The sequence below is a fragment of the Mixophyes fleayi genome, chromosome 4 (genome assembly GCF_038048845.1).
Source record: "Mixophyes fleayi isolate aMixFle1 chromosome 4, aMixFle1.hap1, whole genome shotgun sequence".
In the NCBI taxonomy this organism is placed as follows: domain Eukaryota; kingdom Metazoa; phylum Chordata; class Amphibia; order Anura; family Limnodynastidae; genus Mixophyes; species Mixophyes fleayi.
The window spans coordinates 136,997,802-137,141,980 of record NC_134405.1 but is presented as its reverse complement, the minus strand read 5'-3'; the positions used below and the strand labels follow the sequence as shown (position 1 = coordinate 137,141,980).

The window sequence follows — 144,179 nt, the reverse complement described above, 5'->3', positions numbered from 1 at the left end:
GCCCCCGGGTGTCACTCGCCGCAGAGGTACTCACAGTCGCCGCGGCTCGCTTCCTGTCAAGGCAACGGCCGGACGCCTCTTCAGCGCCGCGTCCCGGCAGCCGGGTGCGCACGCGCATGGGGACAGGTAATTAGATTCAGCCTGTGGCTGAATTAGCAGGCATTAGCCTGCAAGTGTGACTCCAGGGCTAAACCCTGATTGGTGGTTTTAATATCTAGCAATTAGGCTGCAAGTGTGCTCTGTCTAGGGGGCAGGTTCTGATTGGCTGTTGGCTGTATTTAAGGCAATGAGGTCTGCTGCCTCATTGCCGGTTATAGCTTCTGTTTGCCAGTCTGCTGACCTGCTCTGTGCCTTGTTCCTGTCTCTTGGAAATTCTATTGACTACCCGTGTATGACCCCTTGCCTAGATTTGGACCCTGCCTGTGTTTCTCGTGACCTTGACGTCTGGCTTGAATACCGACCACCCTGTCTGCTCGTGACCCCTGACCTCGGCTTGTTTATCGGATCTGCTATCTGCTGCCGGCCCTTGACCTCTGCTTGGACTCCACTCCGCTTGCCTGGGTTCTCACCAGCCGGTACACACTTCACGACCCTCTGGAAGTCTGCAGCCCAGCCTGTCCCCACCATCAGGGGCTCCAGTGAACACCTGACTGGCAGAGTAGATTCCGGGTTGTGTTGTGCCGGCTGGAGGAGTTCCTAACACCGGGCAAAGCAGTGCACCGGGGCCCCTAGATATAGATATAGATATATAGATGTATACAGACACAGATATAGATATAGATATATAGAGATAGAGATAGATAGATGTACTTGCTCAGTGACCCTTGAAGGTTTTTTTGCAGGTTTTTTTCTTTTGCAGGATTATTTATTCTTATTAAGAGCCGTGCCTATGGGGCCCCCTTGCCCATAGGGCCCCTGGGCAGCTGCCCATCATGCCCAATGGAAAAGATGGCCCTGCACTGTGCACTCCCTCCTTCCTCTGTGTGACTCCTTTGAGAGCAACCTTTTTAATGTTGCCCTTCACTGAAGTAATTGATGTTTAACAACACCCCTTGTATTAATTAGTTAATTCTGCTAAGAAAAATGGAGTAGCAAGTTCAGAGCCTTTTCTACCAGGTACAGATAGTTGGAGAGTATGAATCAGGTATTGGCTTTTATTAGTCCGATAAAAGCTATTTAGGGGAATAACCAAAGAGCCCTATTGCCGACAAAAAGCATTTATCACTACAAATATCCCTAAGATTCACCAACTTTCATTGTGTTGGCTTCCCCATTTTCTTGCATGGGGAATCCTATTTAAGTACTGCCACAATACTTTTTCTTTTATTGTCATCTAATGATGACTGTAACAAATCAAAATTATTAAAAAATGAGGATGAAGCATTTTATTTAGAATTCAGAAATATTTTAAAATGTTTGTTTTAACTGTTAAAATAAGTTACATAATTTTTTAGACTTTTTTTGTTTAGTTAAGCATCACCAGGTCAGCTGAGTAATATATTTTTGTTAAGTTAAAGCCATAACTGATTTATCAGTGACGTTATAAGGATTGGTTCCTGTGGTTTGTTACACATTTACATTACGGCAGTTAAATAATGACCAGATTATTCTTAGACAACATACAGAAACAGACTAAAACAAGAGGAATCAACAAATATGAGATCATAGTTTCAGAAGATTACTGGAGTAAAGATTTACAATGTGTCTCTCAACTACTTGGTTGGAGGGACCAGTTTTCCCCAGTCACATTTACACCGATCAGCCACAACATTAAAGCCATTGACAAGTGCAGTGAATAACATTGATTATTTCTATGTAAAGGGGTGGGATATATTAGGAAGCAAATGAAAAGCCAATTCTTGAAGGTGATGTGTTGGAAGCAGGAAAAATGGGCAAGCATAAGGATCTGAGCGACATTGACAAGGACCAAATTGTGATGGCTAGATGGCTGGTTCAGAGCATCTCTAAAATGACTGGTCTTGTGGGGTGTGACTGGATCACTGATAAATAACTTCTGGTATACATTTATTTAATGGAAATATCACAGGGCGCTTATTTATATAATTGCACATGCACTTATTTTTGATATTGTGTATATTTTGGTAAGGGAAATCTTTAATTTCTGAGACCAGGGAAAGAAATTAATTTCTTGTTTAACCTTGCTAGAGGAGATGCATTATTTCTTAAGGTATATATCTGATACAATAAGCCTTTGTGAATGGAAGTGTTTTATGTGTTGTGATGTGGGGAAGTACCTTCCCTACAGCTTGGTTGGTAGTTTGTACCTTGTTTGGGGTTTGCACCTTTCTTTGGGAATGTGTATTCTGGACTGTCTGTAGAAGGGCCCCATGCTAATTAGATCTTTTGATGTGTGAAGGTCCAACATTGAAGGCAGGAACTTTTAATTAATAGACTGGCTCCTAAATTCTCTGCATTTGAAAACCAGATGCAGGACATCACAGCATCTCTAGAATTTCATAGATAAGTGTAAATATTGTTGGCTTTGCACTGCATGTAAATCCATGTTTGTGTAAACACATTGTATCCCGATTCTAAAAATAGTTTGTGTCCAAATCAGTATAAAAAGCACTGTCTTGTACACTGAAATGCTCTTCTTGTTTCATCTGACTTGATCACTGGTACCTTCAACCAGTGTAAGAGCAAATAAACATCACTTGCTTCAAAGACCTGCTTGAAAACATCGTCAATATTGCTGTATTCCTGTGACCTGCAGATTAGTCCCTAAATCTAATCCATTGTCTGGCTTTTTCTGAGGTTGGACCCAACTTTTTCGGTACCACTGCTCTGCCTGCTGCACTGCGGCTCTGGTCAGTGTGATAGGCCAGGGGGGATCCATCCACAGCAAACCTGATCCATAGTAAGAGGTCCAGAGTACCAGCCCAGGTACACCAGCAAGGGGGTACACTCCCAGCATCAGTTACCCAGACGAAACCCGGTACTGGGTGCTGGTAAGGAGTCCAGTGGTGGCAGCATTTATAAGCCCCTACTACTGCGGCAAAAGGGCGCATTTGGGATAACGAAAGGGAACGGTGGCAAAGTAAGCCTAGCCGAATCCCAGCAGCAACAGACAGGGTGGTGTAGGTGGTCCATCCTGTCACATGGGGTGTTCCCGCTATGCAGTGGTTAGTACCTAACAAAAGTGGTCCAAGGAAGAACAACTGGTGAACCAGCGACAGGGTCATAGACGCCCAAGGCTCATTGATGCATGTGGGAAGCGAAGGCTAGTCAGTCTGGTCCAATCCCACAGAAGAACTACTGTAGCACAAATTATTGAAAAAGTTAATGGTGGCTATGATAGAAAGGTACAAAAGTGGAAGCTGCTCAAATCAATTTATAGGCCATAACAGGTGCTTGAAAGGGTGGGGTTATCCTGCAAGGAACATACACATGGGGCCAGTGTGCTGGGGGAAAAAATGTTGTATGATAGAAAGGTGTCAGAACACATAGTGTATCACAGGTTGCTGAGGATGGGGCTGTGTAGCCGCAAACCAGTCAAAGTGCCCATGCTATGCTAAATCCTGTTCACCGAAGGCGCTCACAATGGGCACGTGAGTGCCAGAACTTGACCATGGAACAATGAAAGAAGGTGGCCTGGTCTCATGAATTATGAATCCTTTTATATTACATGGACGGCCAGGTACGTTGTGTGTTGTTTACCTGGGAAAAAGATGGTACCAGGATGCCCTATGGGCAGAAGACAAGCCAGCAGAAGACGTGTGATGCTCTGGGCAAAGTTTTGCTGGGAAACCTTGGGTTCTGGCATTCATGTAGAATTAACTTTGACACGCACCACCTACCTATACATTGTTGCAGAGCAAGTACACCCCTTCATGGCAACAGTATTCCCTGATGACAGTGGCCTCTTTCAGCTGGATAATGTGCCTTGCCACACTGCAAAAATTATTCAGGAATGGTTTGAGGAACATGACAAGGTGTTGACTTGGCCTCCAAATTCCCCCAGATATCAATCCAATCGAGCATCTGTGGGATGTGCTGGAAATATGTCCGAGACAGTACTTAAAGGATTTGCTGCTAACGTCTTGGTGCCAGATACCCCAGGACACTTTCAGAGGTATTGTGGAGTCCATGCCTCGACAGGTCCGAGCTGTTTTGGCGGCAGAAAAGGGACTTACACAATATTAAGCAGGTGGTTTTAATGTTGTGGCTGATTGGTGCATATAAAATTAGACATCCAAATGAGATGGAACGTCACAAATGAGAAATATAAAATGAATGACTCTATGCTTTTATATCTTTTAATTGACCCTTTGTGTCCTTGATTCAGGCATTACTGTTATTACCAAATAACATGAAGTCATGTGTTATTTTTTTATCCACTAGAACCTGGTTTTATCCACCACTACCTCTACAAAGTACATCAGACACATAAGTTCAAGTAGATAAATAGCTGTGACTCAGCACTTCACCGAATGACTCTGGGACACATTTCCCAACATCCATCCCTCCAGCTGGACATGTTTAATAATTTCCTCACATGAGCACACAGTTGAGAGGTAATCACTGTTTTTTTTTTTTTACATTTTTTTATTTTGAAAGAGCAATAACAGATACAAGCTACAAAATACCTTTTAAATATAAATCTTTCAAATTTATAATAATATTAAATTCACCATATAAAATGATTGTGACGAAAGCTGATGAATTATGTTTTACCACACATGAGCACCAAACCAATAATATAATTAGTTAAAAATTAACTAATTTGAGTCAGAAACTAATCAAAGTAGAACTCCAGTTTGTTGTTGAGGAATCTAACCACACATGATGATTTATAACCAAGACTTTATAAAACAAAAAATGGTTACCAGTATGTGTGATAAGAATAGCCAGTAAACTAAGGTGCTGGTAACACATTTAATTTAGACAGGAAAAGTGAATGATTAAGCAGACATCACTGTTGTGCTGTTGTTAGTCACAAGTATGACATGACAGTTTCACATAAGTACAAGTACCCCAACATTAATAAGCAACAAGGATACTACAAAATTTGACACAGTTATAGGGCTTTAAGTCGTGTATCTTAGATTAATATTTTGTTTTTCCCTTATTGTACCCATGTTCACAAGTTCTTCAATTGGAAGAAGATGGGATGGGGCCAGGAATAGGAAACTATAGGGGTGATGGAGCAACTTGGTGGGTTCTGGGGCAACATTCTTTCAGTGTGACATTCGAACATTTTTGCAAGGGGGTGTTACGCTGCCGGTCAGATAACGAACCTGCAGAACTGTAGGCGGAGGTCTTCACCTATAGCAACTGCCTTTCCCGTAGAGCCCTCCCTGCCTATTATACTGAAATCAGCCAATCAGAGCCTAGCTCTGAAATCACCCTCAGTCCCTGCCTAATTAACAAATAAGGACTTAGTTAGCCCGCAGGCTTGCTGAATCTACCGCGCACTCGCCCGGCTGCCCTATAGTGCCGGGACGCAGCACTGGAAGGCTTAGCGTCCGGCTGTTGCCTTAGCAACGGTGGGGCCGGACCCGGAAGTGACGTCCCGGTCGTCAAGAAGAGGGCCGGGACGCCAGGCAGAGCAGAGAGCGAGCCGCGTCGGTAATGGGCACCGCCGCGGCTCGTAACAGGGGGCATGACATTCAAAATGCAAGAGTGTCACACACAGTATGTGACACACTCTAAGGGCTAGATTTACTAAGCTGCGGGTTTGAAAAAGTGGGGATGTTGCCTACAGCAACCAATCAGATTCTAGCTGTCATTTTGTAGAAGGTACTAAATAAATGAAAGCTAGAATCTGATTGGTTGCTATAGGCAACAGCCCCACTTTTATAAACCCGCAGCTTAGTAAATCTAGCCCTAAATATGATGGGTAAAGGACCTAGCAAAGGAAGAAAAAAAAATTATGGTTTTTTTTTATTTTATTTACATTTATATTTTGTCTCCTTTTTATTATTATTATTATTATTTTTTTAACTATTTCATTATTTATCTGCTAACACTTTAGAGAGGAGAATACAGTTGATTTTTGACAAAATATGACTGGCGGGCAGGAATCATAGTGGACCTTCTACAAAGTGCATGCTGGACCAGATCAAATTCACATACCTTAATGACATCTGTCAGTCACATTGCACAAACCACATTGTCAATTACATTATGCAGCACTCACTAAATAGACCACCTATCAGACAGACCCTCTTTATATATATATATCTACTATATAAATGCCTAGTGGCGTGCGTGAAAAAAAAAACCAAGCTGCAGCGCCACCTGCTGGGCAGAGTTATACACTGACCTATATATTTCTTGAAGGAGAAGTGACAGTTGGGAGTGGTTGGTGGTTGCCGGGGGTGACAGTGGGGAGTTTTTAACACCTTAACTAGCTTGATGAAGGATGTGGCGATGAAGATGAAGGATGAGGTGATGCAGAAAAATGATGAGGTGGTGACATGTGGACAAAACCACGTTAAAAAAGGGCGCTTGCGTCGGGAAGTAACGCTCTTCCCCTGAGGAGACCTGGGCTAGGCCCAAATGCATGACAAGAACCTTTTTAACACCTTAAGTAGCTTGATTTGACTAGAATGCATGAGTATCATGCACGGGTTAACTTGTATATATATATATATATATATATATATACATATATATCATACTTGCCTACTTTTGGCAAGTTGTATCCGGGAGAGGGTCGTGTCTAGAGGGCGGGGCACGGTGAATCACTTCATTTTGGCCAATATGCCATTTTTTGCGGGGGGCGGGGCCAAAATGACGCGATTCACCACGAATCACGTCATTTTAGCCCCGCAATTGCGAGAGTTTTGCCAGCTCTCCCGGGAGTCCATAAAACCGACACGAATTTCGGGAGTCTCCCGAACATTCCGGGAGAGTTTGCAAGTATGATATATATATATATATATATATATATATATATATATATATATATATATTTTACTAATTTTCATTTACTAAGCCCCCTTCCCCAACGCAATTAAAGGGGAAACATCTTTGGGGTTTGCCGTGTTGGGTTTCATTACATACACTAAGTGGGTTTGCTCACAAAGTGTTAGGTAATTAAGTTAAACAACACCGTTAAACAAGCACTGAACATCTGAAGAGATCTAGAAATACTCAACATCTACTACAACCTGACTGCACTTCTTCTCTAACTGCACTGGCAATTGCAACTAGGTATTTTCTGCATTTTCTAAGTTTATTTACCACAGTTTCTTGCCCTTTATTCTTAAATCACAGTGTTTAACAAATTGTTTTTCTTATGGCATTATCTTTAGTACTTTATCATCCCTCATCCTCCCTGCAACCCACCCATTTGTCCTCATTGCCTGCCCCCACACAACTCCACTCTCCTCTAATTAACACCGTCATGAACTTTATTCTTGTTTGTATTCATTAACTGTAATATCCTCTCATTGTCACTAGAAAAAAGGGCACACATCTTACAATCATCTTTTCTATCTTTTTCGCTTTCTATTTCTAATAGTTGGTGATATATCAACAAATCCAGGTCCCCCACATCTCCATACACGTATATATCTCACTCAGAACACTACCGAAATCCAGCTAACCTCAAACACATCACCTGTCTCCCATCCCATAAATGTCATGTACCGTGCTCTGGACATTTTCTAGCACCTTATAAATAAAAGGTAATAATTATAACATGGAGCATGTTATGTCATATGTAAATGAATTGAGTCTGTATAGCTATTAGGAGATAAAGAACATGCACCAACATACTAATACAAACATAAGTGCTAAGGGCTATATCTGAGTGGGGCAGTAAAGCAATACAGTATACATGTTGTGGTGCTCAAAACCTCAATACTTTACATTTTACCTTCTCAAAACATTCAATCTCAGAGAAATGGTTTTGCAGGAGATAAACATAGGAAGTTACTGTTACAACCATTGTGAAGTACTGGTCAGTGGGTAGCTCAACTCTATTTCAGACAGCACATGTACCTGCATGTGCTTTAGAGCATTCCCTAAAATAATGTAGGTCTGAAAGAGGACTGATACTTTAGGGTCTGAAAATTCACATCTCAGGTTAACCCTGAGACCATTCTGGGAAAGGTGTTTTTCTTGCTTAGTTGCAATCTTGGGGGTAAATTTATCAAGTTGCGGGTCTGAAAAAGTGGAGATGTTGCCTATAGCAACCAATCAGATCATGGCTATCATTTTGTAGAATGTACTAAATAAATAACTAGAATCTGATTGGTTGCTACAGACAACATCTCCACTTTTTCAAACCCGCAGCTTGATAAATTTACCCCATAGAGTTGATGTGGGTGCACGTTTACTGGTAAAGCCTAACATGTGCAGCAGGTCAGCAAGTTCTTAATGACATGCATATGTCCTTAGTGTGAGACCACAAGCTGAAAGGGAAACCCCCATTTGTTGCGATTGAATTTCTGGCTTCCAGCACTGCATTACTAGAAGCCAGATCTTGTAAGATTAGCAAATTTGCTCTAAGATATGGGACTACTGGTATATTTCTTGGCACAGCCAGGATATTATCTTTAGTGATGAAATAGTAAAGATCTAACAAAAATCCTATGCTAGCTGGCCTGCTGCAGTCTTGGGGCATAATGGCTGATTTGTGTGGTCTGGCAAGAGGCATTCCATGGTAACATCTGGTACAAGCCACTTTAAGAGGCCTTCTTAATAACAGAAGATGGCTGCAGCTTCCACTGATTCTGGTAAATTCTTAATCCGAAGATTGTTTATTCTGGAGTTGTTCTCAAGCTCCTCTACATGATATTTTAGAGACTCAAGTTCTGACCAGAGGTCAGATAGTTCCTGATCTGTGGGGTCTTGAAATTTGCAAATCTCATCTGTTTTGCGTTTCAAGAACTTGGTTAGTCTACAATCATAGTGACTTTAGGTTTAAATTCGTCATTGAGTGCCACTTGTATTTCCATTTGAATTGTGATATCCACTGCCAAGGGGTGTGTTCCAGAGACAGTGGAATGTGATTCTGGGTCTGGTGAGTTGGAGAGGTCTGTGGTGAGCCAGGAGCCGATTTCTCCTTTTTCTTGAAGAAGGATCCATTGTCTTCCTGGACAGATTTTTCGATTTCTCAGACATTTTGAAGACACAGTAGATGCCCTGGTGGAAGAATTTAGGCTGCAATTGAGTTTTGAATATGGTTTTAGAGTAGAACTGCTTAAATAGTGCTTACACTATGTCCACTTGTATGTGTATGTGCACTCAACATCCGTGAACTATCTTTTGAACATTTCAATATCTAGAAGGGGAGGTAGTTAGGAGTGCCAGGGTGAAGCTTATGTCTGTTACCATAAGTTTAATGAGTCCTAAGAAAGCATTTGCCCTTTTCTTTTCATATTGTTGCCTCCATGGGATGGATGATGGTGAAGGGGGGTCTAGGTGGTGATCTCCGGAGAACCTGCTAGAGTTATGATGAGACTGAAAAAATAAGCTGTTCCTATAAGCCTACCATCCATCCACCTAACCCTCTCTCCATGCTCGTTCTCATCACCTCTCTCTTCCCTGCCCCCTTACACGGTCCTCTTGCGCTAGATCCCCTCCACTGACTCCCCATTGTGCCTGCTGTCTGTTTGCCCTCCCTTTAGGATGTAAGCTCTTAAGAGCAGGGCCCTTTTCCCTTCAGTCTCTATACCTACTCTTCTGCTCTAACTTCCCTGTACCAGCTATACTTGGAGCTTTTGGACTCTTGGTATTATTTGTTTATTGTATTGTACAGTTTTACCCTGTATAGCCTGCTGTTTGTATTATCTACGGTGCTCCAGAAATCTTGTGCCACCCTATAAATAAAGGATAATAATAATAATAATAAAAAAGTGTTCATACTGGCTCTAATATTGAAGGGGTGGAAAGGATCAGTGGCTGGGGAACACTCTGCCTACTTGAAGATAGTGTAGCCATCAGCAGTGTCATTTTGTTGGACCTAACATTGTCAATACATGTGGGTAAAGTCTGTTGTGGGAATGGGCCTTGTGGAATGGGGTGGGTCATTCCTGGTCACAGAGACTGTTCCCACAGGTAGGTGGTTTCTCAGGGAAGGTACAAGGTACACTACATTGAGGCTATTGTTATTAATGTAATAGGATGTTTGCCGTTGGGCAGAACAGAAGTCACTTGTCAAGAACCTTGCTGGCAAAATCAAGTCTTTAGATGTAATATTTTCCAGTGCAAATTTTCTGCTCATGTCAAATAGAAGTGATCATGACGCATAGGCAATGTCTTCCTACAGAAAGTATTTCTGCATGAGCTAGGATTCCCTGTGAGGTGTTCAAGATTCTGAGCAGGACCAATGTTTTCCATACTAATTTTTTGCACACATCAGCCAGTGACCAGTCCTTTCTAGAAAAGATACTGTCAATTTATTGAGCTTCGTTTCACTAAACCAGCAGTTTTGAAATTCATTTTTCGACTGATTCTTCATGTTTGACCATCGAATTGGTTGATGATTCTTGTGGTTCCTATCCATTTGCATTGACTGATTAATCTTTTGGTTCTCAATTTATAACTCCTTTTCGGACTATTGTTTTATCTAATGTAAATAAAAATAACTGAAAACTACTCCTGTGGATACAGATACTGTAATTGTTGATTCAAGTATTTCACTTTATATATGCTCCTATTGGAATCTACGGGTCTATACTATCTATCTGCTACAGTCCCATACCCACTCTGAGTTCCACTAGTTCCTATTGTCTCAGCATTGCCCTCTCCCTCTAGAGTGTAAGCTCTCATGAGCAGGGCCCTCTCTACCCTGCACCTCTTTATCAAACTCATATGAAATTGTTCTGTTTTTATGTGTGATTTATATTTCTGTATGATATGTAAATGACCATCCGGCACTGCAGAGTTTTGTGGCGCCTTCCAAAATTAACGTTGATGATGATTGTCAGATTGATACAAGTTGATGAGGACCTTATATCACTGATACCAGTTTCTGGGGAGCTCAGACACTTATGACTGGGAATTTGTACTTCCGGTTCTCTCTTTGTTAATGTTTAACATATCTTGATTGATTAATCACTTGCACCTGCAGCTCTCTTCTGACCAATCAAGAGTGTGGTCAACATGTATAAACTCAACAGATTCTATCAGGTTATGTCTGTATAATAGGTTTCCTTGCGGTGAAAATTGAGCAAAATTTTTTTTCCTAGCATGTCTTTGACTACTGCCCGCTTTTGACGTTACCACTACTGCCTGTCTCTGAACACTGGCTTGTTTTAAAATTCCATACTTTGTATAGTTTTTGTTTTTTTAAAAGACTTTATTTATTAAGTTTCGTCACATAAAAAATAGAGATGTTCACTGACCCCCGTGTTCTGGTTTTGATTTTGGATCTATTTTAACTTCATGTTTTGGTTTTGGTTTTGGCAAAACTGCCCATGCGTGTTTTAGTTTTGGATCCGTATTTTTTTTCTAAAATCCCTATTTTTTTTGCTAAAATCACATAATTTAGCTTCCCCCCCCCCCTACATTAGTATTAACCTCAATAACACTAATTTCAAGTCATTTGCAGTCACTTTTGACCACCTCACAGGTCACAATATTATTTTCATACACTTTCAAACAAAGACTGCAGCAGTTCTTGCCAGTGATAAGAAGAAGGCCATTGTCATGCCTGGGCATAAGACCAAAAAATCCACCTCTTATGTGTGGAATTATTTTACCCAAATCCTGACAACAGTTGTCTAGCCATTTGTAGCATTGTAAAGTCACAGTCAGTAGAGGTAGGGACCTTAACCATCTAGGAACCTCATCCATGTTACGCCATTTGAAGCGAGTTCATGGAAAGCTTTTGTGAGAATCAGAAACTTATGCTAAAAAATAACAACAAGCAGTCCAGAATCAGTTACCTCCCTTCTCTCAGCTAGATCCCAGCACCTGCAATCTGCACCCCCAACACCTTCATCATCAATATCCTCACAAGTGATCGGAGTTAGTCCTGCATTCAAGTTTCTAAGGCGAGATGACTCCTACCCAGGGGCGGATTGGGAACTTAAAGTGGCCCTGGAAAAAATTCTTGAAGTGGCCTCATGTGGGCGGGTCCAAATCAACTGTGGGTGGGGCCAACACAAAAGTAGGCGGGATTTAAAACTACTAGAATTCGGTTGTAGTAACATTTAGGAAAACCTATATGTGATGACTTAAGACACAGTGGGTCATTTCTAAAGCAAAGCAGGGAAAAAGCTGCCAGTCCTGTGCTATAAAAATACATGAAATCTTTTACATTATCTGAGACTGATTTATGCCCCTGTGCTCAAACTTCTTTAGTTGCCTACTAACACATTCTTCCAAAATTCCCTTCATAGAAACATATCTGACTTTGTTTAACAAGTTTAACTATTACGAAACATGTTGGCAGAATCCTATTTGATCAGTCTGCCAGAGCAGCATATGAGCACCGCACCGCACTGTTGCATCTTTCCCTGACATCATGAGCTGTAACTACCAGCCAAATCTCTCTCTTTAATATTTAAAAATGTGTACTGTGTGTTTCAAAAAAATGCATCAAAAATAATCCTTATAATAAATGGCTATCAAGTGCGATCACCAGAAAAGTAAAATGCTTCAAGCATCTGCAAGAAAACACTTCTTTGGTAACAATTATGTATGAGCCCTAAATGTGCCCTGTGATTGGTGGTGTTTTGATTTAATAACAGTGCAGGGAGGGTTGGCAGACAATGGCATAAGTGAAGGGGAGAGCTATTCCACGGGTTTGCTGGTGATATAGTAAGTTTAAAGGAGGCAGGATTAATTATATTGTCAGTACAATGGGGACTGGCCATATGTTCAGCAAAGTAATCTGAGAATGGGACCAATGCAAGGTAGAAGGAGGCAATGGAATCAAGGCGAGAACCACTAAAGTATCGCTAGAGCTGGAATAAGGCTCTGGGGGGCCCGGGGCACTTAAGACAGGGGGGGTTATTATATATGACAAATAAACAGGCAAAACTGTGTGCACTACTGTTAGGTACACGCAGCTCTGCCTTCACAAGTAGTACAGTGTGAAGCGGGGCATACCTCCCAACTGTCCTTTCAGTAGGACCAAATCCTAAGCGAGACGGTCACCGAAATTCTGGACTGTCCCACCAAATTCAGGACAGTTGGCAGACTGTCCTCCTCTCTCCTACCTGTTCTTGTCACTGTCACCACCTGTGGCTGTTGGATCATTTGCTGCTTGTCTGGATTCTGGAATGTTGGCGGCCCTACATGGAAAAAAAAATGGGTACACGAAATTTAGAAAACTCCAACCATCCCTGGCATTTAATCAATAGCACCCACATTTAATAATTAGGCCTGTTTCCCTCTCTCCAAACAGCCCCAGCAATAAATTAATAGCATTTACATTTAATATAACCATTTTCCAAAAACATCACGGCATTACATAATTAATATTCACATTTAAATAATAAATAGCTCTCCTTCCCAAACTCAGCCCTACATTCAATTAATAGCCCCAAACCATCCCAGCATTAAATTAAAGGTCCCTTCACTCCATATTAATTTAATAGGCCCAGTATTAAATGAAATTATCCCACCAATAAATTAAATTGCCCCACCATCACCCCACAAATATTAGCACCCATTAAATAATTAGACCCAACATAAACTCCGCCATTAAATTAATACCCTATCTCCCACCCATGAACTATTAAGACAGCCCCCTCCCTTCCCTCTTATCACACAATATATTAAGACCCTCCCATTCCAACCTTTAGCAGCCCCCACTCCTATCCTAAACACCCTTTAGTAGCCCCCACTCCTATCCTACATACCCTGTAGCAGCCCTCACTCCTATCCTAAACACCCTTTAGTATCCCCCCTCCTATCCTACACACCCTTTAGTAGCCCCCCCCCTCCTATCCTAGATACCCTGTAGCAGCCCTCACTCCTATCCTACATACCCTTTAGTAGCCCCCCTCCTCTCCGACATACTCTTTAGTAGCCCACACACACACACACTTTAGCAGAGTGACACACACACACTTTAGCAGTGATACACATACACACTTTAGCAGACACACACACACACACACACTTTAGCAGAGAGACACACACTTTAGCAGTGACACACACACTTTAGCAGTGACATACACTTTAGCAGAGAGAGAGACACATACACACTTTATAGCAGAGACACACACACTTTAACAGTAACACACACACACTTTAGCAGAGAGACACATTTTAGCAGAGAGACACATACACACTTTATAGCAGAGACACACACACTTTAGCAGTAACACACACACACACTTTAGCAGAGAGACACATTTTAGCAGAGAGAGAGACACATACACACTTTATAGCAGAGACACACACACTTTAGCAGTGACACACACTTTAGCAGAGAGAGAGACACATACATACACACACACACACTTTATAGCAGAGACATACACTTTAGCAGACATACACTTACCTTGTTCCTTCTGCAGACTCCCCTCACTGCACACATGGGACGGCAGCTGTCATGTGACACGTCCCATGTGACCTGTGTAGGAGACTGCAGCCACAGAGGGGGGGAGAGGGGAGAGACCATTCTCCGCGGCCACATTAAGGTAGGTGGCTGGTTCTGGAGGAGGGGCCAGCTACCTAGTACCACACTGCCTTTCCCCCTCCCCTGCTGTTCGGGGGGGCACTAAACATAATTATTTTTTTTTAAAAAAAGACACTAATCGGCCTCCTGAGGTCGTCGGCCTCCCGGTAGGTTACATTGCCAATCCGCCCCTGCTCCTACCCTATTCAGAAGAATCCTTGAGCGTTAGGCCCACTGATGCTGCACTAGCTTCTGGGGGTGGATCTTCAACCCAGAAGCAGACCAAGAAGAAGACTACTAGTAGCTTACAATAATTGACTGTTAAACAATCCTTTGCAAGAGCAAGCAAGTATGAAAGCTGTCACCCAGTCGCAAAGCGGATGACAGACGCCATAGCGACTATGCTAGTATCAGATCTGCATCCAATATCCACTATTAATGCAGCTGGTTTTAGACAGTTACTTGAGGTCTTCTGTCCCTGTTACCAAATTCCATCACAACACCATTTTACTAGAAAAGCTATTCCTCACCTTTACCAGAAGGTTAGTAAAAATGTAATTATTGGGCTACAAAATGCTATTCTACCCACTGTACACTTAACTAAGGATATGTGGACAAGCAGAACTGGGCAAACTAAAGATATATGATTGTGAAAGCCCACTGGGTTGATGATTCGCCTTCACCAGCAGGGACAGCAGCAGCATGTACCCAAGAATGTCGCATTTTTCAGAGGCAGGCTACTCTGTGTATCATCTGCTTCACTAAGAAGCATATTATTATTATTATTTATTATTATAGTAGATTTGTAAAGCACCACAGTGCTCCACAGTGCCGTACAGTAGGGCAGACAAGGACATACATAAAACAAAGCATACGTAAAACCAGAACAGACAAAATGAATGCAGACATGAAAACAAAGGGTATGGAGGACCCTGCTCATTAGAGAGCTTACATTCTAAAGGGAAGAGGGCACAGCTGAAACAAGAGGAGCGAGTGTGCCTCAGAGTGGAGATTGGGATAGTTGTGAGGGTGCATTAGTGTGAATAGTGTTTTCGAGGATAAGGTCACCTCTAAAAAAGAGATGGGTTTTTAAAGAGCATCTGCCCTCTCTGGATGTCTTTTTTTTTTTTTTTTTCATCAATCGTTTTTATTGAGATTTGTTAGGTAAATGGGGGTACAGAAAGAAAAAAAAAAGGGGGGGGGGTGGAGTTTGAACACACCAATACAGCATTTGCAGGTTACAGACAGTATACAATATACAGTATTCAGTCTACTGTGGAACTTTAAACTAACTCACCAGACCTGGTCTAGGTCTTGGAGGACCCTCTGGGTGTCTTTTAAGCCCAGAAATGACCTCATCGGCAATTCCAGGACAGGCCTGATTGGTCCTTTTAGTGTGTTTACCTTTTCACAGGTAAACATACAGATAAGGAGATAGCAGAGTAGTCACTCCTGATTTAAATAGGAACAGGTATGGTTATGTGACAGCCGAGTTTGCGTAAACAGGAAAGACCACACTCCAGACACACTTACATTTGAATCCCCAATTCCATCCTCTGTAATTAAACATAGAGCTCTGTCTGTGGACCCTTTTCCTATGCTTGCACATACAGATAAAAGCTAAAGGAAGACAGGAGAACCCCTGGCGTGAAGTACATTCATACAGGACTAGTGGACAATAAACCTTTTGGCCTAGACTGAAACAATGGACTAGTCTGCATGCTAACGATACAAGCTGGCAGTTATTTTAACTACTTTCAAAATAGAATATACACAAGCTTAAATATGACTAACAAACATGGGGGAACAAGAGGGCTAGAAAAAGTACTGTATATACTCGAGTATAAGTCGACCCGAATATAAGCCGAGGCACCTAATTTTACCACCAAAAATTGGGAAAACGTATTGACTCGAGTATAAGCCTAGGGTGGGAAATGCAGCAGCTACTGGTAAATGCACAGCCTAATGTCAGCATCTGTAATCCAGGTGACAGAAGTAACAAAGGCCAGGAGACACTTACAGAATGATTTACTGCCACCCAATGAGGTTATCTTCTGTCAGTAAGAAAGCTTCTGTCTAGCTAGAAAGAGGTGCAGGTGCAGTTACTTCCTGTTATTTGTTGTTCAACAACAGCAGAGAGGCACAAATGGCGAACCTCTGAAATAAATCCTTTTCCCTACTACGGCCTACATACTGCATGAGAGTAGATATTTTTTTATTTAACAGTTTTTATGAGAGAGAGAGAGAGATTACATTTTTTAGTGAAGGTGAAAGCTTTCAGTGTAAATCCTACACTATTACTTGTAGAGATACTTTCACCATGGTGGCCACTGGATAGGAGTGTGCTATCTTAGCATGCAATAGCTGTATGCAAAAGTCTGGCTGAATTACTACCGCATTATAGCAAAGCTAAGCGTCAAATGTTTAAAAGTTCACTGCTTCTCCGTCCAGATAAACACTGTAGACCGGCTGCTGTTGAAAAGGCTCACACATCAGATACCATTAACAATGGGAGAAAGGGCAATTTGTTTTTTTTGTTTTTTTGCACAGTAAACCACGTCTTTGTACTCTAGCAGCTAAATGGGGATAAAAGACAATACTCCAGCAGCTTACTTGAAGTAGTTGGTCTCCAGCCAATAGTCTTCCATCTCTGACAATGTTTATTAAAGGAGTCTCGCTACCGCCAACGATGCTGATCCCCAGCTTGATGTAGGGGTTGGAGCGGTGAATTTCAATCGTAGCATTGGTTCAGTGAGAGAGATATTTCACCCTTGTACTTAACCCCGCAGTGGAACGCATGTGCGTTCCACTGACAGGAAGTTCGGCATTTGCGGAACTTCCTGTCTGTGGAACGCACATGCGTTCCACTGCGGAAGTTAAGAGCTGAGGGACCGCAGACCAGGTAAGTTCACCCGTGTATAAGCCGAGGGGGGCTTTTTCAGCATAAAAAAATGTGCTGAAAAACTCGGCTTATACACGAGTATATACGGTATATGTTTTATAGTCTGCAGTCGCCTCCTTTCTCCACAATCACATTCCCTGTTTTGCTCACACAATCAACTTGGTTTTACAGAACTTTTTAAAAAATGACAATGACATGCAGAGGATGCTGTCTGTGTCCCGAAATATTTAGGGTAATTTTCAGGATTTTGCAACAGCATGTAGGAGAATGCAGCAGTTGCAATAAGAATAGAATTTAGGGAGAATGTACTTTAGTCCAGCGCAGTGGAGAATACTTTTCGTGTTGTGCAAGGTGCTGCCTGAAACCATTTGAAGTAGTCACCTGTGAAGAGAGTGTAGACACTATTAGCTTGAGTCAAGTGATTCCCCTAATTAGACTTTTTGAAAAGCAGCAAGAGAAATTGAAGACGGAAATGAAACAAAGCAATTCCGCTAATTATGTTGGACTTGTAGATTAAGTACTTTATTTGCTTTGCCAGGATCCAAGAGTTATCAACATCTTGAAATCGGATAATTATATTTTGGCAGCTGTGCTTAATACGAGGTTTAAGAGCTATGTCTTTTCTTTCTTTCCAACTGACCCAGATCTCAAGAGAAGCAATGAGCTCCTGGTCAGCAAGCTTACAGCTCAAGTGGTACATGACACAATGACGTCTCCTCCTTTAGTTTCTCTGGAAATTGCTGCTAGGAAAAAACTTAGCTAACCAAAACACCCAGAGGTGATGCAGATGTCACGGTCCTATTAAGGAATACAGTTAGGAAGCACGAATATGGTGAAAAACACTCAATTTTTATTTGCTGAATAGTACAAACAGAAGGTAATCATGAGCTTGCAGTAAAGACCAGGTACATGGCTGATGCAGGTAAGCAGGAGGTAATATGAGCTTGCAGTAAATACCAGGTACACGGCTGATGCAGGAACGCAGGAGGTATGGAGAGATCCCAAGCAGCAAGTAAACCAGAAGGAAGCAACAACAAAGTAACAACAATAACCAGCAAAGTGTGCTGGGAGTGGCAGATATAAAAAGGGATACACCCAGGTGCAAGGGAATAATTAATGAGCAGGTTAACCCCTAATACACACAAGGAAGGCACAACAGCAGCACCTCTGGTGAATAGAGGTACTGTCACAATATATATATATATATATATATATATATATATATATATATATATATATATATATTCTTTATTATATCACAATAATAAAGTTCAAAAGGCAGGAGCAGCCAGGCAAAGCAGCATGCAATGCAAGGCTTGCAGGCAGATCCTGACAGCAGATGAGTCTGCACAACATTTTGACATTTGGTCTGGTCTAAATGAATTGGCCAAAAATCATGATAGCACTTCCGTAAAATGAACTACAAATTCCATGAGGAAGGCCATTTACCGGCAATTACATCAAAGTACACAGACTTCTGTGATGGTGGATTCCAGCAGGATGAAATAGTATTGTTTGAGGATGATATATACACTGATGAGGGTGAATATGATGACAGTGTAGATTGCAGGCACTGAGATCTAGCTGAGAGAAGGGAGCAAGCTGATGCTGGTATGCTTGGTAATATTTTGGGTAGAATGGCATGTTGGCAATTTTATGTTTTTCTACAGTAAACTTTCACCTTTATTACAGAGGTGTTTTTTTCTTAACAAGGGTACAAGCTTTTTATTTACATTTTTGTTTCCCTGCCATAAAATCACTATGCACTTAAACATATACTTTAGCACATGTGGTAGAGGGATTAGTAGCATCATGACTGAGACTGGAGAGTGACAAGAACAATGCCACCCCTCCTGTTTCTGTATGAGCTATGGTACAGTAAAAATGTAACTGCAGATTTAGACCAAGCCTGCCAGACCAATTATTTCTATTTCAGCAATGACAATTAGCAATGGAGCTCTCCTCTTTGTGTTTTACCTATATAACACATTACAATGTGACTGAAGATTTAGAAGACCAAGCCTGCTAGACCTATTATTTCTATTTCAGCAATGACAATTAGCAATGGAGCAATGGAGCTCTCCTGAATGTCACTGGAGACTTTGAAGAACACTGCTACCCCTCCTTTTTCTTTTCTACCTATGACGCTGCCCAACTGCAGTAGAGATTGCCAAGAACTGTGCTATCCCTTCTGTGTCCCTCTGTGAAATGGTGCTGGATCGCCGTGGAGGGCAGTACTTATAGAATCCAAAACTCGCGAGATCCGATAACGTAACAATGACGTTTTGCCTCGTTTTCAATTCCAAGGGCGTGCAAAAACACCGAACCGGCTCGGCTCGGTACTCGGATCTGCTAAGTACGGGTGTGTTCGGTTATTGGGGAACCGAGCCGGATCATCTCTAATAAAAATACCAAAAACTGACATGATCAAAAAGTAGTAGAAATAAATGATACCTTACAGTATAGGCAAGAATAGAAGACCAAATTCGTTTAGGATATTTGCATAATATAAACATATATACTGGGTATAGTAGCACAGAATTGGAAAAAGGCCTTGAAGAAGAGTATAGAAGTGTGACAATGCATAAAGTGGGTAGGGAAGAGGTAGAAAGGAGAAAGGGGGGAGGAGGAATTGAGACCGAATCCAGGACCCCCGAAGGCCGATTAACCTCCTAAATATCAATGATCGGATGAGGGCTGAGATACTCTCAGGAAGGTAAGGTGGTTGGGCAGGATCAGAAGTATCATTATAACGGAACCTGTCACTTCAGATTTGGGACAATTTGTGAGTTTTTTTGTTTAGATATGCAGAGATTTTTTCCATAGATGCCAGTTATCAAATTTTGTTAATTAATTGTTGTCTAGAGGGAGGATCCGGATTTTTCCAATGCTTCGCAACTAGATATCTGGCAGTGTTGAGGATCTGAATAGACAATTTGTCTGCATGTTTATCTAGAACCTCAATAGGAGAGCCGAGGAGAAATGACCATGGACATTTGGAGACCTGGACGGTAATGACGTCGCTAATGAGAGTAGCAACATCATCTCAGAAAGAAGCAACCTGTGGGCAGGACCACCAGACATGGAAAAAGGATCCTCGTTTCCCACAACCCCTCCAACATAAGTGAGAGGTGGAACCATAGAATCTTTTCAGCCTGGTGGGGACAAGATACCATCGGTAATATATTTTATAGGCATTTTCCTAAACAATGGGTGAGATGGATGTCCTAGAGGCTCTCTCTCTAATTGTTGTCCAAGTGTCCTCATCTGGTGGCCTGCCCAAATCAGACTCCCACTTGAGTTCATGGATGGGGGTGTTGGTTTGCTTGAAAGAGATAAGGAGATTATAGCATGGAAATAATCCCCCTTTGCAGAGGCGAGTGTACACACAAGAATTCCGGGGGAGTTAAAGATCTTGTGCAGCATGGTGGCTTAGTGGTTAGCACTGCTGCCTCACAGCAATGGGGTCATGAGTTCAATTCCCGACCATGGTCTTATCTGTGAGGAGTTTGTATGTTCTACATGTGTTTGCATGGGTTTCCTCCGTGTGCTCCGGTTTCCTCCCACACTCCACAAAACATACTGCTAGGTTAATTGGCTGCTATTAAATTGACCCTAGTCTGTGTGTCTGTCTGTCTGTGTGTGTGTATGTTAGGGAATTTAGACTGTAAGCTCCAATGGGGCAGGGACTGATGTGAGTGACTTCTCTGTACAGCGCTGCAGAATCAGTGGTGCTATATAAATAAAAGGTGATGGTGATGGTGATGATCTTGTTATATCAGGTTTAGGAAGAGAGTCAACATAGTGTCTCACTTGGAGATAAGCAAATGGGCTAACATTTGGAAAGTCAAATTTCTCCCGCAGCATCGGTAGTGAAATACATTGGTTGGCTTGTAAGATGGCACCCACCATTCTGATGTCCCTTTCCTGCCAGGCTCTGAAACAGAGAAAGCATTGTCCTGGGGTGAAGCCGGAATTGTCCCAGACAGGTGTTATGGGAGAATGAATGGATGTGATCTCGAAATGGAGCTTGCAATAATCCCAAGTTTGACAGGTGAAAAGGGTCACAGGGTGTGATCTCAACCAATGGGATCTGGCACCCTTTGGGACCCCCAAAGCCGAGCCCAAGGACACCCCTGACGAGTGCCATTGGTGATTGATATCGGGCAGGATATCACCCCATTTACTGAAATCCTAGCAGAGGGTTTCGAGCATAAAGCTTGGATGCCTTGAAGAAAAGCGCCATCAAAACCAAATGCACTAAGTGTTTTTAGCATGAAGGGCCAGCAAATTCGGTCGAAGGCCTTCTCTGCGTCCAGAGAAAGCAGTACAGCCGGGGTTTTAACAGAGTTTGTATAATGAATGAGGCTAACAATTCTTCTGGTGTTATCATGCCTGAAGGCCTGGTATAAAGCCCACCTGGTCTTTGTGGAGCAGATGGGGTAATATGGCATTAAGGTGATCAGCAAGGACTTTCGCATAAATCTTGATGTCTGTGTTCAAGAGTGAAATAGGTCTATAATGGGCACAGTCCGACGGATCTTTGCCCTCTTTTGGGATGACAATAATACGTGTCTCAAGAGCTTCCTTAGAAAAGCAGCCTCCCTGTAACACACTGTTAAACAAGTCAGTAAGATAAGGCGAAAGAAACTTATTATATGTTTTATAATATATAGCTGTGAAACCGTCAGGACTTGGCGCTTTGTTTGATTTCAAATTTTTGAGAACACCAGAGATATCCTGAACTGTAAAGTCTGACCCTAATTGTTGGATCACGGCCGGCAGGAGTCTGGGCAGACGGCATTGGGAAAGGAAATGCTTAGAGGCCTCCGCCGAGGTCAGAGAGGGACCACGTGAAAGTGAAATTTTATAAAGTTTACTATAAAACCTCCTAAATTCTTCTGTTATTTGGTTTGGATCTTGAGTAATACCACCTGACTGAGAATTGATACGGACTACATTGCTTTGGGAAAATTTAGATCGCAGCCTAGACACCAATAATATATCCGCTTTGTCACCTTTTTCGTAAAAGGTTTGATATACACATTTAAGGGAATTCTCTGCCCTAGTAGAGAGCAAACGTTTGGGTATAATTTTTTAATATCAGCAATCTCTTGATTAAACTCCTTTGGAAGTAACCTGTGGTCTCCTGGCAGCGTAGTACAAGTTTCCTCATGGGGACCTCCGGGCCCAAAGGAGCCAGTGCAAGTTATCAGAAGCACAGAAGGTCTACATGATTACCCTGTCCTTATTGTTTGTACAGGCCATGGACCCTACTGACATATCACTACCTCCCACAAGTCTACTGGATCTATCTGTCAGGATCAAATAATAGATTTCTTTAAAGGACTCATGAGTGTCTATTCTACTTAGAATAATTTTAATAAACTACAAATGGGTGTTTTACATAAGAAACAAATTCTCTATATTCAAATTTATAAATCATGTAACCCACTACTTCTTTTCTTGCCATGTCTTCAGAAGCATACCCCTGTCTTGTACATTCTGTCCTGGGAGTCATCTTGCTTCACCTCTTGCCTTTAGAAAGTTGTTCCAAATTCCCCTGTCTGTGTCACGGACTTACCTGATCCCCGCCGCTCCGTCCAGCCGCACTTCCGCATTCAGGACCATGTGACCGCACCCGGAGGCGGTCACATGACCACAACCCTAGAGGCGGGAATTTTGAATCCCCTTCAGTATAAAAACCTCATTCTGACACTCAGCGAGTGTCAGAGCAACACTTACCTGTTCCTGGCTCCTGCTCTTCGTGGATTGCAGTGTCTTCCAGTTTCCTGTGTCTTCCTGTGTGCTGATCTCTGCCTGTTTGACTTCCCTGGCTCTCCTATCCCTGTGTACCGACCCGGCTTGCTGACCATTCTCCTATTCTTGTGACCCGTGTACCGAACCTGGCTTGTTGACTCCGAGTTGCCTTCTGATTCTGCCTGACTCCATTCCTGTGTACCGAACTGTGGCCTATGTGATTTCGTTATTGTCCGGTCAAGCCTTAGCATGGGCTTCCCCCTTATGGGAGAGGGACGACCCCATTCTACATAACTTCAACCTCTTCTTGTCCACCTTCAAGAAAATATTTGATGAGCCAGGAAGGGTGTTCAATGCCGCTTCCGGCTTACTACGTCTCCGCCAGGGAAACCAGTCTGTGGGGCAGTATGCGGTCCACTTCAGAACTATGGCCTCTGAACTTCGCTGGAACGATGAGGCCCTAGTAGCTACATTCTGGCAGGGCCTTTCAGACCGAATCAAAGACGAGTTGGTATCCCAGGAACTCCCTACGTCTTTGGACGACATTATCTCCCTCTGTGTCAAAGTTGACTTGCGTTTCAAGGAACGTAATTCCGAGAAGGAACAGTCGCGGCGTAGTATGATTCGCTTGGCCCCCAACTTCCAAACCCCTGTTCTTCCCCCTGAAGAGATCATGCAACTTGGGAGGACCCGCCTATCAGCCGAAGAAAGGGAGAGGAGATTTGGAACAAGTTGTGTTTATATTGTGGAGAGAGCGGCCATCTTCTGAGTTCTTGTCCCAAACGCTCGGGAAACGACAGGGCCTAGCGAGTTCTGGAGCTGTATCGGTGGGCCTCTTTTCTCAGTGTCAGTCAGTTCCCAATAGTAATGATTGCCTGTCTATTCCCATTTCCCTTCAGTTAGGACAAAAGACCTTCCCGCAGTCGGCTCTTCTAGATTCCGGAGCCGCAGGAAATTTCATTTCTGCCACAGTAGTTAAACAATTCGCTATTCCCACACAAGCTTTGGAACAACCCATCTCTCTGATGGCCATTGATGGGGGAAGAATTCCTGAGGGGTCCATTCTGGTACGCACTATTCCTCTTCTGCTTCAGATAGGAGCACTTCATCGGGAGAAGATTTCTTTTCTAGTAATACAGAGATCTACCAACCCAGTCATCCTAGGACTTCCATGGCTTCGTGTCCACTCTCCCACCTTGGACTGGAAATCTGGTCACATATTGTCCTGGGGACAGTCCTGCTTCTCTCGCTGCCTACAGAGAGTGGTTCCTCCGAATAGTCCCAGACGTTCCCAAGAATTTCCTGTGACTCTCCTGCCTGAACCATACCAAACTTTCTCTGATGTTTTTTGTCAACAAGAGGCCACTAGACTTCCCCCTCACAGAATCTGGGACTGTGGCATTGATCTGATACCTGGTAAACCCATTCCCAGGGGCTGTGTTTACCCCCTTTCCCTCCCGGAGTCTAAGGCTATGGAGGAGTACATCCAAGAAAATCTAAACAGGGGCTTCATCCACAAGTCTGCCTCCCCAGCTGGGGCTGGCTTCTTCTTCATAAAAAAGAAAGATGGGGGCCTCCGCCCTTGCATTGATTACAGAGGCCTGAATGCCATTACCGTTAAAAATCGGTATCCACTGCCACTGATTTCTGAATTATTTGACCGGATTAAAGGTGCCACCATCTTTTCTAAACTTGACCTCAGAGGAGCGTATAACCTTATACGCATTAAGGAGGGGGATGAATGGAAGACGGCGTTTAACACCCGAGACGGCCACTTTGAATATCTGGTCATGCCTTTCGGGCTATGCAATGCCCCAGCCATATTTCAGAGCTTTATGAATGAGCTGTTTCAAGACCTCTTGTACCAATCTGTAGTCATCTACTTGGACGACATCCTCATCTTTTCTCAAGATCTAGCATCTCATCGTACTCATGTATTGGAGGTCCTCTCTCGTATCCGAAAAAATCAGTTATTTTGCAAATTGGAGAAATGCACCTTCGAGCAGAGACAAATTCCCTTCCTGGGATATATTATTTCGGGCACCGGTCTACAGATGGATCCCACAAAATTGAAAGCCATACTGACTGGCCCCAACCTTCGGGCCTTAAGGCCACTCAACGTTTCCTAGGATTCTCCAACTATTACCGTCAATTAATCAAGGGGTACTCCTCTCTCGTGGTTCCCATCACAGCATTGACCCGCAAATCTGCTGATGCTGGTATTTGGTCCACTGAGGCTATCCAAGCCTTTATATTATTAAAGTCTCTCTTTTCATCTGCACCCATTCTTCAACAGCCAGATTGTTCTCGTCCTTTTGTCCTGGAGGTAGATGCCTCTTCTGTTGGCACAGGAGCCGTACTATCACAGGGAGGTCCTTCTGGAAAACTTCATCCCTGCGGATTCTTTTCCCGTCGCTTTTTACCTGCTGAGAGGAATTATGGGATTGGCGACAAAGAGCTCCTGGCCATCAAGTTGGCTCTCTCCGAATGGAGACATTTACTAGAAGGAGCGCAATTTCCTATCACCATATATACCGACCATAAGAATTTGCTTTACTTACGCACTGCTCGATGTCTAAACCCTCGACAAGCAAGGTGGTCCTTATTCTTCTCACGCTTTGATTTCAACATCACTTTTCACTCGGGATCTAAGAATACGAAGGCAGAAGCCTTATCTCGCTCTTTTGATCCAGCTGACATGGAATCCTCGGAAGATAATAAATTCATTGTAAATCCATGTCAAGTATTGGCAGCTACACACCTGAAAAAGGGTTGTCCTCCAGGCAAAACATTCATCTTGCCACATCTACGCACCCGGCTCCTTCACTGGGCTCATCACTCACTCTTCTCTGGGCATGCCGGCATTCGCAAGACCTGGGACTTATTGTCCCGAAGCTACTGGTGGCCTTCCTTGCTGGAGGATGTGAAGAGATTTGTTGCTGCTTGTTCCAAATGTGCTCAACACAAGACCTCTAGGAAGAAGCCTTATGGATGCTTGCTCCCATTACCCATTCCTGATTACCCATGGTCACAGATCTCCATGGATTTTATCACGGACCTTCCCCCTTCCAAATCCTGTACTGTAGTGCTTGTGGTCACGGATCGCTTCTCTAAAACAGCTCACTTTATTGCTCTCAAAGGCCTTCCTTCTTCCTCCTCCTTAGCCGATATTTTTATTAAAGAAATATTTTGCCTCCACGGCTGCCCTCAACATATTGTCTCCGATAGCGGATCACAATTCATATCAAAATTTTGGCGGTCTTTTTGCAATAAATCCGGGATTAAGCTTGACTTTTCTTCCGCATATCATCCCCAGTCCAATGGGGCTACTGAGAGAACCAACCAAGAATTAGAGAAGTTTCTAAGAATATTTATCTCTAGTAACCAAGACAACTGGGTGGACCTTCTCCCTTGGGCCGAGTTCGCCCATAACAACCATTTCCATGAGGCCATCTCTAACTCCCCCTTTTTTGTTCTGTATGGCTGCCATCCTAGACTACCCACCTTCTCTCAAGTCTCATCTTCTGAAGTTCCAGCAGTGGACTCTCTGTTTCGTAACTTCTCTGATATTTGGGAACAAACCAAGACAAATTTAAAGCAAGCAACTACTCGTTCCAAAAAATTCTACGATAAAAGGAGAAGAATGACTCCAAGTTTTGCAGTTGGTGACAGGGTATGGCTATCCACCCAGAACATTCGTTTAAAGGTTCCCAGTAAAAAATTTGCTCCCAAGTTTATTGGCCCATTCGCTATATCTGAGATTATTAATCCCGTAGCCTTTAGATTGAGTCTGCCTCCCTCTTTACGCATACCCAATGTCTTCCATGTCTCCTTGTTAAAACCGATGGTAACCAACAGATTCTCCACCTCATCCAGAACTCCTCCTCCTGCTGTGGATCTGGATCAAGTCGAATACGAGATTAAAACTATCCTAGATTCTCGTAAAGTTCAAGGTGCCATACAGTTCTTGGTAGATTGGAAGGGTTACGGCCCTGAGGAGCGCTCATGGGTAAGAGCCATTGATCTACATGCTCCCCGTCTACTTAAATCCTTCCATAAAAAATTTCCTTTGAAACCCTATTAGGTGTTCGGAGTCCACCTTTATGGCAGGGGGTACTGTCACGGACTTACCTGATCCCCGCCGCTCCGTCCAGCCAAACTTCCGCATTCAGGACCATGTGACCGCACCCGGAGGCGGTCACATGACCACAACCTTAGAGGCGGGGATTTTGAATCCCCTTCAGTATAAAAACCTCACTCTGACACTCGCTGAGTGTCAGAGCAACACTTACCTGTTCCTGGCTCCTGCTCTTCGTGGATTGCAGTGTCTTCCAGTTTCCTGTGTCTTCCTGTGTGCTGATCTCTGCCTGTTTGACTTCCCTGGCTCTCCTATCCCTGTGTACCGACCCGGCTTGCTGACCATTCTCCTATTCTTGTGACCCGTGTACCGAACCTGGCTTGATGACTCCGAGTTGCCTTCTGATTCTGCCTGACTCCATTCCTGTGTACCGAACCGGCTTGTTTGACTCCGCTACCACCGCTTCACTCCGCTGTACTACATCTTGAGGCGAACCTGGGGACCGCGACCTGCGACTCCTGGCAGCGAAGCCCACCCCGCCTTGCGGTGGTTCTTGGTGAACACTGGGGAGATCGTTAGACTCCGCACCTCAGGTAAGCCAGTGCTAATCAAGATTAGTAATATAGTATCCAGATCTGTTACAGTCTGTAGTATTTATGGAAATATTTCAGGTTCTCATTATTCCCCTTACCAAGATGTTTTTACCAAATACAATACAGATATACTGCAAATTGGCCATCCTTAAGATTGTGTTGTCAAGCTCGTGCCAGGTGCCTCTTTACCTTAAAGCCAATTATATACATTTTCCATTCTCAAAACCAAGGATGACAGTCAAATATATTGCAGAGAATCTGGAAGTAGGTTTAAACTGAAATACGTTCTCTCCTGCTGGTGCTGGCTACTTCTGAAGGAGAAGAAAGACCACTCTCCCAGAAACTGCATCGACTTAACAAAATCACAATCAATCCTTTTCCTTTGATGTCTGCCCTATTTGAGCCCATTTTGGAGCTATAGTGCTTACTAAATCCAATTTTATTTGGATCTTAGACTTTAAACAAGATAAAGGAAAGAGATGATTGGAAAACAACTTTTTATATTTGGGATGGACACTATGAATACTGGCCTCTAATACACTAAAATTTTGTTAGCAAAATGTTTTGTGATCTTTGTCATCCTATGCTTACCTAATTTAATTTTCTCTTCAGATTTGTCCTCTCATCAGAAACATGTCAAGACAGTTCTTTCACATCTGTCAAAGTTTGTTATGAAAAATTACAAAAAAATATCTTTGAACAGTTCTCAGCCCATAAGTGTAAAGGCCATTGAAAGATTCATTCAGCTTCACCAATTATTGTAGCTAACTCCTTTTGACATTTCCTATTAGAGTTAGAGGTCTTCCTCAGTTACAGTAGGAGCAGTGTCAACATAACAATATTGGAGAAAAATAATCCTTGTTGCCAAAAAAGCTCATATTAGTAGAACGGAGGCACTTCCTACAAGCAATATTTTTACAACCACAAAAATCTGCAATATATCCAAAATTCCAAATCATATGAATCTGAACCTAACAAGCTTGCTGGGCACTGAGACTGAGATCTGCTAACATTCAATCCTTTATCCAGTGTTAGAACAGAAGCTCACTCATTTAACAGAATGACACTGAATCACAGAATTAACTCTCCTACAATGGGTTTCAGATTTTCTTCCATAAAGATTTCCCCAGGCAAAACCTTTGTTGTTGAAGAACCTTGGGTTTAACTACTAACTTAGGCCCACAACTCTAAGCTTGCTGGACATCCAGGGATAAAGAATTGAAAATTATTAGTCATTGGTGGGCAGGTATTCAGTAGATATTGTAGAATAATTTACAGCTTTTCCATCTGTGCACAAAACAAGGTGTCTCATCCTATAGGACCTCCTATTCACCTCCTCTTCTAAGAAAATCCTGGATACACATTTTGATGGACTTTATCACTGATTTATGAATTTCTAAAGGCTTTTCAGTTATTTAGTTCATAGAAGATCATTTTTCCAAAATGTCACATTTTGTCCCTATGCCAACATGTTTAGCAAGAAAATGCTTCATTTAAATGGGCTCCCAAAGAAAATTGTTTCAGATTGTGGGGTACAAAGTGTGAATAAGTTCCGGGGAGCATTGTATATGAATTTAGGAGATGCATTTGATGTTCTTCTTATATTTGATTTGTTGTGATGCCCTGAGGAGTCACCTCTCCTCTACTTCTTTCCACCTTTTCTCCTCCCTTCACTTCTCTTTTCCTTCTCCTACTACCTTGAAATTTGTTTGTATGTTTGAAATCCATTTTTTTTGTTTTTTATTGTTAGAATTGTTTAAAATTTGAGGATGGATTGGATTATTTGTTTCAGATTTCATGGTTGTGCTCTGTTCCATCTGCTGAATTTTCTCAATAAAAACAGATTACACAAAAAATAGAAATTAAGGGTCAAACTGAAATGTTCTTTCATGCACTATTGAAATTCCTGTCAAAAGCAAGCAGGAACAAATGCTGACCTGCCCCTCAACTAAGACCAGGAGACAAAGCTTTGGTTTCTATAAAGTATATCAAACTAAAAGTTCATTCTTTTTGTCCTTTTCAAATTCTTTGCCAAGTGAATCCAATAACTATTATCGTCTTTGAAAATACCTATTGTCTTCCACATTCCCTCATCTGATATGCCTTCTGCATGCAACTGGAAAAATCTCACACTACACCTCTATTCTTGGGGAGCTAAACCTGTCCCATTTTGTACAATCTCTTTCAATCAACTGTTTCTCTGTTATATACACATGGATGTTCCAACACTACTTAAATCTCAACACGTCCAAAACAGAGCTTATCTTCTCTCCTCCCAGAGTTACCACCTCCTCCAAAATCTCCTACACCGACAATAACACCACAATTTCCTCAGTCTCCCAAACCCGTTGCCTTGGTATTACACCTGACACCACTCTCAGCTTTATTCCTCAAATCCAGTCTTTCTCCCAGTCTTGTCATCTCCACATTAGAAATATCTTGTCATCCCGACCTCACACTTACTTACAAACCCCTCAACAACACAACCCCTTCCTACATCTCAAATCTCTACCACCTCTCACTCCTGACTACAAGACTTCTCCCATTCTGCTACCCACTTATTGCAACGGCTCTCACTGACACTGGATAAATTCTTAGAACAAAGGAATACTGAAGTTTTCACCTACAGTAAGCCATCTTTAACGTATAGAGCAATATTCTCACAACTGCTTGGATGCCCCCAGCACTTGAGCTCAGAGTAGTAAGAACTTATCGCGGATGCCAGGTAGCATGGAGACTAGCAGTAGTTGGCAAGCAGAGCAGTAACGCCCAGAGGTAACAAGAGCTATCTGGGGAAATGCAAATGGTTGACGCATGCAGCAAAAAAGGATTCCAGAGACAAGCCAAGGTCAAGGCAGGCAGCAAGCAAGAGAGGTCCGATAAACAAAGTCAATGGTCAAGACAGGCAGCAGACAAGGATATCACGGGACAAGCAGGGTTAGGTAACAGGTATTCAATCAGCAGGTAAAGGAAACAGCAACACAGCAGGCTTCAGGGCAAAGATGCTTACCGGCAGGGAAGCTAAGCTTTAGTACTATTGACAGCTTTAAACTGTTTGGGTATGATGCTTCTTGTAGAACTACAAGTACCAGCATATCCATGGCCATGGTTGCCAGAGCAACCATTTAGAACCATAGAATTACAAGCATGCCCTCTGCTGGGACCTGAAGTGTTGCAGGAAAAGAAATATATGAACATACCGTGAAAATATAATTTATTTTTATTTATTTAAAAAATAAAAAAAAAAGATCCCCACACATCCACTTTTTGCAACGCAGGGCGGTGTGTCAACTTCTATTCAATACAGATCATCTTCACTCTGATTGGTCAGAGGGGGAAAACTGGTCTGTATTGGTTAGAAATAGTTACAACCCAAATTGCATATAACATGACTTGTCCAGACAGAAAGGTAAGAAGGTTCTGCCCACAAGCTCCTAATCTATGGGATATATGCAATGTAAGCTAGTTTTCTTCCGAGTCTCCTCACCCAGAGGTTAACACCACTGGTGGCATAAAATTAAATCCACAGTCCTAGTGGTCAAAAGAATGAGGCTCTGCTTGGTGTACTTGTCATCATACGAAGCACAATATACTGGCAATCAGATGGGACACTGAATAGTTTATCAGACATGTGAAGGGGCTCAGCATTGTATACTGTGCATCAGATGGAATTCTCATTATAGCCATGTGATGTGTATAGGAGGACTATGTGTAATATATTCAGGAGCTGTGTATTCAGCCTCACTGCCAGTTTAGGAAAAGATGACATCACAAAGCAGAAAAATGCATCATAATAGCCACAGCCAACAATGCAGCCCCCAGCCACCTGTATAAAAAGGTCACTCCTGCTGTTGGTTTAGACATTGATCAGAAAGATGTCTCAGCCAGAGACTGAGATCAAACCCAAGACCAAGTTCAGAAAGCTAGGGGACATGTTGACCATGAACCGGATTCTTCCGGCTGCAGTACCCAGAACCAAAAGCATAGTGTGGCGGGCTAAACGAGCCACCGGAGTATCAACCTTAGGGATCTGCTCCCAGCGAACAAGATGCTCTTCCTGAAGTGGGTAAAGGGAGAGGAACCTCTTAGGGATCGTAAACTTCGGGTCCAGCTGTTTCCAGGCTCCCTCTGCGATATCTCTTAATTGCACAGATGGTGGAAAACGCATAGCACGTTTTCTAACCTTTTTGAAAAGACATTGATTGAAAGATTTAGGTTCATCCAGATCCGTAAGGTCCAAGGCTTGCCTCACTGCTAGAACCAGATCATCAATACCGATTTTTAGAGGATTCCTCCGGGTCTGTGATCTGAGCAGAGTCTGAGTCAAAAATGGGTTTGCCTTCCTCTTCTGAATACCCCTCAGAATCAGAGGGGGATAAAAGAGGATTTGTGGACCGAAGCCTCTTATTTCTTGAAAATCCAGATTTTGGAGATTCAAACACTACTGGAAGGGCCGTTTGTTCTGAAACAGCTGGATTAACAGCAGAGGCTACTATTAACTCCGTGGACTAGGTAAGAGGCTGGGCCAGGGAAGTAACCGTCTGCGTCAAGAAAGTTACCCATGCCGGTTCCTCCGGTATCAGAACATCAATAGACTGGGCCTGCGTAGTGAGTGACCTCGCGACACAATCAGTACAAAGTGCCCCCAGGTCCTTTTGTCCAGAAGGCAATCTAACCTTGCATGATGAACAATATTTTGTAAGAGGTGTTTTTCCCTTTTCTGACATATTTGATAAGAGAAAAACCACGCACAATGCAACAGGATCAGTCACACAAGATATAGTCTGACTAAATACAAGTATAGCAACTAGTCTATAACAGTAAAAGTTGTAACTTGTAACCAGTTAAAGATGGCTAAGTAGAATACAAAATGATTTCCTTTATTACTACTTGCACCATATAACAATAGCCTTCTATCTAATATGATTAGAAAGGTAAATAAAAAGAATAATGGTACTTAGCCTTCCAGCTAAGCACGCTATGCAGGAGAGGAGTCAGTCAGCAGTGTCCCTTCTGGCTGAGGAAGCTGTTCCCAGGCTTCCTTTGGCACGCAGATCGGGCTCACCCATGTCTATGTCAGGGGTGGGGGAGCTCTATATTCATTAGTTCCTTTCTCCCGACTCTGTCCTGCTGCTGCTCTGAATCGGTACTGTACTTATGCAGACACCACATTATGTGAACTGTTTCTTGCTTCCTGATCGTGCAGCCCGACCAAAATTCCCCACTCCTATCTCTGAAGAGGGAACTTGGTATGCCCCGGCAAGATGGCGGCCGCCACTGCTCCGAGAACCAGCACTCTAGCGCCGGTTGTCGGGAAGCTTTCAGAGTGACCGGTTTGAATAAACCGCCTGTCACTCTGTTAAGAAAGACACTGTCCGCTCTGTTAGTGAGAGCCGTTCGGCTCTCTCTCCAACAGAGCAGTGCCGCAGCAGCCACAAAGGAGTGTGTTCTCTATATATAGATCACACTCCACCGATCCACTTAAAAATAAAAACACTATTAGCATGTAAAGATAAGCCCAACTTCTTGGGCACTTAGTTTTAAACTGAGGCTATAGGGGTTTGTAGAGGGGAGGGGTCTGTCAGCATACATTTAACAATGTTAACTAGCTAAGTTCCAACTCCCCAAGCTCCCCTCCACAACCCATGGTAGCAGTGTCCCCCAGATAGGATGATAGAGAAATTAATGTTTTTGTTAATTGATGAGTTATTTGTGATTCAGAGTTGTTTGATTGTTATGTCAATTTACTTCTGCTTGATCAGATGATGCAGATCAGATGATGTGACTCTAAAATTTAAAAATTACATCATTTACATTAAAATTATCACTGAAAAATATACCCACAATTTGACAACAGTCCCCCACAACTTGGTACCCACTGGTGCCATCATCAACAATTATTTATAGAGCCTTAGCAAATTCCGTAGCTCTTTAAAACGGTAATAAAATAATACTATGTAATACAGATATTGATATAAATATATTAATGAACTCCCGAGACTGCCGCCACCAGCCAAGGCTGTGGGCACTAGTGCTGGTAGCATTTTGGAAATAGGGGTGATGTTTTTTTTAAAAAAAATTATATCTTTTTAAACCAGTTATCATTGAAGTGCCAGTCAACTAGTTAATGATGATGACTGTCATCTCTCTACAGCATATGCTTAAAGTGTATCATATGCTTTATATGAATCTTCATGTATGTGCAGCTCAGCATACAGACATGATTGCGTCTTATTTTTTGGGACGCGATTTTGAAGTATAAATTGTCCAACTCTACGACGAGGCCCAAAGTGTGAGCACCTGATATTTCTATGTAAACTGACTGTGTGCAAGTATTTGGATGAGAATAAACGTGCACCTGTTTTACAAGATATCTTCTAACCTAGTGCCTTTTAACCACTGTACCCTGGTGTGTAACTGACAGTGCACAGGGTTGCCTTAAATTAAGACAATGAATCTAAGGCTATCTTTCTTTGTGGGTTGTATAATTGACTACTACAGAATTATGAAGTAAAACAAATGCAAACGTAAAGTTTACGATTATTTTCTTTCTTTAGTTTGTGCCATCCATGATTGGTTTTCGTCATTGATTTGTTAGCCTACCAGGGAGATGTAATGAATCGCTTTCTCATTTTACTGTAATCACAGAAATTTTAACAGTAGCTTGCCTTTTAACTTAGTATGGACAAGCTAGAGATCAAAAAAGAGGATTTTTGTACTTACGTTAAATCTCTTTCTCCGAGTCCATCTAAGGGACACTGCTACCTTGGGGTTGTCTGAGGGCGTTGGAGTTGGCACTTAAACAGTTAAGAACTAAACTTTCTGTTGACTCCTCCCCTCAGCAAGCCCACAAACTTCAGTAATACTAAAGTCGAGAATATAGGAGAATTCAATTGATAGTAGACATCAACTGAAAAGAGTAGTATATGGGGCACTCCTGTCCATAGAAATAGAATAAAATCAACTTTATTAGTAATTATAATTAAAAATTCGGACAAATATCCAATGTCAGACTAGGCGAATTATTAAAAATATAGAAGTGAGAAAGATTAGAAAAAGTGTAATGAGAATAATAAAATAGACCCCTAGGAAGAGCCGGTTTAAATTATTATTAATCAATTACTTCATATATTGGCTGAAGTGGTAATTGATTTCTTCTGATTTATCAGTTAACAGAATCGTGCACTGTGAACCAAGATTGGTTCATGTATTCCTTCAATATATGCAAATACTATTATGTCAATTAGGGATCACTTCCCACCGATCTAAATATCAGTGTATGTGCATATATAAGGTTCATTCGTATTAATTATTATTTTTTATATTTTTATTATTACTTCCTTCATTGGATAGAGAGAAAGGATAGGCTTGTTGATATTAAGACAGGGTGCAAGATTAAAAGTTGTTAAATAGTGTTCAATTAGGGTATGATTACCCTTGGGTATGTTATCGGTTTATTACACAGATATTTTATTGTTCTGTCACACATAACATAAAAGACACGAATTATAACTAATTAACACTAAGATTCCCCTGTCACATGAAGGTATATCTGCAGTGTGTAATCTCCGTTATTGATAGGAGTATAGGGAAACACCAGCTATTAATCACTATGATATTGAAAGGTGTATCCTTGCTATTTATATAATTGTAGCAAGAGGTACTGGTAACCTTATCCCTATTTTGCGATTCCAATATGAATACAGTGTCCCACCTTAGTCTGATTAACACATATACACTATGCGGAACTCCCTATGAAATTCGCCGGGGTTTGACCGGCATGTAGCCTATCGTTCCTATCATCTAACAGGATTATAGCATTTTCAAATGAACCTACTAAATATGGTTTGTAAAGGACTTGGTCCACGGCACGATCGCAGGACAATCCTGCTGACCGGCTCCCTAGTTCCGGGTCTGTGACGTAAACACGTCACGCTACCCGACGTACGTTTCGCCCTATCGGCTTAGTCATGGGAATTACTTGTCTGTTGCAGATTGGGGGTTTATAAACTAACAGCGACCAATGGTCAGCTGATATACATGATTGACAATCATAACGACCAATAGCGGGGTGTGTCATACTAGTTCCATAATACACCTCTCCGCTCGTGAGTTGAATAAATATTGAAAGATAATATTATAAGACCAGATAAATAATCAGGGTAAGTATATGTGGAATATGGTATGGTTATCCTTAAATATTATATATCAAAATTACTACAAATCTGTACGCTGTCAAAATTGCTATGCATAGGGGGACTATATTACTATAGAGTAATGTAAAGAAAAATAGTTAAAATATGATAATAAGCAAAAAGAAAAAGTGTTAAAAATAAAAAAGGGTACAAAATATAATAATGATTATGAACTTGGTGTGCTAAGACCATGTTTTATTCATGGATGGTAATAAGTGACATGATGCTATTAAAATAAAAATAACAATAACAAAAGCAAGGACACTTTCGGTCCCTGTGACAAGATGCGTGAAAATACCAATATATTAATAGTATTAAAGTGGTAATAGTATCGTGTGTCAGATACCCCAAAAAAAATTTTGGGGGTCTGATCATATTCAATATAAAAATAGACATTGGTGAAATATGTGCAAAGTGATGTGTAAAGGTGAGATTGAATTACTCATGATTAAGTCCAAATGGGAAATACATCTGTAGTATTGAGTATGAATATGTTAAGAATAAAAGTTATCATAAAAATGATATTATTAAGGTCATATATGACTGTGAGTTTATTCACAGATATCCAGATGTCCAATAGAATATTTTATAATATTTAATAATTCAATACATAGAATCTAAACTTTTATTCAAATATCTAAGGTGTCAAGATATTAATGTAACTGGAATTAATAAGCATTGATAAAGATTCCGTCCAAAGGTACTACAAGGGATGGACATGTCAGTATTCATATCCCTAGTGTATATACATGGAATAATTTATCATGGATGTAATAGGCCTTATAGAAAGCTAGAGTAATTAATATTTTCATTGAGACCATATGGTATGAGGGAATGGAGTAAGAAAATCCATCTACTTTCTCTTTGGAGTAGTGTTCTCATAACATCCCCTCCCCTTATGCCCATGGATATTTTTTCTATCCCAAAAGCACATAAATCGTCAGACCTTCCTCCATGAATTTGTAAGAAATGGCGTGCTACAGAAGTAAGTGGTTTGAAACGTTGTTGGTCCATAGCAGCATTTCTAATACTTCCTACATGTTCAAGGACTCGTTGTTTTAGAGGTCGACTAGTCATACCTACATAGATCTTATTACAGGTACATTTTAAGACATAAATAACTCCTTTAGTATTACAATTAATAAAACTGTTAATAGTGTGTTTTTGCCCATATCTATCATGTATTTCGGTGGTTTTAACCATCACTGAGCATGCCTTACATGACCCACATTTATGTGAGCCCTTTACAGTTAATGTTTGTTTTCTTGGGTTATAATGGCTTTGTACCAATTTGTCTCGTAGGTTGGGTGCGCACCTCCAGCTGAAATTAACTTTCTCATCCAGTGACCTAGCCAATTGTTGATCTGACATAAGTATAGGCCAATGTCTTTGTACAATTGATTTAATTTGTTTCCATTGCTGGCAAAAGTCTCCAACGAAACGGATTTTATTATCTGGTTCCCTCTTCTTTTTGGGGTATATCAGATCTACACGGTCTACCTGTTCAATTGAATTGATGGCTTTCTTAATAGATCTCTTACTGTACCCCCGTTGAATCAGTCTTATACTGAGTTCTTTAGAGCGTTTTTGATAGTCCTCTGTGTTAGAACAATTCCGTTTAAGTCGGAGAAACTCCCCCTTGGGTATATTTTTGATAACTGATGGGAAGTGTGAACTGTCATTATGAAGGACACTATTGGTCGCTGTTTTCTTCCTATAAAGATCTGTTTCTACTCGACCCTCTGTTTTTCTGATGGTAATATCCAAGAAATTAATTTGGTTCTTGTCCATCTCATAAGTTAACCTGAGGTTATTGTCATTGTTATTGAGAATCTGAATGAATTTCTTAAATAATTCTTGGTCTCCCTGCCATAGAATAAGGATGTCATCGATGTAACGCATCCATGTTATTACCTTATCTGTATATTGTGACAGATTTTCATGGAAGACAATGTCTCTCTCCCATTGCCCCAAATACAAATTTGCAAAAGTCGGGGCACAAGCAGCCCCCATTGCTGTGCCCCGTATCTGCAAATAGAATTGGTTCTCAAAAACAAAGAAGTTCTTCTTGAGAATAAATCTCAAAAGATCTACAATGAAAGCTCCGAATTCAGAATTTTTATTACTCCGTAGAAAAAATTCAATGGCTCCAATACCAATATCATGTTTAATACTTGTATACAAGGACTCAACGTCACATGTAATCAGCCATATGTCCTCATCTAGGGTTACTCCATCCAAAAGTTTTAAGATGTCCATGGTGTCTCTCACATATGACGGTAGTGATGTGACATATTCTCTCAGGTGGGTGTCAACAAATATGCTAGCCTGTTCCGTTAGGCTGCCCATCCCTGAGACTATTGGTCTTCCCGGCGGTGATTTCGCATTTTTGTGTATCTTCGGTAGCAAGTATATAGTTGCTACTTTAGGATAGTCAACTTGTAAAAAGTTAAATTCAGTATTAGTAATGGTTCCTTCATCAAGAGCTTTCTGTATAAGTTTATCATATGCTAGTTTGAAATCCTCCATTGGATTCCCAAATAAAGGTTTGTAGCAGTTGGTGTCTTTTAATTGTTTATACATCTCTGTCTTATACATAGAGATGGGCCAGATCACCACATTACCCCCTTTATCAGAACTCTTAATAACCACTTCTTCCCATGAATGTATGTCTTTTAGTGCCTTCCTCTCATCTTTTGTTAGGTTATCAAATTTGTTATATCTAGGTTTAATTCTTAGCTTGTCCAGATCTTGTGATACCATATATTCAAAGGTTTTGATTTGTGGACATATTATGTCCTTGGGAAAGAAGGAAGATTTCTTCCGACATATAGACCTTCCCTGTGAGATCCCAGGATTGATGTTTGTCTGTTCCAAATTTAATTCCTCCAAAATATTGAGTGTGTCAAGATCATCAAAATCCAATTCTACATGAGAAGGATTGTCTTGAGTATCTGGGTTAATTATTGGAATTGTTGTTTCCTTATTATCAAAGAGCTTGGTGAGTTTAAGTTTCCTTGTAAAGAGATTTAAATCTCTTTCCCAGGAGAATCGGTTGAAATCACACATAGGAGAAAAAGATAAACCTCTACTGAGCAGTTTAATATGTGATGTGGACAGGGTTTGCCCAGACAAATTAATAATTTGTAACGCTTGTTCTTCATGTATTTGTCTTATTGTGTCTTGATGATACATTGATTGTTCATTTATCTGCCCCTCCGTTGTTTTTTCTTTACATTACTCTATAGTAATATAGTCCCCCTATGCATAGCAATTTTGACAGCATACAGATTTGTAGTAATTTTGATATATAATATTTAAGGATAACCATACCATATTCCACATATACTTACCCTGATTATTTATCTGGTCTTATAATATTATCTTTCAATATTTATTCAACTCACGAGCGGAGAGGTGTATTATGGAACTAGTATGACACACCCCGCTATTGGTCGTTATGATTGTCAATCATGTATATCAGCTGACCATTGGTCGCTGTTAGTTTATAAACCCCCAATCTGCAACAGACAAGTAATTCCCATGACTAAGCCGATAGGGCGAAACGTACGTCGGGTAGCGTGATGTGTTTACGTCACAGACCCGGAACTAGGGAGCCGGTCAGCAGGATTGTCCTGCGATCGTGCCGTGGACCAAGTCCTTTACAAACCATATTTAGTAGGTTCATTTGAAAATGCTATAATCCTGTTAGATGATAGGAACGATAGGCTACATGCCGGTCAAACCCCGGCGAATTTCATAGGGAGTTCCGCATAGTGTATATGTGTTAATCAGACTAAGGTGGGACACTGTATTCATATTGGAATCGCAAAATAGGGATAAGGTTACCAGTACCTCTTGCTACAATTATATAAATAGCAAGGATACACCTTTCAATATCATAGTGATTAATAGCTGGTGTTTCCCTATACTCCTATCAATAACGGAGATTACACACTGCAGATATACCTTCATGTGACAGGGGAATCTTAGTGTTAATTAGTTATAATTCGTGTCTTTTATGTTATGTGTGACAGAACAATAAAATATCTGTGTAATAAACCGATAACATACCCAAGGGTAATCATACCCTAATTGAACACTATTTAACAACTTTTAATCTTGCACCCTGTCTTAATATCAACAAGCCTATCCTTTCTCTCTATCCAATGAAGGAAGTAATAATAAAAATATAAAAAATAATAATTAATACGAATGAACCTTATATATGCACATACACTGATATTTAGATCGGTGGGAAGTGATCCCTAATTGACATAATAGTATTTGCATATATTGAAGGAATACATGAACCAATCTTGGTTCACAGTGCACGATTCTGTTAACTGATAAATCAGAAGAAATCAATTACCACTTCAGCCAATATATGAAGTAATTGATTAATAATAATTTAAACCGGCTCTTCCTAGGGGTCTATTTTATTATTCTCATTACACTTTTTCTAATCTTTCTCACTTCTATATTTTTAATAATTCGCCTAGTCTGACATTGGATATTTGTCCGAATTTTTAATTATAATTACTAATAAAGTTGATTTTATTCTATTTCTATGGACAGGAGTGCCCCATATACTACTCTTTTCAGTTGATGTCTACTATCAATTGAATTCTCCTATATTCTAGATTCGTCTAGTTCTGGGAGCACCCCCTCACAATATATATAATATTCAACGAGGTTTGTCCTTACCTTAGAGCGGATTGGTAATCTCCTTCTTTTTCGTAATACTAAAGTCCCAAGAAATGGGCACAACAATGTAACTAAACTAACAGCTAAAGGGAGGGAACGCAGTGTCCCCCAGATGGACTCGGAGAAAGAGATTTAACGTAAGTACCAAAATCCTCTTTTCTCCATCATCCATTCTGGGGGACACTGCTACCTTGGGAACCTTCTAAAGTAGCCCCTCTAAGGGTGGGAATTAATTGGTCTACCTGCTTGTAATACATTTTTGCCAAAATTGGCTTCCGAAGAGGCAAAAATGTTGAATTTGTAAAACCGAGTAAAAGTATGGACAGAAGACCAGGTAGCTGCCCTACACAGTTGATCTGCAGAAGCCCCATGATGAGCACCCCAAGATGTCCCCACCGCACGGGTAGAGTGTGGCGTGACAACTCTAGGCACAGACCGGTTCACACTCATATAGGCATGCCTAATGACAGACTTAATCCAGTGAGCAATTGTCTGTTTGGAAGCTGGCCATCCTCTCCTTGAGGAGTCGTAAAGCACGAAAAGAGAATCAGTTCTTTGATAAACAGAGGTCCTTTCCACGTATACTTTTAAAGCTCTGACCACATCCAGACCTATTGACAAAGTTGGAGAAGAGGACCCAGGAGAGGACTCTTCTTCCTTAAAAGCTGGAACCACTATTTTTTGATTCATATGGAAACTTGAAACCACCCTTGGCAAAAAAGACGGAATTGTCCTGAGGACCGCTATGTCCTCATGGAAAATTAAGTAAGGAACTCTACAAGATAAGGCTCCTAATTCAGATACTCTTCTAGCTGAAACGATGGCTAAGAGAAAAACAACTTTCCATGTCGCAAATCTGATGTCAGCCGATTCCAGAGGCTCAAAAGGAGCATGTTATAGAACATTCAGAACTAAATTTAAATCCCATGGGGCCAACGGAGGAGTATGGGGAGGCTACACATGCAGAACCCCCTGAAGAAAAGTATGAATATCTGACATGGAGGCCAAATGGCACTGAAAGAAAATAGACAGTGCAGAGACCTGAACTTTCAGGGAGCTTAATCTAGGACCCTTCTCTAACCCATCCAGGAGAAACGCCATAAACCGAGTTAGACTAAAAGACACAGGATCATGACTATTACTTTCACACCATTGTACGTAAATCTTCCATATTCTATGGTAAATTGCTGATACTGATTTACGAGCTTTCATCAGGGTATCCACTACGCTAGATGAGAAACCTCTGGAGCTCCAGAGTTTGGCTTCAATAGCCACGCCATTAAAGCCAAACGAGTTAAGTCCAGATAATAAAATGGACCTTGAATTAGCAGATCGGATCTGAGGGGAAGAGCCCAACCCTGACCTTCTGCAAACTTCAAGATGTCTGTAAACCAAACTCATTTTGGCCCATTTGGTGCTACTAGAAATACTGGATGCACTCCCATTCTTACTCTTCGCAGAACTCGTGAAATCATCGGAATTGGGGGATAAAGATATCCCAGTTTGAAATCCCAATTCATTGACATTACCTCCACTGCCACTGCTAAAGGATCTCTGGTTCTTGCGCAAAATCTTGGAACCTGATGATTGAATCTCGATGCCATCAAATCCAGATCTGGAAGACCCCACCTTTGAACTAGTTGCAAAAACACCTGTGGATGTAGAGACCATTCCCCCGGAAGGATTGCATGCCTGCTCAGATAATCCACTTCCCAGTTTTCCACTCCTGGAATGAAGACTGCGGAAATCGCTGGAACCCAGATCTCTGCGCAAGACAAGATCTGTTCCGCCACATGCTTTGCTCCTGCACTTTTTGTTCCTCCCTGACGATTTACATATGCCACTGCCGTGGCATTGTCCGACTGTAGACGGACCGGTTTTCCTTGAAGGAAGGATTGCGCTCCTTGCAGGCCCAGTAACATGGCTCGTAATTCCAGAATGTTGATTGGAAGATGAGCCTCCCTGCTGGACCAAAGTCCTTGTAGTCGGAGATGGAGAACTACTGCTCCCCATCTTTGCAGACTTGCATCTGTAGTCACTATGACCCAGTTTAAAAGAACAAAGGATCTGCCTATCCTTAGATGATCCCGAACAAGCCACCAACCCAGAGAATCGCGAATCTTTTTGGAAAGATGAATTCTCTGAGATTCCAGATGTAAGTGTGATCCTGACCACTGACCAAAAAGATTCCACTGGAAGGCCCGAGAGTAGAATCGACCGTAGGGAAGAGTTTCGAATGCTGACACCATCAATCGTAGAATCCGCATGCCCAATTTCATTGAAGGGCGAGGATGGTTCAGGAGTAGCTGAACAGAGTTCTGAATTGAGCAAATCTTTTGCTCTGGAAGAAAAACCTTTTGAAGAGACGTGTCCATCAAAAGTCCCAGGAAGACCATTCTCTGAGAGGGCTGTAGATGAGACTTTTGATAATTGATTATCCATCCGTGTCGTTGCAGAAAAGTCAGGGACAAGGTAAGATGTTGAGACGGGAGCTGATGCGATGGAGCCTTTATTAGCAAATCGTCCAGATATGGGATTATGTTTATTCCTTGAGCACGTAACCCCGCTGCCATTACTGACATAATTTTTGTGAAAATCCTGGGGGCGGTGGAAAGACCGTAGGGAAGAACCCGAAATTGAAAATGAGAGCTACCTATCGAAAAACGAAGAAGAGACTGATGTCCCTCCCAAATAGGGACATGTAGGTATGCATCTTAAATGTCTATCGATGCAAGAAACTCCAGAGGTTCCAAACCGTTTATCACCGAGCGGATTGATTCCATACAGAATTTGGTTACCTGAAGATTTAGATTTTTGAGGTTCAGAATTGGTCGAAACGACCAAGAATAGGTTTGAGTAAAACCCCTTGCCTGTTTGACTTTCCAGAACCTTGCAAATAACGCCGGCGGAAAGAAGAGAAGCGATCGATTGTAACATTGCATTTCTCTTGATGCAATCTTGAGTCTGGAAAAAACGTTGGGGGGTAGGGCAAATAAAGTCTAGAAAATAACCTCTGGAAATTATTCCCAATATCCAAACATCCTTGGTGGAAGCTGTCCACTGATCTTTGAATAATTGAAGTCGACCCCCCCACCCCCGCAGCCACTAGGAGAGGGGGAATGACTTCATGCGGAAGGCTTATCTGATGTCTTGGACGATGGACGCCTCTTAGAGCAAGAACCCCTTCATTTCTGAGATTGACCTCTAAGAGCGAATGACTTACCCCTAATGGAGGACTGTCCTCTTGAAATTGAGCTACCACGAAAGGACTGCCAAAAGAAACTGAACCGTGGAATTCTGGGTTTAGAAGAATTAACTGGTAGTAAAGTACTTTTACCTCCAGTAGTCTGACTGATCATATCATCTAATTAGAACCGAATAGGACGGACCCTGAAAAAGGTAACGCCTCCCAAGATCTTTTAGATTCCAAGTCCGCATTCCATGAACAAAGCCAAATCGTTCTTCTCGTAGCCACTGCTGAAGCAGAGACAGTGGAAGAAATTGAAGCCGCATTCTGGGCTGCCTCATAGACCAGAAGCCTCTTTTAAATGAAGGGCTAAAGGAATTAATTCCATATCCTGTAAACCTGCTACTAATTGGTCAGCCCATGACTCCATAACTCTAGCCACCCATGCGGATGCAAACAAGGGTCTAAAAGAAGAGCCTGCCCCAAGAAAAATATTTTTTAGGAACCCTTCCAATCTACGATCAGTAGAATCCTGGAGAACCGCTGCGCCTGGAACTTGCAAGGTGGTATGACATGCCAGCCGAGCCACCGGAGTGTCTACCTTGGGTAGCTGTTCCCAGCTAGATACATCCTATTCCTCTAGAGAATTAAGCATAGCATATCTACTAGGGACTGAAAACTTCTTATCTGGATGTTTCCAGGCAGATTCAGCAATTTCCGTAAGTTCAGGGGAAGTAGGAAAGCAGATAGTTTTAGGTCTACTGAGCTAAATAAACCCTGGACGGGATGAACTAAATCCTCTTCCATGCGATCAAGGGACTGACGCACCGCTAACACCAAATCCTGAATCCCCTGGTTTCTGGAATTTTCATCCCAGTCACCTAATTGTACAGAATCTGAATCCTTTCCTACCTCGCCTTCCTCTCCAGATGAACCGTCAGAAAGTAACAAAGGATGAGAATGGCGAGGGCGCTTTGCTCTGGGAGCTAAACATGTAGAAGAGACTAAGAAACTATTCAATCTGTCCAAACGCTTCCCCAAGGTGTATGACCATGTGGGTTCAGATTGAGATGTAGAGGGCTGTAACTGAGACAAGTCATGCATCAAATCGCCTGAGGTCCCAGTCTTAATTATTTCGCTAGAATTTGCAGAAGCAGAATCCACTCCAATTACAGTGGAATTTGTCTCTGCCTATTGATAAGCTGGATGAGCATAGAAACAGATTGCGCCAAAGAGGAAATCCATACCGGTTCCTCCACTATGGGGGAAGGGCCACCCCGGGTCTGCCCGCCCTGTGCTCCCGAATCACACTTTGCACACACAGCCCCTTTGTCCACTTGACCTACTGGTAGTTTAGCAGAACATTTAGAACAAGAAAAATATTTAACGCTAACATTCTTTCCTTTGTCAGACATTTTATATATATAATTCCCCTCACAAATTAAATATAAATTTCCTGTGCTTTCTTTTTTTTTTACTTTAGAAAAAAAATAGCTTTTAGCAAATATATTTAACTTGTGCACGCTAAAAAAAATAGGTTACCAGCCCTTATTTCAATAGGGTAAGGGTGGGAATAGGGGAACAGGTTGTGAACTCAAAAAATATACATATATATATATATAGAGAGAGAGAGACTATACTACATATATATAAAAACATGTATATGTATATATATATATATATATATATATATATATATATATATATATCCCCTATGGGGTACTTAGCATTTTTAACAACAGAGGACTCTGAAGAGGATCCTGAGGGGAGAAGTCAGCAGAGCCCTGACAAGCAGACTGTGTCTAAACGAGTCGCTGCCCAGTCCTGTCAGGTAGAAAAGGGCGGGAAGATCTCCCTCCTCGGGATCTTCCACTGAGCTGCCGGCAGTCTTAAAGTACCTCCGACTGTCTTCTTTGTCATAAATAAAACCTCGGACAGTTCAGTCCTGTGAGCATATATTGTACCTCTCCTATTGCTCACTCGGGACTCCTTCCGCATCCACAACACCTCCTGCGGCTATAGAGATTCAAGCCCCCCCCCCCCCCCTCCGCCTCAGCGGGGGACTTGGTATCTCCCAACCTGTCCGGTCCTCAGACAGAGTGCAACACTCTCTGCCTTATGGCAGTGTCGGACCCGCCGGGACAGAGTGATGACAGGCGCTTAGCGCTGCCACCGCTCACTAAATACCACATAAATCGTGTAGTTTCTTTTTTAAAACCTTTTTGCTTCTTAAAGGAACGGAACTTTGTTCCATTATACATATCTATGAGGAAAAAAATGTTAATAACATTAAAACCTCACCTACACTCATTTGAAAACTAATAAAAAAATAATAAAATCTAACACTAAACAGCAGGTACTGCTAAGCATTCCCAAACGCAGCCCAACTCCTTGGGCCCTTAGACATAACTGAAGTTTGTGGGTTTGCTGAGAGGAGTCAGCAGCAAGTTTAGTTGTTAACTGTTTAAGTGACAACTCCAACGCCCTCAGACAACCCCAAGGTAGCAGTGTCCCCCAGAATGGATGATGGAGAAAGAGAAAACATGAAGATGACTGTGGTGAGGATGAAAAGGAAGACAAAGATGGAAATATGAGTGAAAAAGAAATAACAGCTCCCATTTACAGTAAAAGTGATGTGATTAGATGACAAAAAAGTTGTCTCTATTTGAACAGTTATTCAGATCTGGATTTTTCTGTGCTCACAAACATAAAAACTAACAAGAGGGAAAAGCTACAATTGGTCGAGGAAGAAATTAGGGTATGTCTGTCCAATATTTCACCTACTACCAAAAGGATCTGCCAATCACACTGAGCTCCAAATATCTCACTAAATAGTTACAGGAGACAAGTTAATTTCTGTTTATTTTATTGTGATCTATAATGCTTGTGCAAGTACACACTAGCAGGCTTGTATATTTTATATTTTGTATGTGTGTTTCAAGCACTTGTATGTTTTTAGTACTCTTGAGAAGTGGTTCTAATGGAAACTTGACTAGGGATGCCGCAGAATCAGATATATGTCTTCGGGGTGCCATGACCGAAAAATGGTTGAAAACCACTGCTCTAACCATTTCAAATTTGAAGCTATAAAATGTCATTGTACATCCCTTATTTTTGGGCAGGGGCAGGCTGGGCTGGTGGGCATCTGCCCCCACTGCTGGTCCCATAATGGACTACCTTGGTCTGGGTCACCTGCATTTTTTTCCATTAAAATTGGCTGCTGAGTCGGGTCTTGCCCCCAGGACTGAAATTTGCCAGCCCTCCCCTGTTTTGGGGTCATGTGTGTGATTCTTATTTTCTGTTTTCATGTATGCTCTAGCAAAAATGACTAAAAAAACCCCACATATATTCCTTTTTTTAACATGTAATGGCCAAATAATGTGACAATTAATGAGAACTTCATTCAAAAGGAATTGTGCATTTGATCAATATTGAAAATGAATGAGTTACAAGAACAAACATTTCCAGAGACACATCTTTTAAGCCTCTGCATGATTCTGGACAGTAGAGACAGTTGGCAAGAATGCTACACATGAAATTGCCCCGTCGGTACAGACAGAAGCTTAATAATGTTCTTGTGTTTCCTATCTATATTAGTATGTACTGATAGATCACCCCGGATCCCATAAACAGATTGATCGTTTTGAAGCAGATGCCGCTAACGACCATCTCTCGCGCGCTCTCGTCCACTGTCATATGACGGAATGACAACCGGCAGTCGGCAGATGATCTCAACTAATTGTACACTATAGCCCACATCCAAGATGGCGGCACCTGCACATATATCATAAGGTCCACTATACAATGACCTGAGGTGAACTAAGCGGCACGCTGGCATGTCACCTTGGTATACGTAGGACACGTGATACCCTGCGCATCCTCTCATTGGTCGGGAAAGCTGATCATATGGTGTGTACTCAGTAGAAGCTCTGTGGCGGAGTCGTGGTTTCCAAGGAGACATTTGGAGAGAAAGTGGAGGAGGAGCGGGTCCGTTATATTGTGGGGGGAGAATGACAAGCGAAAGGCAATGTTGTGGGGCTCTAGTAGAGGAGGGGTGCTGGGGCAGTGATTTGGTGTGGGATATCCGAAGTACTGTTTAGGCGTAATTGCTATATAGAGGGAGAGAGAACGTGGCCTGGGAGATTAAGGGCATCTGAATGACCATACGTTAACAACAATAAATATGAAACAGTTTGAGAGAGAAATCACATTATTGTGGGTTTGTGTAGGTAGATCAGCATAAACATCAATCCGACCCATATAATCAGACTTTTGTCTGACTTGGTTTTTCTCTTTTATTGGATTAACCTAGACTGAATCAATTGATGTAAAGCAAACCTTTTACATTAATTAAGCATAGGTTAATTCCTTCAGAAAGTACTAAACATAGGAAGACACATATCTCCTGGATGAAATATTGAGCTCTGATGTCTCTGGGAATGTATGGAAGAGGAAGTTAGTCTGGATGTTAACAGTTATTTATTTTTAATGCTGGGCTTTTTAAAATGCATTTTGTCAGGGTTGATTTTTCAGCAGGGCATATATTTCATTGTGTCAATTCAATCAACGCTCCACAGTTAGAACATCTAGTAATAAGCTCCCAATTTCTTTTGATATGTTATTTTGAATGCATCAATTAAAGGATTTGGATGTTTTGTTTTTCTTAAACATGCTGAATATTGGGGTCCTGGCTTATCATTTGCACAGAGCCCATCTTGTAACCATAGCCCTGTGGATCGCATACTGTCCATTGTTTGTACTGTGTTCGGCGCTGCGGAAACCTTGTGGCGCCTTATAAATAAATAATAATAATCGCATAACACAGCTTGTGCACAGCTAATATACTTGTAGGTGATTTGGATATATTGTTGTACAAGCATTATGGTATGGCTGTGTGACATAGGATGAACAAAGGGCGCAATATCTTTCGAACAGAATGACAAAGCTGGACATGTATATCTGGTAAAAATATCTATTTTTACCAGCTACTTGACAGTACTGGAAAAGAAAGAGAAATAACATATTTGTAAGCAGTGGTGAAGAAGGGGCAATATGACAAAATTGAGTGACAGAAATGCACATTGAGAGGAAGTCTCGTGAGACACAAACTTAGTGGTTGACCTGCATAGTCATATGTTAAACATCTCATTTATACATTGAATTGGTTTTTTTGGTTGATATGTTGCTCTCAGTGTTTTTTCATTTGATGAAACAAAACATCTAATACTTTGACAGATGCACTGTTTCAGTGTGGTCACTTTTGTCCACAGAAGTGCAAGATGTTCCCATATAATGACATGATTGGAAATTGTATTTTTACAAGTGTTTGCTTACAATTCCTTAAAAGCTGTAGTCGAATAATACAGTATCTGCATGGATTAAATTGTCTACCCGAGTGTAACCTTGTATCATAGATTTTTCTATATAAATTTGAGATGATATTGTCAGTTAATTGTTATACTGTTTTAGTGGTAGCACTTTTTCCCTTTGATTTGGCAGCTCAAATTGGAGCAATCTGCCTTATTAAAGCTCTGTAGGCAATTCTTTGGGGAAAATCATTTTCTAGTAAACCAAGCTCTTGTTCTCTAAAAACAACACCCAATGTATAATTTCTTCATGGAGAAACAAAGCACTTTGATCTACTACAGTTTTTTAAAGGAAAAATGTTAAGAAATGAGATTCCTTTCTTTTATTCCAAAGCAAAATGCACCATCTAATTCTAAAATAATATATTTTAAAACAAAAGTTATAGTTCTACATAAATATTTACACCTTTTCAAGTTGATAAACTTGTGCTGTATTTATTCCCAATATTGTTCTTATCTAGGGATCCAACTGATAGCAGTAATGTAATGAGAATTCTCTGCTGAATGTCCCGTCATTCCTATTAGTGAGATCTGTGCAAAGTAGCAGATCCAGGTACTGTTTACTAATCACTTAGGCTATTACTGTAATGGCTTTGCAGTAGGTTCAATGACACACACAATTGCACAATGTCTTTGTTGTATTTAGTGGTTAGTTGTTTCATTGTTCACTTTCACATTGTGAAGGTAGAAGTTAAGCATGTTTCCCAGCTGCCCTACTTTTGCAGGGACAGTCGCTCTTTTTGACCCAAATCCTTTGTTGCTCTTTCCTTCCAAATATTTCCTCTTTTTGGGTCTGATCTGTAGATATGTATGAATAAACTCCTCTAATTGTTTTCAGAAGTGACTATTTGGCTCCCAAATTCATAGTAACATGCACCCTATAGGACAAAAGCGTGCCATTTTATACATTTTTAATGTGTTTTACCATGAAATGTAATGCTTGGAGAAATAGCCATAATACTTTTCAGAGTCACAAGATTGCCCTTCAGGTAACTAGAACGCTGTAGTAACTGGATTTTTCCTTTATCTTACAGATGGAATCCATGGATACGTTTTCTCTAATATCAGGATGAAATAGTATCTGAAATATGAATGTGGTGTCTTTGTGGATATCGCCATGGCTAGTCCACAGTATGTATTACAGAATTTCTTCTAAATCCGGATTAATTTGTCTGTTTAAGTGAACAATAGTAGGTTTTGGGTCAGTTTAGCTGAAAGTTTATTTCCTTTGTTATTTACCTTATTGGTAGACACAGGTGACAATGATGCATTTAGAGGTTAGACACAATGTATAAGAAAGTTAGCTCCTCTTCCAATATGACGTATAGCTAAACAGTTTTACCTTAGGAGGTAAACCTAGGCCTGTATCAAGCTCCCACCTTTATTTTTTACTTTTTTATTTAACAGGAAAGGGAAACAATGTATTAATCTGTTTCTATACATTTGCAGACTTCTCTTTTCATTAGGCTGTGCACAATACCAGCTGCATCCCTATCATGTGACAAGGAAGCAAGAGCAACTTTTTATTAAAGCAGCAGTCCCTCATATAATTTTATTTTTCTTCTTTAAATAGCAAGTTAAGTAAGTTTTAAGCATGTATTTGATCATCTGTATTTTTTCTTAGCTATCCTTCTACAAATCATCATCTTGTCTAAAGCCTTTTTTTCGCAAACAAAAATACTGTCGGATACCTTCAGTCTGCTACACAAACACTCACAGCTCTCTGTGTGTCATGTGATGGCAGAGTGGGGAGAAGGAGGATGTCACAGTGCAGACAGAGCTAAATGGAGTTCCAAAGCCTCACTGCATCATGTGCCATGTGACTGTGGTTGCCATGGTAGTCCAGAATCATAAATATTTAATAGCCACACTTGGAAGAAAATAGGGGGAAATAGTAAATACCAGCATTCTTCTTATAGCCTGCCATAGTGATTTATGTTTAGAAAAAAACAAAACCCAAATTTTTAAATGGGATTGCTGCTTAAAAGCATGTTTATGTAATTCGAGAAGACCATATAAGGGAAACATTGAACTGCTTATGCCATTTCCAAATTGCAAAAGTAGGAATAAAGAAGTTAAATAATTGCTATCAATGGACATAGGGCTCAATTTGTAAAAGCACAAGTTTCTAAATTTGCACTATTTTGGGGAAAGCGCATGACATTGGTATCCTTCTAGACCATCTTAAACTTGAAAATGGCAGTTTGTCAAATCAAAAGCTAATAAACTCTAAACTAAAGTTTGTCAAATTGGGATTTTGAAACTCAGAAACTATTAAATGAGGTGACTTCTAAGATGGGTGTTTTAGTAGATTCTTGCTGAGGTTTTCTATCATTCACATTAATATCATATAAAGAACACTGGAAATAGTTACATGCTAATGACATAAATTAGTTGCTTTCTCCCAGGGATAACATTGCATTGTTCATTCAAGAATCATCAATTACAATTGCGGTTAATAGGTGTCAAAAGCAGCAGTGATAGAGGAGAATGTACATGTGTTATAATAAGTCTAATTTTACTACATGGGAATGCTCCAAATAAGGAAAAGAATGCATTGTGCCTCGTTTGCCCTGGCCTCTGTTTTTACCACCCACCTCCCAGCAGTAACTCATTCTGTCACATCACCAGCTCACCCTCTTTTGACACCATCTCTAAATCTCCTCCCTGATGATAACTTCCTCTGCTAGTTGTCCCAGTATCAAATACCCAGATGACAACCTTCTCCTTACAAGCATCAGTGTGCTTTAGCACATTACCTATACCTCCAACTGCAGTCACATTTACCACTGTCTGCCATTTATTTTCAGCTTGTTTTTGTAACATTCTGCATGTTAATGTACCCACTGTTCTAGAGGTTGAATCAGCCATGTTCATCCCCAGGCTTTCTATTATCTTTCTGGTTCAGAAATAATCCACAAGAATATCGCTACTAGTCCACAGCGCCACTTACTTAGGATTGTGGTAGCAGGGAGAGTGTTGATGCTGGGTTATTATGATAGCGTCCCAAACATAAACTCCTAGAACAGGCGGTAGAGGTCTTCGCCTGTAGCAGCCACCTTTCCCGTAGAGTGAGTCTTGCTCACAGGTACTTGGATGCCCCCAGGTCTTAACGTTAAGTAGTATGTTTGGCAACTGTAGTACATTGAGTAGGAGGATACCTGGTGACAGGACTGTGTCTGGGATAGTCCAGGGATAAGCCGAGGTCCAAGGCAATAAGCGCACAAGCAGTAACCAGTAATCAGGCAGAGGTCAGAGCAGCTAGCGAACAAATAGATTCCAGTAATCAGTCCGAGGTCAAAACAGAAGGCAGTCTAAAGTAGCAGAGTCTCAGAGACAAGCTATAGCCGATAAGCAAGCAGGGGCACTGAAGCTATAACCGGCAGGGAGGCTAAGCCCTCCTTGCCTTAAATATTAATACTGCCCAATAAGATTGCATGGTCACACCTGGACCGCTCGGCCTCAGGGGCTGAAACTAATTAAATTTAGTACAGTGCGTGCCCGGCTGTTTGACAGCTGGTCGGGGGCGGCAGCAGAGTTAAGAGAGCGTCCTGGTTGTTGCCCAGGCAACTGGGACGCTCAGAGAAGAAGTAACATCCTGGCTGCTTGGGCAACAGCAGGGGTGCAACAGGACAGAGGCAAGCTGTTGTGTGCAGCGCAACTGCCCATGACATGGGTTCACCACAGGACACCTGATGAATGGATAAGAGAAGTACCTCTTATCTGTAGATCAACATGATTTCAACCAATAAGAGGTGTCTTAAAAGGATTGAGGAGGATCTTTAAGAAGAGTAGTGTTTATTGCTTAACAGTAGCTCTTAAGAAACTGTTACACATCACTAAAAGGGAACCGTGCTCTCCAAAAATCCAGTAAGCCAAAAAATGCTAAAAACACAAAAAAGGTGCGGTACTTCTGGTTCTCCTCAAAAACGGAGGGGCCATTAATCCCCAACCCCCTGGAACCATAAAATCCTTTAGGAGGCAAAGCTAAAGGGGGCACTTTACCCTGGGATCTGCTGATGCTTCACCCATAGACTGAAACATTTTGCTCCTCTCCCCCCTCCTATCTTTCGACATCAGAAGTCTCGCAGAGTTTGGAGCCCCAGGGCCACACCATCTCCACTAGATCATGGGGATAACCACACCCCCCCTAATCCAAGTAAAAAAAAATACAAAACTATAAAGTGACAAAAACAGTGCAGTATATTAGTAAGTAAATTAGTGCCGTGAACTAATATTCTTGGTCAGCCAATGGGCTAAGGAAGAGAAGTGCAGTAAAAACGTGAGACCACTGCATATTGCTGTACTTACAGTGGGGTTCACCACTCCCCAGTGTTTTTCAGCATCCATGGGTCACTAGTCCATGGGCACTTACGTCTCCAACTTTATTTTCTGCCAGCTAAAGAGGACCATGGTTCATTATGGGAGGGGTGATCTTGGCCGAGGTTGAGAAACAACGAAAAGGTAGTGATGATACACAGAAAAATACTCAAATATAACAACATGTGTTCTTTATATAGATCCAAAAGCAGTTTCCACCCCAGACATAAGTTTATGTAAGCACTTAAATCCTAGTTGGTGTTGTGAGCAGGGTGGCCAATCTGCGAGATGGTGTAGACTGCACTGAGCCAACCAATCAAGCATTAAATCATTTTCCATTGGCCCACTTGAATATACTCCTATGTGTAGCTTATTTCTCCCCTGGATAGTCATGGGGACAGACCTCTCCTCTTGTAAACAAGGAAAGCCTTCTACACAGCATTATTTATATTAAAGGTTGACCTAAAGATGTAGCTCTTACCACAGGGAACAATGGGCAGTCCAAAACTGTAATTCACTCTAGCATATTCTGTGATTCACAATTCACTGCATATGCCTACAAAAGTTTGGTTCATCATTGGGACAGCTTCCACAACTAGTCCTAACATGCACAGGAAGTCTCTCTGTGGTTTATTGTCCAGTCCTTTCAACAAAACAATGTGGTTGTTAAAATAATGCCTATCTGAGCTTAGACCAGATGCTCAATTAACAAGTCTTATCCTGTGTCACAGAGATTCACCTACAGAAACAGACACTTCAATAACTGTGAGTGGACACCATACATCATTTCTGCATTTAAAATAACATACACAAGACCCACTGTGTCATCCATGTAAATAAATATGTACATTGTTATTTCTTCCCATTTCTGTGTGAAGGAAGGTGGATACAGCCACATTGATCATTTCTTGTGATGTCCAACCTTTTTTCTGTTGGACTTCACAAGAAGTCCATTAGCCTAAAAATATTGGGGCTATCGTATAAAAAAAATCAAAACTTTTTGAGGAAAGGCTTAATATGGTCCCTAACTTCTCTGATGGAGTCATGCAGTGTATAATGAGAGTTGCACTCTAAACAGTTAGTTGACTAGCCATAGATGGCTCCCCTGTTGATATAGTGTAACACAATAGTTACACTATAAGCCCAAGAGCTTGGAAAACTAATAAAAAAAACTAAAATATGTTATGAGAATAACACACATCAGGGGGTAAATGTATGAATCTCCGGATTCTTCCTCTCCGGCGTGTTCAGCCTCTTCAGCGCTTAAATTTAAATCGGCGCTGCATTGTAAAGGGAAGTTTCCCTTTACAATGCAGCGCCGCTTTAAATTTATGCGCTGAAGAGGCTGAACACACCGGAGAGGAAGAATCCGGAGATTCATACATTTACCCCCAGGGCTGTTTTATTTGTACATTTAAATATGTTTTTTTTATATTGGTTTTTGTGCTGTAGGCCACTGTGACAACTAGAGCTGACCTCCATCAGCAATAAATGCAGCCAAAGAGCTGCAAAATGCAAAAGGTATCCATCTAGAGCTGACCTACCTTCCCAGGGGAAGGAACCAGGAACTGAAATTCCCAGCCAGGACTATTTAGAAGTCATCTGTTTCCACTGGTGTTTTTAAAACTAGGGCTTCTTCCCATGACTAGTCTAAGGTTTCCCTGGGTAGGACTACTATTGGGAGCCCTTATCACTACAGGATTTCCCAGATGCTATGTGTCTAACCTGTGTTGTGCTCTGTTAAGTCTTGGGGGTAAATGTATCAAGCTGCAAGTTTCCAGCGGGTTTGAAAAGTGGAGATATTGCCTATAGCAACAAATCAGATTCTAGTTATCATTTATTTAATACAGTCTACAAAATTATAGCTAGAATTTGATTGGTTGCTATAAACAACATCTCCACTTTTCAAACCCGACGGAAACTCACAGCTTGATACATTTACCCCTTGGAGTGGGACTGCTGGAACTATAGGGAGTGCTAAAAAAAAAAAGATGTTCCCAAGATATGCTGAAAAATGTTAAAAATTTACATTGGATTTGTTGATTTGTCTCTGTAGGTCGTCCTGGCTGAAGCCATGCTGTGGTAGAAGGGCCACCGTGTGGCACGTTTTTCTGCTCAGTGCTGGTGTGAATTGCTTTCTCGTGGCCTGTGTAATACTAGTGGTAATTCTAATGATCGTGGAACTGCTGATAGACACAAAACTGCTCCAGTGTGAGTTACAAACCAATTAGCTAGAGATGGGTAGTCTCTCTAATAGTATATATAGATAAAATTAATCTTTCTGAAATACATTCATGTAACTCTGATCTAACTAAATATGAATGTATCCTGTTTTTTATAGTACAACTAGAAGTTGGTTATATGCTTTTTATCGCAGAGATGCTGCATGTATGCTCTTTAATACAGTGTCTGAGTGTGCCCTTTTTATTTTAGAATGTCTGGACATGCACTTTTTATTGCAGCGTGCTGGATGTACATTTGTTATTGCAGAATGGCTGGACATACTGTAAGCTCCTTATTGCTGACGCTCTTTATGGCAGGGCGCTCTTTATGGCAGGGTGGCTGGACGTAAAGGGCACTCTTTATGGCAGGGTGGCTGGACGTAAAGGGCACTCTTTATGGCAGGGTGGCTGGACGTAAAGGGCGCTATTTTCAGCAGCTTATCTATTGTGTTAGTCTGTAATACCTGCTCAGACAATTATTAATTACAGTTAACCTAATTTTTCTACAGCATATATTATATATTGCATTTATTATAGCTTACTCCTTTTACTTTTAGTCTCAAATGCATCACAGTGTTCAGGGATCATCCATTGGATCAGCATTTCCATTCTGTCCATGTTCTTTGTGGAGGTAAGACGCTTTAATAATTCTTAGTGTCCTGACTTTTGATTTTTACATAAAGAATTTATTTTTCCTTCTCTTTTCTAATTTGTAAGTAAAGGGGTTTGGCACTCAAGAACATGCATGGTTTTGCAAGACAGTCATTGATATGCTGGGGGTGTTTAGATGATTGTCTTCTAGCCAACCTGCAGAATATTCTTCCTTGACAAGCATATGTTTCTCCAGTATATATTTGCAAGTCTATATTGCCTTCAGTAGTGACTAAAGCTATAACTGTGCCAATAGATGCATCCCCCAGACAGTGCTGGAGATATTTCAACGGTGAAAAGACACACTTTTTAGATGATCACACGCATAGAGATGATAATGCAATCCAAAGGAGCTTATTAGTTTTTCAAGATACGGTATAGATAGAGAACAGCATAGGACCTAGTACTGAGCCTTGTGGTACTCCAACTGATAAGGGAAGCGGAGCAGAGGTGGATCCAGAGAAATTAACACTGAAAGAGCGATTAGATAGATGGGATGAGACCAGAATATGTGTCAAGAAGACCTAGGGATTGTAGTGTTTGTATGAGAAGACAGTGGCCAACAATGTCAAATGCAGTAGAGCGATCCAGGAGAATTAGAAGAGAGTAATGGCATTTAGTTTTAACACTGATAAAATCATTAACAACATTAGTCATTGCAGTTTCTGTGGACTGTTGAGAACGAAAGCCTGACTGAAGTGGATCCAATAGGTTGTTTGCAGATAGAAAGCGTGTGATGTAAGTGTAGGCAATTCTTTCAAAAATTTTGGACAGGCATGGGAGCTCAGAGATTGGACAGTAATTTGTTGGGGTTTTTTTTCAGAATAGGAGTAATCACTGTGTGCTTGAATAATGTTGGAAAGTTACCAGCAGAGCGCGAGAGATTACAGATTTTATTTAGAAGTGGAATGAGCACAGGACACAGGGATCTGCTGATTTGTGAGGGAATAGGATCAAAAAGACAGGAGGTAAAGTAGGAAGATAAAAGTAGATATTTCGTCTTCATTTGTGGGATCAAATGAGAGTGTGTCAGAGGGTGCTGTGATGGAATTAAGCTGATTGCTTTTTGAGGAAGATTATGCGATTTAAAATCTGATCTTATCAATCTTGTCCTAGGAGTAGAAAGCAAGATCCTGGGCAGTGATAGACAGAGGGTTGAGAAGAGATTTAAATGTGTTAAAAAGGCATTTGGGGTTAGAAGCCTGAGCAGAGATGAGATATTGGAATATGCTTGTATTGTAGTGCCCAGAGCAATTTCATAGGAGTGGTAGATAGTTGTATATGTCAGGAAATCATTAGAGGTTTGACATTTATGCCAGTGGTGTTCTGCTTTATGAGAAAGTCTTTAAAAATTTAGTGTTACTTTAGTGTGCCATGGCTGACATTGAAGTCGATGCGGAATATGAATATTCGCTGGAGCCACTTCGGCTGTTGCTAGGGTTTGGTGAAAATGAAGTATTGCCATATCAGGGGAGGAGAATTAGAGTTTGGAGAGAGGTGGAAAACTGTTGAAAATTAATAGTTAAGATTTTTGTGGGTATGAGGAGACTTAGAAGAGTCTGACAGCAGAGAGGTTAAAGTACAGGGGGTGATCATGTAGCTGATAAGAAGATGATCCGAGAGGGGAAAATGAGTGTTAAGGAAATCAGAAACTGAGCAAAATCGAGAGTTGTGACGAAACGAGTGTGATAACCCTGTAACCATTCTGTTTCTTGTTTCTCACATAATGTGGATTATAGCAAGTACTTTTTATAGGCCTTGCTCTTGTTTCCCAGCTCACCAGACTACAACTGCATTGTCTAATTACATGTGGCTAAGGGGACATTGTAGCTCAGTGTAAATATGTATATTGTATATTGATGAATTGCAGTAAGGTTATTCATTGTCTTTAAAGTGAAGCCAGGGAGATTATGGGTAGGGATCTGGTTGCAAGGTGCTAGAGTGGGAAAACTAATTAGTGTCCATTGTTCTCACCAGGCTAGTCCAGGCAGGCCATCTAACAGGGGAGGTTCTGTGGAAGGACAGCTCATCTTCACTCCCCTGTCCAACACTATTCCAGCACTGACCAATGGTTAAGAAGAATAGACCCAGGTGTTTGCCCAGGGAGGGGAAAGACTGTGGAAATTGCACCCGCGATATAAGGAGACACTCCAGGGGGGAGGGGGTGTTCATTCTGGAATTTCATTCATGAAGAGTGCAAGATTTAGTTGTCGTTCTCTACTAGAGTCTATATATGCAGCTGAGAGAGATCCATGAGTCATGAAGTCTGGACAGCCAGGGGACTATAACTCCTTAAGTTAGTGGGGTAAGGGACAGATGATGTGGTAAACCTGCCTGGCATTTATTTACTGTGTGTACATAATCTAGTATTGTTTGTATGACAATAAATATACTGTTGTATTTTTCTAATTGCATTTGCCTGAGTGACTATACGAATCCTAGAAGGTACTGGGTAGACTTCCCTGGCATAGGAAGGCACCCGTGGGTGGCCAGCCAGCGTGATGGGGGTAGCATTGGGCCAGATAAACCCGGTATCTTCACAAGAGTAAACAAGGTCAAGGCAGTGCCCATCTTAATTCAACCCACTGGGAGAGGCCGAGGGAGGAGGTTAGATAGAGTAGTTTGGAAGCAGAATTGGAATGTGGATTAGCATTTGGGATGTTGAAATCACCCATGGTGATGGTGGGGATGTCAGAAGATAAGAAGTGAGGAAGCCATGCAGAGAAATGTTAAAGAAATTGTATGGCCTGGGGGGGTCGATAGGTCACAGCAACACGTATAGAGAATGGATTCAAAATCCAAATAGCATGTACTTAATTTTGTTACAAACAGAACTTGCATTCTATAGGGCACATTTCAAGGACTTTGGAAAAACTGGGAGACAGGTGATGTGTTTGAGGTTTGATAGATTTCAATAGTGTTCTGATGTATGTGTATTGGAGAAGTGTGGGGGAACTGGATTAGGTGATGTATCACCAACTAATAGAAGTAGAGAGAGCCAAAGATAGGAAAGATAATTGTAAGATGTGTGACCTTTTGGCGACAGGATGAGGCTCTTACAATTAGTGACTATAAATAGGAAAAAGTTCATGAGTGTTAAACAGGTGAGGGGAGTAAAGAAGAGGAATGTGGACAAAGGTGTATGTTACAGGATGGGGTGAAGGATGATGTACTCTTAAAGATAATTTCATTTAAGGAGTGTAAGAAAAGCAATTAGCTAAACATTGGGATTTAATAGTAAAAACAAGTGACTGAGGGAAATAAAAGAAATATAGTTGCAATGTCCACTACAGTTGGAGAAGAAGTGCAGAGTCAGGTTATAGCAGAAGTAGCTTATTTCTGGATGACTTTAATTGTTGTTCAGTGCTGGATATATAATCTCACTTATCCTTACTTTAGCATAATAATTAAAATGGCTTATTTTTAAAGTCCATTATTTTGTTCTCAAATAACTCTAGATATTTGCCAGTCTCAATAATTGTATTACCAAAGCTATCTACATCTGATTTTGCTTTGAGCTCCAAAATCTCAATATCTAGTTATTTTTATTTTTATTTCCTGATAAGCAAACTCATCAGATTAAATGAGCAATTCCCTTCATCCATAAGCTTTACAGTAGTCATACTATGTGTTGGCATTTTGCTAATAAGCAGTACTTTATGGGATCTCTTGTTCCACCAAATCCTTATTTCATGTTCTAATTCCGAAATATTGTAATTAAAAAGTTTTCACTATTATGAAAAGTCTGTTATACTTTTCATTTAGTTTTCATTTCTCTCCCCTAGATTCCCAAACTATGGCTCCATCCTGCCTCCTTATGGTGGCATGCTTGAGCTATATGGTGTCTTGATGAGATAACTGTAGTGTCAATGATGGCATTGTATGGTGTTATAAAAAGGTTAGTTTGGTATTATGAGAAAATATGGTGCCAATTATCGGGCTATATGGTTGAGTTATGAGCTTATATGGTGGCATTATAGTAGTGTAGAGTAGCAAATTGATAATCTTGTAACTCTATATGGTAGACTGTATGTTGTGGACATGGATGTACCAGAAGTTAGAGATGTTGGGTTCTATATAATGAATAAGTAGATCTGATTTCCACAGTGCTTTTTGCCATAGTAAGTATGCTAAGTCTACTTTTTGTCATGCCATAGACTGTGTTGTGAATGGCACATGAAGAGTATCTTATCAGCCATCATTTCATTCATGCATATTCGTAACGTTTTACATGGTCGGCACCCATTCAGTCTCCTACTTAGGATGATATTTAAAATGAGTACATATACAATATCTTGAGTCCATGGCTTTAATAATTAATGATGTCCCTAGCTGTGTTCTTTAGTACAGCTATGGTCTTCCTCCTGATTAGCCTGATTACCATGGTAGAATTGTTTTCCCACATGGAGGTTGTCTCTCACCAAATGCTGACAACCTGGTGGTTTGTAACATTAATTGCATTGCTCCTCTTCTCCCAAGTGTTCAATATTGACTACTTAAGGTATGGCAAGAACTCATTGTTTGGGTACAGTCTACATCAACAAGACTGTACAAATGAAAAAGTATACAAGACAAATAATATCCAAGATGTTGGCACTCACAAGGAAACATCAGCAGCTATGCCAAAATACTGTTTTGATAAAAGCATAGCTCATTGAATTAACTGTGTTCACCTGTGGATAAGGCCTAGATCTTGCTTAAATACTGTTGCATTTAAGAGAGTGAAAATACCTTTTAATGTTTCTTTTTAATCAGACCGTGTTGAGGATTATTATTCTTGGCATATGGAATTATATTGAAAATAAAGTTGAGGTAAGTTTTATTTCTTTCTTGCAAATACATCTTTTTGCATACATTAACAGTTTACTGTACTTTTTTCAATAACTAAAAAATAACCATTATACAAAACATTTCAAGAGCAAAATGGTAAGGGTGCATACTATTGATTAATAAATGTCACATTTATGATTAGCAACTCTGTCTCGCAACTATACAAGTCTGTGCATGAATTTGGGATCCAAGATGGCGGCCACTGTACCAGAAACTTCTGAGAGAAGGAGCTAGGCAGATGGGGGGCGTTATATTTCTGATCGTCAACTTTTGATGATGATGATGATGACTGTGGTTTAAAAAAAAAAAAATGACTGAATCTGGCCCTTAATTTTTCAATAAACTGTAAAATCTGAGATAACATATCAGAGATTAAACATATTTTGTTTTATAAAAAACCTCTTCATACTCTGACAACCTAAAGTGATATAGATAATCCCTAATAGAATCTAGGTGGATATTAAGGAGATATCTAAACTCCCCTAGAACTAGCACACTTTCCTTGAGGCCTATATTTAACTGCTCTTCAAGTATAACTACAAATATTGACTTTGGATCCTCATTCATTTTTTATATGCATCTATGTCTCCCAAGAGTCTGAGTGTTTCCCTGTTATATTTATCTCTATCCATTAATATAATTCCACCTCCCTTCTCTACTTGTTTTATGATTAGTTCATTATTATTAATCACTTGCTTTCAAAGCTTCCCACTTTTGTAGTGTAGATTGGACTTCAGCATAGATGTATTAGAGCATAATTTGCCAAGGTCTTTTTTCTTTTTTTTTTTTTTTTTATCAACTGAAAAAACATTTCAATATAGCTACCTCAGTATCCTACAGGATAAAATTTAGACTTTGTTCTAAGACCAGGGGTTGATCCTAAAACATCTCCAATGGGCTTCTCGTTTTGTGTTTTATGTCATAACTTAACACCTTTTATGGTTCAAGCTTCATATGAGTGTGTGTGTGTGTGTATGTATGTGTGTGTGTGTATGTATGTGTATATATATATATATATATATATATATATATATATATATATATATATATGTATATGTATGAATGAATGAATGATTGATAGATAGGCTGGTCATTGCATTCCTAGATTATAAATTCCGTGGCATTGTGTCTGATCTATACACCGAAGCATTGCAAACTCGTTGAAACTGTACCGTAATGTGAAATATGTGCGGTACTAATAAACATGATATAAATAATATGATGTCTCCCATATATGAGGTACAGGCTATGTGATATAATGTAACTCTTCTTTCATATTTGGGGTTGCACTGCTACCTTGGGGTATAGATGGCTTGTCTAGGAGTAGCCCTTATTTTTAAATCCGTTCAGAATTCAGAAGCTCCTAACCTATATTCCTTCTTCACGGACAACATATTTAAAACTACTTATGGAGTATGGTGCATCCAAACTGTGTTGCCAATGGCAGCAGGAAAATTTTTATTTGACTCTTATTTTACTTTATTTTTCTTTATTTTTGTGTCAGCTGTGCTTTTGCCAGCCACTTACACCATTGAGGGTCAGAGTAGAAATGATAAGCAACTCAGCTGCCGACCCCATTCCCTTCGTGGGATGGCTTCTGAAGCAGAAGCCTGGTCATTACAACGGGTACCTAGTGTTGGCAAACGATTTCACATCGCTCTGTCACCTGACCGTGCCTCTGGACCTGTGGATTAGGCGTGTATGGAAAACAGGGCTTGTGCGATCAGTGTCTGTTGCAGAGTTCTCACGGAGGAAACCGGTCTGAACTGACAGGCAGCTCATCTCCTCGCTCTTTTACAGAGGCTCCTCTCTACAGGAATGTGTTGGGGAGTTTTTTACAATTTCTGTATAAAAATGTGCCTCCTCTTTGAGTACTTCCAGGTCCGACACTTTGCTATGTCCTTGCCCGCCTCTGACACTCTTAGGCCCCTCACTACCTTTGAGTACATGTGTTTGCATTCCCCACTTACCAAAGGGATGGTGTCGAGGATTTATAACTGGCTAATAGATATATCCTTTGACACTCCAGGACGCCATGAACATGAATGGGAGAGGGATCTGGGACCCCCTCCGGATGAGTCTTGTTGGGAGGAGGTCAGAGAGGGGATTACCAAGAGCTCAATATCCACACTTATTAAAGAAACTGCATACAAGCTGTACTATAGGTGGTACTACACCCCAGATAAGTTGTCTAGAATGTTTCCCACTGCTACTCCGAGCTGTTGGCGGGAATGTGGCCAGAGAGGCACAATGCTACATATATGGTGGACCTGTCCCCGTATAATCCCTTACTGGAACATGGTCCTTGCACTTATTAATTCCGTATCTGAACAACAGATCACTAAGGATCCTTGGTCGTTCCTTCTCTCTCGCCCTATCCCTGATGAGAGCGCCCCTTCCAACACGCTGATATCCCACATACTAGCTGCTGCCAAATCCCTAAAAGCTAAACACTGGAAAGATCCTAACCCTCCCTCTATGCAGTCCTTACGGAACTACATCTGGCATATCGCAAGCATGGAGAGTTACCTTCACGATAAATCCTACAACTTTGACAAGGTTTGGGCCCCCGTGGTATCTCCAGGAAAGCCGTAGCTGTTTACCCCCTTTGGCTCTCTCGTCCTCTAATGGTACATAAACTCTGGGCTGTCTCCAGATCCTCCAGGTTGCTCATCGTGCGCCATGGGTAAGAGATCCATATATCTTGCTGTCTACTTTTTATTTTCTTATTTATTTTATAGGTCGTTATTCTGTAAATATGTTGCTTACAACCTCCTTTGCAATAGGTATGGTGATTATACGTGCCTGTCCTTCCCAACCCTCCCCCCTGTTCCCCCTCCTTAACCCGTTTTGTTTCCTGTCCCTTTCCTACCCCTCCCTCCTACTATAAAACTTTAAAATAAGAGGAGACATCTTGTTGTCTTAACACAGTTGGTTTTTACTTGTTGTTGGCTCTTTTCTATGCTGTTTCCTCTTGTAACAAATAAAGAGTTAAAAAAAAAAAAATGTGCCTCCTATAAAGTATGCTTGGTGTGTGTCACTACAGTTTACACCATTTCCATATTTTCTGTGACATTTCTGAGTGATTGATTATATCCTTGAGAAATGTTCCTGTGATTGCTCATATCCAGCTGTACAAATCACTGTAGTGACTCTTTCCTCTGTGTATTAGGTACTACAGTTTATTACATTCTTGTCTGTTTTTTGTAGAAGCGCTCTCTACCAGATAACACAACAGTTCATTATTCCTGTCAGTGTCTGTAGACTGACATTCACTTTAAACTGTGCTCTACAGCTGTCCTTCTATTTCACTATTATGTCATATCAGATAAGGGGACTAGTTCCAGAACTAAATCTGATAAAGGAAAATCATTAATTTTACTTGCAGACAAACGGCCGACCAGAACCAAATGCCTGGTGCGCTGCTTGAGGACCTCAGAATGTCTGGGGAGGGAGGCAGCCGAGATTGTGGAGCCCTCCTTGGCGAAGTTGCTGGCCCAATCCATTGCAGAGCTGACATGGCTTGCTGTGTGTCTCAAGGAGATAAGTGAGAATCCCTTCTTTAAAAAAATAAATAAAAAAAATTTAGAGGTTGATTCTCTGCCTCAGCAGTGAGCCCATGACAGTGTCACATGTGGAGCTATTTTAAGCTCGGAGTTTGTAAGAACCCCGGGACAGGAACAAGGAGGCCATTCAGTTCCTAGTCACCTCAGTGGGTATTGCACCAGTTCTAGAAAAGGTTTGCTTTTTTACTACAATCTGTTTCTGGACACAACCTTTTGACCTGTCTTGAACCTGAAATTCCTAAACACTGATTGTAGGGTGGACAAGTTCAAGATGTCTTTTAAAGTCAGTCATAAATGGCATGGAGCAGGACAAATGTTTAGCTTCTAGGGACCTAGAAGATGCATATAACCACGTTCTGATCTGGCAGTGGCATCTGAGCCTCCTCAGATTGGCAGTAAAAAATTTTACAAGTTTGGGCTCTTCCCTTTAGCCTGGCTACAGCACCAAAGGTGTTTACAAAAGTTATGATCAGAAGGGGTAACTGTGATCCCCTACCTAGATAACTTCTTATCAAAGTGGGCTCTTTGTCCCTTCTTCTGACTCACTTACTGGGAAGGATTTCTTCATCCAGAAGCCTTCTTTCAGATTATGGAAAGGTGGAGTCAGCCAGAGGTCAATATAATGGCCTATTGGCTGAATCACAAAGTAAATATTTTTTAACTAGGGATCTGAAGGCATTACTGGTGGAAGCCATGACAGTCTCTTGGAATTAACGGTTGATATCTCTTCCTGCAGATAGCTATGCTACCCCGAGTACTAAAGAAAGCCAAAATAGAGTGTGCTCCTGTAATTCTGTTAGCTCCAGATTGGACAAAGAGATCTTGGTGCGCCAACATTCTAAAGATGGCAGCAGGGCCATTGTGGAGGCTCCTTTCTACAGCAGGATTTAGCTTTGTTGGATGTCATCCAGACCATCTTTAAAGCCACAAAACCTGTCTCTGCAAAATATTACTATAGCATGTGGAAAATGTAAGAAGAGGCTTTTGCATATCTCTTCCTTTAGATTGATGCATCTTTTGTCCTCTCCACAAGACGACCATTACAGTGGCTTGAGACTTAGCTTTTTAAGAGTCCATATCTGTGCCATGCCAATTTAGTTTCAGAAAAAATTGCTTCCGTTTCCAGAAGTCCAAACTTTCTTACGAGGAGTGTTACATCTTCAACCGTTATATGTACCCCAAATTTTGGTCTTTATGGGTTTGCAACATCATGTTTGAACCATTGGAGTCTGTTGGGCTAAAATTCCTTATGCTGAAGACAGTATCACTTGTAGCGCTATGCACGGTAAGGAGAAGCCATCTTTTCAGCCTAAGGTACTGTAACAAATCCACCTGAATCAGGACATTATATTCCTACTCTAGGACAGAATGTATCTCTTTGTTTGATAGATGTGGTCAGGGCCTCGAAGATCGATCTGGATAGAACTTCATCTTTGCATAGGGTCCTTTCTCTTCCTATAACAGAAAGTTTGAGGAGAGGTTGGCCAGAGACCAAGCAAACCATTGTCACATGGATTAGAGCTGTTTCTCAGCAAGCTTATATTGCCTCAGGAAAGCCAGTTCCAGATAATATCAGGGTCTACTCTACAAAATCAGTCAGCACTAACTGGGTAGCGCAAAAAAGAATTGTTGTTCTCGTTTGGTTGATCCTTTCTATCCTATCCTATGGGACTTTGTTAGTCAATAATAGTTAGTCAATAGTCCGTTTTAGAGGGGATATATGAAGGGTGGAGCTTCTGAATTCTAGATGTATTTCAAATTAAGTGCCTATTCACTGGACAAGCCCTCAATAACCCAAAGTAGCAATGTCCCCCAAATAGAATCGGAGAAATCAGTTTAACGTAAAGTACAAAAATCCTCTTATCACAGACATGAGTTACTGTTACTGATGGAATATGATACTTCACATACATAATTTACTGACTCTATAATATGAGATAGATCACATACATTAGGCATTGGTTCTCTTATTGCTCTCCTCATCTCTCGTCCATTTATCCTCACTGCTCTCCTTCTCACCACTTGCCTCTTGATTGGTCATTCAACTGCTGCTCAGAACATATTAGATTGATGCAATAGAATGTTGACCCTTGTGCATGGCATTATGGGGCGTTAATCTTATTTCGCCTTCATCCTGTGTAGGACACTGGAGACTTTGGGTATAGGTGTGAGAGTGAAGTGCTCTGGCTCTTTAAATAATCATTCAGTTAGACAAGCTACTCCAACTCCATAACTCTACTGGCCAACAATAAAATAAGTTTAGATTAAGTGTCTACAATAGTTGGCACATTTTTCTGGGGCTGCTAACACAGCCACCACTTTTTATGTTATTTATTTAAGTTATTTTCTTTTGTTAGACATTTATTGCACTGAGAAACTTTCTCTGGAACTGAGAGCTGTGGCAGTATGATAGAAGCGAGCTGTGAGAGGACTACTCCGGTATCCCGGCAGCCCGCTTCCTACAGAATATACCTCTGCAGGGGACCCGGTCACTACTGCCACAGGCAGTGTCCAAGGGTCCCAGTGCCACCACCAGGACATGGAGGCGAATTAGGTATAGACAGCACTCGAGGTACTAGCCCAAAGTAAGGCTCCTCTCTTCTCATTTAGTTTGATCAGCAACCTAGGTCTCTTAGTCTGGGGAAGAGTGTATCAGCGGTTACCACCATAACCACTGCACGGCACTTGGATAGGATCAGGTGTCGTCCGATGGACGGTGATCTCCATTGCAGTGAGACAGAAGGAGAGCTACCTCCCCTTTTGGTACCTCCTCTTTTGGTGGGCTTCCCTCTCTGGCAAGTCCACCAAGACCCTTGTAGACACATTTGCCAGCAACAAAGAGACTACCTCAGATAAGCTCTTCAGGACTGTCTCCTCTCTCTCTGATTTTATATACAATACAGTGAGGCTTAGGTTAGAGTAGCCTTGTGGCATCCTCATAGGTTTATATTGTAATTAATATACAATTTGTGAAGGGGTTAATCTTTCTGAAAAAAAATCTTATATTTGCCTATGTTTATTAAGAGTACTTATTGTCTGTCTGCACCTCCATTATCACATCCTCTTGGGAGCTCGTGTATATTGTATGTATGCTAGCCGGCATTTAATTTATGAAGAGGTAGTTGATGATTATTATTACACTCTCTCAAAAAAAAAAGTGTATACATATATTTGCATTACCTATTTTATCACCGATTCAAACCCTCTCTGTAGGTGTGTTTTGACTACTTATTCACTTGTTCTCACCATCTAAGTGAGCGTGTGTAACTATTTCTGTGTGTGTGTGATATATATATATATATATATATATATATATATATATATATATATATATATATATATATATATATATATATATATATATATATATATATAAAAAATTATATAAATATATAATGTCACACCTTCTCTCCGAGCATGTGTACCTTCAGATGTTATTTTACTCAACGGTTAAGCATTTAACTGCATATAAAGTGTACTTTGATTTGCTCTCTCATTGAAGTATGTCTGGGAAGGGTACAGCTTCACCAGTCTTTTTTACAAGGGAAGCAGTGGCAAAAATAATTTGCCTGCTCCTAATGTAATACTGAATTTCAGTTTCAGACCCACGGGCCTTGTGTCCAGCATGCAAGGCAGAGGCTCAGCAGCCTGTTGTGGTTTCGCCAGAGGTTGTGGAACCATTTTGGGCACAATCCATGGTTCAGGCCATGACAGAACTTACCCAACCACTGGTTGCTAGTAGGCAACCAAGCAGAGGTCCTTTTTCATCTGCTCCTTTTTCTTAGCCATGGATAACACCCTTCTCCCAACAACCAACCCAAGGAACCACAGATTCGCTTGGGGACTTCGGCAAAGATTGTCTGGGCCCGAAAAATTGCCAAGACTGTTCAGGGGTTGGCACTTCTCATTGGAGCGGATTCTCCAGGTGGGTGATAAAGATTCTGCATCCACTGCCAGGTCCCAGGAAAGCCCACTACCAGCGTCTGTGTGTTCCCGGGATGGTTCCATCTTGGATCTCAGAACACATCAGGGCGGAATACCTAGGAGAGGCTACACTCTTTGGTTGAGTGCCTAGCAAGTACAAAAAGCCTCTGGAATCCTTACTCTTTCTAGGGTAGATACTGTTCGGTCCAGAGTTAGACAAGATTATCTCTGGCTACCTGCGGAAAGAGTTTGTTCCTTCCATCCAACACTTCTAGGCTTAGAGGTCCTTCCTGTCAGTCCATTCGTCCACCAGCAAAGCCTAGAAGTCAGGCCCCGTCTAGGACCCAACCTTCATGTCCCTGTGGAAACCAGCATAGAGGAAAGCAGTCTCAGGCAGCTAGATGCCCAGCTTCCAAATCTTCTGATAAACAGTTGGCGTCTGGCCTTCACACAAACTCAGGGGTCCCTTTGGTGGATGCCAATCTGCTCGTGTTTTAGGACAGGTTTTTTTATTCAATGTAGGATACCTGGTCAGAGAAACTGTCTCAAGAGGATACATCATAGACCTCAGGGATCTCACCGGAAGGGATTTTTCGCTACAAGTCTACCAGGAGAAAATAAAAATACTGGCTCAGAGAGGCCATTTGAACTCTTCTGTCTTCCGGGGTGGTCACTCAGGTCCCAGAAAGGGAAGAGGACAGTGTTTTACACCAATCTTCTGACCTATCCTGAATTTAAAATCTTTGAACATCCATCTGCAGGTGGACAAGTTCAAAATGGAATCACTGAGATCTGTAATCAGCAGCATGGAGCAGGGGCAGTGCATGGTGTCCGTTGACATTAAGCATACATACGTGCGCGTGCCAATCTGGGAGGAGCAGCAGTGTCTCCTCAGGTTTGCTGTGCAGTCTCAGAATTTCCAGTTCAGGGCCCTACCTTCCTGCTTCTCTTCAACCCAAAGGGTTTTTTACCAAGTTCATGGCGGTCATTGGGGCCTTGCTGCGGCCCAGGTGGATAATAATGATCTGGATCAAGGTGATCAAGGTGAGCTCCCCAGCCTTTACAGCCATATGACAGAGACTGCAAAGACTTTACAGACACACATGGATCTTAAACTTAAAATAAATCCAACCTGGTCCGATCCCAAAGGATGGCTTTCTTGGGTTTGCTATTCGACACCTTTCAACAATGGTTGTTTCTGCCTGAACACAATATCTTCTCTCTTCAGGACTTGGTGAAATCCCTCCTAGCCAAGAAAAAGGTGTCAGTGCACTTTTCCTTTAGAGTCATGGGCAAGATATTCTCCAGCTTTGAGGCTGTTCAATTCACTCAGTTCCACTTGAGGATTCCAGAATTATATTGTAGTGGAACAGGTGTCATTTACAACTGACTTCTCAGTGCATCACCCTTTCACCCAGAGTAAGTCAGCCCCTGTTGTGGTGAAAGACCATTCTCAACAAGGGGCGCTCTTTCAGCATTTGGAATTGGGTAACCTCCAGCTTCCGAGTTTGGGATGCTGTCATCCTGCAACACCGCTTCCAGGGTCGGTGGACGACAGAGGAGTCCACTCTCCAAATTAATGTACTGGAGATGCAGGCAGTGCTAAATGCAATGGTCAAGGTTTGGCCCAACCTTCAGGGAAGGGCCATAAAAGTACATTATCGTGGCATATCTAAACCACTGAGAAGGCACAAAGAGCCCCCAAGCTGCAATAGAGACTAGTTGCATCATGTGGTGGGCCCAAAAAATATATTCCGTCCTTCATGGTTGTGTTCATCCGCAGGGTGCACAAATTGGAAGCGGACTATCTCTGCTAGGACTTTCATCCAGGGGAGTGGTCACTCTACCTGGAGGTCTTCCAACACTCGTGGATCATTGGCGGCAGCCTGACGTCAACTTGATGGTGTTTCAGCTGAACCACAAGGTGAAGGAGCACAGGGCAAGGTCCAACAAGTCAGCTAGAGTGGGGACTGAATCAACAATGTATACCAGCATATAATTTGCATAGATGGATAGCCATACCTCCAACTCCCCAATGCCCATTCAACGTCATAGACTGCCTGTTAGGAATTGCCAAGAGCTCTTTTATAGCAATTGAAAAAAAGTTTGGAGAAAGAGGTAATAGTGATTGACCCTATTCTTATTGTAAATATTAATAAATATATGTAATTCCCTGTGTGTTGTGTGAGGTGCACAGGTTACGCAGTGCACCTTCTTCTCTAACCCTGGCTAGCTCATGGGTATGGGTGCAAATTACCAGGGGGTCTCACGCACATGCAGGTTTTTGTTTTTTTGTTTTTATTACAAAGTCTCTTTGTAGTTGGTAGGACACAGGTTATGTAATTTGGTGGTGCAGTGCAATCAGATGTTTCAATAATTTGGGCGCCAGACCATCTCTATATTACAAAATAAACACTCCTTCACTCCAGCACATTCTTAAACTGTTGCAGCAGTAAGCAAATCTATGCAGTTCCCATATACATCTCCTGTCTCCTCCTGCACAGTGCATAACGGTTACATGGATCTTCTCAAATGCCTCTGACCACTATTACTTTCCTCACAGCTCAAACTGTCACTTCCCTCATTCACAAGCTGCTGTTTTCTTTATTATACCCTGGTGACTTTCCTTGTCTCTAGTTTCGTGTCTCTCTCTCACTGATCTAATCAACCTCTCACTCTCCTTCTGTCTCTTCCCTCTCCAGCATGGGGGTCCTACCCCTCTTCCAACATGCTGTGCTTCATGGCAGCTGTCACACTTCCCCCTCTGTTGGTTTCACTGAGGGTACCCCCTGGTGGTGGGGATCCTCCTATGGACATGTCCCTAAGAACTGACATCAATAATTATGTCCTCGAGGCATGAGTTGCACACTCCCTTAACTAGCCAAGGACCTGAGACCAGCCTTCTACCTCCTGGGTCCTGGTTGCAAGATGTCTTCCACACAGTATCAACTGTCACACTCTTGACTGCCATACAGGTTATGATCCTCGCATACCAGCCTTGTTGCTAAGCAACCCTCCGGGTGTGTCTCCTCTGGGTCCCAGTGCCAAGCCACACACTGTCACTGTGAGGCGCCAACAACAACACCAGAGGGGGTGTTACATATATGAATTAGTTCTAATGTGTGAGAGTTGTGCAAAATAGCACAATTTACACAGGAGTTAAAAAAAAAAAATGGGACTGAAGCCAAAACATTACATGCCTTTTATAGATATGGCCATCTCACTGAATCAAACACTTTGCAGAAAGCAAGTATAACTATACACCTGGTTCGGTTATGAGGGGACTAGTATATTGGTTGTAACCTCTGAATGTCACTTTGCTTAATACTGTTGGAAAATTTGGGACAATATTTTGACTGTTAGACTTATGAATGAAATGGTTTTGTATTATACTTGCCTACTCTACTGGAATGTCATGGAGACTTCTGCATTCCTGGTAGAGCATGCACTCTTCCAGATCCCCGAAGAGGGTGGGGCTTAAATACGCCATTTGCATTGTTAAGTTCCGCCTCCTGTTGCACAGTGCCGCAGACCAGTGTGGGGCTACAGTGAGGCAAATGACGTCACCACGCTCCCTCCCACACTTGCCAGCTGACGTCCTCTTGGGAATCTCGGAGGGGAGACAGCAAAAGTTGGCAACCTCTATACTTTATTATTAATGTCCCAGGACAAGGACATTGAATCCCTTGGTAATGATGGAAATCAGAATGGGCTCATGTGCAAGGCAACTGAGGTAAACTGCCTTTGGCCCTCGGTATTAAATTCCCAGGCTAACAAATGAGTGAGTTTAAATATATATCTGTGAAAAGATTAGTTTGGTATTATCTATAGCTTGTATTATCAAGAGGGGCGTTATTGGCCATCGCCTACCTTTGCTTTTCTCACCATGATATTAATTTCAGTACAGTTCTGTTCATTTGCCTTCTTGACATAAGGGATTTACAGTTGTCTACTAGAGTATGTAACTCTTATAATTAGTGGGATTTATTTAAGTTAGTGATCACACTTTTTAAATTATATGTAATAGACCCAAAAGGTATATTTTTCAAATAGAGCTTTTTACCTAGCTTTAAAACATTAGTTAGATACAGTCTTAGGTAGAGTATCTAACAACGAATCTGATAAAATAAGAGCATGCACTCTCTCCTTACAAGAAAGGCATATTATGTAGTCATGCATACATGCTCGTCTTCTGTGCCACTTCATTAACGTGAAATCATAAGGTTTGAATTGTAATTTTTTGTGGGGTGGTAGAGTTATTGGAAGATGCAGGTAGATGGGTGAGGCCTACATGTTATTTTTGCCCCCAAATGGCAGTATACACAATCCATGAAGTCCTAGGGATGTGAATCTATATCATCTTACTGTTTCATCAATATGTTGTTATGATCCTGACAGGTACTGGATGGAGCTGTCATTATTCTCTCACTGGCTCCAATGGTGGCTTCTACTGTGGCCAATGGACCAAGTAGTCCATGGGATGCCATCAGTCTCTTCATTTCCCTGAGGATATGGCGAGTAAAGAGAATTATTGATGGTAATTGAAGTTCATCTACCATTCTGCACAATGATACACACTTAAAAAGGTGTAGTGGACTCTGTTTTCCAGATAATGTTCTACAACTATGTAGTAGTATTATATGAAAGGACTTACACCACTTAATTTTCCCTCCTTCACTTTCCTTATAATTATTCTCTGTTTACTCCAATACTATAATTATCTATTTCTTCTCCCTCATATCATGTAATCATATGTTTCTTCCCTCCCTCTTTACACATAATTTTCTTGTTCCTTACTTCCATTATGCATCCCATTTATGTTCCCAAGCTGAGACTACTTCCCTTTTCACATGAATTATTTTTTTAGTCCAGTAACCCAGTATCTGGGCTGTAAAGCTCCTTCTCCTGACCACAGGGCACACATGTGCAGTTCTGTGTCATAGTTGGTGCTGATTTAGGTTTATCATTACTAGCGACAAGCCCATTCTGTAAGCACATACTTAAATACCAGATGTTGTATGCACCATTTAGAATTGCTTTTGAATTCCTTAAGTTCTGAGTACAGAAAAATTACATGTGCTTAAAATGTTGATGATTACAGGGGTCATCAATTAAAAAATAACTGTACTCGCCCATGTTATCCCCAGCTGTCAAATACCGGAGCATCTCTTCAACATTCGCCTATTTTCTCATTGCAAAAAGCAAGCATACCAAAGTGCATTGTGTACTACAACTTGTCACCTCACCCCTCTGTGCAGGGCTTGGACTACTCTAAATGGACTGCGATTTGTTTTGCTTCTACACAGCAGTATATGTTTTAGGAGCATGTTAGTGATTTTTTTGCACAGTGAAAAGAAAGTAGGTCCATAGCTGGAAGATAAAATTACAATTGGCAAGAATTTTTTGGTGCATTGGTGCCTTTGTTTTTGAATAGAGGAGATCTGATAAGCGAAACCTATGCCATGACACCCAACAGGTGAAAATTCAAATATGCAGTAAAGCTACATTTTCTGAACGCTGTAGAGACAAAGTCCGTAATGTTATCTCGGTTTCATACAAGTCCATACAGTGAAATGCATCAATACAAAGTTTTTGAATTGTATATGTGAATGTTTTACAAGCATATAGTGGACTTAATCTCCATATGCAGAATGTGTCTCTTACTAAGTTAGTAAATTGTTCTATCTCCTGTCACTGCAGCTTACGTTTTACCCATGAAAGCGGAGATGGGAAATGTGGTGCAGCAGTACGAGAAAGCCAAACTCATCCAGGAGGAGCAATTGGAAAGACTGACACAGATGTGCCAAGAGCAAGCAGTCAGTTGTGTTTCTTAGTTTGTGGCTTCAGAAATCCTTCAGTGCAGTAAAATGGAAGGGTGCACGGAGTAACCTACCAAAGCCAAGCACAAGTGTAGCCTTAATAGTATCAAAATAGTTCTGATTCAGCAAATCATCGTTTTCTTTATTTTTGTTTTTTTCTAATAAACTTGCAATTTTTAAACTTTATCTACAGCCCTACCCAGTGTAGAAATATTACATAAAATATGTATTCCATGTATAGAATGTGTTCTGTATAGTTCACTAAAACATACACTGTTTGGTATTATCCACTGCAGAGGCTGACAACCTATGGCTGGGGCAGTTTTGTATGTGTATATGTCTGTTGGCTTTATCAATCCAACGCTTGACATTACAATTTGATATCAAAGTTTTTTATACAGTTGAGATAAGGCTGTAAACTGTGTTGCACATACAGACAAGAGCATCACCACTACTCACCTTGACCAGTAGCACAAACTCTTGTACTGTTCTTTGTCCAACTTTGTTGCCGACTCACACCCCCCTGTCTAAACATACAAGCCTTATAGTATCTACCTGAGCATATATGTAATCACATCATATTCCCTGGGCTGCATTCAGAAAGTGTTCCCTTCTATTATGTTTACCCAGGAAAGCACTACCATGTGTATCAGTATATGGGATATTGGTAATCTAGTAGTAGTAATAAAGCAGTAGACCAATATTATTCTGCTATTGATTTAATAGGGCATTGGCTATTGTTTTAACCATTTCTCAACATTTTTTACACTTTTTCTACTGGTTACCATCAGTAGAATTATCCTTCCTAGCAGCTTGGTCACTTTTGGTATATTTGTCCCCTCAGTCACATAATCGCTGTTGTAGGGAAAGATTCCAATGCAGGGTTTAGTTTATGTATATTTGGAGCGTTAGTATGTAAATGAATGTAATAATATCATTAGTTCAATAGTTAACATGATAAGCTGCTATCATGCATTGTGATCATCCTCCATCATAGATATTCTTTTCTAACACTAGATGGCAGTCATTTTATTTGTTAATCACATGCCATGTTTACATTCACCAATAGAAAGTCAAATTTTACAATATGATCAAATCCTTTAAACTCCTAATTTCTATTTTTTATTTTTTTTTATCATATGTTAACACAAGCCATATTATGTTCTGTGCTGTCTCTTCTCTATTCTGAGAAGCAGAATATCTCCGATGACACTAACCCTGGAAGTGTAGATCCAAATGAAAATATAATTTACTTTTACTTTCCTACAAAACGAAAAATAATCTTATTTGACTTTATATTAGGAAGATCCTCCTAAAGTAGCATTTTTGTTCCTTAAACTCATGACTGATATTTCTGCTGCTTCCCAGTTTGAAATCAGACAGTTGAGGGCTCATCTCGCACAGCAAGATCTGGATTTGGTTGCAGAGAGAGAACGAGCCTTAAAACTCCCACATGACCTACAGAACAAAATTGACCGGTTCAAGGTTATGGCAAACAGAGATTCTGATGAGGAGGCAACAGAAAACATCACAGAGCTCTCACATGGTGAGTACACAGTTGCTTCACAATAGCTGTATAATACGCACATATATTAATGTACTGCTTATATACTGTACACATTCAGAATTCACAATAACCATTTCACAGAATGGATAAGTTTTAAATTAGCAATGGAAACTGTTTATTTGTTTTTGTAGAATGCTGGAATAGTTGATGTCCTGAGAGTTTACAATCTAAATTTATTGCGATAAATCTGCAAGGGATCCTGATCTTTACTAAGATTAAAAATACATACGACTTCATACAACCAGTCAGGAGTCTGCTCAGACAGGGAATGACACATAGTACACCCTTCACAAAATACTTGTCTCCTTCATGCATTGATTTGCAGATACCCCACACCAAATAAGAACTGTTCTGCAAAGAAGCATCTTAAGGGAAGGATTTCCCTACACACATTATAACACATCCTGTTCAAATATTACTAAACCCATACTCATAACAGTCTACACAGAATAGCAGATGTATTCTATAGTAAGCAGGCACCCCCATTCTACAGCCACCTAATAATCTTGATCTCCACTGCTCATGCCACTTCCTGTACCCTTTTTCTATCTTGCAATCCCCTACCTTCCTCTCTCTAATACAGCAAGTAATCATCCACTAGGAACCTATCTCCACTCTCAGCTTTTAAATGGGTGTGTCAGAGTTGCATGTATCTGTAAGTTTGATCTATATCTAGTTGTGTCTGTTCACAAAATGTGTATCTGTTTGTCCTGCCTGCATCTGTGCTAACTTGCTGAACGAACAGACCAGTGGCCAATTTAGTCTTCCTGTGAACTACAGGTTCGCTCCATTCAGGACTCTCGGACAAATACTGCACACCTATTCTAATGCGGTCATCAGTCAATCAGATTTACCAACATAACCAAAATATTTGATCAGTTCCCCACATACTTTGCAAGCTCCAGCCAAATTTGTCAAAATCACCAACATAGCAGATCAGATCAGATCAGCACTTTTGTGGCTAGTATAATTCTCTCCTTGTCTGCCTGTCTATCATGTGCATAGTTGTGGCTGTCCTGTATCTACAGTGGTGACGTTGCTTTACAGTCTGGTCATCATGACACAAATCTGTGGAAATGAAAATAGTGTAACAAAGGGAGGCATTTAGTTGGCAATATGCAGAGAAAGTATGGAAGTAGTGTAAAACATTTGTGCAGTAATGCACCTAGATTGATGACTTATGTGTAACAAACAATAGTTTTAAGTTTGGTTAACTTACCTGATAGAGAAATCCTTCCTCTCAGCAAACAGACAGGGTGTGTCTTTTAGTACAAACAGAGCCAGTGATGGGGCGTTTCCTTTTAAAGAGAAGGTGGGTGTGTCACCTGTCCATCAAGCTAAGGCTGGGGGAGGAGTATCAGGTATAAAAGCTTGTTTGTATCATTTGTGCACGGAGACTAACGCTGGGTAAGCTGGCTGGTCCTGAGAGAGCTGGTCTATGTATAGCTAGCGTTTAGGGTCTCCATAACTGCTGTGAAATTATACAGTGTCAAAACATTTACCATCCTGACAATAAAGCTACATAAAAAGGAAGAAGTTGTTCGCGTGTGCTTCTGCAGTAGCGGGCTCTCGCCACAATAGGTTTATGTTGGTAGAAAGAATTACAAAAATGTTTTATGGTGTTTTTAAGCCAAATTTAATGGAGTTTTTGGAGTCAATTTTAACAATGCCCATTTTCACTCTTTTGTATGCAATTTATATTTTGTGGTATACAGTGTAGAGATCATTTAGTACACTTTTTAAATAACATTTCTGCACTACTTAAACATTAAATTTTCTCACTCTTAGTTCAAATATTACTTACAACTAATTACCCCCAGTTTTTACATTTATCTCCACACATCTCCTAATATTAACTTAGGAATCTATAATTCAGATTCATTTATCTACCCATTGTACTCCTAAAACAAATTACGGTAAGTTAATTGAAATGTACTTTTTTTTGCTTTAACAAGTCGACATTGAAACATTTATTATTGCTTCATTTAATTAAATGTACATGTATATCCACATACACCCACACCCCAATAGCTAAAATATTTTACTTATAGTTTTAATGCAAGACAAGAGTTTTTTGCTTGTCTGTAATGAAACGGACACATCCATTGGACAATGTAATATTTAAAAGTTTGTGGCACACAAAACGTTTAATGTTTTCATATAATATGTATTGAATGTACATAAAGTGCACACAAACAAAAACATTTTAATCATCCACAGGTCACTGGTTGTCATTGCCCTACTGTGGTGATGAAAGGGTAGGAGTGTGCATAGCTGTATGTGGTCATGTGGCAGGGAGTATGAATTATAGATGAAAACAATGGAAAGATTGAACATCAGATAGCTTGCTGCTGTGCATGGTTCTTATAGTCTAACAGCCCACAGCTACACTCATGCTCATTCTAAACTCTCACATTAGCTCGCAGCTCTCCCTTGACTGCAGGCAATTCAACCTCAACACAGCCAAAAAAGCTTTTAAACATCAGCTCAGATCAGGAAAGCAGACTCGTTCTGTCTCATTGTCAACTTTGATTGTCTTCAGGATGCAGAGAAGTTAGAGGCGGCGGTTTGGGTCATATAAAGTGGAGAAAATGTTGAACGGAAAACATCTGTTTGTTTCACCTGTAAACCGCAGAGTGCTGTAGAGAGCCATCCATGTTCCCAGAGGACTGTGGGATATATAGCTCGCTGGGAAATGGGAACATTCCTGAAACACTACAGCTTTTACAGCTGATAAACCACAAGCACAGTGGGTAACACTCTGTTACCAGTACCCAACTCTTGAAACATAGAAACACTTAAAGCTGATAAACCACAAGCATAGCTGATAATGTTTTTACTGACACACAGGAATTCTGGAATAGATTAATGGTCTGTTACCATTGCTCAGTTGCTGGATCAAGGGAGGAATTAAAGTGGCAGGTAATTTGTTGGGCAGCCTAATAAGCCGTAGTCGTGGCGCACCAATAAGTGTAATTTTTATTTTATATACAAGCATAGAAAAACATATATGCAAAATGCATGTCAATAATATAAGCAGAGCAGTGGTGACATCATGGATTCACAGCTAACAGGCCTGCATATTTACCTTTGTGTGGAATCATTTAATCATATTAGGATTTCAGAGCTATAGCGGGAAGTACCCATACAGCCAAAGCAGTAAATTAAACTGTGGCTGACTAGCTCTGCTGGTGAGAAGTTATTACTATCCAATCATAGACTGGTGTGGGAAGATGCACTTACTGTGTGACATCCATGTTACTGCCGAGAGCTAATTGCTCTGATCAGGTGGGCTGCATATGACAACTTTAAAGGACACTTGTTGCCACTTAGGTCAGATCTGGTCTGTGCAGTACTTTGCATTTGTAGTCTCCACACTTAACGGTGGTATCACAGCTGACTTTTAGTATGGTAAAGTACAGAAAGCATAGGGATAAGCAGCTCGACTTCCATATATGTCCTAATTGTACAAATCACACTAAAACCATCTTGATGATAAGCTATAGAGACTATTTAGTAGCATTATGTTTGTTGTAGTAATATCACTATGAATATACATTACTACATTGGTTTTCAAGCTTTATTTGTTTTGTGATACACTTGCCAGGACAAATATAATAAGTTACATTTTCATTGACACATCGGTGTTAAATATGAAATACATAAAACTGTAATCGCGAATAGATCTGTATATTTGGACATATAGGTCATATATAATCAGACATTTTTTTTGCCATAGCATAGGTCAGTTCCTACAACTTTATTTTGCATATGTAATGCCTGATGTGCTGTAGGGCATCTCCCATATAATGCACTCTGAGAACTATGCTGCAAGATTGGGAATCATTCCTTTACTATAATATAAACAACATCGGCTACATGATTCATTCTTTGAACCTATTCTGTGTTATGGCGCTCATGGAGTCACAGAGAGTAATAACCGCTGATCTTTTTATGAATTTCCATACAACAGATGTAGGTACATGTAAAATACAAAACAGATGACCTAATATGGTGTTATATTTATATACATATTGTCCTTCACTAAGGATAGGCCTAAGAATTCCCAATAAGATAATAGATATTCCAATTCATATAGGTGATAAAGAAGCCACACTTTTCCACCAGGTGTCCTGTGTCAAACACTTTCAACATATATGCTTACAAGAGATTTTCTTTCATATTGCGTTGTAATCATATCACCCTCCTGTATTCCCCTTTATAATATGAACATCAATGGGGATAATCTGGTCTTCACTTTCATCAGATGAATGCATATAAATTATGGAAAACTTATTAGTGTATTACCACTTTAATGTAAAATTCACAATACATAGATAAAAAGATAAGATGATAAAATAGTCACATACAAAAATATCCTATATTATAAGGGAGGGTATCCCTACCAGAAATCCGGATTTCACGAGCACATAAAGAGTTTTGAATCATTTCGATGTAATGCATGATTCTTGCTCCAATGAGTGGGTCTGGCCTGGATAAGGGTCCAAATGTATTATCCAACACTTTTCCACTCCTTACTCGAGTTTTTCTCAAGGCAAAAAACCCTTGCCAAAACGAGGCTTCAATAAGTATCAGAACGAGGCTTGGATTGCCCGACTTTATAATAAGGTCCCAATGTATTGTATATAGCGATAACCTTTCTAATAACATTAAATATATAAAATAACATATAGACTGGAGTAAACAATATCGTATTCCACAAACAATCTTCATTACTAATAAAATATTAATACAATATTCAAAGCATCATTAAAAAACTACATATCCATAGATGTCGATGAAATAAAAAGCCGTCCCCCTTCATAGTTTATAGATGCAAGTTTCTTCCATTATACATATTTCCTCAATCCTGCATAGAACATGTCCTCAAAGGACATGGATGAAAACATTCAGATAGAAAAGAAGGGAAAAAGAAAATTGTTAAATATCCATCCAAAATATCTAAAGGAACCATTTGAGTTCAAAATCAAAATTCAGACCTCCTGGAACAACTACTCTGTATTGCCATTCATGGCTCTTATTTTTGGTATGCTAGTATATGTGATATCATGTGTTGTTGTTGTTGTGTTTAAGGTTCTGCTATTATTATTATTATCATCATCCGATATTTTGAGCTTTAGATAGCATTGGGACATCCATGTGGAAATAGCAGAGATAAATTTGGTTACATGAAATAGTAATAGTATTATTATTATTAATCATTTTTGTAGGATGCCACAAAACGTCTGTAGCGCCATACAGAGTACAAACATTAGGACCGTACAAGATAAAATAGTATGGTAAAATAAACAAGCAACACTATAACTCGAGTAGCTCAAAGCACAGCTAATAAGAAACAGTGAGGAATATTCAGCACAAGTTGGAAACCTTTACCCAAGAGAGTGGGTGCAGCTAATGTGTTAAGAACCACTGAAAAGCTGCAGAGAAAAGCAAGAGTGGAGTCAATGGGCAAGAGGTCCAAGAAGGAGGGTGGGCAGAGTAGCTGGAAAGCAAAGTTAAAAGTGGTGAAAACAGGAGCAGAGAGGTCCTTGCTCAAAGAAACTTACAATCTAATGGGAAGGGCAGACATACCGAAGACACAAGGGTTGAAATGGGGACGGAGTCACACATAGTGAGCAAGGGGAAGAAGTGGTGAGAGGGAGCAGTAACCGACACAGTGGGTAGTTAAGCGGATGACTGATGAATGGCTTTTAAGAATAGGTGAGTTTTTAATGCCAGCTTGAAGCTGTACAGAGTGGGGGATGTTCTGATAGAATGAGGGAGATCATTCCAATGGAGGGGGGGGGGGGACAGCACTGAAGAAGTCTTGAATGCGTGAGCGAGATGAGGTTATCAGAGGGGAGAAGAGACGACGATCGTTGGAGTGTGAATAGAGATGCTTGGAGATGTAGGGAGCATTTGAGTTGGTAAGGGCCTTTTATGTGAGCAGCCTGAAAAAGATTCTGTAAGGAAAGGGGAGCCAGTGTAGGGCTTGGTAGAGGGTGGAGACATATGTGGAGCAGCGAAAAAGGAAGATAATTCAAGCAGCAGCATTGAGTATAGATCGAAGAGAAGTGAGATGAGAGTGGGGAGTCCAGTAAGGAGAGGGTTACAGTAGTCCAATCGATAGATCATCAGAGAGTGGATGAGAGATTTGGTGGCATCCTGGAGGAGGAAGGGGTCGAATGTGAGCAATGTTGTGTAATTGAAAGTGGCAGGATTTGGCAAGAGATTGAATGTGGGAGGAGGGGCAAAAGAGATGGAAGAGTAGAGGATGACACCCAGGCAGCGGAGTTGGGGAACAGATGGGATAGTGGAATTGTCAACAGTGATAGTGAGGTGGAGGGGGAGAAGGTACTAGATGGAGGGAAGACATTGAGTTCGGTTTTAGTAATTTTGAGTTTAAGGAATCTAGAGAACATCCAGGAGGAGATGGCAGAGAGGCAGGCGCACACCTGAGAGGAAGAAGGGAGAGAGATCAGGGGATGAGAGGTGAAGTTGAGTGTTGCCAGCATAGGGTACTGGAGGCCGAAGGAGCTGATGAGTTCACTTAGGGAGTAGGTGTATAGTATAGAAGTTGAGGGCCAAGAACAGAGCCCTCTGGGACCCTGACTGAAGGGAGGGGGAACCAGAGGTGGAAATAGATGGGACCCTGACTGAAGGGAGGGGGAACCAGAGGTGGAAATAGATGGAACTGTTAGCAAAGCAGGAGGTGAACCAAGAAAAGACGGTGCCGGAAAGACAAATGGAGTGGAGGGTTTGAAGCAGGAGGGGGTGGTCTGCGGTGTTGAAGGCAACTGAGAGGTCCAGGAGGCTAAGAAGGGCGAAATGGCCCTGGCTCTAGCTGAGGGGAGATCATTGGTGACTTTAGTCAGGGCAGTTTTAGTGGAGGGGAGGGGGTGGAAGCCTGATTAGGGGGAACAAGAAGGAAGTGTTCAGAAAGGTAAGTGGTGAGACGGTTGCAGACAAGCCTCAATAGTACACAAGGAGAGAGGTAGATTTGGGTATTTGTCAGTGTAGAGGTGGTACTGGAGGCTGTAGGAGTGAATTAGATCCCCAAGAGAAGTGGTGTAAAGTTGAAAAATCAGAGGTTCGGGAACAGGGCCTTGTGCGACCACAACAGATAGTGGGAGTGGAGGATAGAATGTGCGGGAGGTTGAAACACTAAGTAGATCATTGCTAACTTTTGTGCATGCAGGGGGTGGTGGCTACTTTACTGTCCTCTGGTTGGACAATATAACCACAAATATCAGATTAATAGCGGTGTGCGGCAGAGTGCCTCCAGAATAGTCATTAAGGCACTCCGCGGCTAAGTATCATTGCAGTTTTGTTTTTTTTCTCGCAACCCACAGAGGTGTGCAGGGATGTCGACAATGTTTGCTAATTCGCCTTGAATTAAGAATGACCCAATGAAGAAGTTCAACAAAGAAATTAATGAAACACAATTACTTTTAAATATTAAAAGGTATAATATATACAAGTACACACAGGCATGCTTTAATAAAAACTAATGTCCATGTCCCAAACAATTCAGCCCCGTGCGCCCACCTACCCTTGTTCCTCAAAACCAATGCTACGACCGTACCAAGAACATGAGGGAAATAAGAGAGAACTCTAGCAAGAGAGAAGTTTAGCAACCACCATGTAAATATTGATTGCAAGGAGTGTGGATAAACCCACTACATTGATTTCTTGTATTAGTACTCATTTTACTTGTGTTTCTCAACACCAAGAACTACCTGCAGTGCCTGCCTGATATTACCTGCCATTAAGTTTTCAGTTGGTTGATATGAATTAAAAAAAGAAAATTAATACACATCTATTTGGAAAGGAAGGTATAAAGATATGTTTTTAATATAAGTGCCAACTGAAATATAAATTAAAATGTCCTATTAATCATGAGAAAACATACATTATATTTATGGTCTTCTCATCTCTTTAATTGTGAGAAGGTTTTACATTATGATGGGTTTTTGGAAAGAGTCAACAGAGGGAGTAATAGTTGGAACCACCGAGATAAGCTGCAAGGGAACATTAACAAGAGATTTGTACATTAACTAGAACAATTGTATTACATTCTAGGATGCAGTGTGTGTCATCATGTGAAGTGATACAAGAAGCCAAAGTTGCATTTTTAGAAAAGATAGTTAAGGAATACTGTTTGTGGTTTATCGCTCACCTTTGTTATATAAGTTATTAGTATTATTATTATTACCATTTATTTATTTAGCGCCACTAATTCCGTAGCGCTGTACAGAGAACTCACTCACATCAGTCCCTGCCCCATTGGGGCTTACAGTCTAAATTCCCTAACACACACACAGACAGACAGAGACTAGGGTCAATTTCTTAGCAGCCAATTAACCTACCAGTATGTTTTTGGAGTGTGGGAGGAAACCCACGCAAATACGGGGAGAACATACAAACTCCTCACAGATAAGGCCATGGTCGGGAATTGAACTCATGACCCCAGCACTGTGAGGCAGAAGTGCTAACCACTTAGCCACCGTGCTGCCCCTAAGTTGTGATTTACAAAAGCTGTATGTTCTCCAATATGAAATGTAGGTAATTTCTAAAACTCTTACATAATAAAAGATGGTCTTTATAAATTGCATAGATCCTTTTATAGCTACTGAATGCCTGCGGCTCACAAGTTTGCATGCATGACATTTTGCACTTTGTTTTGCAGAAGTGATTATGAAGGACGACATGAATAATTACATAACTCAGTATTATAATGAGCCCAGCAGTGGTAAGTTTAAAATATGTGTGTCCATTCACCCCCAAAATGTTATGTTGTTAGGCGTTCTGTAAGCATGAACTTGTGAATGAATGTAATTGACTGGGCCAGTAATTATGCCACCTCCCATGGAGTGCTAGCGGAAAAGGCTCCCCCAAACTGTTACTGCACTACACACATTAACTCTTGCTTTTCCTATTTATTTTCTTGTTATTACTCAAATAGTAGCACCTACCTGACAATTCAGGATCTATTTATAATAGATTGGGGAGTTAACAGTAAAATGTACTATATATATCTATATATGTGTGTATATATATATATATATATATATATATATATATATATATATATATATATATATATATATATATAATGAAGTATCTAGTGCTGTAGTATCTCTCTCTCTCTCTTGGATAATCTGGATAATTACCAGGTTATTTGCCACCTAAATCTATATGGGTACTGAAGGTACTTCCAGATTAAATGGTGTTTAATAATTGTGTATTTCATACCATATGTTGCCTGCAGAAAGCGGAGTTCCTGGTACCTGCATCATTACTACAACTGCTATTGATGTCCATCATCATCCCAACATATCATCTGACTTGTACTCAGCAGAAGTCCCATTGAACCCAGAGCAAACCAGCAGCTCCAGCAGTTTAACCTCAGTGAGTGTGTCCAGATCTCCAGAGAGCTCAGAAACGCTGGCACAAAGCATCAGCAGCCAGGTATTCTGCTCCTCTACAGACTGCAGTACTAGAGAAGAATCCACGGACTACTGTCCTTTGGCCCAAACTATAAGAAACACAGTGAATAACGCAGTGGTACAAGAACTGATATCGTCTCTTTCTGACGACGCGTCCTTCATTCAGAAAGGGCTGGATCCAGCCAACTTACACTTGAGTAGTCCGATTGGTTTACATACAGCTAGTCCCAGACGCAGGTTAAACATTTATAATAAGGTGAACTGTGAGGGGTTTGGAATGTTTCATGATAGGTCGGTGATTCCACTCAATCTCCCTCTTCTAGAGAATAAGAAAATAGATACAGAATTAAAATGAAGCAGAACTTAGAGAAATCTACTGCTGTAGGCTTCATTGAGTATAAATTTAAGTTCATAGCCAATTTTAAATGCTACATATCAGATAATACTTATTAGAATAATAACATTGTGCAGAGCTAAAAAGGCATCTCCTCTAGAGTTTACCCAAAGTAGAATGGGATCCAACCACTGTGATATTGAGCTGAAGCCAAACAGGACTCACCTTCTTTAGATGCCTATATTCATTATTCTCAGGAGATATAACAAATTCCAAAATACACGTTCTGCTGGATCTTAGCCCAGAGTTTACAAGACTGATTCATTAAATGCATGTATTTATGTACAATGAAGTTTGGATCAACAGTACCCTACATAGATATTTCTGCATTACTGCGTTAGTATTGCTTTAATATATTTCCTTTACCCATAACTACAGATTTTGTACAAATGCTGCAATATTTTTGGATGCACAGTGACATTTTGGCATTACTTGAAAATGCAAGTAATAAAATAACTCATACAACAACATATGGGCGTGTTTACTTCTAGAAATATCCACTGATACGGAGGAGGAACTGTTATATAGACTCCAATAGAGTGTATCTAACAATTCATGACAGAGATATGGTTACTGTTTAAGTCTCATTTAATTACATCTGTAGCTTACATACACACGCTCATTAAATGGATATCTGAGCATACAGTCTTATTTTTTACATATCTACATGAAATTGCCCATTTTTTGTTTAGTTATTTGTAAACAGGGAGTCGGCTGAGGATCGGCTTTATTGTCAACTTTGATATAGATTTATCAGCAGCTGTTATATACTATATCTACAGTCCTGACAGGCAGGGAAGTTCTGTAGTATATTTACGTTAAAATATATTTGCCATTTATGGGGTCAACTTTCCTTTTTTTCCTAAATATTTATACATATATTACTATCCTATTTTGTGATAATAGCCCCACACAGTTTAGGAGCATCTGCAAACTGGCCTAATAGTGATCTCTGTGGAACCAATCTAAGAACTGTGATCAAGTCTGAATACAGGCAGGTCCATATATGTTTGGGCACTGACAATTTTTGTTGTTTTAGCTGTTTAGCAAAACATATTCAAGTTGCGGTTACATAATGAATATGCTCCTAAAGTGCAGACTATCAGCTTTACTCAAGATGTTTCATGAACAGGTGTAGACTATTTCTACGTTACTTCTTTTTCCAAGTGTGGTATTTGTATTTGGAAGCTGTTGCTGTGAACCCACAACATTGTTCTCAATGCAAGTGAAACAGGCCATTCTTAGGCTGCAAAAAAACAAAATAAATCCAGCAGAGGTATAGCGGGGACCTTAGGAGTGGCCAAATCAACAGTTTGGTACATTCCGAGTTTATGCAAAGAGTCAATATTTGCAGTGTTCTTTTTGAAGACCTCTGCAATTCGCCCTGGCATGCTGTCAATCAACTTCTGGGCCACATACTGACTGATGGCCGCCCATTCTTGCCTAATCAATGCTTAGAGTTTGTCAGAATTTGTGGGTTTTTGTTTGTCCAGCCACCTCTTGAGGATTGACCACAAGTTCTCAATGGAATTATGTCTGGGGAGTTTCCTGGCCATGTACCCAAAATTTTTATGTTTTGCTCGCCAAGCCACTTTGTTATCACTTTTGCCTAAAACACTTGTTCGGAGAAGGAAAGGTGAGTGCTACCATCAGTCTGTGTCATGCCAACAGTAAAGTAAAGCATCCTGAGACCCTCTATGTGTGGGGTTGCTTCTCAGCCGAGGGAGAGGGCTAACTCACAATTTTGCCTAAGAACACAGCCATGAATAAAGAATGGTACCAAAATATCCTCCAAGAGCAACTTCTACGAAACATCAAAGAACAGTTTAATGACGAACAATGCCTTTTCCAGCATGATGGAGCACCTTGCGAATTGCAGAGGTCTTCAAAAATAAGGGTAAACACTGCAAATATTGACTCTTTGCATAAACTTATGTAATTGTCAATAAAAGCCTTTGACACTTATGAAATGCTTTTAATTTTACTTCAGTATACCATAGCAACATCTGACAAAAAGGTCTAAAAACACTGAAGCAGCAAACTTTGTGAAAAACAATATTTGTGACATTCTCAAAACTTTTGACCATGACTGTACACAGGGCCGGTACTAGGGTCCGTGGCGCCCTAGGCACATTTTCAAAATCGGCGCCCCCACCCTGCACACTTATAAAATAGTGTGTAAGTGTGCAGGGTGGGGGTGCCAATTTTTAAAATGTGCGTCTTTTCTTACCTTAACTTGCCTCCTCTCTGCTCCCCTCCACTCACTGACACTGTCGGGCCGTGATGATGATGTCACGCCCGACAGTCAGTCAGTGAGTGGAGGGGAGGAGACGGAGCAGACAGGCGGAGGTGGTGAGCAATAGTCCCTCCCTCCCTGTGGATGTATCTGAAGCTGTGCGGCGGCCGTGAAAGGTATGGTCAGCAGTCGCCGCACAGTTTTAAAGGAATTTTTAATCTGTTGTGCCCTCCAGAGCCCGGGCCTGACTGTACAGGTAGAAAGACCCACAAACAACAACTGAAGACCACTCCGGTAAAGACCTGGCAAAGCATAACAAAAGGAGGAAACCCAGCATTTGCTGTCCATGGGTTCCAGACTTCATGCAGTCATTGCCTGCAAAGGATTCACGACAAAGTATTAAAAATGAATATTTTATTTATGATTGCTAATTTGTCCAATTACATTCGAGTCACTGAAAATAGGGAACTATGTATTGTGTTGCACTTCCGAAACATTTCATATATTTTTGTTCAACCTCGAAAATTAACCCTGAAAGTATCTCCATTGTTTCATTTTAAATTCATTGTCGTACAGAGCATTATAAAAATTGTGCCACTGTCCAAATCTATATGGACCTAACTGTATATTGCATTTATAACAATCCTCCGCTTTCAATCATAAAGCCAGTTATCTTTCAATTTCAATTTTCCACTAGTCCTAACATCATTTTATGTACCAATCTGCTATGTGCAACATTATCAAATGCTTTTGAAAAATCCAAATATAGCACATCCACTGTACTACCAATATCCAGCTTACAGCTTACGATCTCATAAATAAAATCAGATTGGTTTGGCACAACCTGTCCTATTATTAACCCATGCTGACAGAGTGTTATAAGTTTATATTCCATAATAAACATCTGGAGAGCATTACTTCAAATATTTTACTCCCAGGTCTATAATTTGTTAGCCCTGATTTAGTCTCCGTTTGAAATATTGGTACCACATCAGCTTTACAACAGCATTTTGTTATGTTCTTAAATATAAGTAATAGTGGTTTATCTGTTACTGAATAACTCCATTAGTACACATGGGTGTATGTAAACTGGAGAAGCTTTTTAATGGTGTGCCTGGTTTATTACTACACAACATAATACCTATTGTGTTATTCTCCTTTGTGAACACTATTGAAATTAATTTTCTTAAGAGATCATCTTTCCATTTATCTCACTCAACACAGTCTACGTTTTAGTGGAACAATACTATCAGTTTTGAAATTTTTCAAATGATTCATTAGTGCTGTGATTGACTAGAAAATGTAATACAAAAATACAGGAGCACATTTTGAACATTAAAGACATATTTAAGGGGACATATAACTCTACACCCAAACTACCATCCTTTTTTCTGTCTAGTGTTTTGGAGATTGTGACTACATTTATTTTGGCCTAGCACACACTTCTATCCAGGGCCGGACTGGGACTAAAAATCAGTCCTGGCATTTCAAGCATACAGGCCCATCTCTGTTGATGAGCAGGACAAAACTGTGTGCCGCTGTGCAGCCACATTATGTTGGGGGCGTGGTCAACATGAGGCATTGATACATACATTATAATAATGTAATGTTTTATCAGGCCCTCCCTATCATGCCACCCCCCAACCCCAGAAACACATTACAACACCCCCAGCCCACTGTACTTGCTTCTGATGCTGCTGACGTCCATCAGAGTGTGAACTTCCTGTAGAGTGAGCAGGGAAGCTCTTAGTCTCACAAGATTAATAAATCTCATTAGACTTACAGCTCCTCGGCTTGCTGTGCAGGCTGTGTCCTATCCAGGGACTGGGAGTAGCTATCAGCTCCCTCCTGCTAAACAGAGCTGGATTAAGGCTCGCTGGGCCCTTGGCACTTAAGACAAGGGGGCTCCTATGATGTAATATGGTTATTAGACACATTTTCAACAAATAGGCAATACTGTGAGCACTACTGTTAGGTACACACAGTTCTGCCTTCACAAGCAGTACAATGTGAAGTAGGACATACCTCCCAACTGTCCTTGCAGTCAGACCAAATGCTGACTAAGCGGAATAGTCACCTGCCAAATTCAGGACAGTTGGCAGACTGTCCTGCTCTCTCCTACCTGTCTTGTCATCACTTGTGGCTGCTGGTGTCTTTAGGTCAGTTGCTGCTTGTCTGGATCCTGGAATGTTGGGGGCCTTATTCGGGGGAAAAAAAATGGGTACATGATATTTAGAAAACTCCAACCAGCACCGGTGTTAAATCAATATAGCACCCACGTTTTAAAATTAGGCCTCAATCAAGCCTCAACATTAAAATAATAGTATTCACATTTGATAAATACATCTATTTCCCTCCAAGTAGCCCTGACATTAAATAGTATATACATTTAATAGACCTATTTCCCTACAAACAGCCCCAACATTAAATTAATAATATTCCCATTTAATAAATAAACCTATTTCCCTCCCTCCAAACAACCCCAGCAAGAAATTAACTAACATTTACTTTTAATAAAAAATAACCATTTCCCACAACCATCTCAGGCATTAAATAATTCATAATCACATTTAATAAATAGACCTAATTTTTCCCAAACAACCCCACATTCACTTACTAGCACACATTATAGTCATATACTGTCCCCCACACACATTGGCCATTTTTATTTCCCCCTCCAACAGCCATTGTCCCCCCTGCAGACATTTTCACTCACCCCCCTTCCCCCTAGACATTTTCACTCACCCCTCCTTCCCCCTGCAGACATTTTCACACACCCCACCTTCCCCCTGCAGACATTTTCACTCACCCCCCCTTCCTCCTGCAGACATTCTCACTCACCCCCGCCCCTTCCTCCTGCAGACATTTTCACTCACCCCCCTTCCCCCTGCAGACATTTTCACTCACCCCCCCCCCCTTCCTCCTGCAGACATTCTCACTCACCCCCCCCCCCTTCCTCCTGCAGACATTTTCACTCACCCCCCCCCCCCCCCTGCAGTATCTGTCACTATCCCCTGGATGGAATACAAATAAAAAGAGCACACCAACTTACCTCAACACTCAGACCAAAGGCTCCTAGGTGCCTGCGTGATGTCATGACGTCACATCGCGCGGCCGCGCGGAAGTACATAAGGAAAAAAAAAAGCTGCGGGACTAGAAGCGCAGGGAACCGGACGGGCCCATACAGCCATCAGCCCTTCTGACAAAAGGCAGAAGAGCCAGATGGCCAGTCCAGCCCTGCTTCTATCCATAGGTGCTTTTACTTGGACGAATATTTACCTGGTCCCTAAGATCATATTCATATAACATGTAGGCAAAAACCAAACCACAGACAGAGACAAGTGCCCTGTTATAGAAATTGTTAATGTAGGTATCCATCTGAATGAGAATCACCTTGTCATGTTAGATGGGCATCCACAGTTTAATCAAAATGTGCACCAACTTTATTACAGGTATCATATTATATAGCAATATTACAAAGCTTATTGCACAAATTATTCCTATTGTGATTAGTATGCCACAGTTGAGGCATACTAATGATGCCTTTAATTTTCAATTATCAGACAGCTATGTTATATAGTTTTTTTTATATAAAAATGTGTCACAAAACTCACTTCCTCTATATTTATTTACTATACAAATACTCGAAATTAGAAAGGATTCCTGTAATCTATGCTTAAGGATTGCCAGAGTATAAGAAAATCCCAACTAGGTATCACTCACATTTCCTAAGGTAATTTGAATAGTGCAAAGCTCTGTATCATTAACCATCCCCATAGATAATACAAACAAAATAATAATCTAATGAGCACAGGTTTAAGTAACAATTGTGTTTATTAAGAAACTTCATCCAGTTAAAATCACAAATGAAACGATTATACAGTCTAACCCTGGCAGTTCTATAGATAAATATCAAAGTTAAGAGTATAGTCTATCAATCCAGCTCAATAAATTCATAGATGAACTTTATAAATCCCCAGTCATTTGGGTGTGATCATCCTCATGTGGAAAACATTATTTCACTTGAGTAATCTCAATATTAGTGTGATAAAAAGTTCTCATCTTGCTTCCTTTGACAAAATCAAGATAAATTTGTGAAGTTGTAATATCCACAGCATACAAACAGCAAACTTATAGATTAGTAATCAAACACTTTCTTTGTGGATGCGAATAGTAGTCAAACTGTAAATTACCAACAGTTTAATCCTCTTCAGACAACGATGGAAGCCATTAGAAAAGTAATTGATACTTATTGTTATTAAAATACAGAGGCAGCTTGTACCTTACTATCCGGAAAGTAGTTCACTGTAAATAATGGAGGCTGGAACTTCTCAAAATGGACATAATTCCCAGGCAAATAGAATTGGGCAAGATATTCTTGGGGTGACCAGCACAGGTAGGATACCCGCTGACGCGTTCCTCACCTCAAGAAGTTTCCGCTCAAGACTCTGATCCCAAAAATGTATTCCTTGTGGACATCACGCCAGAGACAGCTAAACACAGTTTTGTTGCATTATTTTTGTAAAAAGTAGAAATAAGATTTTTCCACAGTTTAGGACAAAGGTTTCATCTACAGTGAATACCAAGTTATGATGCCTACCGTTTGCAAAGGAAGTGAAAAATATCATTACCCTGTATTATGCTTTGCCTGGTAGACCATCTCAATAATCCTTAAAAGCACATTCTACCCATTCTTTTGCAGGTCCCTTCTGTAGCAACATATCTAAAAAAAAGACACGAGGAGCAACATTCAAATTTTTCTTACGCATGACAGGCTAAACACAACCCACAAACAGGGCAGTTTTGGGGAGGTAGAGTCTTCAAGCAGCATTAGTTAGATCTTCCCCTCCCAAAATTCTTGCCTTGTTCCATGGTGCACTACCTATGGAAGAGAAGGAATGGAAAAAAAATAAATGTATACTTACATAATTTACTATTTGTTTTACTTCTTCAAAAGTAACGGTTACAAGATCCCAAGGCTCTACCAGATGTACAAAAGGGGGCTGAGCATGTAGAACCCCTTGTAGAAAAGTCTGCACATTGTTCAAGTACCTGCTATGAACCTATAAATTGATCAAGTGACTTCTGCTTCTGTTTTTGTTTTTTTTACAGTGTTCATGACTGCCAACTTGCACTGAAAGAAAATTGAAACTGCAAGTTTAGAAGCTCTCAGAGAAGTGAGATTGAGACCTTTATCAAAACAGTCCTGTAGGAAGGATAGTAATGGAAATACGAAGTCGGGAAGTGTGAGAACTGTGACCTTCACAACACTGGACTGAAGCTTTTCCCACACGATAGTAATTTGCAGAATAAGATGAGATGGTTTCTGCACCTTAATCATTGTCCCCATAACCGGTTGAGAGAAAATCCGGGACTGAAGTATCAGAGTTTCAGTAGCCATTCAAAGCCAGATGACCAAAAGAGTAGCAGCGAAGAGAGCCTTGTACCAGAAGATCTGGACAAAGCGGCAACCAGAAAGCTGGACCTACTGCCATCCCTTGAACGTCTGAGTACCACATCCTGTGCAACCAGTCTGGAGCCCCCAGTATGGCGGATAACGGTTTCTCTTTTTAGCTTCTTGAGCACCGGCGAATGCATGGGAAATGGAGGAAATAGGTACACCAGACGAAACCGCCACAGGATCTTCCTGCAGAAGAGAGGGAACTTGAAGTTCAGACGGGACGCCATGAGGTTGATCTCTGGCTGACCCAAACGTTGAACGAAAAGACCGTGAAGGGACCATTTTCCCAGGTCGATCCTGTTGCAGCTGAGTTAATCAGCCTTCCAGTTCACCAGTTCTGGGATAAATATGACCAATATCATGGGAACATAGTATTACACCCAGGACATGATACACACTGTCTCCCACATTGCCATGGCCCTGGGTGTTCCCCATTGAAGGTTCAGGTAAGCTACAGCTGTAGCATTGTCCGATTAGACCTTCATGAGCCTTCCGACCAGAACACACTGACCCTGAACAATCACCCTGCATATTCCTCTGAGTTCCTGAACATTGATAGGAAAGGAGGACTCCAGCGGACTTGGAATTGAAGATGACCATGCCTCAACCGTTACCATTTGTGGTAACTAAGGTCCAGTCCCTGACTGGAAGGACTGACCCTTGACCAGAGGTGCTCTGGTTAACTACCACATGAGGGAGCAATGCCTGGCCAAAGACAGCATGATAATCTGCCTGTCCAGATGAAGGGTGGATTTGGATAATTTCCTTAAAAGTTCTCTCTGCAGCAGCCTGAAATTAATTTGTGCAAAGGCCACAGCCTCGAACACAGATACCACGGTCCCGAGCAGTTTCATGCAGCAGACATGGAACCTGGTCTTGTGCGGAATCGAAAAAAATATTGTCCTCCAAGAGGACGACCTTATAACACATCGTTTCGAAGTTGAGGTGCAAATCCACATTCGTTGTGCAGGAATCAAGGAAGACTTGGGTAGATTTAGAATCCAGCCGTGGGTCTCGCGAAATCAGCCATAATGACAGCCATAATTTTGGTGAAAACCCGTGGGGTAGAAGAGAGACCAAAGGGTAAAGCCCTAAACTGATAATGCTCTTCACGGACTGCAAAGCAGAGGAGACATTGATGTCCCTCCGTCTGGGGATGTGTATATAGGCATCCTTTACGTCTAGCGTCACAAGGAATTCATACGGAATATCAATACCTGAACCCTCTTGTTAAGAGTTTTGAGATTCAAGATCGTAACAAACAATCTGCCTGGTTTTGAGATCAGGAAGAGGTTGGAGTAAAACCCCAAACCTTGTTCCAGAGGCTTGACCTGAATAATCATGCCAGAAACCAGAAGTTTCCAAGTAGCCTCCTGGAGCACCAGTCTCCAGCTCTGTGGTGAAGAACCTACATGAGGGAACTTGACAATGTTTATAGCATAGCCACAAGTCACAATCCCCCGAACCCAGACATCAAAAGTCAAGGTTCACCACTGATCCCGAAAAGACAAGACCATGGCAGGATGTCCCATCATGCAGCGGTCTTGTCCTCCCCACCTCTGCCAGAGCCCCAGCCCCTATAGGAGCCCTCCCCTTTAGGAAGAAGGCTAGCATCTGACGGGTGCCACTCTCGACCTATCAAAAGGTACGAAAGGACCGAAACCTGGGTTGCTTCAGTTTAGCAGTGCTGACAGGCTCTCGCCGCCTGTGGCCACCTGATTTGCTCCAGTTTCGGTATCAGAGTAACACCGTCAAATGGCAAAGGCTCTACGGTACGATTTAAGTTTGGTCTAGGCCTATTTTCCTTGGGCCCTTAACCAATTTTTTCATCCCATTTTTGATTTTTTTTGTTGACCCAAGTTGTAGACATGTTGGGTCTAACCAAACTTCCTGCTGCCATACATGCAGAACGAAGAAGAAAGTACACTTTTTATTTGTAGCATCTCCAAGCAAAACTACACCCTGCACCAGAATAGCAGTGGTTCTGGTGATGTGGAGAATAGGAGGATCCACTTTGGGAGAACTTTCCCATTTTACAGACTCCAAACATGACAAGGGTTAAAGGGATTTCAATTTACCCAGCTTCTGTAATTGTCTGTCCAGTTTCTGCCAAGCCTCAAATACAAACTCCAAGAGCTGAGGAGAAGGCAGGGAACAAACACCCTGCTTCTTTTGCCTTTTAAAAAGGGAGAAGTCAAACAAATCCGCAACTTCAGGCTATGCAAAAACTAAGATCTGCCTAATGTCCAGGATTAAATTATGTACACACTGTGATTTAGAGGTGTCCTATACACTATGGAGAGTCCAGGGCTAAGTAACGTAGCTCATTGCGCATGCGCTACAATACTTGCGTAAGCTGTATTTACTGTATTACAGCTTACGCTAGTGTAGCGCATGCGCAATGAGCTACGTTACTTGCGTAAGCTCTAGGTACAGTATTATGTGATTTCCCCACTAGCGTGGGAAAATCACATTATACTGTCGTTTTAACTTACGCAACCAACGTAAGGGCATTGCGATTCGGACCTCCTACTAGGTAGGAGGTGTTTGCGGCGGTGAAAGTTTTTTTTTAATTTTTCTGCAATCAAGTACACAGAGTCGGGATCTTACAAATATGGGCCCCTTCTGGGCGAAGTGTTCCTGCTTTTCTTCAATCGTTTTTGGAAGTACAAAATGGCTGGGACTGGGGCAAGCCGGCAAGATTGGAGGTATAAATATTAAGGGACTGGGGCAAGCCTGGAAGTTTGGATGAAGAAAGAAAACATCATTGGTATTTGTTTTTTTTTTATTTTTATTAAATAGATGTGGTTAAAAAGAGGGTTTTTATGAGGGAGTTGTTGTTTTGTAAACTTTTTTTTTTGTGGAACTACAGGTCCCAGCAAGCCAGGGATGTAAGGGCATGTTGGCACTTGTGGTTCTCCAAGTGCCAACATGCCCTGGCTGCCGTGGTATGCTGGTGCTTGTAGTTATACAAGCAACAGCATGGCCACAGTTTTTAGGGCAACCTGGCTGGCTGGGACTTGTAGTTCCACAAAAAAAATTGGTGTGTTTGTTTTTTTTAACACTTTCTCGCCGTATTACCCTACTACCCACAGCCCAGGGGTAGTAGGAAGAGCCCTAGTGCTATCAGCACTGGGCTGGTTCTTTCTAGGGGGGGCCCACTCATTTTTTTCGGCGGACCCCACTCCCTAGGGAATCCAGCCCAGCGCTGAACAGCCTAAGGTTGGTTAGTCATTATGGCAGGGGGACCCCTGCCGCGCGTTCCCCTGCTATAGTGCCGCCAACCCTGGCTGGTTTGCCTAGTGCTGGTAAAGTGAAAATCGGGGGAACCCCACGCAAAATTTTCCCCGATTTTCACGGGACCAGCACTAGTCAGGCAGCACTAGGGTTAAGCATAAATAGCAGGGGGACCCCACGCTTTTTTTTTTTTAAAAAACTTATCTATTCTTTAACTTTTTAACACTGCCAGGGCAGTGTAACAGTGATGTGTTGATACAACACGCTGCTATCAAGCAGCATGTTGTATCTGGCGTGTTTAGAAGCAAACTCTCCTGAGTTTGCTAACTCGCAGCTTCATACATTGGAGACTTGTATAGCTGCAGTGGCAAACAGTGGCGAGTTTGATCTCTGGCGATTTTGCAAGTAGCGATTTTGACAGAAGCAGAACTCTGGCGATTTTGTATGAAAACTCAACTTAATACATCGGAGAGTTTCAACTCTCCCGAGAAAATCGCTGGAGTTGCAAACTCGCACTTTGATACATTTACCCCCTAGTGCGTAGTCTTCCCACTGCTGAGTTGTACTCTCTTTTTAGTGAAAAGATCTGCTCTTTGCTAGAGAGATGTTGGTAAGTCATTCGGGAGGGAGGACAGCATGTGCCACAGTTAAGGGGTGAGGGACACAAACAGGCTGCACTCCCCGACACAGGGACCCAGAGTGAAGGAAGCCAACAGGCTATTCACTATCTGGAAAAGGGTCCAAAAAGGAAGGAGTCCAAAATAAAAGACACTACTTCCTCAACACTTTAAAACGGAGAATGGCTCCACATGGGAGGGGGATAGGGGAGGAGCTATCCACCCAAATAGTTTGAGTTTTAAAAGTGCCTTTACTCCTGATCCACCTACTATACCCCATTGTCACAGTGTCCCCAAATGGCAGGAAAGAGAAATATATAAATAAATTATATATTGTTTTTCTCTATTTGAGTGTGAGAACTTTTATTTGTTAAACTATGCCATAGCCATTTATCTAAACTCACTTAATATTAATTCACACTTTCCCCAAACTCACTATAACGACCTTGAGTGTCTGGGCCATATCAATAACGGTTCAGCACCCCCACAAGATATAAAACCAGATTTTATTTTATTTTTGTCCAATTTCATTGTCTTGCTCCCAGGTTTCCAATGTGTGCGAACCTGTTCATCCATCCATTTGCAGTTTCAATATGCTCTCTTCAAAAGGCTTTTGCAAGGACAGTAGGATTAAAGCACAAAATATACCGAGGGGTTAAACACACCTGTATAGACAGTGGACCCACTATCTTATCCTGGCCCGGTCTCTGAATTAGCGGTCTTATTGCTCTCAAGTCTCCATTCACAGGAACATTGGAGCAATTCCTTCACCGTGCACCTGCCGAATAATAAGCTATATCTAAGTGCTTTAGCCAAAAGCAGTGAAATACCTATTATCCCAGAAGTAATGTGCCATAGGACCATGGGAATTTCTGGAAGAATAACATACATGTCCAGGTAGAGCTCAGGAGACTGGTGATCAAGGCTCCCATCTGGCTTATTTGTGAGAATTGTGTACAGCACACACAGCAGGCAATAGTTGGTTGCTGTGTACCATTTATATCAGATGCAGGTAGCCAGACTGGCCATGCCAAAATCTGGGAGACTCTATGGACTGATATTCACATTCGTATAGAGGGATTAAAACCTCATGACATTTGGAAACCTGTGGGAGCATTAGACCGTTGGACTGCAATTCTACGTCCTTTGCAAATTAGAGCAGGTGTCTAAAAGCCAGTAATATTACTTCAGTTGGTGTTTGTGTATTCCCATAATGTTAATGTTATGAGGAACAAGTGGCTAAAATGCTATATAAGATGATGATAATGATATACAGGCAAACAAATGTTAGGCTGATGGTCAAATATGCAAATACCATCTCTTAATGTTGATAAGTAGAGATGCAGAGATTCCAGTTTGTTTTACTGTATTTTTCCATTAAAAAATCCTTAGTTAGCAAGTGTTCTATTCACCCTTATACTAATGAGTACAAAACCAATAGCACACTTTGCTAAAGACAAGCAATGAACATGCCTAAGTGTATGGTGCAGTGGTAAGAAATAGAAGTCTGACTGTGTTTTCTAGAATTTATTAATGCAACATGTATTACTGTCCTATTCTTTGTTTGAGAAAGATACGTGTGTCTACTACATAAAAATGGTTAAATTCACATTGTTGACAGGTAGCCCATTTGCTTTTATTGATACATTTAAGGTCATGGAGGAGTAATTTAACAAACATTCAATACAAATTGTCATGTCCAAAAATGATATCTACTTTGGGATTCAAGATACATTATTGTAGCCCTGTAATATACAGCACTGGCCCAGTCCGAAGAACCAAGCAGCTCATGTACCTAAAAATAACTGTTGGCACCTGACGTTTGAGAGTCACTGCTGTTAATGTCAGTGACACACCACATCTTCCCTGGCTTCTTTAAAGATCCTGATTGTCCCCTGGATTCTGTATTATATTTACAACTCCTAATTGTACTATGATTTCAACTTCTATTCAATTCTTGACCCACTTTTCAGGAACTAGATTGGTGCAGTATATCTACTATAGTCAACAATTCGCAGGTGAGGTTGAATCGCGACAATCATTTTTTTTTAATACGACTCCCCTTGAATTTTATTATTGTCTGTAATGTTATTTCATGATACACTTAAACACTGCTCGTAAAAAAAATATATAAGGTTTCTTCCATGAGCTTATTATACAGAGATCTGTGGTGTTATGTCCATATTTAGTTTTATGGTTAATTACAAAGGTAAATTTTAAAAAAGCAGCTTTTTTTTCCCACTGTGTTCTCTCTATTTTTTCTTAAGCAGTTCAGTCATTTCTGGCACCGCCTACAAATAAAAAAAAAAATAGAGAAAGTTAATAATGAAGATCATAAACAAGCACCTATTTAAATGAATCTGCAGCCCTCATGTCAAATCTAATAAAAGCTTACAAGATCATCTCTTTGTGTATCATTAGGATCACCCTTGCCCAACTATGACAGATCTGCTCAGAGTGAAAGTTGGCTAATAGTAAAAAATAAATATGGTACATTTACAACAAAAGCAGTTTACAAGAACATGCATAAAATCTCAACTTATTGTTATGACCACTTCTTATGTTTATATGCTGCTGAGGTTTTAGAACTTGAACATAGACTTCATCTTACCCTAGGGTTACTTCTCACCACTTGTAGTCTGGACCCAACCCCAACAAACCTTCTAATAAGGTGTACCGATGTACTATTTTGGCAAATACTACACCAATTTCAATACTCTTTGCAGAGAGGCATTTTTCTGAACTACTAAAGGAAGCAACTGTCAGATCTTTTCTAAGAAGAGTGTAAGACTAATTACAGACCAGTATCAAACCTTTAATTTCTAGGGAAGGTTATTGAGAAAGTGGTTGCTCTCAACTCAACTGAAAATCCATCTAGCGAACCATGATATTTACGATCCATTCCAGTTAGGATTCAGGAGACAACATAGTACTGAAAAAGTTCTGGTGCTTAATGATCTTCTAAGTGGCAAGAGACAGGTGCGATTGTTCGATCTTAATCCTTCTTGATCTCGCTGCAACATTTGACACTTGGGATTTTAATAGAGCACCTGAAGCATTTTTTGGACTGGATGAGTCCTAAGCTGATATAACAAAAGGAAAAACAGACTCAACAACAGGCACCCAAAAGAGAGCAGCCCGTTTTTACCGTAAAGCAATACACCTAAAAATTGTCAAATGAAGTTGAAAATTCTTTCCAGTCCAAGCCACACGTAGTACTACTTACACAGTTGAACACAATGGAGCTGTTTCAACTCATGAAGAGTCTCACCTTGAAAAAGACTCATTAGTTGAAACGTGTCAGAGTGAAGGCTGAGGGAATATCATTATCACATAGACTGAGATATGGAGGAAAGCCCGTTAGCATTTGTGGAGCCTGATCCTGGATGTGTGCTGCCTGTTAATTGTGCATGCAACTTACCTTATTTCATATGAATCTTGTATATCACAGACTTTGTGGTATTTATGCCATAGTTACTTTTAAGAATGTGAGTTTGTTAATAAAAGATACTGTCTTTTTACTATAGGCCAGTATCACGCAATGTGTCATTTTTCTTTTGTTTAATATGTAATGTAAATGGAGTAAACGTCATACATCTATTTGGCGATATTAGATGAGCTTTTGTGTGGTAACAAATGTGGAAGACATCCATCAGAAGGAAGACTTCATAAATCAGGGTCCTGACTTGGGATCATCGGGATTGCACATTATATTCCGTTCCATTGTGTTCAACATCTTGTAACTAGTACTACATGTGGCTTGGAACGGAAAGAATTTTCAACTGACACATTAGAATCTGTTAGATTAATTTATTGAATTTACTATTGCATTATTCATATTTTCCATAGTGGGAAAAGAGAAGTGCCTGCATTTCTCCCTTCACTTGACAGTCCTAAGCTGGTTCAAACAGTTTCTCACTGTCACAGAATGTCTTCAGTAGTGCACCCATCTGCACCAGTGCCCCTGCCATGTGGCGTCCCACAGGGCACTATCTACCATGCTATTTGCAGTATACATGCTACCACTAGGTAAAATAATCAGATGTTATGGCCTGGATTACTACTGGTATGCAGATGAGAACTGTCCCTGTCCTTTACTCCAGGTACTAAGAACCCAATATCAATCCTCATTGGCTATCTAGCTGAGCTCCAGGAGTGGATGAGTGCTACCTGACTTAGGTTGGATTCTGACAAAACAGAGGTTCTTGTGATGGGAGCTGTCAAATGACAAGCCTGTAGCTGGGTCAAACAACTAGAATTAAGCTTGGGAGTTCGCGCTACCAAACTCTAATAACGTGCAGAATCTTAGCATCGCATGCAATTAATTTCTGAACGCAAATGACACTACTGCCTACGACTTGATGGATGGAACAGGAGAGGGAAGGGGTGGATGAACGATACACAGTAAAATTTACAATAACGGTGTGCGAAAGCAGATGCAGCCGATTCAATGTCTGGGTTTCTCTAAAGTACGGGGTTTTTTTTTAGCCGTATCATTTGCCCCAGCTACACTTAATCATGGATGTGTCCCCTCATGTATGGACAACTGCAATGCACTCTACCTGGTTCTCCAAGGAAAAGAACCACTTGCAGTTGGTACAAAAAGTAGCAGCCAAGCTATTAACTAACCAGCCCCATTCCCTTCACTGGTTGCCTGGCAAATCTGTTTCAAGATTGGTTTATCTGCATAATCAGGGTCCTAGATACTTGAAGTAGCTTCTGATTTCCTATACTGCCATTTGCTCATTTTGATTTGCAGATGAAGAACTACCAATAGTACCTAGAATCTCCTAGATTTGATTTAAGGTTGGAGCTTTTAGCTTCGCAGCTCCTCCGCTATGGAACTCACTGCCTCACAGTCTAAGAAGCCTCCTCTCTAGACATATTCTAGAACAGACTCAAGACTTATCAGTTGAGTCAAGCATTTCATTACTGCACCTCAACTTTAATAATAGCCCATGTTAAGTTCTCTTTTCTGTATTCTGCTCATTTTATTATATGTTTATTTTGTATCAAGTGGTTTTATTCCGTAAATAAGAAGTGCTGTAAAGCAGAGGCGGCCCGAGAGAGCTGTGGGCCCCAGTGCAAGGAACCGGGCCCCTGACCCCCTGCACCAGCGGGCCAACACCTGCCGCACCAATGGAAGTTCCACCACTGCTGTTAAGCCTATCAGGAGAAAAGGGCTATATAAATAAAATTATTGTTATTAACAGTCTATGAAGGATGCAGAATCTGTAGCACATCCACAATCAACAAGTATTCAGAAAAACCGAAATGTCACAGACACGGAGTAGAGATTGTATGTTTTGCAAAATAAATCAGCATGACTAAATTGTCTTCATGGAAGCATATATAACATTTAATACAAGTATCTTGAATAATTCTGACACAGGATATGAAACATCTTATTATCAATGAAAAAAATTGGACTCTTTCCAGTCCTAAATCTTTGATTATGTGCACTGCTTGCCAATTGTGAGTAGTCCTGTTATTAACATATCCTTGTTTTACTAAAAATATATCTATATTAAACAGATTTATTGACAGATAAAAGCAAACAAAAAACACAAAAAGATGGAATAGGTGCTATATTTGTACTGAATAATTAAAAGCCACCAAAATAGGGTAAAAAAGTCAAACCCTATAGAACATAAATATCGAAAAACCAACTTTGTGGTAGCGCTTTTCTAAATAAAATATATGCTGATTAAAACAGCATAATATAGACACACATGGAATTAGTTTGATTTTTTTTTTTTTAAAAAAAAAAAACAACTTTTAAAATAAATGCAATAAATATGTATAAAACAATATTCTGTCAAGATCAAAAAGTACTTTGGTTTTATTGTGTGTATTTTAAATAAATATATATTTATTTTTTTTAAAAACAAAACAAAAACTAATTTCTCATGTGCCTGTATTCTGCCATTTCATCACTATATAGTTTTATTAGAATAGAATTGCCACAAAGTTGATGTTTTCAAGATCTATTGACAGGTAGTGCAAATAGAATAAAAAAGTCTAATATTCACCCAATTAGCACAAATAATACATGGGACAATATATCAGTGGGAAAGTGGAGCCCTGTTGTTCTTACTGAAAATCCTCTGATGAAAACAATCCTTCAATTATTCATAATATCTACGTTTCCATCAGGTGGAATTAATATGCTCCTACAAAATTTATTGAGGAAATTGTCTACATGTTGTACACAGTAAGTGGCTCTGCCTTGGATGTCGCCAGCAGGCATAGGTTCAGGAACAGCATTAAGTACTGGCACTACCACCTGCTTTCCCCATTACACACAGGAAAGGGCAAATAAGGCAGCCAGTATCTCAACCTATAATCCATGTCTGAAATCAGCGCACAGATAAACAAAGCTTAGAAAAAAAACAAAATGCAAAAAAACTGATTGTATTTATATACTAACCGGATGTAAAAGAAAAAAAAACAATCACTGAAGTTATTATTTTAGTCAAGCTTAAATTTGGCAAAAAAAAAATATAGCATCTAACCCATAAAGTGCAGCTGTAGTATATACACTATGAGATGCCTACTCCCCTCCATGATTTATAAGAATTGCACTTATCGTGTTGAAGACACTAAGTAAAACACACTGGAAGCTGTGACAGTGCATCTGAACTCTTTGACATATATTGAATAGCACCGACATATGTAATAAATACACGGTACATTAATCAAACTGTGTTTTTATAACATGATGTCTACCCAATTCTGTGTAGCAGTCAATCTTTCAAAGAATTCAACATCTAAGTTAGTTGTTTTTATTTGTGGCTTTTCTGGAGTGATAATGCTAGACAATTTCAACATAAGCTTATCTGGCATTGTAGCACACTAGCTCTGTAATTGAAACATTTATTTTATTCAGAGTTGACAATACGTAAAATGCAGTGTTCAGAAGAGGTATAGTAAGTACTACTTATCACACCCATGTAAGCGAGTCATACATTATCATCATTATGGTTAAAACACTTTTTTATCACAAAGTTAGTATGATCCTTCAAGACACTAAGGGGCGTATTCAATTGTTAGCGTTAACGCTAACAAACGAGCGCTCAAAAAATCTACTCCTCAAGCTCCACCTGCTACTTTCACTCCACCTCCATTGTCTCCGTTTACTACCCTAATCCACAAAATTAACGCTCACGAGTTTGTCTCTCTCTACCTCCTCTATCCTCATCGTCGTTGTAATGTTTCCTTTGTTCTAGCTGTGCAGTTGCTTTCTCTATAGTCTCTTATTGATTTTCACCGATTCTATTGTTTCTCTTGTCCCTTACTTATCTACTTTTTTTGTTGATTGCGTGGTGCTGTGGAGTCATATAAATAAAGATGATGATGATTAATATAGGACAGCACATTCCAGCATGCAATGAATGAGACTCCGATGTGGCTGTGACACATTGCTGCACCATGGTCCCTTGTTACCCATGAAGAGTATCATGTACTCTCATCTCCTGTAACATTCACTCTTTGTGGATCTAGGCTACGGCATCAACCAATACCTATACTTTTTATGTTTAATGTTCTGTACTGTTTTGCCCTGTATGGTCTACTGTTTGTACTGTGTACGGCGCTGCGGATACCTTGTGGCGCCTTACAAATAAACGATAATAATAATAATACTACTGACTGGCCATCTTAACTGTCATCAAATGCATGAGATTTTTTGCAAATATCATTACATGCACTATAGTGTTTAACAGACAGACGCTAATCCCATTGTACACAGACAAACTATGTCTGAGGACTAAAATTTAACTTCTGTTGAACCTTTTTAAAATGTAATCACTTTTCAGCAAGAGGGAAGTCTGGCTGTGTTACAAAAGACCAGGGAGAAAGGTCATATTGCTGACCTTTTAGTAACCTATTGAGATGTCACCAAGAACTTCATTAAGACAAATAGAAAATATAACAATCCTGTATTATAATTTGAATAGGTCATTTTCATGTTAAAACCATGGGGAATAGCAATTAGGATGATTTACATATCGTCAGAAGATGCAGTGACATTGCTCTAAGCGGCATGATTTTGTTCTTGGGAATCTGAAGGGTCTCTTTTGTCCATTAAAAGACCCTGACAATCACTACCCATAGGTCCCACTAGTGTTAATAAATACTGCACTAAACATAAAATGCAGATAAAATACTATAAACATGAAGGATAAAAACAAAAATCAATAAAAACACTTTGTAAGAAGTTCCAGAGATATATTGTATAAACTAAAAAAGTAAACAAAATATTTATAAAATATTTAATATAAAAATATATTTAAAACAAAGAATAGACCCAGGTTTGGCTTGTTTTTTGCCAATTCGTTTGAATATCAACGTGAACAAAATTAAATCACTTAAATAAAGCAGGTGACTCATACAATGAACATTGGTGTTATCCCCATTATGGAATTTGAAAATATTGATGACAATGTGGTTTTGAAAGAACTCACAAGGTGATGGGGAAAGGTGAACGGGGAAGAATGAGCCACAGCATGCCCTGCAATACCTGGGATATTGTATAAGAGGAGAAATGGAAAATTTTCCTTGACTGTCTTTAGGATGGCTCTTCTTTCTACTCCATATTATACAACATTATGTTTCCATTTTTTTCTGCCAGTTAAGTTAATGACTAAATATCAGGCATTTGTACTTAATGTCTTAATAAAACATAATTGTTCTAAATACGAACATAAAAGAAATAGACATTTTATATGCGTTTTGCACTTTAAAAATCCATTTGACTAAACAACTTGCCAACAACAGTACTTTGGTAGGGATCCCCTACTATTGGCAATATTCAGCAGGGTCCAGGCGCTTACATATAGCTGGACTTTGGCGCTGCTTGGCTCTCTCCATAGATGGAGATCTGACACAGCAGCTCTAGAGAAGGAATATATATTTAGTCAAACAGATTATTAAAGGTAAAGCAATAAAAAAAAAAAGGGAGAACATCTATTTCATTAGGACATCAAGACAAAAATCAGGAGGAAATAAAAAGAACTAGAAAAAGGTATTTTATACATAGGCAGGTGCAGATTGCAGGTCATATTTTATCTAGGAAAAACTGGAGCCATGAGATGCCTGTGGTGTGACTTTGCTTGGTCAATTTAAAAATCAATCACTGCACAGTTTCACAATGTTAGTTTTATAAATCCACATTTAAGACTACAAAATAGAAATTTACCTTAAATAAATCTGCCACCAAACCATAATCTGACACCTGGAAGATGGGAGCCTCTGGATCCTTGTTTATGGCAACAATGGTCTGAAAATAGACATCACCATACAGTTGAGCAGGGCACAAAGAGTAACACAAGGTAATAGCTGAAGATTTCTGAAGGGAATCATTGGGGTAATTAGAATATTAATATGTGTGAACAACAATAGTTGAACTGCGCACTAGCCCAAAAGCAATCTTAATATTTGTGTAAGCAGCTAGATTCTATTGCAAGGTGATCCAGTCTTGCATAGGATGCATAAAGAATATAGGAGAACCAGCGCTAATGACCAAAAGCATACACAAAAAATAGATATATAGTATTGCATGGAATATATCAATCTTGGTTAAAATAATATTTTAATCTCATACAATGCTGACAGAATCAACATTAGATCAGTGTAATAAAAGAAATACACACAATAACAGAAATCGTGATAATGAATCAAAATTAGGGTAAATCCAATAAAAAAAAAAAAAGGTTCAAATAAGAAAGCACTTTCAAGTTCTGAAAAGTGAGCTATTCCAAATTCCTAGATGCTCAAATGAAAGTTTCCAAACTTTATCATGTGTCCCAAACACAATGGAGAGTATCCTGATGTCACAGAGTTTGTATATTAAACGTCCAATATAAGAAAAGTCCAGGCGTACTAACGGCCACAGTACTTGCGCTATTGTAGAAACGAAGGCTGGGGTTCTCTTGGGGTAAATCTTGGGGCTGGTCTCGCCGCTCGCTGGAGAGAGGTAAATAATATTTCTTTTTGCAATTAAACGCTGGCGTGCGTTTCACTGTGGAACGCACGCTACTTCTTGGTAAGCGCTGTCACGTGTCCCAACCGGTTTCGTCACATTAGTGACTTTTTTAAGGTGCAACTTGTCAGACCTGTTGGTTGTGGCTTAAATACCGCCAAAGGATGGTTTTGATAGCCAGGATTGGTTAGCCTTTTATAGGTGTTTTGCATACATAATAAAGAGCTCCACCTCCGATTTCATCAATGTAATAAAGGTACAATATAGGTTTGCAGGTTGGAAATTTTTGACTCTTTGTAGAACAGTAAGTCCTCTCTGTTCAACTTGGAGGTTTCTAAAAAGGCCTTGTCTACTATTTCTGGGTTGTATATTTTTACTAAAAATTGATTTCCGAGATGTGTACCTTGGGTCTCAAAAGTGTCTAAATCTGAACAGATTCTTCTAACTCGCCTAAATTGGCCAAAAGGGATATTGGATAGCCATTGAGGATGGTGGTTACGCATTGCTAAAATAAAACTGTTCGCATCTACTGGTTTATTGTATGTCTTGGTCTTTAATTGATGATTGTCAACATAGATTTACAGGTCGAGAAATTCAATATACTGTTGACTTTACTTTGTGGTGAACTTGAGATGGTCTGAATTTTGAGCTCTACAATGAAATTTTGAAGTGAAGGTTCGTCACCTTTCCATACGAAAATGATGTCGTCAATGTAGCGTCGCCAGAGGACCAGATTCGCCCCTACCTTAGGGTGTGACCAGATGTTGTCGATCTCTCATTTACTCATAAAGAGATTAGCGTAACTTGGGGCGAATCTGGTTCCCATGGCTGTGCCTCTAATTTGGAGTTGGAACGTGTCTTGAAACCAGAAATAGTTATGAGTTAGTATAAACTATACTGTCCAGAATAAATTGTGCTTGTTCTGGTTTCAAGCTGGAATCTTGAAGGAGGAAATATGAAACACTGGCTAGGCCTCGTGTATGGTCTATGACCGTATAGAGTGATGTCACATCGCTTGTTGCCAGCCAGTATGTGCCATCCCAATTAATATCCTTAAGTATATTAAAGATTTGGGTGGTGTCCCTGATGCAAGATTCCTATTTTCCCACAAAGATATGTAGAAAAGTGTCTATATAGTGTGACAGATTGGAGGTTCATTGAACCGATACCTGATATAATTGGTCTGTCTGGTAGGTTGATTATGTTTTTGTGTACTTTCAGTAAATAGTAAAAATAAAAAAGGCATTTTTGGATGTTGTATATGTATGTAATTGAATTCAGATTTATAGATAATACCTGCTTGTAGGCCCTGTTTCAAGTGATTGGTAAGAATCTTATGAAACTTGGTAGTCGGGTCTGATGTTAGTTGTCTATACGTTATGTCATCTTGTAGAATCTTATACGATTCTTGGATGTAGTTTTCTTTATCTAGTAGCACAACTCCCCCTCCCTTGTCTGCTGGTTTGATAATGAGATCCCTATTGCTTAGTAGGTCTCGTAATTCTGTGGTTTCTACTCTGGCGAGATTACAATATATGCAGTTCTGGCGGGTGTTAATCTTGTCAATGTCATTCTTAACCATTTTTTCAAATGTTTGCATCATTCGACCTTTAAGGTGAATCGGATTGAATTTTGAAGACGGTTTAAAATTTGTATGTTGAAATGATGATATTTGTGAGGTCTTCTGATGCATGCTGGGATGTTTAATAAAATACTCTTTCAGGGCAAACTTCCTTGTGAATTTGTTAAGATCTAAATACATCTCAAACTTGTTCAAATGATTATTGGGTGCAAATTTCAACCCTTTCTGTAGTAATGATATATAGTGGATGCCTACTAAGGTTGAAAATTCCCGCTCTCCGTTCATTGGAGTGAGTTGGGTTGATATTTGACCATCCCTACAGCCTCTTCTATAAGCTCTAGTTTTCTCTTTGTGTGTGGGATTGGGGTAATTATCTGTGGCGGTATCTTCTTGGGAGGGGGGGGGGGCCTTATAATTCTTATAATCAAAAGACTGATTATAAGAATTTGATGTTGTGGAAACTGATGCTGTGTTATTGAGGTCCACTGGTGAATTGTCTAAATTCACACCAACCTGATTATCTGACAATGAATCGTTAAGATTATGCCCATTCGTGATAGGGATTTTGTTTACTTGAATAATTTGTGAAAGGTCAGCATCCAGCCAGCCTTGTACAAATCATTCTCTCGCAATGTTGTTAAGACTAATATTGTCATCTAAATCATGGATTGAAAAAGAACAAATCTGTTTCTGATGTACTAATGGTCTTTGTTGGATGTATTCAACTCATGTGCTTCCTTATGAATAAGAGTCATGTACTGTTGGTATGTTAATTTGAGTTTTCTGTATGTTGGAATAGTTTGTTGGGGAGGATGTAGGTTTCTGTTTGTAGATGGTATCTGAGGTTGTGGCTTGGTTGTTTGAAGTTCTTTGTTGTTGGTATTTTTAATAGCTTTAATGCCAAATATATTCCTCAATACCTTTATTTATTTTGGATAATTTCCAGTTCTTTTTTGCCTAACAGATTTTTTTTATCAAATTCTCTAGTGTAACAAAGTCATGGTTGGTTTTGAGACTAGATAAAGATGAATCTAACTTAGTGATAGCCTCATCTTAATGCTGGAGTTCCTGAGTCCTAATCTCTATAATGAGATCAATAAGCTAAAGGGAGCTGTGACAGACCCGGGCCTTATATTGAGAATATCGTGTCAACCCGGTCTGTCCTCAGTGGGCCAATTGATCAACCATGGCCCACTCTGTTATTAAATGCCTCCCGGTGGCCAGATCTGTTATTGTTGTGGTGTCCAGAGAGGGAGGGGGGAGGCAGCTCACAGGAAGTGTGAATCAGCTGTGGACCCTGTGACATCAAAAAGTAGTGGAAGGTGTTAAAAAGAGGAGGGTCAGGACATTATCTAAAATCAGGAGGGGGTCTCTCCCTGTTTGCTAACTATTGTTCTAGCAACTCTGCAACACAGTCCGAATGGCACCATCACCGCGTGGGGAGACCACTGATGTCATGCACTATTTCCACCCGTTACCACCCAAACTCTTCACACCACCAATCACAATGGGGGGTTGACCCAGGGAGGTGGCCAGGTTCAGAGGTCTTGTGAGAAGGCACAAAAAGGAGCTGTCTGGGGGTGGGGGGTTGTTGTTGGAGAATCCTGAGACAGCGAGGACTTGGACTGTTTGAGAGTAACCGTATTCTCGCAGGGCCTTAAAGGAATGCTTGAGGCAGGAGCTTCTTGACAGAGATCGGACAGTGTACCTTTTAGGACTGATTCTGTTACCACTCCATCGGGAGACACTCGCAGATTCTGGGGAATTGGTGAGCCTACATTGGTAGGGAGACTAATAGCCAGGGTCCCACCAAGCTGGTGGAGAGTTGGCCGAGCGGCTGGGATCAGCAAGATACCCACCTTAAGGATCAGAAACCCTGGCCCACTTGGATTGTCAGCTGTGGATTTTATTACCAGGAGTTTGGGCCAGCTAGGACTCTGTGCTTGGAGGTAACCTTCTGTGGACTTTGTTGGGGAGTTTTTACTTGCACTGGTGATTTTCTGACACTTGATATATTTGGTGGGGGAACAAGTTTCTCCTTGGGAAGCACTGTTGTATTTTACTAAGTGTGTGCACTTTGTTTAATAAAAGGGATTATTATTTCTTTCCCGTCTCCTTACCTGTGAACCTAGAGGACTGGGTATCTAGAGAGCTTTGGTTATAACCCCGATGTCCTCACAGGAGCATTGTTTTAAAATGGCTTCCCATTGTTCCATAAAGTTTTTATTTTCTAGGTGATGTGTATTTTTTTTGCTAATAATGAGGCCCTTAGGTATAATCTGTTCGCTGCGATACCATTGAAGTGTATGTTTATAGAACATTAATGTGTCTGCTCTGTTAGGAAGCTGCTGCAATAGTCTAATGTCATACACATCAGATACATTACAGTGAGTGTGTTTATGGGTAGAATTAGGATTGTTAAGAGAAGAGATGAAGAGCCATTGTAAGAAGTGAGAGAGTGAGTAACTACAGGGGAAAAAATGAAAGACTTCAGTTTAACAAATATTTTTCCAAATGAGCTACACACGCTCCGCTGGGATTGCACATGCATGGGACACCCGCATTTCACGAGGAAATTAGCTTTAATGTCACCTCCACACAATAATTCTTAGGTTCAATGGTTTGGATAAAATACTAAGGCTTTCCAATCCGCTTATATCTACAATGGTGCTAGAAAGTTTATTTATCCTTTAGTATTTTCTGAATTCCTGCATAAAGTGTTCAGATCATGTATGGTCATAGAATTAAATAAAGAGTACCCAATAAATCAAATAACACAAACATGTATACCTTTTTATCCATCAAAATCATTCAACATTAAAAATTTCTGCTGGAAAAAGTATGTGAACATATGCATTCAGAAACTGGTGTGAGCAGCAATCACTTCAGTCAAAACGTTTACAGAAATTGTTAATCACTTCAATGTTTATGGTAATTGTTAATCAGTCCCGCACATGGGCTTAGAGGAATTTTGGCCCATTCCTCCTCACAGAATTGCTTCAACTTATGGATGTTAGTGGGCTGTTTTTGCATGAACCACCACTTCAGATCATGACATCCTTTTGATTGGTTTCAAAGTCTGGGCTTTCACTCGGTCATTCCAAAACATTTTTAAATTTCTTCTGCTTCAACCATTTATTTATTTTTGTGTATACCGACTTGTGTTTGCGGTCACTGTCTTGCTGCAAGACCCACCTCCTGTTGACCAGTTCAAGGATATTCTCTTGCAGAATTTGCTGGTAGAATCCAGAAAAATACAGAAGTGGAAGTTGCTCAATCAGTGTATAGGTTCATAGCAGCTACTTCAAAAGGGTCCAGAATAAAATCCAGAATAAATAAATTATGGCAAGCAAAACCGCCCCAAACCATGATAGTGCCACCATTGTGTTCCACGGTTGGAATGCAGTGTTTGGTTTTCTCCAACTATAACTTTTCTCATGTAATCAGTACACTGAACATTCTTCCAGTAGTCTTCTGGTTCATCCAGTTGGGCTTTAGCAAACTTTAAAGGGTATCAATGTTCTCCTTGGAAAGTTGCAATTAGTTCCTCCTTGCTATCCTCCTCCTATGCACACTATTCTTGTTCAATGTTTGCCTAATGGTGGACTCATGGACATTAGCCAGTGCAATAGAGGCCTGTAGATCCTTTGACATTATCCTTGGGTTCTTTGTGATCTCCCAGAGCATTATATACCTTGCTCTTGGAGTGACAACCACTCTGGGGAGAGAAACAATGGTGTTGAATTTTCTCCATTTATACACTGTCTGATGGCAGATTGGGGAAGCGCAAAGTTTTTATGAATGGTTTTGTAGCCTTTTCCAGCCTGATGAGCATCGACAACTCTTTTTCTGAGGTCCTCAGAAATCTGCTTTGATCAGGGAATGGTATGTGTTCACAAACCTGTGGGGTGGAGACCTGTCTTTGGTCGTGAAGACCCAGGTTTATGTTTTTTAAATAGGACAGGGCCACCCAATTACCGGTTATTGTCACCTCATTGAGTGACACTCGTGACTAATTATCCCCTTAACTGAACTGATAATCCTCAAAATGTTCATACTTTTTCCAACAAAGAAATTTACTGTTGGATCATTTAGACAAATACATGAATAAAAGAAAAAAATATTCTTTGTGCATTATTTTATTTATTTGGTCTATTTTTATGACTTCGATGAAAATCTGAACACATTTAATGTCAAATATATGCGGACATTCAGACAATTCTAAAGGGTTCATAAGCTTTCTAGCACGCCTGTAAACTTATCTCAGTGAAGGTAGCATAAATGGACTTAAGTTGCGCAGAGAATGAGGCACCTGCCTGGACAGTCACTGTTCACCATTCAGGCAATCGCAGGATCGCAGGGAGCTCCACCAAATCGATACAGGGACAGGATGGTGTTTGAGGTGGGAGGGGCAAGCTGCCCATGGACTTCAGTATACCAATAGTCTACTCTGCACTATTTTGTTTGGCACTTTCAGTAGCACACGGTAGATGAAGAACAAATGAGGGACAGGGGGAGAGGCTTTGTAATGTGGCTATCAAGCAGCATTAAACACAATTTTTACTACAGTGGAATATACATGAAACATAGCTACAGAATAGTGTAGCTACTTGCCAGTGAACACAAATACAGCTAAAAAATAATCATACATGGTTTCCTTCAAACATTTTATATAAGATTCTCCGCAATTTGCTGAGTAATTATTATTAAATGGAAACTGATTATACAATATGTGATGTTATTCAGACAACCAGACTGCACATTACCTTGCTATCTTTCATTCCAGCCAGATGCTGGATGGCCCCAGAGATCCCTACTGCAATATACAGCTCCTGCAAGCAGCAAGATAGAGTTAAGCACAAGTACTTTAGATGTACGCATCACTCTCCATCATTATTATTATTATTATTATTATTATTTAGCAAAAATAAATCTGAAATGTCTCAATGCAAACTCATCAAAAAGCAAAGAAAAATGCCTGAATGTGATTATGGGTGGTAACAGGGTTATATGGAATACAACATTTTAAGACCACGGAATACAGAATCTTCCATAAAGAACGTTACTTATTTATATACAAATTTGACATGAAAATATTTAAAACATTTTAGCATCACGCACCGTAATGTCACATTAAAATATATATTTTCATGACAGACTGCCACAGATATTTCCCCACATTGTCTGGCCCAAGCAAAGGAATACATTTTAGAATATAAATCTATAATAAAGGTCGAAGACCGGATCGTCATCGTGATTTGCGCATCTATAAACTCTACTGAAAGTGGTCATCCACCACCTAATAACCCCTCCCCATAATAAACATTTCCCCAATACAGAGCTAGTGGACAGACAGCCACAATTACCCCATACAGGAGTGCCCTGAATCCCCAAATATGACCGTCTGTATGCCAAGGTATCCCTTATGAGCAGACACAGTGATAAAATTGCTATTTATGACTGGACAAACACAGCTCTGTTCCCAGGAGCTGCGACTGGAGTCATAGCTGTCCAATCACAAGCAGCCGATTACTTCAGCTTTACAGATATGGCACATCTTGAGAGTTACAGATTTCTCTTCAGCTGCTGACATTAACAGTTATTATTTAAGGTAACTGTGTCACGGTAGAGGGCCCTACCACCTAGCTGCTATATGAGGGTGATGGAGAAAACATTTATGGTAAGGGAGATCTCTCAATTAACTGCAAGTTAATGGTTGAGCATAAATGTTCTGAGCATGCTCCTTCCATAAAGCTCAATCTGGGAAGAAGCTTACACAGCACAATGTTTGGAAATCAAACTCATGACCCTAGTGCTGTGAGGCAGAAGGGCTAACCACCAAGCTGACAGTTTGTGTGTCACAGACTACAGAGTTTTCCATTAATGTCAATGGAATTTTATATATATATATATATATATATATATATATATATATATTTCCCATTGACGTTAATAGAAACATCTGTAGTCTGTGACACACAAACTGTCGGTGTGTGTGTGTGTGTGTGTGTGTGTGTATATAAATATATCTATGTATCTAGATAGCTAGATAGATAGATCTCTTTAAAATTTGCTAGGTGAAAGCGCTATTTGTAGCATTCATGTACAGTTAGTGTGCCAGCAAAGAAGATCCCATAGACTTTAATGATCAGTACTAACAGAGGTAGCAGTTGATATTTTACTAACAAAATGTAGACATGAAAGCAGTCCAAGGTAGAATTAGGCAACCTGTAGCTCTTCAGCGCACCCAGCCACCTCCTGGCGTTTCCTATAACAATTTCAATAATTCCAAATTGCCAAAAACAATTATTAATGCCACATCTTAAAGTCAGTCCATTCACAATACTTTAACACGCTGCTTGACAGTTGGACATAAATACCTTATCCCTCTCTAGAAGGACAAATAATAGTACATCGAGTTGTTCCCACCATTGCTATCTAAAATTTTAACTGCACATTTAACATTGTAGAGTACATCACATCCTATTTCTCATGTATAGATACAGACACAAAGTGTACAATATGTCAGAGAGATGTGACATCATTATCTTCATAAAAGGGTAAAAAGTGTCCACAAATTAAAATTCTGTTTTGCACCCATCATCTATTTATCTTCAATCTATTTGACCCAAAATTATTACAAGAGAACCTAATGTAATAAATATTCCTAACAGACAAGCCATCAGCAATATTTTGTTTTTGTTTTTAAAGAATACATTAAAAAACAAATATTTGTTTTAATTGGGTGGAATACTGTGTGGACCGAGAAGAAGGAAATAAAGTACATACAAATTACACACTTAGGAGTAGCCGTAGCCGAGGAACATTTCTGACCATAAAAGTTTAAGCAGTTGGGAGGAGGGGGAATGATATCGGGTGGGAGTGATTTTTACTTTCTTATTAAGCCCCTTAAAAAGCTCTGGGCTGACAGCCTCTTTCATCCTGAATTATCCAGCTCAGCCTTTAACTGCAAGAGAACAACATTCGCAAATTGATTCGCAAGTCCTTTGGGGCAGCCGGAAAAAACATTAAATTGCTGTAAAATATTCATATGTCAGTGCATTTGGCTGAAAGCAGTTGATGTTCTACTCCCTGGGGATTAAACATAAAAGCAATTTGGCCAGCATGTTCTGGATCCCCCTTTAATCCTTCTTATTAACTCTTCTGCCGACAGAATAGTGAGAGACACATGGCACAAAAAAGTTCAGTCTCATTCAAAGAAAGCCAAATGCTGCATGTATTTAATTCCACCCACTTGTGTCTTTCTTTTTATATTGAATGTAAAATGTATTGTAACCAATGGAACTGATCACTTTGCTTCCATAGTAGAACAATTATTAACAGGATTACAACAAGTAATGTCAATTTCCTAAACAAACGGTTATGTAAACATAAGGTACAACCACCCCTAAATCCCAGTACATAAGTGGATGGAAAAATATATTTCAGCATTAATGAAAAAAACTAATAATGGTTCACAAGAACATAAATTCAGTCCAGTATATCACACACTTAGGGGCGATTCTATTAGGAGTCAGGTGTCCATTGTTGCCTCTCACGTTATATTCGCAGTACTGACCACGTAATAAAATATTCTCAATTCGCTAATTTTTGCTCACACCTCTAAAAAGCACAAGCTAAGTTGAGAGGAATTAAGCATATTTTATCCCACAATTAGTAATGCAATTGGCTACAAGTCGCGCTGGAAGAAACGCACATGGCAACTACGGAACTGTCGCGCCTAATTAAATCACCCCCTTAAAGTCCCTGACAAAGCTGGAAGGTGCCTTTGGTGACATATACAGATAGTGAAAGTGAACTGTTTGATCTCAAGTCTGCTATACAGTTTTGTTTCTGGGGGTAAATGTATCAATTCACAGTTATCTAAAGTTGATAATTTCCTGCAATTTGCCATCAGTATTTAAACGGCAATTATATTAAAAACTGCTGCTTTAAATTGTGTTGCTGAAAATCATCTGGTTTAGATAACAGCCAATAGTTACATTTACCCCCTGATGTCACTTGTATGTGCTGAATCTTGGTTATTGTGCGTGCATATTAATATTTGCTATTAATGTTTTTAGAAATAGTTTTACACTTGTTGCCATAAGTTCTCTCACACTATACCAACAGAAGACAGAGATTGGGGTCTTATATGCATCACTATGGATGTTATAGGATCCTGACCTATGGACCAAAGGCAGGAAGAAAAGCTTTTGCAAATGATATGTTTTAATGTTCTACTGAGGACCAATTTACATCTAGGGGGTCATTCTCCCATGTGGGGCTTTGGAATTGAGCACTGTGAACTTCAGTGTACAATACATACATACATACATTTGTGCAGACAAATATTTAGAAGAGAATCTTAGGGGAAAAAAACAAAAACACAAATGCTGCTAAGTTATCATTTACATTGTATTATGTTTCAACTAAAACCTACAACATCTTTCTAATCCATCTGATTTATGTTGAAGGAATTGCAGACAAAAGGGGTATTTTCTGCATAACCAGCGGAGTGGTCCCAGACTTCAGCCTTTGTGGACAGATGTCAGAAGCCTGATTTCCACTATCATCTGTACCATTGTGATGACAAACCAAATATTAATTTTACTTCTCTTGCAGATTCCAAATGTCCCTAGACATCAACACAAATTGATCAGACATATTCCTAGCTTGTGCCAGATTGCTGCACCATGGTAATAGACAAGTCCCCGCTATTCCCTCCATCGCATTTAAATGTATAAGTGCTGACATGTTTTCTTTCCACCCAGTTTTCCCCTTTGCTTACCACCCTCCCCCAATACAACCTTTGTCTGTTAACGAATTAGAAACAACGGCATCGCTTGTCTTCTTATTTTGCTTTTGATTCTTTTGCGTTTGCGAAACACATATGGAAAGTTTATTTGAATTTTGTTTTTCAACACTTGGTTATCTTTTATTTAACCTTGTTAGGTACCATGCACACTGTTATTGTATATCACTACAGTATTGCATGTGATGCCCCCAACAAACTAAAATAAAAATAAAATAAAATTATGCAATTACAAGAGTGGTACTGAGGTTTATATGGTCCCCAAACACACCTTGTACTTGTGAGCTTAGTTATAGTGTATAAGCTGTGCAGTTTATATAACTGCATGCACTACCTGGGTTTCATCCCCCTGCTGAGGATATTAAGCAATAGAGATAGTGAGTGGCTTACAAACACACACACACACGTTTATTGCCAGTGACATCCACAAATGCCTATATAGCAACCTACATCAGATTTAAAAAAAAAAAAAAAAAAAAATAGTTTTGCCTTTCAAAAAGCTTTACAATTGTATTTACACTTACTTACTGATCATAGAGTAACATAAGTTGCAGACAACACATTCAGACATTACCAAAAAATTGGTTATTTAGTTTTACAGTGCGTATACATAAAGCCCTCCTCTCTGAATGATTACCTTCCAGCATGTAGCAATAATGTCCATCCAACTACTAGAATTATCTAAAGCCCTTTGGTAGTAAAACATGTAACAGTAACTTACTTACAGGTGCAACTATCTTTCCTGTCTGTCCAACTTGCATGTCATTGGGGACAAAACCAGCGTCTACAGCTGCACGAGAAGCACCGACTGCAGGACAAAATATGAGTGTTAATATTAGGGACCAAGACACTGGCAGAAGAATATAAATAAAACATTTTTACTTTGTTTCATCTAGAAGGTATACATCATCTTCAGATGGGAGAGCGCAAAGTGTTGGTGGTTTCCAGAATGCAGGATGAACTTCTCTTAAAGTGAATGTGACATCCCGCACATTATATTTTTGCCTTTAAAGCCATTGCTGCTTTAAATTTTCACTGCAAACTCGCCAATTTCCGGCCACTTGCAGAAATCGGCACTTGATACATTTACCCCATGGTGTCTTTATATTGTCAACTAAGGATTATTATACATAAGGGTTCTAGGTTCTCCTCTAATTCCCTTAACTCCATGCTACAAAATCGGCATTAGGCAAGAATTGGCTACAGGAAAGACGCAGTCTTTAGTTTACAACTCTGTCACAAGATGACAGTAGTTATAATTAAAGCAGGGACACCAGATATATGTAGGAAAGCAGTTATTCTAACCACAAACCTTTCAAAACAGTTAATATTTCTACCAGTCAATAGAAGCTGCCAACCAGATGTCTCTATATCTGTCGACAACACAAAATTAAACCCTACCATTTAAGCTCGCTGCCGTGCTTGACCGAGGACTGTCCTTTGTTCCCACATGCAGTCTGCACCCAAATCCTTTTACATACAACCAAGAAACATTTTCAGAATCCACACATCTCACACAAGTCACTACAAAATCTTTAATACATGATCGCTGGCACTGACTATTGCAATGCCCTCCTTACTGGTCTTCCCGACCCAGACTTTCACTCTTACAATCCATTTTAAATGCAGCGTCTGTTTGCAAAATGGTTTTCTGCTCCGCTCTGTCAGTCCCTACATTGGTTTCCTGTACTATACTGCATCAAATAGAAAATACTTCTTCTAACATTCAAAGCCATTGACAAAACTGGACCAACATACATATCTTACCTTGTCACAAAACATCTCCCAACTCAAACCCTCAGCACAAGATTTGGACCGCACTCATTACTTGCTACCACTCCAAATTACAAGACTTTGTCAGATTGCACACACTGTGTGGAACTCCCTCCCTCGTACAACACATTTCCTTACCTTTAAACCCATAATGAAAATGAACCTCTTTAGGCAAGCTTACCACATTCTGAGCCACCTTCTTAACCTTCTAGAGCAGTAGTTCCCAAACTGTGCGCCTAGGCTCCCTGGGGTGCCTCGACGATCTCACAGGGGTGCCTTGGCCAGGACCAGTGGTAAGCAGGGCGGGGGACTACTTGGTAGTAATTTTGGCTTAGGTGTGCCTTTTAAAATTTATGGAGACCATAAGGGTGCCTTGAACTGAAAAAGTTTGGGATCCACTGTTCTACCAGATAACCACCACACTACACACACACACACACACACACATTTATTTTCCTTCTATATTGAAAACCTTTCTGAGCGATGACTTCATAGTCCAACTAATCACTTTTTCCCATTGACATCTGGCTTAACCAATACGAACAATCTCATGTCTGATACAGATATTATTTTAGATTGATATTACAAAGTCTAATACACACATATTTGTTAATGTCTATTGTATAAAGTATGCTCACAGACATTATTAATAAGTAGTGTAAAAATAAAAATGTAGCCCTTTACATCAAGCTGACCCATAATCTATGAAAAGCAAAAGCGTTAGTCATTAAAAGTATATGTAAACCATATATAAAAGGTTGTACTTTTACATGCCATATAACTTGACCTTGCATTGAACTAAACCTTTAACTGTTATCCTAAATATACGCTGCGTCATGAGCATTAAGAAGGGTGTAATACCTGTTAGTGTGTACTGGTGGGAAGCACCAGCAGTACTGCGATTTCCTCTTTCCTTTGTTAGATCGCACAGTTTTTGGGAGTACAATTTTCCACCAGGGCTCAGGGAACTCTAGTTGTACTTGCGTGAGCACCAAAAAGTTCTACTATATACAAGAAAAACATGTTTGTGTAATTTAAAGAACCACTATGCATAAATTACCTGCAGCATGCAGCTGATCTGCCAGATCATACAGCAATTTAAAGTTATCGCCACTCTTTAGCCCTCGCCCTAGAAAGGAACACAAAAGAAAAGTAATAGTATGCACATGACTCCGCTCAGATGCATAACTTCTAGGAGTCATCTGTCAACATGGGTGCAGGATGCAACATTATGTTTTTTTGTTACCGAGTGAGCTGAAGTTTTAATAAAGTAATAATCATAAAGTATAATTGACCTTAAAAACAAACTTAAAAGTCATTTTTAGCAATCACCCTCTTAACCAACTAGCACAGTTGACCCCCAGCAGCAATGCTAGCAACCGAGTTCTTCCAACCTTTGGTGATCGCTTTCATGGTAACTCTACAGTTCTGCTAGTTAGGGGAACAGAGGGAGAATTATAGTTACAGCTAATATTCTGAGTGGAATCAGTATTTAAACCTGCCGTCATTTAGACATTGTACATTTTCATTGCAGCATTTAATTTAATTATATCAGCACATTATAGTCAATGTCTATTTCTGTCACAGTAGCGCTCACAGTCTACAAAAGCTATGGACGACAATTGAAGAGTTTATAAATGCCGTTGTAACGGGAAAAGGGAAATTACAGTGTTTGATGTGTGCTGCTGATTTTCTTCTATCGCTGCAAAGCATAAAGCTTAAATATCAGCATATGGTCGCATAGAAAGCTTTATCTGCTCTCCTCAGTTTGCAGTGATATGGGGATCTTACCTCCAGAAACTACAACCTTTGCGCTCGTCAGCTCTGGACGGTCACTTTTGGTCAAACTCTGCTGTAGCCATTCAGATTGTCCAACCGGTGCAGGGGGGGACACTAGAGCATTGAAAATATATTATATTATAGGAGAACAACATTAATAAACAATAATGAAGATAGAGAGAAGCACAGTCTTTAGATATAATCTTTTTATTAAATAGAAGTAAATCCGTGGAACAGTTTTCAGAATTGTACAATTCTAAAAGTAATATTTTGTAGAGTTCTTGCTGAATGACATAATGGCACTTCCATGTCTTTCAGACGCATTAAATCAAACGTTCTAGCTTTTTGATAATCTTTAGTGGCATTTCAGCAAAGCAAGCCAGTTCTTTCATGCAGTGTTAAAACAGACAAACACAACACAAATAACGGTCTCGCTCTTGCTACCCCTAACCATAGTCATATTACGTTTCTTCTAACAGTCCCCACACAGTTGTGTGGCCAAACCGCACTTGATCCAATTATGCCAGTTCCAAGGCAAACAAACCTACTGAAAATGCTTCTTATGCATTGCTGCCTGCTCTCCCATACTAAACATTTGTTCAACCTAGTACCCACTGTACTAATTACAAATATCAAACTTGGATAAAGCATAGCAATCATCCTTGAGTAACCGTGGTACAATAGTTGGACATTTTGGCAAGTTATTGACTGTATATTTAAAATTTCTACACCTGTACACCAATACCCAATTCATCTCCTCGTACGTAAACGCCAACAGCTGCACTAGTGCTACCTCTCTGTCAGTTAGAGAACAAAAACAGCAACTGTTTTTGTGTGAAAATTACAACAAAACTAGTTTTAATCTAAATTCTAGAAAAATAATGAATGAAAGAGAAAACCATGCAGAAAAGCAGAGGTTTTTTCCCATACGTGCTTAATTGTCTGCACAGTAATAGGTGTATGCCCACTTCCTGGGTTTTTTTTTTGAAGAAAATCAATCTGCGGGATTGTGGTTCTAACTGGAAATATACATGGTGAAAAGGATGAAAATATCATACCTAGTACCAATTTAGGATGACCCCCCCCCTATATTAATTTAATTTTTATTTAAATATTTTCTCCTAAAATATTGTTTAGTTTGGCCTAACTAATGTCTTTAAAAGTCATGAGTGCGAGGGGACTACGGAACATGTGTTACTTGTGTGTGTTTCAAGATTTTCATTACATTCATCAACTACAAATGTATTTTCCTGTATAAAAGTGCACTTGGAGGATGCAAAGGGTAGAGGAAAACCAACGTCCACCATCTGCCCATCTCCTTCCCTAAGAAGAAACACCGCAGATGGCACAGTTAGTGAGGACTTCAACTCTGCACCACTCAGCAGTAGTGGCTTCTCCAAGTAAAGAGAGCCATCAATTGCAGCATTTTATCTGGAAATGTTAAATCATCACTGTATGATAAAAGTTGTCGACTTTAGCACAGAGGTGCAGATTCTCCACTTCTTACCATTATTTAGACTAGCATTGCCTCCTGAACTGGAAGCCATCTCAAAAGATGTGCCTCTGATGGTGAGTACCTTCACTGTCTCATCACACTTCACAGCGCACAGGGCATTTCCTAGAAAGAGAGCATTGATGCGGTTAGCTGCACTTTATAATACCATAAGAATTGATTATGACAATAGTTTATTGGAAGTAAGAACAAAAAACATCTAATTCTGGTGTAATATGGAGGAGCTGCAAGATCATTGGCAAGAACAAGAGGAGGAATCTTATCACCAATAATACCACACTCATCTATTCAACAAATACATAGCCCAATATTCCCATTTCCCTCATACTGCCTCTAGTTATGACTAGGAAGAGACTCTCCTGACAAGGGGTCTACCCAGCATCTGTTACTAGTGCAAATTGGAAACTAATTTGTGCATCCAGAGCAACAATTGGCAGGGGAGGAAACCACCAAACATGAACCAGATACCTATACCTGCTAGTAGGACACTATAGTCAGGGACAAGAATTTTTATTTTAAGGAACCAGTGACATTTTCAGCATCATCAGCTACATGAGTGCCGTTTTACACCACTATGGCAAGTGATAAAGTAAAATGCCTAGCAGCAAGATCAGTGGTAACAGCTGTTTATTCCCCACAGAATGAGAGCCATTTAGAAATCTTGCCAGGGTTATCTTCAGGTTTCCAAGCGCTTGGTTTTCCCATTAAATGGCATCATCTGCAGGCCAGCTGCCATGTTTCTTTCAGTCTCCACACCATATGGAGCACATACATTTACAATCATCACTATTGTTGGCAAAACGTAGGAGAAAATCCAAATGTGATCGCAAACCCAAACCATATATTTTTTAGCACACTTTTGCACATTTTGTTATGATTTATTCAAATTCAAATTCATGCATAAAAACAATTATGAAAGATCTAGAACAATTTCAGAATAACAGATTTTAAATAAAAAAAATAGTGATATAACGAGGCTATGTTTTGGGAGCTCCTGAAATTTTCCACATTTTAAAAACAAATTGCAAGAAGTGAAATATGCAGATCATGACATCTGTCTCAAGATATAAAGAACTCCAATTCTGTATTCATTTGGGCTACTTTGGAAGTGTAGGATTGCCATTTGTACGACAGCTGCCCCAGCAATCCCAGAGCTTTACACCTGGGATATTACTGTTGGAGCTGGATACTGTGTTCTGTCCTCCCACTGGGATTTCTCATCCCGAGGACACGGATTGTGTGTTGTTGTGACGAGCTCTCAGAACAGCAGGAAGTATTAATATTTAACAGGACATGTGGGAGGGGGGGGGGGAGCACTTGATATTACTCATTGCAAAAGGTCTCAACAAGGGTGAGGTGGAAGTACAGCTGGAGTGATTTACTAATTATAATCCATAAATCAGTACATAAAAACATAAACTTCCAAAAAGTTCACCTAAGTATAAAGTATTGGAATAGTATAACCAGGAGTATAAAAAAATATGTTTAAATTACCTCTATGTTATCCACTAATCATCTGTGGCAACCAATATAAATATGAACTCATCATTCTTTATTTAAATAAACATCAAACCTGAAACATGTACATAGATACCAGTTTATATTACTGCCTGTCAAACCATTTCAGGTTTTGTTTTTCTTTCTTTTTTTAGATTGCTGTTGAGATTAGAATAAGAACTAGTTATGTTTTCCAACTGTCTTACTGCTACGTCTTCTATCAAATGTATGTATGTATGCTCACCGGTGTAGAGCACTTAGACTAGCATTTCTTCTACAGCACAATGTCCGTTTTTAGCTAATAAAAAAAATACATAAAGGGTAGGAATACCCTAACAGTCCATTACTTTATATACAGGAAACACTCGAAATACAAATAGTGCTGAGACCTTCTATTTACATGTTACATAAATGTACAAACAGGAATTTTATACTTAGGGCACTGGAAATACTGGGGTAGAGAGGCCAATTTGGATTTTGGGCACTTTAAATTTGCCTCCGAAAGTTCAAGCCCCCCCACCTCCCATCTATACCCCTGAGAATTGAACAAGAGAGGGAAGAGAATAAGAAACAACGTCAGCAAATAGAAACAATTGGGTACAATGTGTTGACACATTTTTGGGAACAGGCTGTCCTGCTACAATGTGATCCTGACAAATTACCAAAGTAATCCACCTAGCAGTGGTCTTCTTGGACGCCATCAACTTCTCTTATGGGCATCATAGAGAAGGCGCACTTCACCTTCATTCACACCCGCGGAAGCATTGCCACCGAAGGGAACAACTGAATCAGAAAGTTCCAAGGTTCTGACAAATGCCGTCTACCAAGAATGCCTTTAGATACCTTGTCCTGCAGCAGAAGCACTTCACCATGTGGTTCAATGCATTCATGTCGATATGTGGCTGACCCCATCTATCCAAAATCTGCTGGAAGACTGCCGATAAAAGCACTATTCCCCAGAGTGAAAGGCCTGGCTGGTGAGAAAATCCACTCCACTCCGCAATATCCGGAATATTCTACTCTGCCAATAGTATGATCCTGCTGGTTTGTTTCATGGCCAGGGCACTTTTGGTGCCCCCCTGATGATTGAGGTGTGCCACTGCACAACTTGTCTGACTGGATTTTTACAGGCCTTTCTCCCAAGAACTGGCACCCTCTGACTAATACATTGAAAACGATTCTGAGTTCCAGTACATTTATTACTGTACTGTATTATAACCGTGGAGGGGTGGGTGGCTTCAACATACATTTGCAAATGTGTGCAACTAAGACTTTTGCATTTTTATCTACAGTAGTAATAGCAGATCTGTTGCTGGCTATAGCAGTGTGCTGGGGGGATTTGTCTGTGTTTGTTCCTTTTAGGATAACCCCACCCTTTCATGCACCTGATATAGCCTATAAATTGATTTGAGCAACTTCCATTTTCTTTCCAGTACATTTATCAAAGACCTTGAGGCAGCACTAAAGAGAAACTGCCCTCCGCTGCAAATACTGGCATCCGTTGTCGCTAGTGTTCAATCCCAAACAGTGAAGTAGTGACCGCTATTGTGTTGTCTGCCTACAGGCACCAGAGGAGTGACTACAGCACCTTTGGGGAGTCTGACGATGGCGAGACTTGTTACACTTCAAAATTCTTCCGAACTGGAACTCCGGAGTGGAAACATGCAAATTGCATTGTCTCAAAGGTCAAGACCACCTTCCTAAGACTTTAATGCAAAAAATGAACAAATGACAGTTCGCAAGCTAACACTGACTTTTCAAATCAGAGAGAGGTTCTTGCCAAGATCAACTTCTGCCAGGTGTCGAAAAGCAACCCCAGGAAAACAATCTGCTGGGATGGTATCACAATGGATTTCTTGTAGTTGATGATCCAACCATGAAATTCTAATGTTTGAGCCTTCTCCATAACATGAGCCCGCAGCAAGGCCAGCCAGCCAGCCTTGATCAGCAAGGAAGGGCAGCACGGTGGCGTAGTGGTAGCACTTCTGCCTCACAGCACTGGGGTCATGAGTTCAATTCCCGACCATGGCCTTATCTGTGTGGAGTTTGTATGTTCTCCCTGTGTTTGCGTGGGTTTCCTCCGGGTGCTCCGGTTTCCTCCCACACTCCAAAAACATACTAGTAGGTTAATTGGCTGCTATCAAAATTGACCTTAGTCTCTACCTGTCTGTCTCCCTCTCTGTCTATCTGTATGAGTCTGTCTGTGAGTGTGTGTCGATATTAGGGAATTTAGACTGTAAGCTCCAATGGGGCAGGGACAGATGTGAGTGAGTTCTCTGTACAGCGCTGCGGAATCAGTGGCGCTATATAAATAAATGGTGATGATGATGATGATGAAGGAAGGACAGTCATCATGTCATGATCATCATGAACAGTCTTAGTATCTATTGTTGTCAGGCTGAAAGGTAGAACCTGAAATTGAAAATGATGTGATTGAACAGAAAGTCTGAGAAGGCACTGGTGTTCCTCCCAGATTTGAGCATGCAAGTACGTGTCTTTGATGTCCATGGACATAATGAACTTCTCCTGTTCCATGCTGTTGATGGCAGACATCAAGGACTTCATCTTGAACCTGTCCACTGGAATTTGGATGTTCAGGAATTTCAGGTTCAGTATGAGATAAAATGATCATGATCATTCCTGTTTCTGGATCAAAAAAAGATACAAGTAAAAGACCAATCCCTTCTGCTCTTCCAGGACTGGAACAAGTACCCCAGAGCAAATCAAGGACCGAATGGCTTCCCATAGCGCAAAATGGTTTATTACATTGCCAGGAAGGCCAGTAGTGAAAAACAGTCTGGCTGGGGATTTATGATGTATCCCCTACTTACGATTCTTCTCACCCAGGCGTCTGAGGTGGAACTGAACCACTGGTGCCGGAAAATAAGCAGGCGGGCTCCAGGAGATCCCCTGTGGGCAGCATTCTTGTCATGTTGATTGTCTGTCTGAAGGCTTTGGAGAATAAGTCTCTGCTCCATTTTGTGGTGAGCAAACACAAAGAGGAGCGGAGACTTATTCTCCGGAGGTCTGACTCCTTGCTTTCCCAGAGGAACAAAACCTAGTTCCCTTAAGAGTGGGGGCATTATCAGAGAGAAAGGAACTCTTTCCCTCTGGTGAGGGAAATAATGATATACAATTCAGAATTGAACAAGACATTCACATTGAAATGGCATCAAAGGAGGCATCCTTCAGATATTTGGAGGTTTCATGCATATGTTCCACCAGATTTAACAAATCCAATCTGGGCCTACCTTGTCCATTGCTCTGAACACCTCTCCACTGCCATACTGACCCAAGCCTAAGAATAGTGTAAGGGAGGACAGGTAAACAGACATAAGGGCGACTTCAGTCTTCCTATGTGTGCGATCCCTTAAGGTAGCAGCTTTCAAATTCGAAACGAAAAGGCAGCTATGATAGCAGCTACTTAGGCAGAAACTCCCATTTCACCGTATCCTTGCTAGGGAGAGGATGAAGGGATTGCAGACTATTTTATGCCATTAGTACATAGCACTTGGATAGCTTAGCCAGAGCCCCCTCATACTGGACCCACTGGACTAAATCACGGACAGCAGAAACGCACAGACAAGTATTAGAATGTGGGGCAGATATAGCTTTATTGTTTTGCCCCCTACAAGCACTAATACTGATACATACATGGGTCAGTCCACATCAAATGAACACAATATTAGAAAAAAATTCTACCTTACATTCTCTAATGTCAATTAAATTTGGTATAATAAATGCTGCCATGAGTTTAAAGAAACCCCCCAAATCTTAGGCTGATTTGTACACTGGTTTTGAAGTTATATGCCTTTAAAGCTGTAATTCTTTTAGCGAAAAACTTGCTAACGTTTTTTTAAATTGCATTTGTAGATCACCTGATTGAGCTGGAGTTGGATGAGGTCTCATTTTCAACCTCTTTTATGGGCTTTCATATGATATATAATACAGCAGTATGCTTCAATAAAAATTAAAATATGTAAAATTTTCAAAATCACAATTTTGATTTTCTCAAAAAGCCATATTTTTTAATTTTTTTAAAAACAACATCTCAAAAGTTGTTCATACCGTTGTTAATAAATCCCCAAAGTTTTATTTTGGGATCGTCTGCTACAAGAGCTTTCAGTTTGAGCGATTCATGAAAATTGTATTTATTGAGGTACTACACATCTGGGAAAAGCAACAAAACAATACTTTTCCAGTTCACTTCATTAGAGGAATGCACGTTCCTCTTCAGGTGTGTTTGGGGACGAGATTTTACAGACAGCACCTGCTCCCACTTCTGCGCAGGCGTGTAAACTTATGTGAAAAGACACTCTACGTGGAAAGACACTTCAATTGTGTTGAATAGACCCGCCTTTTACAGGGACAGGATAGGTTTGGGTGGGCTTTACTTAATGAAGAAAAGCTCCTTGGTCACCAATTTAAGCCCACCCAAGCCTTACCTGACCCTGGACAATTTGTGTCACATTTGAAAAGGATGAGTGTTTAATTACAGTGGAGTATAAGACTGGGAGAATGTGCACTGGGAGCAGGGAGGAACAGCAACATGGAGAAGGGATGCTGGGAGGGAGAGAGACAGCAGACTAGGAGCAATACTGTGCTCATAAGAAGCCTCAGTCACCCAGCCAGGCAGAGAAGGCACAACAACCCATGAGGCTGCTGCTGATCTACACGGGTCAGAGGAGCATGTGATGGGCTCCTCCAATCAGAGCTCAGCATATGCTCCTCTCACCCCTCAGCAGAGTCTCATGGTAATTATTTCCATGGACTCCCCGGCAACCCAGTCTGAGCCTGCTGTGGTGTTTAAATTGGTTTAGAGCAGTGTTTGCAATGGTTGGTTTTTAAATTGGTTTAGAGAAGTAAAGAAGAATGAAGATGGAGGAAAGTGACAGGTACCTTGTTGTTTCAACCCATTTAAAAAGGCTAATCATACTTCTAATAAGACGGGGTTGAGAACTGTTTCAGAATAGATGTGTACATTTTTTTATGAAATGCCAAACGTTGCAAAAGTTTGTGCCAGCTGCAGTAAACAACTTGGGACACTTCGAAAAGAGCAATAGGGTCTTTGTTCAGTCCACAAGATAATGTAGTATCAGCTCCCACTTGCTGACATCAGAGGGTATGTAACTGCTGTATACGACAAGAAATGGTGGCTCGCATTTATTCTGGATAAAGATGAAAACATTGATGAAGTGAAAATTACATTCCTCCATCTAACTGGTCCATCACCATCTTTTTCATACCCAAGGAAGACGAATGTTTTATGGATTACTATGGTAGATGTTCTGTGTAAGGTGAATCTGCTAAGCCTGATAGGTGGAATGTACACCCTTCCTGAAATGGAAATACTAACAACAAATGAAGCCAGTTCTAACACATCAAATAGCACCATCCATACAGAGCAGCAGCACCAAATGGTAATGAGTAGTAAGCTCTCTTAAACAATGTGAAAGACATATAATTATCACAAAGGTTTTAAATATTTCAGTATTAAACATACTGTGTCATTGTACATAATATACATCAAAGGGATTGTTTAAGGAGATAAATGAAAAGTAATGAACAGGCCTAGATAGTTCCCATTTTCATTATTTTAACAAACAGTCCAAAATGAAAGCACCAGTAACAAACAATCCCATCATGATCCCAAAATAAAAACGTTGTGGATTTAATATCAGTATGAACAATTTTTTAGATGTTTTCCAAAAATTTAAAATATGGCTTTATGAGAAAATCAGAATTTTGAAAATATTAGTTTTTTTCGTTTTTACTGAAACATACTGCTGTATTATATATCATATGAAAACCCATAGAAAGAGGTTTAAAATGAGACCTTATCCAATTCCAACTCAATCAGGTGAGCTACAAATGCAATTTAGCAAGATTTTCGCTAAAAAAGTGCAACTTTAAAGGCGTATATCTTCAAAAGCAGTGCACATATCAGCCTAAGATTTGGGGGGTTTCTTTACACCCATGGCAACGTTTATTATATTGAATTTCATTACAATCTGAAATGGTCAGTTTGAAACCCTGTGTTGATTTGGCGTGGAATGACCCGCTTCTCTCAATTTCAATATGCCTGTCAACACTGCCATTTTGCTGTATTTTACTTTTTTATTTTTTTTATTTTAATCCTCCTTTTAACTTCCTTCTCAACCACGGGGATTAACTGTGCTCTCTATATCCTTGATAAAGTTTGAATTGTGTGTTTCTTATATCAGTTACATAAAATATCCATCAATCTGAAGCAATGTCATTTTCTTTTTAACATAATAATTACAAAGGCCCTGCAGAGAAAAATGCAGAGGGTACATCTGCAGGTATATGAATACAGCTCAGATATAAAAAGAAGACCGACAGATTACTCACCAGCATAGATTGTCCTTACGAATGTATCTGGAGACTTAATGTCAATGACATCAGAAACTGGGGCTACATCAAGCTTAGCTGCTACTCTGGGCAGGAGATTCTGGAAAGTAAATAAAGATACAATCACAGACAGATCAACACAGATAAAGAATAACTATTTAAATGGCATGATACTGAACAGTAATTACTTTGAAAAACGATATATACTTCTTCTTGCTAAATAAAATAAAATGTTCCCATCGCCCGGATGCATAGTTAAAGCTATTTCTTTGTAACGGCAATAAGACATTCTATCAGTTTTAGGTCATTTAATCACTAAATCAATTGCATTTAGCAATGTGTAACTAAATATTTATAGAAAAACAAAGTGAAAAAACACACATTAAAAACAGGATATATTTTCCTTAGTTTTGAGTATATAATTCCCAAACACTACGAAATCCAGCAATTGGTCATAATGGACCAATTGCTGGATTTGGCATGTGGCCAATTTGGAGCATGATCCTGATGCTTGGCTTAATGGCTGAGAAGGACTACACATTGTGGCCAGCTTAGCACTATCATCATCATTTGTATAGCGCCACTGATTCCGCAGCGCTGTACAGAGAACTCATTCACTTCAGTCCCTTCCCCATTGGAGCTTACAGAGGGAGAGGGAGAGGGAGAAATCACTGTGCCCCCGTGCTGCCCATAGCATGAATTCACTACTAATACATATATCCAATATCAATAGGTCTCTAATTTAGATTGCTTGAACTTCAGAAGTTACCGCCTTACATTTTTTTAAACTTAATGTGATTAATATTATAATGAATTAGTGGTTAATTGTGTACTGTAGACATATACCGATGCTATACCGAGCAAATCAATTTAGACAGTTACTATTCCCCCTATCATTATTCTAACCAATATAAGAGGACACACGCACACAGTACACTCACCTTTCCAAAGGCTGATGCTCCAGCACAGATGTGAGTGAAACTGAACTGCTTCTGTGCTTCCAAAATCAAGGGAGTCAGCTCCTCTGGTAACAAGAACAATTATTATTTATTTTTATTTTTTAAATCATACATTTAAATATAAGCACTGAATAATTCCAAAATGTTCTATTCAACTAGGAAGTGGTGATTAGTAAACATTTTTGCACATGTTAAGAAAACAAAAGATAAAATGTCAATACCAGAAGTAAAGACTTAACATAAAATGAGAGGAAATAAGAAGAGAGCAGGTGGTTGAATGAACCAATTTGTGATTTTCAAAGTTCAAAATATAAAATTCTTACCTGGTAGGAAACCTTTGTATGCTTCATGCTGAGCTACAAACAGTTTGGAAACTCCTTGAACCTTTGCCAACTGCTCTGCAACCTGCATATAAAATAACATTACAAATAAAATACATTTTTTAAAAAATAAAAAAAAAAGTGCAATGTTGTAAACTATTGGGTTAATCATTCTACTATCAATTATGGTAAGATACAGAAATTGCTACTATTGCTCTGTGCTGTAGTTATGATGGTATAAACGATGCCACACTACATAAAAAGCAGAGCAACAAAGATAAACAGCAAGAAAGATTCAATTCACGCACTCTAGCTCTATTTAACAAAACTGTATTTGTGTTTTAGCTAAAAAAAAAAAAAAAAAGACACAAGACAAAACAAAAACTCGCACAAGAAAATAAAAAAAAATGTGAATAAAGCAAAGAACTGACAGGTTCATTTAGAAAGTGCATCTGCCTAGCATCAGCAATGAAGGGAAATTGCCATAACTAACTACACCCCCCAGTCTCTGCTGGTTAACTCTGGGTACATTCTCCACCAGTCGGTGCGGGTGAATAGCCTATGGCGTCCCATGACATAAACATCAAATAGTAATGTTGTGATATATAGTGCATGAACAAACCTGTAAACTCTATATGTGCTTTATTGCGTAACAAAAATGTGCACGCCCCTGCATACTGCTAATTATTTTATCGTATGATAGAACACCCACAAGAACCCACACAGCTAGAATTCCTGTTTTCTCCAGCACCTGAAACACAAGAGCTGTGCAAAATTGTGTGCCTTACATGTAGCCCTATATGTGTCTGACCTTTCAACATGGCCAATATCTATTGATACAAAACTCTGCTCCTGAAACTCCTCCTTACTTTCTTACTGCAGTAAACATGGCAATAATAAAACAAATTTAGACAAACATTACAAAGCATTTTGTAATGGGTAAAATCTGTAAGGTTGCTCTCTCATTGTGTATATCAATAAAGCACACAAGTTAACAAAATAAATAAATAAAATAATACTCATATGCACTGGAGATGAAAGTAAAACATACCTTTGAGCAGTCAGTCCCAGCCACCAAACAGGACACATCCCCTCCAATTCTCTTTGCAGCAGATATGGCACTGAGAGTGATAGGGGTCACCTGCTGTGTGTCATGTTCAGCAATAACCAGAGTGCTAAGTAACCTGTGCAGGGCAGAGGTCTAAAGAAGGAGAATTTATTATTGCATACAAGTAATAACTGGAACAATAATACACTGGATGTAGATCATAAATGCTACAGATGCCCATATTTTATTTCACTTCCATTATAAGCACACACGTATACGCTTATTTCAAACATTATAAATCTTTAAATACACAACAGCCTAACAACATAACCTGCCTAGCTCTGTAACACATACAGACTGTAGATCTCACCCTCTGTTGTACGCCGGTGCTCAGAGCTCGATACATTTCAGACTCAGAGGTGACCGTACAGTGACGTGTAAAACCTACGACGGGGGAGCGCAAGAATATCACGTCACACCATTCTGCCAGGCCTGAGAGAGCAGATCACGTGTGCATGGAACACATCGGCCAAATGGTTCTGTATTAGATAGTGATGAGACGCTGCTGCTTCTGTGAGACATGTAATACAGGTAGTGGTGCCGGGAAGAATAAGAACTGCATTATATCCTTATTACTAATAGAGTTGTCAATCATTACTTTACAAGCAAAAGTCGTCTCTGCCCACAATATCTATAGAAGCCCTATCCATTGTGTGTGTTTTGTCCAACTGTAGTCATACCTGTCCCTCTAAAGAAAAAATATAAAAGTCACATGAATATAAATAACTGGAAATGCACAAAACACATCTGACTCATCTTAATGTCTATCTACATACATACATACCTACAGGAATACATACATACAGAAAAAAAATTATTACTCTCCCTTAAGTAAAGTTCAGTGCCAGAGTCAAAATTATTAAAATAAAATATATCAGACACACAAGACATGCAAAAATAAAAGAAATGTATTCCTTTGTAGCCGCAATGTTTCCAGACTTGTTCATTCTCATATATAAAGTCAAAATGGAAATTTAGAAACAGTGACGTGCATACCTGCCACTGTTGCATGTGGCATTGTGAGTGTGTTCTGAAGGTAGTTGGTCCAACGTTAGGAAGCATTGGACATGCTCCCGATTCAGAAGTGGAGCAACCCTTTTCTCGTGCATTTCACACTGTTTCTCGCATGCACTATGTCCAGATACCTCAAAAGTTGTGAGGTATCAAGAGACAGACTCACTGATAACAGAGATTGAGAATAACTTCCAGTTTTCAATAATCTGGCTCTATCACTAAAGAGACCAAAATGCACTGAGCCCTGTGTAAAAAGCTAGTCCGCTGTGGTTTCTGTATTGGTGACATTGTTTACCAAGTGGTGAGTTGATGAGCAGTGGGGAGAAGTGCTGGTATGATATATAGCCCTATACTGGCCCACTTTGACCACTGATGGACACATCTGCTGCTGTGAACATTCCAATAATCTGATTGGCTACTTCTTCTATCCCCATCCACTTAAAACTGAGGTCATCTTGGGTGAGAAGGAATTGAATACAACAAGGTGCTCACTCCTTAGTCTCAATGTTTTTCTACAGTGGGCAGACATGGGCTTTAAGCCTATGCACCATGTTAGTTATGGTGCATAGGAATGGCTGGAACAGCTGCACAGCTTTAGCTGGGCTGTCAATAATGACATGATCCCAAGGCCCCACTACATGAGAGAGAGAGTCAAAGAGACGTGAACACAAAAGGTCACAGAGACAGATTTATGCCTGTTTTTGGGCATATCTAAAAAGAATAGTTTGATCATGTGAAGTTCCACTCTGGTCAGACTGTTAGGATGTGACAGAAGGAAATCTGCTTTCCAGGGCGCCCTTCCAGCCCGCCTGCAGTGAAAAAATATATCTTCTCTGCATGTGCAACGTGCCTCTTTATATTCCAATCCTACTTCTGAACACAGCTGGGATCGGAATAGGCGATGGGGTTTGGGGGAGCAGCCCATGTGCAATGAAGCCCCAAAGGGGGGTAATGGCAGAGGTAGTGGGTGTGGTGACACTGAAAACAATGTACCCATTTACATGTGTTCTAATTGCATGAAATATGATAGTAATATACATGTAAAAAAACAAAACTAAACAGATAATGGACTATCATTAACATATGGTTAAAGATGACTGAACAAGGAAATTACTAACATAGAGTATTTTTGGTCCCTCTTTAATTATGTTTGTTAGTTGGTATTATATAACAGGTTTGCAAAGAAATTAAACCATGGACCCATATTAAATGGCTTGATTACCAGTATTGTGGGTCCATAGGCTAAAAATCTCTGCTCTAGAGTATTCACCTCCATACTAGGCCTGTAAGAAAATGTATATCATCATCATCATTTATTTATATAGCGCCACTAATTCTGCAGCGCTGTACAGAGAACTCAGTCACATCAGTCCCTGCCCCATTGGGGCTTACAGTCTAAATTCCCTAACCCACACAGACTATGGTCAATTTTGTTAGCAGCCAATTAACCTACCAGTATGTTTTTGGAGTGTGGGAGGAAACCGGAGCACCCAGAGGAAACCCATGCAAACACGGGGAGAACATACAAACTCCTCACAGATAAGGCCATGATCGGGAATTGAACTCATGACCCCAGTGCTGTAAGGCATAAGTGCTAACCACTAAGCCACCGTGCTGCCACATATATGGTTAAATATAGGCACATTGTCATTAGGGGCAAGGTAGTCATCAGTGTCAAATTATTGGCCCTTTAGCACAATGGCTAGAGTGAAGTGCCTTCAGTGGGACTGGAAATTGGTGCTGTCATCTGGCATCAAAGTCTGTATTAAATCCTCTTTCTATCACCATTGAAATTAGTCCTATAATCATAAATGTATAAATTGTATGCCCCAATGAGGTAGATGCAGGCCCGGCGCTCCCATTAGGCAAGGTTAGGCACTTGCCTAGGGCGCCGGGCTCTGGAGGGCGCCACAGAATTCTAAAAGACTTTAAAACTGTGCGGCGACCGCTGACCATACCTGTCACGGCTGCCGCACAGCATCAGATGAACGTGGAGGGGGGAAGAGGCTATTTTGTCACCACCGCCGCCTCTCTGCTCCGTCTCCTCCCCTCCACTTACTAGTGTCAGTGGAGGGGAGGAGACGGAGCAGAGAGGCGGCGGTGGTGAGACAAAGTAAGGAGAGGAAGGAGGAGGGCGGCGATTTTTGCGGGGGGGGGGGGGGGGGGCTTTTTTTAAAATGCCCAGGGCGCAGTGGACCCTAGCACCGGCCCTGGGTAGATGAGCAATACATAGTATATTCCTCCACTGTAAACCTTGATGGATAAACAAGCCTGTCCATTTTTACCATTTAACTAGAACCCAACTGCATAAAATGAAAGAGCTCAGGAAGGCATTTGCAATGAATGATAAATCATAAGCATTAGCAAGCATACGAGTCAGGACTGTGATATAGATGGGGACATTTTCAATAACTAATAATTATCAACATCTAGCAAATACAGTGCACCCACTATATACCACCGGTTGGCAATATTTCAAAAGTGACATTAGATGACTAGGATAGAAATAGGAATTTTAATGTTAAAGGGGGACTTTTTCATTTTAGGTGGAGTATTTATTTATTTTATCAGGTGACATAGACCATACAATGCAGATTCAACTGACGTAGTAATTTCAGAACCATTATACAAGTAAAAAAAGGTCTACATTGAGTCCCACTTTTATTTATCTTGAGGGAGCCAAAAGAATAATAAGAAACTATTAAAGAAGGTGCAGAATCTCTTGTCGTAACCTTTTTATTTGTTATCATTGATTTATATAGCACCACCATATTATATAGCAGGGAACACAGAATATTTATCATTTACATCTATCCCTGCTCCTTTGGAACTTAAAGTCTTACTTTCCAAGCACAAACTAGGGTCCATGTTTTAGTCTGCAAAATTAATCTATCAGTATGTTTTTGGACCATGGGAGGAAACCCACGCAGATTTTGGATGACATACAAACATGTGGAGAACATACAATAATATAGGGCCCTAGTTGGAATCAAACTCATGACATCTGTGCTGTGAGGAGCAACTCCAGAAAAAGCTAAATTCTTAGGGATAGAGGACAGGACAGAATGACTGTCAAAGCACGTCATCTGGAACCTCAGAGATATGCCAGAGAGATTCTGCCAAATAACTCCACTAAGAACCTCAGAAATATGCAGGTCCCTCAGGTAGGTTCACAGATTATTATGCCATCTGGTTCAGTTGGTTAGAGTTACAAGAAACAAGTAGTTATTATCTGCGAGGACATAAACCATATTAATTTATCTCACCCCGTTCCCGTTGAAAACTGTTTAACGTGAATAGTCCCCTCTATCATAAATTTGGCCACAGACCCTGAGATCCCCCCGTTTCTTCCCACCACCTTACCATCTCCTATCTCCATACCCTCTACCCCATGTTGCTGTTTTGTTATATGTTTTTCTAACATGAACTGGTTTAATTATATTGGAGTATGTACTATATAGATATTCTAAACACAACTGGTCATATATTCTATTCTCTGGGCCTTTCCTTATTTAATACAGTAATTAAAATATTTTTCCTTCGTTTTTTGGGGAAAATGCGCAGGACTGCTGTTGTTATACGATAATGTTGAACCCCGTGTTTTATTATGTTAATTGTTACTTAGGCCTCATCATATGACATGTTGTTTTTCCATTTGTTTTTTTCTCAATAAAAATTATTTAGCAAAAAAAAATATGAAGGCGGTGTCACAATCGGACGTGGAGATGCCGCTGACTGGTATTGACTCTACTAGACAGGAAGGCGCGGAGTCTAACATACCCCCCGGTATTCACCAGGGACCCATGCGAGGAGGTATGGGCTTGGCTGCGTGGGGCACGCAGGTCGCGGTCCTTCAAGCTAGCTAACTGCAGCAGGAGTAGTCGTACGGTCCGGGTCGTAGCCAAACGGTACACAAGGGTGATCCAGAGGGAAGGTCGGGAGGAAAGCCAAATGTCAATCCGAGAAACGAAGAAGCCAAATCGCTGGACAGAGAATGGTCAGGAACAAGCCGGGAGTCAAACACCAAAGGACACTAAATATGGGAGCAGGATACAAACACTGGAAAATGGTGAAACCAATACTCAGGCACCAGGGAAGGAAAAGGAGGATCCTTATATAGTAGGGCACTGGCCTTGATAGGTACCTGCACCTGACCGCCGATATAGCAGAGAGAAGCGTAGCAACGGGACGCGGCTACTGCGCATGCGGAAGCCGGAAGTACGCCCTGTTGCTAGGCAACGGGACGAGGGTCCGTCAGAAAGGACAGGCGTCCGTTCCCGACACCTGGCATGGTGCGGGAGCGGCGCCTGACAGGTGGTGAGGGTCCCTTTCCCCATAGCATAATACTTATAATGTGCTGCAGGTACCATGTAGTCCCGTAAAGATTAAACAGTTGGTCAGAATTGAGAGTTTAGAGACGTTCAGGTCAAAACAAAACAAATACAAGGTTCAAAGGCAGATACATAATCAAATAGCGGGTATTAGATAATGGCAAGAGCCATTACACCATAATCCAGCAAACAGGTTGGAAGCAGTAATAACAAACAAATTTATGGCATCCAGAATCTTTATGAGTGTAAATGTGTCAGGGAGGTGTCTGGTGGGTGCAGGACAATACAGTGTTCTGAAATAAGATTGGTCTTGTCCCGCTCTGTTTCACACATGGGGAAATTGCCTTGATTTCTTCCCAGTCAATTAATGTTATCAATAGACCCTGCCTAGTAAATATTAAGGCCAGGTACCCACTGGTATTGCATCTGCATTTCTTAACGCTACTAAAATTACAAGTGAAAACACATGTCAAACATGTTTGTCACACTTTAGTTTCTAGCATTTGGAGCTCACTGTAGGTGGTACACGCATTGTATACAGGGCCATTAGATAAGCGATAAGCCCCGTAAGCCTCTTTATATTCCAATCCCCCACTCTGAACAGACCAGGGATCGGAATAGGCGATGAGGTTTGGGGGAGTAGCCCATGTGCAATGAAGCCCCAAAGGGACTTCTAACGCAGTGCGAGAACAAGCTAATGGTAGAGGTAGTGGGTGTGGTGACACTGGAATCAATGTACCCATTTAAATGGGTTCTAATAGCATGAAATACGCTAGTAATATGCATGTAATAAACACTAGTGAGTATGAGACCTAGGGGTATTAGAAAACAGTTTTAAAGATGTTGATAAATACTCTGGAAATATTCACATCAAGGAAGTATAAATGGAGTGTGTTATGGCATCCTGTGAGTGCCTATGTTTTTTAAGATGGCTCACTCACAGAATAAAGCAGAGACACTTAAAAAGAATAAAAAATAAAATAATGTACACAAATGGGGCCTCATTTAGAATTAGGTGAAAAACAAACAAAGGAGTAAATTTACACCTTGTCAAAACTATGCTACACTGCAGCAGACAAATGTAAAGTGCAGACAGATTTAGAGATGGAAGGGGGTGTGTCCTGGCTCACCTCTAAATTGCAATGTAAAAGTAAGCTGCCCGGTATTTGCATGCTATATGTAAAAGCAGCTACTCCATAAGTGGAGTAATGGTTTTTATATGGTTGTCCTTTAATTATTTAATATTAATAATTTAATAATGAATTTACCTTCAATTTTGCAAATCACAATTTTTGTAACTTATTTATATAAAGGTAATGCAGCAATTCTATTAAGCACTGGGTGGCTGATTCATTAAAGCAAAACAAAGTGAGTAACTTTGAACCGTGGCAAAACTATATCGTATTGGAGGTGGAGGTAAATTTAAAATGTGAGGACAGATTTATAATTGGGGTAGAGCCTGTCCTAGATCAACTTTTAATGTCAGTGTAAAATAAAGTTCTCAAGTATTTGTGTGCTACATGAAAAACAGCCAGTATTTTATTATGTGCAAAATAATAAACTAATTTGCACCCCTTGCATTGTAACAGGGTTTACCAAGGTTCAAAGTTACTAATTTATTTGCTTTACTTTCCTTAATGAATCAGGCCCTAGGTGTATTTCTTAGCACAAATCACTGTGTCAGGCTATAAGAAGAAACTTGTTAATTGTAATTTCCTTGGTTTGTTTCTTCAGGCTGCAATTAATGATATGTCATTATGTACAGTTTCCACAGTGACATGTGACTACCACAGTAACCTCAGTCACATCACACTTGATATAGTGAGCAGAAAGGCTTTGGAACGCCCCTCTGAGCTCTGTCTGCATTGCAATATCCTCCCAATTTCTCTTCTCCTCTGCCTTCCCATAACATGCTAATAGTTGTGTGTGCTACTGGCAGCCATACTTGTCTATCTTCCAGGTAGATTTGTAAAAGAAGATAATGATTTGTAGGAGGACAGTTAAGAAAAATGCATTCTTAAATGTACTTAACTTGCTAGTTAAAGGAAAAAAAAATATGTGGAACTGCTGCTTTAACCCACCTTTCTTTTGGAAAATTGTCTGTTTAGAACATAGCTATTCAAAGTTCTTAAATATCGCTGCACACTTTTTTCTTGATTAACCAACGTTTGGGGATGAACCCTTAGAATTATTATTATTATTATTATATTTTATTTATAAAGCACCAGCATATTACACAGTGTTGTACATTACATACAATGACATGAAACTGAAGATAAAGATGGCCTTAACCAATGAGCTTAGAATCTAAATAGTGTGGGAAACAATTGATACATAAGTTAATGTTTTAAAAACTGTCAAACTTCCTACAGTTGAATGATGTCACAGAAAGGAGCACAGGTAAATTTAGAAGAAACTGTACAGCTGAACAAACAGTAAATTAAACATTTATTCATATGTTGCCTGTTCAGATGTATGTTTAATGTGTAGATGTGCTTAAGTTATAGGTTTATTTTATACATGCATCCATGTCTGACTAAAACTGCCTTACTTGTTAGTTATGTACTTCTTGTATGTTGTTGTTATTTCAGGTGGGAACAAAACACATTGAATTTATTTTAGAATTAAGCCACGTATTTAGGGTGATAAACCACTGTCGCCAAGGAGACGTTTGACATGCAGCGAGTAACCGCATTCTGAAGCTGTGAAGCTCTCCCAAGATGACAAAGTACAGTCAAAACAAATACCCATTGTAGATTTGTACCTGCTGCTGAACCTGATTTGTGAAACAATTAAATGCATATTTTTGAACAAAGCTAATGTTATATAGTGAACATTGTATCTGGAGAGGCGGTATTAGAGAAATATTTCATTTAGACCAGGGGGTAAATGTATTGTTTTTGTCGATTTGATGTTGGTATTTAAAATGGCAATTATATTAAAGGCTAAACCCACCGGCTTTTCCTGTAAAAAAATTGCTGTTTTAAATAACTAAATCACAGAAAACCGGAGGTTTTAGATAATATTTTGATACATTTACCCCCCAAAAGTAAATGTTACATAGGTTCACTGTAATACTGTATTTAATGGTGAGTGAAATTATAATCATTTATGGAGCAAATTAGAAGAACTAGAAGGATTGAATTTGTGGGACAATACATACAATAATAAAATGTAATGAGAAATTATAACATGAAGCACTGAGAGCCATGCTAATTATTTTATATTCTGGTTGGTTATGTTAAACATATACTTCTTGTATGTTTGTCATGTACCACTATGCTGCTGTTATTTCTAGGTTAATGTTAGTAAGATGGGAAGTGCTACTATACAGAATAATACTATTCTGGAAAGATATGGACTCATGAGCTCTCCCAACATGTGGTGGGGCAAATATATTATCCTGTAATTCAGATATGGGAATACGGGATCACGCAGTGCAGATGAGGTTGAGGATTAAATCCATTATGAGATTAAAGCAGATGGGAACTCCTGTTGTTAGTCGTAAAATGAGATTCCCAACCATCTGTATGGGAAGTTCAAGTACCTGACAGAAGTAATGGTGTTGTGTATTTCACTACTGTGTTTTGAATGTATCGTACATTTCTAGTACTATAGATTTCTAAGGCATGCAGTAAAAATAGCACTGTATAACAATGTACACATATAATAGAGATGACACAGTTCATGCACCTCTAAATGAGAAACACATCAGAGGTAATTTGATAATTTGGCACTGCCTTCTATATGGACACATGGTCTATGTGCAATACAGAAAAGTGGGACAAGTAGAGTGGATGGTTACATTTACAAAGACACAGATTCATGTGTAATCTATATATATATATATATATATATATATATATATATACATATACATATACATATACATATACTTATACTTATATATTACATTTACCAAACATATTTAAAATTAAATGTTTCAATAATAATAGGATAAGTATGACAGCATTGCATTGAACTTTTGATTTACACTTTGCAAAGTGCTTCTACATACTGAGGTTCATGTAAAGTTGGGCGCAATAAAATAGGCTTTTTACTTCTGTGCATGCGCACGAAGCACTGGTTACGGTTGCAGGCGCAGCCATATGAAGACTGAGTACCATCTTGCGCTTTCAACTGTTTATGATCCTTTATGATTGAAGGGGTGGAACAGAGGAAGGATGGGTCTTGTAAGCACAGACAAAATACATTATCGTCATCACCATCATCATTTATTTATATAGTGCCACCAATTCCGCAGCGCTGTGCAGAGTATATTTGTCATTCACATTAGTCCCTGCCCCATTGGAGCTGACAGTCTATATTCCCTAACAAACAAACATGGAGGGAACATACAAACTCCACACAGATAAGTCGGTAATCAAACTCACCCAGTGCTGTGAGGTCGAGGTGCTAAGCACTGTGCTGCCCATTATGGGCATGTTTGTATAAATGTGACTTATGTAGATTTAGGGCTAGATTTACTAAGCTGCGGGTTTGAAAAAGTGGGGATGTTGCCTATAGCAACCAATCAGATTATAGCTTTCATTTACTTAGTACATTCTACAAAATGACAGCTAGAATCTGATTGGTTGCTATAGGCAACATCCCCACTTTTTCAAACCCGCAGCTTAGTAAATCTAGCCGTTAGACTCAAATGCACATGCACATGTCAGGAGACAGAAGACTTGCAACTCCATATGAGGTACATTGCATGCATTTTTATTGCATTAGTGTACTTGCAGCTTCATCTATTATTAGCTTGACACTTGGGAACAGATTTATCAAGCCTTCTAAAAAGGAAAGTGGACGTGTTGCACGTAGCAACCAATCGATTTCTAGGTATCATTTATCTAGTACATTCTAAATCAGGGGTACTCATGCCAGAAATGGCATGCAGTGCTGTGTTGTCTGGGACGCATGCGCAGCAGTTTCTCCCAGGTCCCGTTGAGGACCTGAAGACTTGTGTGTGGACAAGAGGTGAGTTGCACTCTCAGTTGGTTAATGTAGCATAATGTGAATTGGGGACTCTACTGTGTGGCATGATATGAATTGTAGGCACAACTATGAAGCTTTTTATGAATTGGGGGCACAACTATGTGCATGATATGCATTAGGGACTCTAGTATCTGGCATGATATGAATTGGAGGTTGTAACATGTGGCATGATATGAATTGGAGGTTGTAACATGTGGCATGATATGAATTGTGAACACAACTGAAGCATAATATAAATTGGGGGCACAACTATGTGCATGATATGCATTAGGGGCTCTAGTATCTGGCATGATATGAATTGGAGGTTGTAACATGTGGCATGATATGAATTGTGAACACAACTGAAGCATAATATAAACTGGGGGGTCAACTATTGTGGCATAATACGAAATGGGTGCACTACTGTGTGGCATAATATGAATTGGGGACACTATTGTGGCGCAATATGAACTGGGGGCAATACTGTGTGGCATAATATTAATGTTTAATTGTTGGACCCAT

At 40.3% G+C, this 144,179-nt stretch overlaps 2 protein-coding genes and 1 long non-coding RNA gene across 7 annotated transcripts; 2 read left to right on the top strand and 1 right to left on the bottom strand.

Moving 5' to 3' along the window:
- Positions 1-47,823: 47,823 nt before the first annotated feature.
- TMEM266 (transmembrane protein 266) lies at positions 47,824-86,549 on the top strand. 4 transcript variants are annotated; one of them, XM_075208432.1, is made up of 10 exons: positions 47,824-47,882; positions 50,374-50,470; positions 55,716-55,870; positions 56,439-56,512; positions 61,288-61,344; positions 73,251-73,389; positions 74,553-74,668; positions 76,040-76,217; positions 84,928-84,990; positions 85,510-86,549. In XM_075208432.1, the coding sequence occupies exons 2-10, from the start codon at positions 50,457-50,459 to the stop codon at positions 86,040-86,042; spliced, it is 1,329 nt and encodes a 442-aa protein (XP_075064533.1). In that variant the 5' UTR covers positions 47,824-47,882; positions 50,374-50,456; the 3' UTR covers positions 86,043-86,549. The 4 variants fall into 4 exon arrangements, with proteins under 4 accessions (XP_075064533.1, XP_075064532.1, XP_075064534.1 ...); XM_075208431.1 differs by having other exon boundaries at positions 47,872-47,960; XM_075208433.1 differs by lacking the exon at positions 61,288-61,344 and having other exon boundaries at positions 47,872-47,960.
- A 12,694-nt stretch (positions 86,550-99,243) lies between these two features.
- ETFA (electron transfer flavoprotein subunit alpha) lies at positions 99,244-133,744 on the bottom strand. Of its 2 annotated transcripts, XM_075208428.1 has the most exons (12): positions 133,643-133,744; positions 133,276-133,425; positions 132,228-132,309; positions 131,887-131,969; positions 130,946-131,045; positions 123,071-123,181; positions 121,576-121,677; positions 120,845-120,913; positions 118,737-118,819; positions 113,963-114,028; positions 106,832-106,912; positions 99,244-99,923 (listed from the first exon to the last, which is right to left on the bottom strand). In XM_075208428.1, exons 1-12 carry the CDS (start codon positions 133,676-133,678, stop codon positions 99,885-99,887), a joined length of 1,002 nt encoding a protein of 333 aa, XP_075064529.1. In that variant the 5' UTR covers positions 133,679-133,744; the 3' UTR covers positions 99,244-99,884. The 2 variants fall into 2 exon arrangements, with proteins under 2 accessions (XP_075064529.1, XP_075064530.1); XM_075208429.1 differs by lacking the exon at positions 99,244-99,923 and having other exon boundaries at positions 106,830-106,912; positions 118,733-118,819.
- A 14-nt stretch (positions 133,745-133,758) lies between these two features.
- On the top strand, positions 133,759-141,492 carry LOC142152125 (uncharacterized). The gene is made up of 2 exons (XR_012691297.1): positions 133,759-133,863; positions 141,269-141,492. It is a non-coding gene; the product is annotated as an uncharacterized LOC142152125 (long non-coding RNA).
- Positions 141,493-144,179: the final 2,687 nt, after the last annotated feature.

Excerpts from the sequence above, each read along its gene's own strand:
- TMEM266 (XM_075208432.1), top strand. Across the intron at positions 61,345-73,250 it reads ATATTGAAAATAAAGTTGAG|GTACTGGATGGAGCTGTCAT; the intron begins GTAAGTTTTATT and ends TGATCCTGACAG. Across the intron at positions 84,991-85,509 it reads TTATAATGAGCCCAGCAGTG|AAAGCGGAGTTCCTGGTACC; the intron begins GTAAGTTTAAAA and ends TGTTGCCTGCAG.
- ETFA (XM_075208428.1), bottom strand. The coding sequence starts at position 133,678 with ATGTATCGAGCTCTGAGCACCGGCGTACAACAGAGG. Across the intron at positions 133,426-133,642 it reads GCACCGGCGTACAACAGAGG|ACCTCTGCCCTGCACAGGTT; the intron begins GTGAGATCTACA and ends CTCCTTCTTTAG. Across the intron at positions 121,678-123,070 it reads CAATGCTAGTCTAAATAATG|TGTCCCCCCCTGCACCGGTT; the intron begins GTAAGAAGTGGA and ends TCAATGCTCTAG.